Here is a 144,179-nt window from a genome sequence, read left to right on the forward strand (position 1 = left end):
GTGAGGGGGCGCTCGCAGCGTGTCAGAAGACTCATTCAAACTTGAATAATGGTAACGTCTCTTCCCACGTTTTCGGGAGTCTCATTCGGCGGTTATGATTCTCACGAATTCGTAACTGCCGATCTCCACGTGTGTCTTACAACAGCTCCTACACCTCCTCACTATAAAAAGGGGACTCTCGTCAGTCCCCCATATTATAATACTCAATACTGACTTGAGCGTCGAAGTGTCTGCAGCTACACACAACCCACCATTCAAATCAAAATGAACTGCTCAAAACCACCTAGAAGCACTGCATCGACAGTCACCTTATGATACGATCAATTACTTTCAAAAAAATTAACAAACATTTAACGACGCTAAGTTGGTAAATCAGTTATTCTTTATGATTTCTCCTTAATTAAACTGGTAAATTAGTTATTCTTTTTTCTTTAGAGTAAATTACATCCCCCTCCCTTGAGAGATGCTCTTTTTACACTCCCCTCCCCTTTTAAGATTAAATATACAACTTAGTCCATTTAACTTGACAATGTTAAAGAAGATTTAGTTTTAAATTAAAATATTACCAAATAAGTTTAAATTGACAATAATATCCTTTCTATTCATTTAATATTTTACGTTTCATTTCGTTACCTTCTTCTACCTATTGCAAGCCACAACCCTTATTCCCTACCATTTCTTACTCTGCGATCTGGCGATATCAAATTTCATATTCATGTTGGTTTTGCGTCCATTACTTGATCATATGTGTTACATTTATAAGGTATGTGCATTTGTAAAGTTACATGAAAAAGTTAAGAGCAAATCAAGGGACAGAGAGAGTTGCAATATAAGGGAAGTGAGGTGCTATAACTTGTTAGAATTGAAGAAAGTGAGAATGCAATAACGGTGATTAAGACATAAAAATGTTCTGAATCATCTTAAGCAATATACACTCCTTAAAATGCATCAATTTGAATCACTGTTTTTTTTTTTCTTAACGTGAAAGCATATGAAATTGTAAGCAAAACAATCAATCTAGTAATTCAACAATTAGAAATTTAGAATGCAAGCCACCAAAAGCAATTATAAATAGCAAATAAGAAAAAGATACTGACAAATCAATCTCAACCATGGTGAAAGGAGAACAATGAGAAAAAGCAATGACTGAGGAGTTCTAGATAAAGGCTATTTTAGAAATATTAAATTTATTTAACGGTGGTTAACAATTAGTTAACGGAAACATAAAAAAATGGGTCAAAATGTATCAAAAATCATTTTTTGAGGGAGGATAATGTGTGTTTCAAAGTAGGAGGGGAGTGTAAAAGTAGCATCTCTCAAGGGAGGGGATATAATTTACTCTTTATTTTATGATTTTTCCTTAATTGAACTATATGAAATGACCAACTATAGAAAATTTGTGGGACTGAAGGAGTATTATTATACTACCAATAATTAGTAAAAGAATAACTTTCCCCAACGAAAAAAACACTTTGATATCATTATATTATCTACACATTGTTGGTAATGGGAAACTAATGCATTTAGATTTAAATGGGAAAATTTAAATTATGAAAATCATATATTGAGAGGATATTTTTCCACCATTCTTACCCATCTTTCATAAATTCGGTCTCTATCAAAAAAGAAAGACGGTAACTAACGCATGAGAAATTATGAAAAATTGTCTAAAATGTCTAGCTATTAATTAATATTGTTAATTTGAACATCACAAAATCTTCACTCGAGTTCCAAACAAAACACTTGTAAGTTAAAAAATTGTCCAAAATTATAATCTCTTAAGATAAAATTGGAAGAGAGAAATAAAAAACAAAGATCTAAATAAAACTATATAGTACATTACATACACATATACAAACTCATACAAAATATTGCATAACAAATTTTAAGGCAAGAAGCCATTATAAACATTATGACTATGCCTATCAACACTGTTACCATTGCAATTAGCATTAACAACAACAACTTCTACATTCTCGCCGCCGGCAGATTTCTGCTCCGTTTCACCGGCAACTTCTCCGGCAGCCGTCGGTTGATAAAGCCCACATTTCTGACACCTAGCAACGGCAAACGGAGCACGGCAAGAAGGGCAGGAAGAGTGAGACCCAAGCCACGTGTCAACACATGCCACGTGGAAGCCATGACCACACTGAGGAAGTACCCGGACCTCTTCACCGGCGGTGAACTCCGAGATACAAATGGCGCACTCCGACGAGACGACCCATTTTCCGGGAGTGTCGTCGAGGTAGGTGAATTTCGGAAGTGAATTGAGAACCTTCTTTTTGAGACCTTTGTTGGCCACCGCCGTCGCCAGTGATGCTCCGGCGACGGGGGTGCGGCGGAGCCAGGCACAACGGGCGATTGCGGTGAGACCCACGACGGAGATTAGAGCGCAGAGGAGAGCGGCGAGGATGACGACGAAGTCGGATTCTAATGAGGCGGCGGAGTCCGGTGGTGGTGCGGCGGAGGAAGTGGATTGTAATATTCTAGTCATGTTATTATGAAAATGTTTGTTTTTAATAATTGAGAGAGAAAAAAGAAAGGTAGAAACAAGAGAGGTTATGTTATGTTATGTTGTGTTGTGTTTTGTTTTGGGAAGTTGAATAATTGAGGTAGGTACTTATAGTTGAGAAGTAGAGGAAGGTTTGTTTGAGTTGGGTATTGGTGCGTTTTAGGATAAGACTTGACTTAAATTGATAAGAGATAAAGAGATGTGAATTCTATTGATGAAGAAGAGAGGGTTTTGCTATAACATTATAATTTTGTGTTTGGTGTGAAATGGTGGTGGGGGCTTGGCTACTTAAAGAGGAATGCAAGGGTAAAGGGACACATTTTTGTCTTTTTCTTTGATGAGAATTGGATATTCTTTCTGCGCAATTAGAGCATAAATGAATTCTTTGAATTAAGTAGGATCGTAATAGATGGTAAAACTGTGAGATATACATTTTTGTCTTTGATATGTGACGCTTAAGTTAGAGTCTTTTTATTGGTGTCTTAAATTAATAGTTCTAAAGCGTGAGAACTAAATTTCAAATTGCGGTTGATATCAAATTACTTTGAATATAATTATCTTTTGTAAACGAAACCAATGCATAAAAAAACACTGTCCTAAAATAAACTAAGTATATGCTTACTAGTTTAAAATAAAATCTCAAATTCTAAATCAATCTTTGATAGAGAAATTAATGTATCTTGATTGTATATGCTTACTAGTTTAAAATAAAATCTCAAATTCTAAATCAATCTTTGATAGAGAAATTAATGTATGTATCTTGATTTTGTAATTTTAATGTATTTTACATTTTTTTTAAGACAAATAGATATTTATCGTCTATAAAACTTAATTAACTAACAAAGTTGAGATTATTATAATTTAACATTTTATGTAGTTATTCAAGTTTGAGATCAAGATCTCTTCGTTGTATGTATGAATTTTTAAATGATAATTATCATTTCGTCTATTAATAAAAAAGATCTATTGAAAACCAAATACTATAAGATACAGTCTATAGATTTTTGTATTTAGTGAAATAAGTCAAATCATGGGCCTTGAATTCTCAAATACATAGTTATCTCCTTAATCGAAACATTAATGTGTACGAGAAAATTTTAACTATATTTTAATTGATTGCAATTTTTTAGCTGAAGTATTTTTTTCCACTAAGAAGGAATAAAAAAATAGAGTGTAATGATATTTTGACATCCATTTGATGACAACTTTGTTGACAACCTTGTTTTTCTCACTTCTTATTGGTCAAAAACAATGGAGAGAGAAAAAGGAAGAGAGAGGATAACAATATCATGTGAGTATGAGAGAGAAAGTTGTCCAAAAGTTGTCAAAAAGTGGTTGTCAAAATATCATTTCTCAAAAAAATATACATATGTTTTCAACTACTAGTATTTTTTATTTCATACAAAAAGGGATCTACAAAAAAAAAACAAAATAACTAGGCGCCGCAAACAACAAGTTGCAGCACAAAATTGTTGTTCCTCCTATGCAGCCACTGCACGATGACGCTGCATTACGCAACCATCAACACTATTAGAAATGGTCCTAATAACCAAATTTGTATACATCGGTAAATTTAGATTTAGATTTAGATTTAGATAGAGATCATTTATCTTTCTAAATCTAACTGTCCTTATAACTAAAGTTGTAGAGAATCCAAACACGGGTTAGGACTTAGGAGAATGACTACATTTTTTTTCCCTTCCATTTTTTATAAGAAAATAATTTAAATGAAATGAACAACATTAAACTACTCATCATTTTCTTTTAAAAACTAAAATATTGCACCAAAATCGTGGTGAATTTTCTGCCACCAAAGTCATTGAATCTCAATCTGATTACTAGAGTCTCTTTCCCTAAAAATTATAGGATTAACATTAGAAAAATTGTATAAAAAAAGTTGATCATTAAAAGTTATCTTGATTTGTTGCGGTATCTTACCAGCATAGATTTCATTTACAATTTTTCAAACTCACGAATCCTCCCAATATTTTTCTCTTATATTTTCTCAATGTTATCGTCCCTATATATTTCAATGGTTTAGATTCTCATATTATTTTGTCCTCGTGAGCTTAGCTCAGTTGGTATGGACAATGCATAATATATGCAAGGTCTGGGGTTCGAATCCCAGCCACCACAAAAAAAAAAACCAGCCACCACAAAAAAAAAAGATTCTCATATTATTTCCTTATTTATTTCCTCAAAATTTATTTTATTCTCATATTATTTCCTTATTTATTTCCTCAAAATTTATTTTCTCAAAATTTTTATTTCCTCAAAATTTTGTTTCGCTTGAGAGGATCTCAGTCCCACCTACACTAGCCTTTTTGATCAAATATAACCAAGAACAGCAATACCACTTTCTTATTTTAAGGCAAGTAGACAAAATCAAGTGACATGCCACGTGAATTGATTATTTAGTGAATGTTTATCATGTTGTATGCTTTTGTGTATATTTAGTATTAATTTTGCTTCTTCAAAAATATTATTATTTTGTAACTTTTCTGCTTTTTTTAGTCAAAAAAAACAAATTATATGAACAAAACCTCTCAAAACACAGCGTGACAAAAGAAAACACAAGTACAAAAGTCACAAACAAAACTTAAGATTACAAGAACCAAGCAAACACAAAACCAACCCAAAATTAAAAAAATCGAACCATCATAAGAACAAGAAAGAAAATATCAAAACACACAAAAAAAAAAAAAAAAAAAAACCTCAAATCCACTTTGAAGAAACCAAATAATCAAATTAATTCAAAGTCAAAAAAATTTGTCTTCATTTTATACCACCACCAAGCTTGTGAATCAATTTTAAAATCTTTGTAAATCAATTTTTTACCTTATACAAAATAAAATAAGCCAGCCCAAAACCACCAAATGCACATGTTATTGCATATTTCATGTTCATTCATTCTCGTATATTTATTTTTAGGTCAAGGTCATAGTATTGTCCATATCAATTCATTGAAATTTTAGTACTACCAAGAACAAATTTGATGTTGATAATAATTAAACTACAACACGAAATAGAGTTTTATTTTGAATTCTTTTTTACATTAAAATTAAGACATGGTTTTGGTTACTGTCAAGTCTCTTTAGCTTTAAAGCGTTATTATTTATTCTTTAATTGAAAGGTAGTGCTTCTGGAAATAGTCTCTAGCTTTAGCCACAAGATGTCACATCTCAATACAATTTTTTCTTTTATCTTACTAAATTAGATCTTCCATTCAATTCAAAATCTTCTTTTTTGAGAAAAGAAAAAATCTTTCTAGAGCTATTTGAAGGCAGGTCCTAGTCCATGATAAGAATTTATTTCTTTTATTTTATATACAACTAATTTTGAATAAATCAATGCTTTTTAATTCTATATATATAAGCTTCAAGAGATAAAGTCATGTAGGTACAAGATTATGACATGTTCATTCTATCAAATTTGAAGAATCAAGACCATACATTGCTTTGGTGATTGGGACCACGACAATGAATTATGGTCTTGTGAAGAATCGAGGAAAAAATACTCAATTTGTACGTGGCAAAGTTTGTGTTGATAGTCTATTGAGAAGATGCTAAAATAACCTATAAAATTAGAGGAATCTCTCACGTTATGCTCAATCATGTGTTATTGAATATTAGCTTGAATACAACTTCTTTTTTTATATAAAAACTACAATACAATTGTTGTATATGTCTTCAAATTGATGATTTTGGAGAGATGAAAAAAAATGTTGAGTTTTCTGTCTGGCACGCGGGGAGCAAGCTGGTGCGCGAGGCAAAGAGTGGTTCGCGAGGAGCTTAGACTGACGTGCAAGGCGCACATGACAGCCAAACAATCTTGTCCAAGAAGATTTTGGGGTGTGAGACGCTCCTTTTTGTTCGTGAGGCGCACGTGTGCGACTGCATAATCATTGAGGGAGTGTTGGGTTGGTGCTTTTTGGAAGGAGTTTTGGGTTGAGAAACATTTTGGGTAAGGGATAATCATTGGGTGATTGTATGGGGTTAAATGAAACTAACTTGGGGGATATTCTTGGAGAATATTCGAAGCTAAATTTATTGGTCATTTTTGCAACTCTAGGTTTGCTCTTGGAGAGCTTGTTTAACCTAGTTTCTTGTAACTCTTTATATCTCTTTGTAATGACTCTTTGATAGTGAATTGGAGAGATGTTATCTCCCCAATATGTAGGTCATTTTTAGGCTGACTTGGGTAATCAAATTCTTCGTGTGTTGTTCCTCTACTCTCATCATCTTGTTGTTCTTGTTTGAATCATTATTTTGCTTTACACTTAATTGCTAGATTAGATCTAGATTTGTTGTTGCTTGAGATTGTTTGGTTATTGGTTGTCATTGATACTTTCTTCAAACATCTAAATTTATTAGTGGAATTTGAAGTACGAATTCACAACAACAACATTAATAATATGGTTAAGTGTTGTTGTTGAACTAGAGAATTAGTCAAGGTATCTCCTGATAGTCCCTAATCTAATTCTTTTTTTTTTTCAAATGATCACGAGGAGGAATAAACTTTGTCCTTGAGCTATGGTTTTTTTTTTTTTTTTTAACTATTTCAGTATAATGTTATGCAGGATGTTTTAGGGGTTTTAGCTATTGAACTAAGAAATGAATGTAAAGTAAAGATAAAGGAAAAAGGATAGAGGAATAAAAATGTGTAAATAGATTAAGTTTGGTTGATTGTATGTCGTCTTAAATTGTACAAGATGGTATTTATAGGAAAAACTATTTCTATTGGTCAAACGATATGCTCTATTGTATTTAGCTGTGCTCGGCTATTCGTGCTGATAATGCGTAAGTTTTCCTTCGTTGCAGGGGTACATGGAGCCGAACGTTCATTTCAAAATCATAAAAGAATTTCCAATTTCATTTCAAAATCTTACTCGATTTTGAAATATATGTGAGTAACCGTGGAATTGTTCAGTTTTTGAGGAGCATAGTCGTGATTTAGTCAAACATGAAATACAACATAGTATCTCTTGATAGATAAATTTTCTTTTCTTATTTTGGCACTATCCGTCTCTATAATAAGTACACGAATAACTTCGTCAACAACGAAAATTGTCAAGATAATATCCGTAAAATATTTTTTATTTTTTTCTATATATTTTGTCCTCTCGACAAATTTTGGCTAGCTTTGCCGCTTAGCACAAGTATGCACGAATCATCACATTTTACATCACGACATTTTCAACGAACATAGAGCATAAGACACTTCTTCAAAAAAAAAAAATAGAGCATAAGATACATTAAGTATACACAAATTCACAATAATTCAAATATCACATGTTCATCAAAATTAAAGTAAACAATACCTTATAAAGATTTCTAATCTATATTTTAATCCTACTAAAATTCCATGTTATCATTGATTTAATACTGAAAAGAAATAGAGAGCTCGATATTTTGCTACTTAATGTCTTGGTGCAATTTGATTTAAGTGTTTCTCGTTTGGGTAAGCCAAAATATGAAGCACGGAGTGAAAAAGTTCATATGCCTTTACAATTAGCTTGAGAACAGGAAAAGGTGAAAAGAAAATATATATGAAGATTAGTGAATATAAAAAATGTGATCTTCCATCATTGGATGGGGAGAAAAAAATAAACATGTGGAACTCACTAAATTATTTTCGTGAAAAAGGGCATGGAAAGGGCTCTTTTTTCTCTATTCGACATAATTACTCTATCCATTCTCACTTTTGAACCTTTGATCACTAACTCTCAATTATGAGTATAGGAGAAAAAATGGTACGGCTAGGGCAAGAATATATAATATATAAGTGTTTAATTAAAATGTTTATTCAAACTTAATCAATGGGTCTTTCAAAACAAAACAAAAAAACTTATCAATGGGGATCGTGTAAAAGAAAATATAAGTTAGTATTTGTCTTATTTCAACTGACCTAATTAGGCGCAACGAATTATCTACATCTAAGTGTCTGTTTGGAGCGGCATTTGATGAAGCAAAAACACGTATTTACACTTTTCAACATAAATCTATCGTGATTTTAAGAAGCTGAGAATTGAAGCTTATGCGTTAAAGTGATTTTTTGCCGTGATTTTAAACAAAACGTGATTTGCAGCCGTCCATGCAAACATGCACAACATATGTTTGGTTACGCATTGAAACTGTTTAATTTGCGTTAAAATAGACCAAACCTGAGTTTTCTTTTTTTCTTTTGAAAGACTGAGTTTTCTATTCTCCCATGTTTGGGTGTTTGAAGCGAAATCAATTCCAACAGCTCAAAATTGATTTCTAACGAAGCCAACAGCGATAGCAAATCGATTTTTGCAGGTGAAAAATTCATAGTTGGATGACAGTTACACGTCTTCTCTCTATTCCTTTATTGTCCTAATAATAATAATCATCAAATAGATCACTAAAAAAAAATCATCAATAACTTCTACCATTAATCTTCCGTTCCCTAACAAATCAATGATAGTTTCAAGCTTCTTCCTCTTATTTCATCTAAAAAAAATAAAAAATTGTGGGTGGTTGTTAGCCTGTATTTTTGAATATTTGTTTTCGACAGAAAGTTTGTTGAGTCGAAGAGAAGCAATCTTCAAGAATATGTCGAGTGCAATTGAAAATTGATACGGTTAAAAGAAAAGATTTAGACAAGTTCTTTGGCTTCGACTAGAGAAATTCAAATATTCTTTTAAGAGGTAAAGGTCCAGGCATATGGAAGCCGGTCAAAACTGTCGAAGACATATAGTTTAAGATCATTGGTCACAAATCATTTATCAAAAGCTCTAAAAACTCAACGTACAAGCTTAGAGAGAAACGAATGCAAAATGTATGTAACAATGATTTGCTAAACTATTTATTCATCAATGCAATGCAACTACTTTCTTTTAAATTTGCTTCACTTTTACTACTTTTTAAGTCTTTTATTTTAAATTTTAAACAATTTGTTGATTTCTGTCGAAAAGGACGATTATCTTCATCTTTTTTTCATATCAAAGTTCATAAACACCGTGACATTCAAAGTTTTCTGGAAATTATATTACACTACATGTCCTAGGATTTCTAATTTGATCATGTAAGCAACCTTTTAAGCAATCTTGTTTACCAAAAACACCAGTAAACTGTGCTACAGTATAATTATCATATAATTATCATTGAGGATATTGAATTAACCTCTAAAATTATACTACTTCATAACAGTTTTTTTTTTTTTAAAAAAAAAGATACTTCGTAAAAGTTTGTCATTTAACAAATAGAGATAAAGTCATCAACTCGTCTAATTTGTCCAACCTCTAAAGTTAAGCTTTCACTTTATCACTATCATCGATAAATTCGAAAATTGTGCTACTAAAATGTCTTGGTGCAATTTGATTAGTGTTTCTTGTTTAGATTAGCGAAAATATGATGCATGAAGTGAAAAGTTCATATGCCTTTACACTTTACTTGAGAACATGAAAAAGTGAGAAGAAAATATATATGAAGAGGAGTAAATAAAAAAATTGATCTTTTTCCTTCAAAAAAAATAAATGATCTTTTCATCATTGGGTGGAGGAAAAAATAGAAACATGTGGAACTCACTAAATTATTTTCGTGAAAAAAGCGTGGAAAAGTTCTCTTTTTTCTTCTACCAAACATGATTGCCTTATCCATTCCCACGTTTTGAATCTTTGATCACTAACCTTCAATAAGATCGTGTAGGTGACAAAATGGTACGGCTCAAACATATGATAAATGAGTGTTACACTAGGGTAATGTTTGATTATGAGGTGATAAAAATTAATTTTAACTTTTAACTATAATATTTCAAACAAAAAAAAACTTTTAACTATAAGTCGGTTTAATATAAAATGATTTATTTTTAATAGTTCGCGTAAAAAAAGTGAATTGTAGTTTTTCTCTCTTTTTGTGAAATCCTCTCTTCTAAACCTTCGCCGCACATCAAACCTCGTTAGGATCGTATGCTTCATCAAAATATGAAAGGAAAAATGTTGAAGTAAGCATATGTTTGTTTAAGCGATAGATTTATCACTTTTGTGACAAATAGCCACGTTAGAGGAGAAGCTTGGTTTTAGAGTTTCTCTTGAATGATGATGAAAGTATATGTAAACGTACTTTTGGTGATGCAAACTCCCAACCAAACACACACTAAGTAAAAAAATATATATATGATAAGTTAGTGTTACACTAGGGTAATGTTTGATTTTGCGGCGATAAAAATTAATTTTAACTTTTAACTAAAATATTACAAAAAAAAAAAAACTTCTAACTATAAGTCGGTTTAATATAAAATGATTTATGTTTTAATAGTATGCGTAAAAAAGTGAATTGTAGTTTTTCTCTCCTTTTGTGAAAACCTCTCTTCTCAACCTTCGTCATATATCTTAATTATCTCTGATGTCCTTTTGTTAATCAAAACGTGAAAGAATCGTGTTATTTGAACATTTATTTATACGACAATTTTTGAGTTGTTTTCTCCCTTAATTCAACCGCTCTACCGCAGCAAATCATATACATCAAAATGTGAAAGGGAAAATGTAAGAAAGAGCACCCTATTATACATGATTAACGAGGTCCACTATCTTTATCTCTTATCAGTCAACACGTGCATTTGCCTCTTACAAGTGGACACTGTGACACACATTCCATTTGGCTACAAAATTATGCCAATGAGAAAGACCAAATTTAATTATTGTGTCACCAAAAATTATGACTCCATTTGGCTACAAAATTATGACAATGAGAAAGACCAAATTTAATTATTGTGTCAACAAAAAAGGACAACCAGCAGCAAATAATACCTATAATTTTAGTTTGTAATTAATGTCTCAACCTTCATGCACCAAAGATTCAATCAAACACCAAAGATTCAATAGTTCCCACCCATTATCAGCAACGTGATATTCATTGTCTCAGTTCAATGTATCAATTCTCTTTTGCATTTCATTATTGTTCATAATATGGTATGAGCTTAATCATTAAGCATTTTATCAAACAAAAAAGCTTAAACATTAGGCTATGGTCACTGCTGGCCTAACAGCCAAATAGCCCAAATTAAGGTTTTAAACCTCAAAATTTTGGACTAAGAAAATCTTTAAAAAATTCCAACATAAATATTATAAAAGTATATAACATGACAAATTAGTTATAGATGTTTACATTAGACTCAATAAAAGTTTTAGTTATGCCAACCACTTTAATCGATAGCCAACCAACTAATTTCAATTTATTACATATAGATATTGATTTTATTATCATGCCAGCTTTGACAAATAATCTTTTAGCTTTCTCATAAGCATACAAATAATTGAGAAATATTAAAAATCATAGAGGTGAAAGTCAATTTTAGCGTAAGACATGCTCTATTTTTTAAAAATGCAAATATTAAATAACATCCAATAATAACCATGCTGGTATTGTTAATCATCTTATTAATTAAACCTATTTTGTTCATTAATCTTGATTATGGTAATAATCTTTTAATGTATAACTTTGCCTATAACATTACGTGGACATTAATAAATTCTTTTGAAGTGATGAAACTCAAATAATTTCAACTTCAATAACAAACATTGATGATGAAATCTGCAAATATAAAATCAAATACAATGCTTAAAGATATATCCATTGCAGATAAGTGTCATTGGACAATGCTTTAACTATAAGAAAAGGGTAAAGTTTTCATTAAGCCTACTCATAACAAGGCTTTAACTATAAGAAAAGGGTCAAGTTTCCAATGCAGAAAGTGTTCTAAGAAAAATAATGTACAAAACTTACTGTATCTAATTCAAGTATACTAACATCTAAAAGTTCTAAAGATATATATGACTAAGCTACCAAAAAATATTTGAATGAAATAAGTTGTGATTCCTATTTAATTCGCGCTTCTTTCCGGATGATCAGGCTTGACAAATGACAAGCTACGTAGAACTGTTTGTTGTTGTTCAATGGTTTCTACGATGGCTTGGTGTTCATTTTCTTTTGCATCTTGCTCAACATGATCTACTCTTACTGCTAGCAAGTTTGACGTTGGTGATGTCGGAGTCAATTCAATATCAGATTGGTAATCATCTTGGTCGTTATCGTAGCGAGTTGAGTGACCGGTAGTTTTGTAACGGTGTAGTGTGGGACTAATAGAGTGCACTGTTGAATCGGTGGTGCTTCCGTCCCTGGTTCGCACGCTCGACTTTCCTAGTTTCACTCCATGCTTCTTTTTCACAGTATTGTGCCATTTTTTTAACGCCTTTGATGTTTGATCATCAAATATTGATTTTTTCATTCTTGATCCCATCTGCAAAAGTATTACCAACCTTAGTAACTTGCATGTATAAATGATAGTGAATGAGGAAAGTATGATGAAAATCAAAACATGCTCAACCATTGAGGAATAATCAATACCATCGTAAAATTTGGACTTTATTATGGCCTAACAAAGCATTATTGAATCAGAGGCTGCCTAAATCCAACACATTCTTAGTGCCATCGAGAATAATATTGAATTTAGTCATTTTCACTTTAAAATTTGTCCTACTAGTACTTCTGTCCTATTAGGATAAACATGACGTGTGCTGATCTTGGTTAACTTTGCCGAAAATACTTCAATCAAAGAAAAAGAATGGCTCTGATCATCAAACAATACAAAATCAGGAAAATGAAAGCATGTAGTACCTGAGTAACAAGAGCATATAATGGAAGGGTCATGTAGCTGCAGAGGACTAGCACCGCGAGCCTTCAAAACCACATGAGAATTCATCAGAGTACTTTATGGTGGTAACGCTTCAATTATATCTAACTGTTCTCATATAAGTTCCAAGTTCTTTTCATAAGTTTTCTTGGAGAGCTTATGGAAATAAGCTGAAAGCAACTTATGAAATGTCACAGGTTGTTTTCATAAGCTCTCTCAAACAGTCTCACAATGTAATAAGCTCAAAAAAAAAAAATCACAATAGGCACTAGAGACTAGAAGGACCGATACAGCCTCGACCAACTACATGCTCATATGAAAACACAAGTTAACGTAAGTATGAAATGCATATTGAGGCATATGCCATTTAATTGTCAAAGAGAATTTTGGATCAAACTTACCCTAAAGCTACTTTGACTATGGCAAGCTTGTAATCAGCATGGAAACAATTTATCAGCCCGAAAGAATACTGCAAATTATGAAATTATCATTAATTATTAGCCACCATAATCTACAAAAAGACAACATTTAAGGTGTAAAGATGGTTCTGTACTGTACCCATATCCACAAGAAATATGTTATTTGAAATGCATTCTGCAAGAGAAAAGAGTATCAGTTAGTTACAAACGTTAACAACTCAAAAATTGAAAACACCTCCAAAGTAATTTTCTCTCATTAGTGCAACGACTGAACTAGGAAAAATTTCCTACTTGTTTACTTGGATGTCTGTCAAAATATTTAAACTATGTAGCACCAATTGAAGACATGTCCAGTGTCCGACATTTGTCGTTATTGAACACCGACACATGTGGTTACATTCAATTATTCAACTTTCTAAAATTATTATTGCAGGTATCATGTATCGGTGTTAGTGTCGTGTCTGTGTCGGTGCTTCATGGATCTTAAATAATATAAAGCGAATCAAAAAGTTGTAAACGAAGTCGCATGAAGATTTATCTTCTTTTCAGCTCTATTTAAAAAATTGAATACCTGGAACAAGGCAAAATGGATGAGATGAAGAAGCAACTGAGGCTTCCCAAACCAAAAATATTTGTCGGACCCTTGAACAAGGGGAATCCCTTGGACCACGGCATGTCTTTCTGTGATTTCAATAGCCATCTTTGACAATGTGGCTTGAAGTTTTGTTCCAACAGCCAAAATTATCTGCAACCAATTAAATGATTTATATACTTGTAATCCCAACCAATGGTTATCAAATTGAGATTCACAAAGCAAGTTTTTTTTTATGTAAAAACAAGTGACATGCCAAACTTATAAGCTAATATACCATCTACCAATCTCCAAATAAGTCAAAAATAAAGTCATAAATCAAATGATGCAAAAAGTGGCTGACTAAACAAAGTTAACAAAAAAAAAGTGGCTAGCTACACCCAGTTTAGGTGGTAGTGATTCATCAGGTGGTAGTGATTCATCACAGTGAACCAATTCAAGATGGGGTTCATGTCCAATATAGATGCACACTAAAGATCCGTATTGATTGAGTTCAGTTTTGTGTCGAACCGAGATATGACTCGTATGTATCATAAGCTATTGGTACCCTTCATCTCAACCAATCTTCAAATTTTGTACAGAGTACAGAGGGTTGTGTTAGGCCTCGACAGCCAACGTAAAACTTTGTCGAATCTCTATGACATGGACCAAATACGAAATAGTGTGAATGCTAGGTCGTTGCCCGGAAGCAACGCGCTGTATGGCTCGAGTACAGTGTCAAATGAGCAAGGGCCGCTGCATCGCCGCCTGGATGTAGTGAAAAATAAGCAAGGGTTCCCACATCTTCGTGAACGGGTGCGGGTAAAGAAGCTAGTTCATGAGAGTAGGATTCGTTTTGGAACTTGGAATATAGGTACTCTTACGGGTAAATCTATGGAAGTAGTAGACACTATGACTAGGAGGAGGATTAACTTTATGTGCCTACAAGAAACTAAGTGGATGGGGAAAAAGGCGAGAGAATTAGATAGTTCAGGATTTAAGCTTTGATACACGGGCGAAGTTAGATCGAGAAATGGGGTAGGCATCATTGTGGATAAGGAGTGGAAGAAAGATATTGTGGATGTTAAAAGGATAGGAGATCGGATTATAGCCTTAAAGTGTGTAGTGGAACAAGACACCTTTAACGTAATTAGCGCTTATGCACCTCAGGTAGGACTAGAAGAACACCTTAAAGTAAAGTTTTGGGAGGAGCTAGAAGGATTAATTCAGGATATTCCATTAGGAGAAAAGATTTTTCTAGGAGGGGATTTGAATGGGCATGTAGGGAGGGTTTCGAGAGGTTTCGAGGGCGTGCATGGGGGGTATGGTCTCGGGGAGGTAAATGCGGAGGGAAATTCCATCTTAGATTTTTCATCGGCTTTTGATCTTACAATAGCAAATACGTGTTTTAGGAAAAGAGAGGAGCATCTCATCACTTACAAGAGTGGGGCCTCTTGTTCTCAGATCGATTTCTTTCTCATTAGGAAAACAGACAGGAAGATCTGTTTAGACTGTAAAGTCATACCGGGAGAGGGCTTAACTACCCAACATAGAGTAATGGTGATGGATGTAAGGGTTAAGAGGAGGGCAAAGAGAAGAGACCGTAGCGGGGCTCCGCGAATCAAGTGGTGGCATTTAAAGGGTGACAAACAAAGGATATTCCAACACAAGATATTAGAGGGAGGTTTCAGGCAACCACATGGAAGCGCTAATGATATGTGGGAGAGGATGGCTCATGAGATTAAGAAGGTGGCAAAAGAGACATTGGGAGAATCTAGAGGTTTTGGACCTAGGGGTAAAGAATCTTGGTGGTGGAATGACAGTGTTCAGAGTAAAGTTCGGATCAAGAGAGATTGTTTTAGAGATTGGTCTAAGTGTAAAAATGCCGAAACTTGGGATAAATATAAGATAGCTAGGAAAGAGGCTAAGAAGGCGGTGAGCGAAGCGAGAACTCAAGCATTTGAAGGATTATACCAATCTTTAGGTACCAAGGAGGGGGAGAAATCTATATACAAGCTTGCGAAGGGACGAGAACGAAAGACAAGAGACCTGGACCAAGTGAAGTGTATTAAGGATGAAGAGGGTATAGTTTTGGTGCAAGAGAGAGATATTAAGGATAGATGGAAGAAGTATTTCCACAACTTATTTAACGAAGGATACGAGATCTTACCAGACTCTAACAGGTTAGACATCAGAGAGGAGGACCGAAACTATAACTATTATCGTCGGATTCAGGAGCACGAGGTGAAAGAAGCGTTGAAAAGGATGAGTAATGGCAAGGCAGTTGGGCCGGACAACATACCTATCGAAGTGTGGAAAAGTCTTGGCGATAGAGGAATTGGGTGGCTCACAAAACTTTTCAACGAGATTATGAGGACGAAGAAAATGCCGGACGAGTGGAGAAGAAGCACCTTAATTCCAATCTATAAGAACAAGGGGGATATACAAGATTGCGCGAATTATAGGGGAATTAAGCTAATGAGTCATACCATGAAGTTATGGGAAAGGGTAATTGAGCGAAGACTAAGAAAAGAGACTCACGTTACGGATAACCAATTTGGTTTTATGCCTGGGAGGTCGACTATGGAAGCGATCTACTTACTTCGACGCGTGATGGAGCGATATCGGACGGATAAAAAAGACTTGCACTTAGTTTTCATTGATTTGGAGAAGGCGTATGATAGAGTACCTAGAGAGATTTTGTGGAAAGCCCTGGAGAAGAAAGGGGTGAGGATTGCCTATATTAGAGCTATCCAGGATATGTATGAGGGGGCTTCGACTAGTGTGAGGACGCAGGATGGGGATACCGGAGATTTTCCCATAACAATAGGACTGCACCAAGGGTCAACCCTAAGTCCTTATCTTTTTACTTTAGTTTTGGATGTACTGACGGAACACATCCAAGAGTTAGCACCGAGATGTATGCTTTTTGCAGATGATGTAGTCTTGCTTGGTGAGTCGAGGGAGGAGTTAAACGGGAGGCTAGAGACTTGGAGGCAAGCCTTAGAAGCGTACGGTTTCCGCCTGAGTAGAAACAAGACGGAATATATGGAATGTAACTTCAGTAAAAGGAGAAGTGGGTCTACCTTAGAGGTGAAAGTTGGAGATCATATCATACCCCAAGTTACACGGTTTAGATATCTTGGGTCCATAGTACAAAATGACGGAGAAATAGAAGCTGATGTACATCATCGTATTCAAGCTGGGTGGTTGAAATGGAGAAGAGCCTCAGGTGTTTTGTGCGATAAGAAAGTACCACTTAAGCTGAAAGGAAAGTTCTATCGGACAGCAGTCAGACCGGCAATGTTGTATGGTACGGAGTGTTGGGCGGTTAAGAGCCAACACGAGAGTAAAGTAAGCGTAGCGGAGATGAGGATGTTGCGTTGGATGAGTGGTAAGACTAGACATGATAGGATTAGGAATGACATCATTAGAGAGAGAGTGGGGGTAGCACCTATAGTAGAAAAGTTGGTAGAAAATAGGCTTAGATGGTTTGGACATGTAGAGAGAAGACCCGTAGACGCCGTGGTAAGAAGAGTAGATCAAATGGAGGAGAGTCAGGTTAAAAGAGGTAGAGGAAGACCTAAGAAAACTATTAGAGAAACCATTAGAAAAGATTTAGAGGTCAATGAGTTGGATCCAAATATGGTCTTTGATAGAACATTATGGCGGCATTTGATCCATGTAGCCGACCCCACTTAGTGGGATAAGGCGTTGTTGTTGTTGTTGTTGTTGTTGTAGAACAGAATACTTACAATGACAGGAATTAAGGATGCCCAAAACATAGCATGCCATCCTGAAAAATAAAACGGATTAACAAATTGAATATTCAACTGTGGAAAAGTAAATTTGATATGAAACAATTGAGAAAAAAGTTAACAGTTGCTTACCTTCAACATTTAGGAGAAGGAAAACAACGAATGATGCCCAAAGGACAGGACTGTCAACAACATAGTGCACTTAGTAAGCGTGCCAAACCAGTTATCGCGCGGAAAAAAACGTAGAAAAATAATGCTTCATATGCGTAGTGTAAACATGTTACCTGACTCCGACAACCACCTTGAAGTCATCCTCCAAGGATCTTTTGATATATTTTTGAAAGTTAAATTTACTTCCTGGTGACAGGTGGACCTGCACAAGATGCACGGTCAAGTAACGGATGTGAATTCAAACATTTAAAGATATCTTACAGAATAGTAGTCACCGCAATAAATCCGTTCCGCAGAGTCAGGTAATCAGCTTTCTCGACAGACCTATAGAACTGTCTAAAGAAGCAACTCTGAAATTTGCAATAAATGGGAGATGGTTAAACGTTTCCTCAAAGAGGCAAGATAAATTGAACCTATGAAACAGCATGCGTATTAGTAAAGTTGGTCTTACTATATAAAAGAAGATTGGCATTTTTGTCCAAAAAGTGGCATGTTGTCTAACAAATGATGTTTCATGTGTAAGCCGGAATCTTGAAGGATCTACATGATAAATGCACAACAGAGGCATGAAATTGCATGTAGCAGCATTTGAAAATAAAATTGGTATATTTAACGGTAAATCTAAGGAATTTCTCCCTCCGGTCCTAAATATAAGAAAAGATTCTTTTGTCAGGTTCATTGAATTTAGTTATATTATAGTCTAGATACATTAATTGTTCAATGAACCTAAAAAAAGTTCTTCTCTTATATTTAGGTCCGCAGGGAGTAATAGTTTTCATAATCATAGGAGAAAAGCAGTTAAATACATCATTGGATCAATGTCATACCATTGGCGAACTCATATCCGTGAGACGATGTCTCTGCCTCCCATGCCTTCCATCCTCGTATCTACATAAAAGAAATCCTCAATCACCAACTAAGTTACTAACTCTTGATGAAAATCATTCATGTGCTTTCACCTAACAAGTTAAACATTTGTGGTAAAAGTTCACGACAAGCTTCTCCATGGTCTAGTACTCAAGTTAATGTACCTTAATTTGATATAGGGTTGGGATACTAATTACTGTGAAATGGTCTCATATACAGTCTTCAACCTATACAAACAATTCTGCTCCCCTTTTCATGACAAGCTTCTCCGTGTTCTAGTTACCACTTGTACTAAGAGTGCATATTAGTATTTTTACTGTCAAGCGTTGAGGCAGACACACACCGGAACAACACTGACATTAACATGTAGACACCACTAATAATTTGAAATTGGAAGTGATTGAATGTAAGCACATGTGTTGGTGTGTTCTCGGTGTCATATCAAACACCAGACACACCTTCAAGCATCGTTTGTGTCTGTGCTTCATAAGAAAATTACTAATAATGCACTCGGCTCCCTTTTGCACCCCCTCTCTTCCTCCCCTCCATGTGGAGGAAATACTAATAGGAGAACACAGATTTGAGCCAATATTCCTTAATTTAAATTTTAAACTAAGTCTTAATTTGAATTAATTCAAAGTTATAGAAGAAACAACAACATTACAAACAAACAAATTCAAGAAGTTTCAACCATCTAAAGACATAACTTATTGACCATAAATGTATAAATCTTCCATGCATCATTTTGCCACAGAAAGACAAAACAAAAGTATACCAAATCCTCAAAATGCATAGATTGTGCTAAATAACTTAAATATTCATCAACCAACACAAAAAGAAAGACGCACAAACCTTTAGTCTCCCGAGAAGCATTGTGACAGCACTGTATACCACATGAAGGACTGCTAAGAAGAATATGAGGATGTGTAACTGGTGCAATCCATTGACAGATATAAGTGGCTCATGTCCCTACAACAAACAACGTTATATTTGCAGCTAAGAATGAAAGCAGAAGGTATTAGAAATCGTGGTTGAGCCTAACACAACCCCACAAAACCGGCTTGTGAGGTGAGGATTGCCCCCACTTATAAACAAATTGTCAGGCCAACTCCTAACTGATGTGGGACTCTTAACAGAAGGAACCTTTGATATTGTTATGAAAGAAATAAGATAAATGAAATTGATAAAAGGAAATAGAAGTAAGTTGTAGAGGATTTGCATTGAAACCTGACCAATAATAGGAATTAACATTTATAAATTATAATAATAGGTGTAAAATATATTCTTTTCTGCAGCATGCATAAATTCATTGCTATAATCTAACAGACAGAAAGATGTTTCAAAATATGACTATAAAAATGTTATTGTTCTTCAAAGGTAAGCCTGCAAAGTGCTATAAAAGAATGGGAGTGCCAAAGGATCCGGATTCCCTACATTAGAAAATGCACACGCTATACACGTTCATTGATCTCAACTACTGATTTGAGATCGTCCAACTTAGATTACACTCTCACCAAATTATCTTTAAATAATTTAGATTTTATTTATTTAATAGAGAAAAATAAAGCATGGCAACATAGTTACCTCCTTGCATTTGTAAGGGGTAGCATCTTCTGATAAATATCTGTGCTCATAATAGAGAAGTTTCCTATGATGTTCCTCTTCATCATTTTTTGCATCGCGGGAAGTTTTATATGGACATGGCAGCAGTTTGTCTGCCGCATTGGCAGGAATGCATATTTTAACAATGTAGCTCTGCCCAAACGTCAAAAGCAATGAAATGAAACCTAAAATCATCAATTCTGTAAAAATTGAAAAATTAACATTGATTAGAGAAACATGAGAGAAATAATTAAAAAATTATTATCATCATAATTATTCCACATAAATCTGAAAAGAAAAAACATTGACAAGAAAAGAAAATTAACTTAACACGAGTCAAAGTGTCAAACTGATTTGACTCCAACAGGAAAGAAATTCTATGAAGCACTGACACAAACACGGACATAATGGACATAACATGACACTCACATTGACTCGTCCACACCGATAATAACTAGAAAACAAATTGAATTTGAATGTAACTACATGCGCAGATGTCCAATTCTAACAAACACAGAACACCCCTAAGTTCACAACTATGAATCTGTTGACTGAAATCTTACCAGCTTTGACTTTTTCAAGAGCTTCAAGCAAAGCCCTCTTGTGCCTATCTCCCAGCCACTGAAAAAACACAAGAATCATAAATCATTCAGCCATGAACAATGATTTTCAAAAACTCAAAAACCAAATCAACCCCTCAACTTCTAAAATTTCTAAAATTGCATTTATCATGACAATATATCAACAAACCAAAGGCAAATTAATGCACATCACATCACAAACCAACAGAAAATCAAAATCAAAATCAAGAAGTTTCAAATTGGTATCATACAGTTCCAATTTTGTGAAGACTTTTTTCAAGAATTATAGAAATCAAGATGAAAACAGTACAAACACAAGCAACAGCCCATGTTGGTGTCTGATCAAGGTCTTTAGAACTTCCACTTCCTTCACTTGAAGAAGCCATAGCCACACTAGCATTGTACAGCCATGCAAATGAAACCAGACACAGAAACAACCTTTGTTTGTACTTCGACATAAACATAGGTGAAACAAACAAAAAAACACAACCACCCAAAAATGTGGAAAAATTGAAAATTTAAAAAATGGGTCTTTAGAAAGAAAATGCAAACAAAATTTTGATATGGGTTTGTTGAGAAAGAGATAAAGATAGCAACTTTATGCTATAATCTGATATGGGTTGGTTCGAAAATTGAAAATTGAAAATGGTATCTTTAGAAGCGCGTTAATTTGTTTGTATTAAATGAAGAAGTTATGTATATTAGGTAGAGAGAAGAAAAAGCTTCTGGCTTCTGATTATGGTAGAGTGGTGGCAGGCTTGTATATGATGAATGATGATAAATGTAGTAGCTCCAAATGTTGAATTTGATGCAAATTTAGTACTACTATAGTATAAATTAAAATGATTCTCTTAATAACTACTCCCTCCGGTCATTAGCAAAAGTTGACTTTTTAGGTTCATTCAATAAATAATGTATGTGGTCTATCCACATACATCATTGAACTTTTGCTTATAATAGTGATCGGAGTGAGTATTTTATTGCTTGTCTGTTTTCATGTTATATAAGACTATGAATATGATTTTTTTTTATTTGAGTATTTTTTACACCTAATTGTAAAGATTAATTTTTTAATTTTATAAAACTGTAATGATTTCCTTAAAAAAAAATAAACTATAATGATTACAAAGTCATTTTTAAGAGATTTAACGGTTATATTTTCAAGGGTCAAAATCTCTAATTAAGTATAATAAGAGATCTCTGATCATCTCATGCGTGTTATCGAGTATATTATGAAGTAATATAACAAACATAGTACCAAGAATGTATCAACTTAATTAAAAATAGCATTGTATCGGAAAAAGAAATAAGCTAATTATGCTAATATTAATAAGGGTAGTGTTAACTTGTGTTTTTAGGGCACATATTAAAAAATCCAAAAAAAAGAAATATTCTCTTAAATTTTTTGTATTCAATTCGTTAAAACATTCGAGATTAAATTTAATGCACGCATTCCAATATATTATTTTCATATTTAGCTTCTAAACTTACGCCTTAAAGCACAAGTTAACATTTCCCAATTAATAATGATAGTAATGGCATGCATGAGCCGTGTGGAAAAATCAGGCTTGCAACCTAGCATCAATCAAGGAAAAAAGGAAGGTTCTGTTCTGCAAAGATTTTTATTCACAAAGGAAATAAAGAAGTTGTCACTCTCATTGCTACATTTTAGTCAATAATAGTTTTTTTATTTCCACACGTTGGCCTACACAAATAAATTAATTTTACATTATTGACAAGTTTACATTTTTATCCTTGGATTAATAAATCATATTTCATTTTAGGTGTAGTCACTTAGTTCACTATCTTTGTTGTTTTTGTTTAGTTTTTTTTGCTATTTATTATATTGTAATGTAGTGAATTTTGAGTTTTTTTTTTTACACTACTTGTGTTGGGTCGAACTTTGTGTTTTGATTAATATATTTTATTTTGGTTTTTAGAAGAAAAAAAAATCATATCATATTGCATTTCATCCGAAAGAAAAAAAATCATATCATATTGCATTTCATCAAATGATGCATGGTATAAGATCTACCTTACTTGTACACCAGATGATTGGTCAATGTAAGGTAACACCAACACTAAAATATGACATAGTTTTTTAGTTTAAATTTTAATTTTAGTTGGATACAGTGTGGGAGACTAGCATCTTTCACAAATTTCAACTTGATTGATGCCAAAATTGGTTTTTATTAAAATTTTTATATATTTCTTTTTAGAATTTAATTAGTATGCATTTTAATGTAAATATTTTTTGTTCAATCAATTAATTATAATTTCTTTCAAAAAATTAATTATAATGGTCGAACCATTTAAAATATTTGAATTTAATCAAAATTGTTTTTAAAGTTGCATATACGATTGGTTGAGATTGTTTGATAATTGTTTACCTTAGCTTTTGGTAAACAACCGCTGGTTTAAAATTAGTTGCTTGCAAGATCAACCAGCAAATCTTTGGGACATATTGTGTTTGTTGATTTCCAGAAAATGATGAATGTTCTTGATATTGTTATGTAAAAGATGAATATAATCGTCGAATCTGACAAAGATCAAATCCGTCGAGGAGAGTAAAGTAAATTGCTTGAAAATAACAAGTAAATTGCAATGAAATTTAAAGGAATAAACATAAATTGCATTGATTGAATGTAAATTTGTACACAGATTCATACATTCTGACTTGTTACTCATTTCTCTCTAAGTGCGGATAGTTTGAGTGTAAGTTTTCTGTATGGTTGAATTGTGACATGTTTTTCCTATGGAAAACTAATATTTATACTAAGTAACTACCTACACAGAAACGTTCGAACGAAGCTGCTAAATAACAGCTACTGACATCTCTTTGATTTGAATTTCAAATAACGTCCTTCGACAGTAATCACTGCTTGGTTTCTTTATCTGACACGAAACTCTCTTCAACCCTCTTTTTGCTTGTCGAACCATAATCTTCGAAACCACATTTCCTTCCGATTCCATACCTTCGACTCAGGGACGGATCTGAGCAGGGCAGGGTGTGGCAATAGCCACACCAGCTCAGGCCCATTTTTTTAAATATTTTTTTTAGCCCAGCCCAATATCACATACTCTTTCATTCCTTTCCTTTTCCTTTCCTTTTCTTTCCGTTTTCTCAGCAAAATGATCTACATCAAAATGTGAAAGGGAAGATATAAGAAAGAGCTACTAGAGGGAGTACCTTTTACATGATTAACGAGGCCCACTACCTTCCTCCATTTGGTTACAAAATTATGACAATGAGAAAGAGCAAATTTAATTATGGAAAAATATAGACAGACACCCTTTTTCATACCACTCTTGTACACAATCTATGTGGGAGGATATTTTGGTGATATGTAATAAAGAATATGTAGTTATTTTGGACCCACATTGCTACATGTTCTAGTTAACTAGCGCAAATGTAAAAAAACATGATTTAATTTTTACACATGCGTGACTTAAGTCACACTGCATGAGTTAACTCACGCAGGTATTGTTTTTCATATTCACAATGCTTTAGCATATTAACTATTCTTTCATGATAGATGATTCTTCTAACTGCTTTCTCAAAACTCTACCACCAAAACTTCAACACCTTTGTTCCACAATCAAATTTCATGGTTATTTATGTTGAATTCAGACTTACTCAAGAACATCAACTTCCTGCATGTTAACATGATTTCTTGAATGTTTCTTCAACAAAAAAAAAAACATGATTTCTTAAATGTTGGAATTCACTCAAAGGGTTGCTTCTTATTCTTCTTCTCAAAACTGTGGTTAATCAAACGTGGATACAAAAGTGAAATCCCCAATCATCAATTGATTTTTCAGGAATGGGTAAATTGAAAAGGGTGTGAAATAGCAGAGAGAGATGGGATGGGACCTTTGATAAAATAATTAAACCATTGTTTTTTTTAATGAGTTAACAACTCTTGCACGTGAATATGCTAAAGCATTGTAAATATGAAAAACAATACATGCGTGACTTAACTCACGTAGGTGTTAATTTATGTGTGAATTAATTCACGTAAGTGTTAATTTCTGCGTGAGTTAATTCACGCAGCGTGACTTAAGTCACGCATGTGTAAAAATTAAGTCCCGTTTTTTTACACTTGCGCTAGTTAACTAGCGCAGGGGTATTTTCGGAATGGTTGCAGGGCGCGAGCGAAAAGTGCAGGACCGAGAGCAAAATTCTTGCATTTATGTGTGGGGGTTTAAGGGATGTATGCCACCTATGTGTCTCTATGTATAAGCACCCTTTAATTATTGTGTCTACAAAAAAGGACAACCAGCAGCACTATAGTTTTTCCTTAAAAAAAAAAAAAAAACAGCACTATAATTTTAGTTTGTAATTAATGTCTCAACCTTCATGCATGGAGGATTTAATCAACACTAAGGATTCAATAGTTCCCCACCTGTAACGCCCCATTTTTATTCTAATATTTTAGTAGATGTGTGAATATTTTTATATGACTTTAATTGCTATATATATATATATATATATATATATATGATTTTATGTGAAATATATGTTTTATATGATTTTATATGAAATTTGTTATGATGCTATTTTATTATATGAATATTGGGGTTGTGTATTATTTAAATGAATGTTGTTATTATTTGATAGAAATAATATGAGAAATAGAAATATTATAGAAATAGTATTTATTTTTGGTTAATGGGAATTAAGTGGAAATTAATAGAAATTAAGGGAGTTGGGTGAGAAAAGAAAAGAGAGATATTTTTGAAGTAAAAGAAAGAAAAAGGGAGAGAAACATTTTCACGTAAAAACATTAGAAGAAAACTGGTTTTGGAGAGAAAACCTAGAAGAGGCCAAGAGAGAGCTAGGAAGGAATCGATTGCGGTAGCTTGTCGTTTGGTGTTGCTGAATTAAGGTAAGGGTGGGATTCCTTTCAATAATCTTGATATATAATTTGAAAATTGATGAAATTGTTGTTCTTGAGTTTAGGGTTTGAGAGGTTATGTTAGATGATGATTTATGATAAAACATGTTGTTTAATTGTATGAATATAGGTTGTTTTACCCCTATGATGTATACTAAACCTGTAAACATGTTTGTAAACCAATTTGGGTGATTAAGGGATCAAAGCTAGGATTTTTTGGGGTGAAACTATGTTGAAATCGCAATTTTTCTGAAACCTGAAACAGGACGCGAAAGCGTCGCATTAGCGTCCAGAAAGCGTCCACACCTTGTAGCTGCCCAGAAATTTTTGTGGAGGACGCGAAAGCGTCCTTTTGACGCGAAAGCGTCCTACCCATTTGCTGAGGACGCTAAAGCGTCCCATTAGCGTGCAGAAAGCGTCCTCATCCTGAGTTACGACATTTTGGACGCGAAAGCGTGCTTCGCTCGCGAAAGCGTCCTGTCCCTTTTTGTAGAGGACGCGAAAGCGTCCTTCTGTCGCGAAAGCGTCCCTGGTCCTGTGCGGCCATTTTCTGAATTTTGTTTAGAGCGCTAGGGGTCTATTCTAATTATTTTAATAGGTTCCCTTGATTTATTAAGCCATGTTTATGAAGTGAATATATTATTATCGAAGGTTGTACTATATGAAATGTATGTGTAAGCACTTTTGTATAATAAAAGTTGTTGTTCCATTGTCGAAGTTGTTGTATCGTCTAATGTCGAAGTTGGGGAGTGTGTCATAATTGTTTTAGGCACATACGTTGTTGTTGTTGTTGTTGTTGTCGTTGTTGAAGTTGTATGTTGATATACACAAGTTGAGTCCATTTGCATACTCACATCTGTTGGGGGCTTATGCCCTGGAATGTTCATCATTCACCCGTTGGGGGCTCATGCCCTGGAATGTTTATCATTCACTTGTTGGGGGCTTATGCCCTGGGATGCTTTAACCATCCAATTTGTTGGGGGCTTATGCCCTGGAATGCTTAGCATTCAACGCGCGTAGATTGGTACCACCTGCATGATGCATTAGTTGTTGTTGTCGTAGCATTGTTGGGTTGTTGTTGTCGTTGTAGCATTGTCGAGTTGTTGTCGTTGTCGAATTGTCGAGTTATCGGTGTCGTTGTGGATAATGTTGTTGTTGTTGTTGTTGTACCTTGTTGCTGAAAATGATTATGTTGTTGTTATACGTATTCTTATATACATTATTAATGATGCATGTTGTGATATATTGTTATTTTCATTAATTTGATGAATTATATATTATTATTATTGGATAAGTTTCTCACCCCTTTTGTGTATATGTTGCCTCGACCGTGGGTAATGTGCAGGTAATGATGGCTTGTAGGTTGATTGGCTCAAGTGTCTAGGGCTCTGATACATATTAGGATGGGGATCGTCGCGAGTGTCTTCTCATTTCTTTTATGTATCACATATTTTGGAAAGGACTTGCTATTAGAATAAAGTTGAATTATGTTGTGGCCTTTGTGCCAAGATTTTTATTGATGTTGAATTTGGTTGAATTTATATTTTAAAGAATTATTCCGCTGCAATTTGTAAGATAATTTAAATGTTGGTATTTAAATAAATAGACAATTTTCTATTATGAAATTTTGATTAGCAGTGTGACACTCCGTTGTGTGGTTACTCTGATTAAATTAACTAATATTACGCTGTTGGGAGAACGGGGTGTTACAATTGGTATCAGAGCAGGTCGGTCCGTCCGGCCAATTAGTAGAGTCGTGTCGAGCCTAGTAGTGTTGTGTGACAATTTTGTATTGTCCTTGTTGTCCTGATTGTTGTTTGTTGTTTGTTGTGCAATCCCTAGTATGAACTGGTTGGAATACAACCATGTGCATAATAATTGTTTTAGAAAGACGGTGTACTTTTCTTCTGCTGAAGAAGAGAGTGGAGCGGAATTTTTATTTACCAAGCAGCTGAAGTAGTTAGAACATGATGGAAACTTGATGTTTTCCTTGACGGCGTATTTGTCTGTAGAGAGTCAGTCGATAGTTGATAGATTGTCCGTGGTGAATGAATTTCCTGAAGTTTTTCCTGATGAGATTCCAGTTGTGCCACCAGAGAGGGAGGTTGAATTTTCAATTGATTTAGTGCCGGGTACGAAGCCGGTGTCGATGGCTCCTTACCGTATGTCAGCTTCAGAGTTGGTAGAGTTAAAGAAACAGTTAGAAGACTTGCTTGATAAGAAGTTTATAAGGCCAAGTGTGTCGCCTTGGGGAGCGCCTGTGTTGCTAGTTAAGAAGAAGGATGGTAGCATGAGATTGTGCATAGATTACCGCCAGCTGAATAAAGTGACGATAAAGAATAGGTATCCACTTCCGAGGATTGATGACTTGATGGATCAATTAGTGGGTGCACGTGTGTTTAGTAAAATCGATTTGAGGTCAGGTTACCATCAGATTAAGGTGAAGGATGAAGATATGCAAAAGACGGCCTTTAGGACACGGTATGGGCACTATGAATATAAAGTGATGTCTTTCGGTGTTACTAATGCGCCTGGTGTGTTCATGGAGTATATGAACAGAATTTTTCATGCTTTTCTAGATAAATTTGTGGTTGTATTTATTGATGATATCTTGATTTATTCTAAGAATGAAGAAGAACATGCAGAACATTTGAAGATTGTTTTACAGGTGCTGAAAGAAAAGAAGTTGTATGCAAAACTGTCAAAGTGCGAGTTCTGCTTAAGTGAAGTAAGTTTCCTTGGCCATATTATTTCTGGAAGTGGTATTGCAGTTGACCCGTCGAAAGTTGAAGCGGTATCGCAATGGGAGACTCCTAAGTCAGTTACGGAGATCAGAAGTTTCCTTGGCTTGGCTGGTTATTACCGTAGATTTATCGAAGGATTTTCGAAGTTGGCACTTCTATTGACTCAGTTGACCTGTAAAGGTAAAGCTTTTGTGTGGGATGCTCAGTGTGAGAGTAATTTCAATGAGTTGAAGCGAAGATTGACGACGGCTCCAATTTTGATTTTGCCAGAGCCAGATAAACCTTTTGTTGTTTATTGTGATGCGTCCAAGTTAGGTTTGGGTGGTGTCCTGATGCAAGATGGCAAGGTAGTAGCTTATGCTTCGAGACAATTGGGAATACATGAGAAGAACTATCCTACACATGATTTAGAGTTAGCTGCTGTGGTTTTTGTGTTGAAAATTTGGAGACACTATTTGTACGGTTCCAGATTTGAAGTGTTTAGTGATCATAAGAGTCTGAAATATTTATTTGATCAAAAGGAGTTGAATATGAGGCAGAGAAGGTGGCTAGAGTTGTTGAAGGATTATGATTTTGGTTTGAATTATCATCCGGGTAAAGCCAATGTGGTTGCAGATGCTTTGAGTAGGAAAACGTTGCACATGTCGGCTATGATGGTGAAAGAATTTGAATTGCTAGAGCAGTTTAGAGACTTGAGTCTTGTTTGTGAATTGGCACCTCAGAGTGTGCAGTTGGGTATGTTGAAGGTTAATAATGATTTCTTGAAGAGTATCAAAGAAGCCCTGGAAGCTGATGTGAAATTTGTAGACTTGATGGCTGCTAGTAATCAGAATGCAGATGGTGATTTTCAGGTTGATGATCAAGGAGTGTTGAGATTCCGAGGCAAGATTTGTATCCCTGATAATAATGAATTGAAAAAGTTGATTTTAGAAGAAAGTCACAGAAGTAGCTTGAGTATCCATCCGGGAGCTACAAAGATGTACCATGACTTGAAGAAACTGTTTTGGTGGTCTGGGTTGAAGCGTGATGTCGCACAATTTGTTTATGCGTGTTTGACTTGTCAGAAATCGAAAGTTGAACATCAGAAGCCTGCTGGTTTGTTGACACCGTTAGATGTGCCGGAATGGAAATGGGATAGCATCTCCATGGACTTTGTGACGAGTTTACCAAACACTCAAAGAGGGCATGATGCCATTTGGGTCGTTGTCGATAGATTGACGAAGTCGGCACATTTTATTCCGATTAATATCACTTATTCAGTAGCTCAGTTGGCGGAGATTTATATTCATAATATTGTGAAGTTGCATGGTGTCCCGTCGAGTATTGTGTCGGATAGAGATCCGAGGTTCACTTCGAGATTTTGGAAGAGCCTGCAAGAAGCGTTGGGCTCTCAGTTGAAGTTGAGTTCAGCTTATCATCCGCAAACAGATGGTCAGTCGGAAAGAACGATTCAATCATTAGAAGATTTGTTGAGGGTGTGTGTACTTGAGCAAGGTAGAGCTTGGGATAGTCACCTACCGTTGATAGAGTTCACATACAACAATAGTTACCATTCGAGTATTGGTATGGCACCTTTCGAAGCTTTATATGGTCGAAGGTGTAGAACTCCTTTATGTTGGTTTGAGTCGGGTGAAAGTGTTGTGTTGGGACCTGAAATAGTTCAGCAGACTACGGAGAAGGTCAAGATGATAAGAGAGCATATGAAAGCGTCGCAGAGTCGACAGAAGAGTTATCATGACAAGCGTAGAAAAGACCTTGAGTTTCAAGAGGGTGACCATGTGTTCTTAAGAGTCACTCCTATGACCGGTGTGGGTCGTGCATTGAAGTCCAAGAAGCTGACTCCAAAGTTTATTGGTCCTTATCAGATATCTGAGAGAATTGGCACGGTGGCTTATAGAATTGGTTTGCCACCACATCTTTCGAACTTGCATGATGTGTTTCATGTGTCACAACTTCGGAGGTATGTAGCGGATCCTTCACATGTCATTCCTAGAGATGATGTGCAAGTTAGAGACAACCTTACGGTAGAAACTTTACCTTTGAGGATCGATGATCGTAAGGTGAAGACGTTGAGAGGCAAGGAGATACCTCTAGTGAGAGTTGTTTGGGGAGGAGCAGCTGGTGAAAGTCTTACTTGGGAGTTGGAGAGTAAGATGCAGGAGTCTTATCCTGAGTTGTTTACTTGAGGTAATATTTCGAGGACGAAATTCTATAAGTTGGGGAGAGTTGTAACGCCCCATTTTTATTCTAATATTTTAATAGATGTGTGAATATTTTTATATGACTTTAATTGCTATATATATATATATATATATATATATATATATATATATATATATATATGATTTTATGTGAAATATATGTTTTATATGATTTTATATGAAATTTGTTATGATGCTATTTTATTATATGAATATTGGGGTTGTGTATTATTTAAATGAATGTTGTTATTATTTGATAGAAATAATATGAGAAATAGAAATATTATAGAAATAGTATTTATTTTTGGTTAATGGGAATTAAGTGGAAATTAATAGAAATTAAGGGAGTTGGGTGAGAAAAGAAAAGAGAGATATTTTTGAAGTAAAAGAAAGAAAAAGGGAGAGAAACATTTTCACGTAAAAACATTAGAAGAAAACTGGTTTTGGAGAGAAAACCTAGAAGAGGCCAAGAGAGAGCTAGGAAGGAATCGATTGCGGTAGCTTGTCGTTTGGTGTTGCTGAATTAAGGTAAGGGTGGGATTCCTTTCAATAATCTTGATATATAATTTGAAAATTGATGAAATTGTTGTTCTTGAGTTTAGGGTTTGAGAGGTTATGTTAGATGATGATTTATGATAAAACATGTTGTTTAATTGTATGAATATAGGTTGTTTTACCCCTATGATGTATACTAAACCTGTAAACATGTTTGTAAACCAATTTGGGTGATTAAGGGATCAAAGCTAGGATTTTTTGGGGTGAAACTATGTTGAAATCGCAATTTTTCTGAAACCTGAAACAGGACGCGAAAGCGTCGCATTAGCGTCCAGAAAGCGTCCACACCTTGTAGCTGCCCAGAAATTTTTGTGGAGGACGCGAAAGCGTCCTTTTGACGCGAAAGCGTCCTACCCATTTGCTGAGGACGCTAAAGCGTCCCATTAGCGTGCAGAAAGCGTCCTCATCCTGAGTTACGACATTTTGGACGCGAAAGCGTGCTTCGCTCGCGAAAGCGTCCTGTCCCTTTTTGTAGAGGACGCGAAAGCGTCCTTCTGTCGCGAAAGCGTCCCTGGTCCTGTGCGGCCATTTTCTGAATTTTGTTTAGAGCGCTAGGGGTCTATTCTAATTATTTTAATAGGTTCCCTTGATTTATTAAGCCATGTTTATGAAGTGAATATATTATTATCGAAGGTTGTACTATATGAAATGTATGTGTAAGCACTTTTGTATAATAAAAGTTGTTGTTCCATTGTCGAAGTTGTTGTATCGTCTAATGTCGAAGTTGGGGAGTGTGTCATAATTGTTTTAGGCACATACGTTGTTGTTGTTGTTGTTGTTGTCGTTGTTGAAGTTGTATGTTGATATACACAAGTTGAGTCCATTTGCATACTCACATCTGTTGGGGGCTTATGCCCTGGAATGTTCATCATTCACCCGTTGGGGGCTCATGCCCTGGAATGTTTATCATTCACTTGTTGGGGGCTTATGCCCTGGGATGCTTTAACCATCCAATTTGTTGGGGGCTTATGCCCTGGAATGCTTAGCATTCAACGCGCGTAGATTGGTACCACCTGCATGATGCATTAGTTGTTGTTGTCGTAGCATTGTTGGGTTGTTGTTGTCGTTGTAGCATTGTCGAGTTGTTGTCGTTGTCGAATTGTCGAGTTATCGGTGTCGTTGTGGATAATGTTGTTGTTGTTGTTGTTGTACCTTGTTGCTGAAAATGATTATGTTGTTGTTATACGTATTCTTATATACATTATTAATGATGCATGTTGTGATATATTGTTATTTTCATTAATTTGATGAATTATATATTATTATTATTGGATAAGTTTCTCACCCCTTTTGCGTATATGTTGCCTCGACCGTGGGTAATGTGCAGGTAATGATGGCTTGTAGGTTGATTGGCTCAAGTGTCTAGGGCTCTGATACATATTAGGATGGGGATCGTCGCGAGTGTCTTATCATTTCTTTTATGTATCACATATTTTGGAAAGGACTTGCTATTAGAATAAAGTTGAATTATGTTGTGGCCTTTGTGCCAAGATTTTTATTGATGTTGAATTTGGTTGAATTTATATTTTAAAGAATTATTCCGCTGCAGTTTGTAAGATAATTTAAATGTTGGTATTTAAATAAATAGACAATTTTCTATTATGAAATTTTGATTAGCAGTGTGACACTCCGTTGTGTGGTTACTCTGATTAAATTAACTAATATTACGCTGTTGGGAGAACGGGGTGTTACAATTATCAACAATGTGATATTCATTGTCTCAGTTCAATGTATCAATTCTCTTTTGCATTTCATTATTGTTCATAATATGGTATGAGCTTAATTGCATTTCATTATTGTTCATAATATGGTATGAGCTTAATCATTAAGCATTTTATCAAAGAAAAAAACTTAACATTAGGCTATGGTCACTGCTGGCCTAACAGCCAAATAGCCCAAATTAAGGTTTTAAACCACAAAATTTTGGACTAAGAAAATCTTTAAAAAATTCCAACTTAAATATTATAAAAATATATAATATGACATTAGACTAGTGGCTAGAATTCACCCTTTTCAGGCTAGAATGCCCCTGCATATAATAATGCATGTCCCTGCCAACTGAGATAAACTCACGGGGACACTAATTTCAATTTATTACATAAAAATATTGATTATTTTATCATGCCAGCTTTGACAAATAATCTTTAAGCTTTCTCATAAGCATACAAATAATTGAGAAATATTAAAAATCATAGAGGTCAAAGTCAATTTTAGCGTAAGACATGCTCCATTTTTTTAAATGCAAATAAATAACATCCAATAATAACCATGCTAGTCATTTTTATTGTTAATCATTTACTTAATTAAAACTATTTTGTTCATCAACCTTGATTAGTGTAATAATTTTTGAATGTAAGAACTTTGTCTATTACATTATGTGGACATTAATAAATTCTTTTGAAGTGAAACTCAAATAATTTCAACTTCAATCACAAATATTAACGATAAAATCTGCAAATATAAAATTAAAAAAAAAATATAATGCTTAAAGATATATCCATTGCTGATAAGTGTCATTGGACAATGCTAAATTTTCTAATATTCACAACCACAATACTTGAAAAGGTACAAGTAGAATTAAGCCTAATCATTGATTTAGAGCAAAGGGTAAAGTTTCCAATGCAGAAAGTGTTCTAAGAAAAATAATGTACAAAACTTACTGTATCTAATTTCAGTATACTAACATCTAAATATATGACTAAGCTAGCAAAAAATATTTGCATGAAATAAGTTGTGATTCCTATTTAATCCGCGCTTCTTTCCGGATGATCAGGCTTGACAAATGACAAGCTACGTAGAACTGTTTGTTGTTGTTCAATGGTTTCTACAATGGCTTGGTGTTCATTTTCTTTTGCATCTTGCTCAACATGATCTACTCTTACTGTTAGCATGTTTGACGTTGGTGATGTGGGAGTCAATTCAATATCAGATTGGTAATCATCTTGGTCGTTATCGTAGCGAGTAGAGTGACCGGTAGTTTTGTGACGGTGTAACGTGGGACCAATAGAGTGCACTGTTGAATCGGTGGTGCTTCCGTCCCTGGTTCGCACACTCGACTTTCCTAGTTTCACTCCATGCTTCTTTTTCACACTATTGTGCCATTTTTTTAACGCCTTTGATGTTTGATCATCAAATATTGATTTTTTCATTGTTGATCCCATCTGCAAAAGTTTTACCAACCTTAGTAACTTGTATGTATAAATGATAGTAAATGAGGATAGTACGATGAAAATCAAAACATGCTCGACCATTGAGGAATAATCAATACCATCGTAAAATTTGGACTTAATTATGGCCTAACTCTGTCCTACAAACCAGGTTATAAGATGAGGACTAACAAAGCATTATGGAATCAGAGGCTGCCTAAATCCAACACATTCTTAGTGCCATCGAGAATAATACTGAATTTAGTCATTTTCACTTTAAAATGTGTCCTACTAGTCCTTCTGTCCTATTAGGATAAACATGACGTGTGTTGATCTCGGTTAACTTTGCCAAAAATACTTCAATCAAAGAAAAAGAATACCTCTAATCATCAAACAATACAAAATCAGGAAAATGAAAGCATGTAGTACCTGAGTAACAAGAGCATATAATGGAAGGGTGATGTAACTGCAGAGGACTAGCACCAAAAACCTTCAAAACCACATGAGAATTCATCAGATTACTTTATGGTGGTAATGCTTCAATTATATCCAACTGTTCTCATATAAGTTATAAGTTCTTTTCATAAGTTTTCTTGGAGAGCTTATGGAAATAAGCTGAAAACAACTTATGAACATGTCACAAGTTGTTTTCATAAGCTCTCTCAAACAGTCTCACAATGTAATAAACTCAAATAAATCAATCACAATAGGCAGTAGAGACTAGAAGGACCGATACAGCCTCAAACAACTACATGCTCATATGAAAACACAAGTTAACTTAAGTATGAAATGCATTTTGAGGCATATGCCATTTAATTGTAAAAGAGAATTTTGGATCAAACTTACCCTAAAGCTACTTTGGCTATTGCAAGCTTGTAATCAGCATGGAAACAATTTATCAGCCCGAAAGAATACTGCAAATTATGAAATTATCATTAATTATTAGCCACCATAATCTACAAAAAAAATAACATTTGAGGTGTAAAGATGGTTCTGTACTGTACCCATATCCACAAGAAATATGTTATCTGAAACGCATTCTGCAAGAGAAAAGAGTATCAGTTAGTTACAAACGTTAACAACTCAAAACTTGCAAACGCCTCCAAAGTAATTTTCTCTCATTAGTGCAACGACTGAACTAGGAAAAATTTCCTACTTCTTTACTTGCATGTCCAGTGTCCGACATGTGCCGTTATTGAACACCGACACATGTGGTTACATTCAATTATTCAACTTTCTAAAATTATTATTTCAGGTATCGTGTGTCAGTGTTAGTGCGTGTTTGTGTCAGTGCTTCATAAATCTTAAATAATATAAAGCAAATTAAAAAATTGTAAGCAACGTCACAAGAAGATTTATCTTCTTCTCAGCTCTATTTAAAAAATTGAATACCTGGAACAAGGCAAAATGGATAAGATGAAGAAGCAACTGAGGCTTCCCAAACCAAAAATATTTGTCTGAGCCTTGAACAAGGGGAATCCCTTGGACCACAGCATGTCTTTCTGTCATTTCAATGGCCATCTTTGACAATGTGACTTGAAGTTTTGTTCCAACAGCCAAAATCATCTGCAACCAATTAAATGATTTATATACTTGTAATCCCAACCATGGTTATCAAATTGAGATTCACAAAGCAAGTTTTTTTTATGTAAAAACAAGTGACATGCCAAACTTATAAATAATTCAAAAATAAATTCATAAATCAAATGGTGCAAAAAAGTGCCTGACTAAACAAAGTTGACAAAAAAAAAAAATGGCTAGCTACACCCAGTTTAGGTGGTAGTGATTCATCATAGTGAACCAGAATTCAAGATAAGATTCATGTCCAATATAGATGCACACTAAAGATTCGTATTGATCGAGTTCAGTTGTGTCGAACCGAGATACGACTCGCTTGTATCAGAAGCTATTGGTACCCTTCATCTCAACCAATCTTCAAATTTTGTACAGAGAACAGAATACTTACAATGACAGGAATTAAGGATCCCCAAAACATAGCATGCCATCCTGAAAAATAAAACGGATTAACCAATTGAATATTCAACTGCAGAAAAGTAAATTCGATAGGAAATAATTGAGGAAAAAGTTAACAATTTGCTTACCATCAATATTTAGGACAAGGAAAACAACGAATGACGCCCAAAGGACAGGACTGTCAACAACATAGTGCAGTTAGTAATCGTGTATTTCAATTTCCAAACCAGTTATCGCGCGGAAAAAACATAGAAAAATAATGCTTCATATGCACAGTGTAAACATGTTACCTGACTCCAACAACCACCTTGAAGTCATCCTCCAAGGATCTTTTGATATATTTTTGAAAGTTAAATTTACTTCCTGGTGACAGGTGGACCTGCACAAGATGAACGGTCAAGTAACGGATGCGGATTCGAACATTTAAAGATATCTTACAGAATAGTACTCACCGCGATAAATCCGTTCCGCAGAGTCAGGTAGTCAGCTTTCTCGACAGACCTATAGAACTGTCTAAAGAAGCAACTCTGAAATTTGCAATAAATGGAAGAGATGGTTAAACGTTTCCTCAAAGAAGCAAGATAAATTGAACCTATGAAACAGCATGCGTACTAGTAAAGTTGGTCTTACTATATAGAAGAAGATTGGAATTTTAGTCCAACAAGTGGCATGTTGTCTAACAAACGATGTTTCATGTGTAAAACGGAATCTTGAAGGATCTACATGATTAATGCACAACAGAGGCATGAAATTGCATGTAGCAGCATTTGAAAATAAAATTGGTATAATTAATGGTAAATCAAAGGAATTGCTCCCTCCAGTCCTAGATATAAGAAAAGATTATTTTTTCAGGTTCATTGAATAAATAATGTATTTAGTTTATATCATAGTCTTGATACATTAATTGTTCAATAAACCTTTAAAAAAAATATTCTCTTATATTTAGGACCGCAGAGAGTAATAGCTTTCATAATCAAAGAAGAAAAGCAATTAAAGATCAATGTCATACCATTGGCAAACTCGTATCCGTGAGACGATGTCTCTGCCTCCCATGCCTTCCATCCTCGTATCTACATAAAAGAAATCCTCAATCACCAACTAAGTTACTAACTCTTGATGAAAATCATTCATGTGCTTTCACCTAACAAGTTAAACATTTGTGGTAAAAGTTCATGACAAGCTTCTCCATGTTCTAGTTACCACTTATACTTGTACTAAGAGTGCATATTAGTATTTTTACTGTCAAGCATTGAGGCAGACACACACCGGAACAACACTGACATTAACATGTAGACACCACTAATAATTTGAAATTGGAAGTGATTGAATGTAAGCACATGTGTTGGTGTGTTCTCGGTGTCATACCAAACACCAGACACACCTTCAAGCATCTGCGTTTGTGTCTGTGCTTTGTAAGAAAATTACTAATAATGCACTCGGCTCCCTTTTTCATCTCCTCTCTTCCTACCCTCCATGTGGAGGAAATACTAATAGGACACAGATTTGAGCCAATATTCCTTAATTTAAACTAAGTTTTAATTTGAATCAACTCAAAGTTATAGAAGAAATAAGAACATTACCAACAAACAAATACAAGAATTTTCAACCATCTAAAGACATAACTTATTGACCATAAATGTATAAATCTTCCATGCATCATTTTTCCACAGAAAGAAAAAACAAAAGTATACCAAATCAGTATCCTCAAAATGCATAGATTGAGCTAAATAACTTAAATATTCAACAACCAACACAAAAAGAAAGACGCACAAACCTTTAGTCTCCCGAGAAGCATTGTGACAGCACTGTATACCACATGAAGGACTGCTAAGAAGAATATGAGGATGTGTAACTGGTGCAATCCATTGACAGATATAAGGGGCTCATGTCCCTACAACAAAGATTTGCCGCTAAGAATGAAAGCAGAAGGAACCTTTGATATTGTGATGAAATAAATAAGATAAATGAAATTGACAAAAGGAAATAGAAATTGTAGAGGATTTGCATTGAAACCTGACCAATAATAGGAATTAACATTTATAAATTATAATAATAGGTGTAAAATATATTATTTTCTGCATCATGCATAAATTCATTGCTATTCTTTAACAAACAGAACGATGTTCCAAAATATGACTATAAAAATGTTATTGTTCTTCAAAGGTAAGCCTGCAAAGTGCTATAAAAGAATGGGAGTGCTAATGGATCTGGATTCCCTACATTAGAAAATGCACACGCTACACACATTCATTGATCTCGGTTACTGATTTGAGATCGGCCAACTTAGATTACTCATTACACTTTCACCAAATTATCTTTAAATAATTTAAATTTTATTTATTTATTTATTAGAGAAATATAAAGTATGGCAACATAGTTACCTCCTTGCAGTTGTAAGGGGTAGCATCTTCTGATAAATATCTGTGCTCATAATAGAGAAGTTTCCTATGATGTTCCTCTTCATCATTTTTTGCATCGCGGGTACCTCTATATGGACATGGCAGAAATTGGTCTGCCTCATTGGCAGGAATGCATATTTTAACCATGTAGCTCTGTCCAAACGTTAAAAGCAAAGATAGGAAACCTAAAATCATCAATTCTGCAACAAAAATAAAAACAAATTCAACATTGATTAAAGAAACATGAGAGAAATAACAAGAAAATTAACTCAACATGAGTCAAAGTGTCAAACTGCTTTGAATTATGAAGCACCGACACTGGACACAACACTAACACTGACACGTACATGTGCTGGTGGCCAACAACACTAACACGTGTTAGACACCAAACTCGTCTTTAAAATAAAGTGTTGGTTGGTATTACATAATTCTTCACAACTAATAATCCCTTGACTAAAATCTTACCAGATTTGACTTTCTCCAAAGCTTCAAGCAAAGCCCTCTTGTGCCTATCTCCCAGCCACTGAAAAAAATACAAAACACTCATTAATCATTCAGTCATGAACAAATATTTTAATAAACTCAAAAACCAAATTAACCCCTCAATTTCAAAAATTTCTAAATTTTCATTTATTATGACAATTTAATAAAAAATAAAAAAAAAATAAAGATAAAAGGCAAATACTCCAACAGAAAAAAACACTAAAAATTAATGCACATCACATCATCACATACCAACCTTAACCTAAACTGAAAATCAAAAGAAACAATTGAGAAAACAAAAAAGATTGTTTTTCATACCGTTCCAATTTTGTGAAGACTTTTTTCAAGAATAATAGAAACCATGATGAAAACAGTACAAACACAACCAACAGCCCATGTTGGTGTCTGATCAAGGTCTTTAGAATTTTCACTTTCTTCCCTTGAAGAAGCCATAGCCACACTTCCATTGTACAACCATGCAAATAAAACCAGACATAAAAACAACCTTTGCTTGTACTTCGACATAAACATAAACATAGGTGAAACAAAACAAAGAAAATGATGATATGGGGTTGTTGAGAATGAGATAAAGATAGCAACTTTATGCCATAATCTGTTATGGGTTGGTTTTGAAAATTGAAAATGGTATATTTAAAAGCGCGTCAATTTGTTTGTATTAAATTAAATGAGATTAGGTAAAGAGAAGAAAAAGTTTATGGCTTCTGATTATGGTATTGGTAGAGTGGTGGCAGGCTTGTATATGATGATGATTAATGTAAGCTCCAAAGGTTGGATTTGATGCTAATTTAGTACTCCTACTGTCATTATTATAAAAAATAAGTTGACTTTTTAGCTTTATTGAATAATTAATGTATAAATATAGACTAGATACATCACTCATAATGAACCTAAAAGTCATTTGTTTCTTGTAATAAGGATCGGAAGGACTATAGTATTCCCTCTGTCCCATATTAAGTGACACGGTTGACTGTATGTCAATGCACAATTTTAATCTTAAATATCTTTAATAATTTATTAGAAAAAATTGTGAAAATTTGATATTCTAAAAATATTCATTGAGGCGAATCCAACATCTTATATGCTATATTTTGTCTATATATATTAGTAGAAAAATTGAGTCAAAATATGTTAAGTGAACAGTACACATTTTCAAAGTAGTTCATTTAAAACGGGACGAAGGGAGTATAAAGATTAATGTAAAGTTAATGAGCATCATCTGCGTGTAAATGTAAAGATTAATTTTCGGCTCTGGTAAAACCGTAGTGATAGTAAAGTTATTTAATTGTGTTGTAATTTTAAGATCTCTGATTAAATAGTAAGATATTTGTTATCATCTCATGTTATTGTGTAGACTATGATTTATGAAGTGATAAAACAAAGATGGTACCAAGAATGTATCAACTTATTTAAAAACAGCATTGTATCAAAAAAAGAAATAAGCTAATTATGCTAAAGTAATGGCATGCATGAGCCGTGTGGAAAAATCAGGTTTGCAATCTGGCATCAATTAAGGAAAAAGGAAGTTTCAGCAAAGATTTTTTATTCAAAAAGGAAATTAAGAAAGAAGTTGTCACTCTCACAGTCTCATTGCTAAATTTTGGTCAATAATAGGTTTTTTTTTCCACACGTTTGCCTCTACTACGTGTAAGGTTCTGCAAAGATTTTTATTAGGGTTAATAGGTTTTTACCCCCTGCCATATGGGCGAATTTTGGTATACCCCCTACGAAAAAACAAACTTGTAGATTCCCCTTGTAAAATAAAGATTCTTTGGTTTACCCCTCTAAGGTCATCTGACTGGATAAATGAGATGATGTGGCACGCTGACTGTGCACTAATTAAGGAGGTGGCACGCTGATGTGGCTTTTTAATTTCTTTTCCATTTTTTTTTGTTCCATTTGAATTTCTTTTATTAAAAACTTAATTTCTTAAATTAAAAACATTAAAAAAATTATTTTTTCTTTTCTTCTCCATTTCCTCCTTCCTTCTCTCTATCTCTCGTTCCCATTCTCCCTTCCCTCTGTGTTCTTCTTTTTTTTCTCCCTTCTCTCTCATTCCCATTTCCTCCTTCCTCTCTTCTCTTCCTCCTTCCTATTCTCTTCTCTCTCTTTTTTTTTGTGGGTTTGTGTTTGTTGTTGTGGTTTGTGTTTCTGAATTTGAGAGGAAAAGAGAGAGAATTGTGTTGTTGTGGGTTGTTGTTGTTTTGTTGTGTGGTGCTAGTTGTGCTGTGTTGTGTTGTGTTCTTGAAAGAGAAGATGAGATAGAGGGAAGAAGATTATGAGGTAAAAGAATTGGGGATTGAGTTTGATAAAAAGATGAAGAATGTTGGTGGGAAGAAGAAGAGAGTCGCTGGAGAAGAAAAGAAGAGAGAAGAAATTGAATTTTTTTTAATGGGTTAAATGACTTTAAATTATCAAAATAAAAAATAAAAAATAGAAAAAAATAGAAATTAAAAAAAGTTCAGATTTTTTTTCAAAATTAAAAGTTTTTTCTTTTTTCTACAAAAAATAAAAATTATCTAAAATATTTTAATTTTTAAAAATCTGGATATAATTTTTTTAATTCCAATTAAAATTTGAAAAAAAAATTTATTTCAATTGTCAAAATATTAATTTCAGGTTTTTTTTTAAATTAAATATAGAAAAAATTCAGATTTTTTTTTGGAAATTTTATTCCATAATTTTTATAAAATATTTTTCGAAATTAACAAATTAGAAAAAAAATCATATATTTTTATTAAAAAAAATTATGGAACTTAATTTTCAAAATAAAAAAATTAGATGATATTATTTCAATCAATTTTTTTTATAATTTACGAAAAAAAGTCTGGAAAAATTTCTTATTTTTTTAAGCATTAGGGGTACTTTAGGTATTTCATATCTTTAGTATTATTTTTTCTAAAAAATATTATGTGTGCCACGTGGAAATTAAAAAAAAATCAAAAAATAAATAAATACCCAGTCAAGAAGCCACATCATCTCATTTATCCAGTCAGATGGCATTAGGGGGGTAAACCAAAAAATCTTTATTTTACAAGGGAGAATCTACAAGTTTTTTTTTCGTAGGGGGTATACCAAAATTCGCCCATATGGCAGGGGTAAAAGCCTATTAACTCTTTTTATTAACAAATGAAAATAAAGAAGTTGTCACTCTCATTGCTACATTTTAGTCATATGTTGCCTTGCCTCTATTGCATGTAATGCAAAGGGGTTTTGTTTGACCTACAAAAATAAAATAATTTTACACCACCGACAAGTCTATATTCTTTTTTGGGTACAAAGACAAAGTCAATATTCTATCATTGGATTCATAAATCATAATTCATTTTGGAAGTAGTTATTTAGCTCTCTATCTTTGTTGTTTCGCTTTAGTTTTTTTGGTTATTTACATCGGAATGTAGTGAACTTTTTGAGTTCTTTTGGTTGAACTTTGTATTTTGATTAATATATTTTATTTTGGTCTTTTTCAAAGAAGAAAAAAAATTATATCATATTGCATTTCATCAAATGATGGATGGTATAAGATCTATCTTAGTTGTACTCCATATAATTGGTCAATTTAAGGTCAAATCGACACTAGATATGACATACACCATCCGGTCACTATTATAAGCAAAAATCTACTTTTTAGGCAATAAATGATGTATATGGTCCATTAAATAGACCACATACATCATTTATTGAATGAACCTAAAAAGTGAAATTTTGCTTATAATAGTGGTCGGATGGTGTATTTGTTAAGTTCAAATTTGAATTTTAGTTGGATGCAGTGTGGGAGACTGGCATCTTTCACTAATTTCAACTTCATTGATGCCAAAATTGGTTTTTATTAATTTTTTATATATTTCTTTCTAGAATTTAATTAGTATGCATTTTAATGTAAATATTTTATGTACAATCAATTAATTATTTGATTTTGATCAAAATTGTTTTTAGAGTTGCATATATGATTGGTTGAGATTGTTTGATAATAGAAAATGTTTTGATTAGTCCCCGTGAGTTTAACTCAACTGGTAGGGATATTGCATTATCTATGTAGAGATTGGGGTCCGAGCGTTGGATTTTTAACCACTTTAAGAGGTGAGTTTCTAATAATCTCTCAAATTTTAACTCCTCTTTTCATTAATGGAAAATTATATGGATCTCTTTAAATTATTAAATATCATATTTGGATTTCATTTGTTAGAAAATATATCCTTTCGGATGAACACTTCGATACTCTAAAGTTTTGTTAGATATATACGTATTATTTAATCATTTAGTTGTAAATTTTTTATATTTAATTATTAGAAACTAAGTTTAAATTTGAAATTAATTTTGCTCATAGGTCTTGCCGTCTTGGTGCCTAACAAAACTTCAAGATATCAAAGAATTTTCCTATCACTTAAATATTTTTACTTCTTTGTGCGTGTTTTCTTTTTAATTCACAGCTTGGTTTTTGTTCGGATATGCAACAAGATTAACATAAAGACAATTTGGTAATAGAACTTAAAATGATCGATAAAATAAATTTGAGTCTTGTATGTACAACTTGATAGTTGTAGGAGAATTTGATGCATTGGGTCGTAGATTCTAACACATAAGATGTGTTTAAGTCGCTGAACAATTTGACAAAAAAAAAATTAGAATAAATAATAGTTTTTGTTTGGGTTAAAATGTGTTTAAAGTCCCTACAAATATGAGACCTTCCAACATTAATCTCTATTTAAAATTCATTATATTTTTAGTCCCAACTTTTTCCTTTTTTATTAATTTTAAATTGTTTTTAATTAACAAATAAAATAAATATTTTTAGTTTCTAAGAGCATCTTCAATGCAAAGAACTTAACCGTTTTTTATCTTTAAATTTTAACCCTTAGCTTTTCTTACCATTGCAATGTGGCTATGTGCAGAGAGAGATTGGTTAAATTTAAGGGCCAAGCTAGAAAAATCAATCATCCCTTCCGAAACCTTAGCATTCATTAAAAATAATATTTGAATACTCAGTCTCAAGTAAAAAAAATAATGTTGGTGGGGTCAAGTGTGTTGTTTATATTTATCACTATTGGAGTAAAATTGGTTAAGGTTGCTTGTATATTACTTAAATGTGCCGATTGAGATTGGTTAAATTTAAGGGTCAAGCTTGAAAAATCAATCATCCCTTCCAAAACCTTAGCATTCATTAAAAGTAATATTTGAAGACTCAGTCTCAAGTAAAAAATAATGTTGGTGGGGTCAAGTGCGTTGCTTATATTTATCACTATTGGAGTAAAATTGGTTAAGGTTGCTTGTATATTACTTAAATGTGCTGATTGAGATTGGTTAAATTTAAGGGTCAAGCTTGAAAAATTAATCATCCCTTCCAAAACCTTAGCATTAATTAAAAATAATATTTGAAGACTCAATCTCAAGTAAAAAATAATGATGGTGGGGTCAAGTGTGTTGCTTATATTTATCACGGTTGCAGTAAAATTGGTTAAGGTTGCTTGTATATTGGTTAAATGATACTCCCTCCGGTCACATTTATAAGCAAAAAACAACTTTTTAGGTACATTGAATAACTAATGTATGTGGTCACATTTATATGTTAGGTACATTAGTTATTCAATGTACCTAAAAAGTTGTTTTTTGCTTATAAATGTGACCGGAGGGAGTATGTCGCAATTTGGTACAAAAAGTAACACAAGCAAACAAAAAAATATATATCAGAGATGCTCTAAGGGAAGTTATATTCCAAATTAATTAGGATGATTGTCCATGTATTTACCGAATCTATAAATCCACTACTGGAAACTAGCTTACTAGCTTTTGATAGTGCATTTTGAAAGTTTTGAACGTATAGGGGATGAGAAATTATATTCAGAGTCGGCCCAACATATTTAGAAGTCTAAAACAACTTTTATCGTATAAAATAAATAAAATGACATAAGACTTTATGAAATTTTTTAAAAAATAAAAAAAATCTAGATATTCTTAAGATGAAGAGTGGAATATAGGACATTGAGTACATAGGCATTTACATTTGCCAACCCCATTCACACACAAAAAAAAAAAAAAAAAAACTTTTACTAACCCAAGGGAAGTTCTACTCCAAATTAACTTAGGATGATTGTTCATGTATTTTCTCTAACATGAGCCAAGCGTATCATATCTAAACTTAGTGAAGCAAGACCTTCCTAGCTAGTTGTAATCCCCACAAGAATGAAATATGATTGGAGTGTATAAAATTGGATATATATATATATATATATATATATATATATATATATATATATATATATATACACACTCCAATCATTGTATGAATATATTTTTGCATTATCTAAGTATCTAATTGCAACTATTTATATGCAAATAAATTCATTCAAAATTTGTCCCTGAAAGCATAGGTTCCACAAATTATTCGTGAGTAGCAATTGAACACTTGACACTCCAATGTTTACAATACTCATACAGTACTATTTGCATCCCTCATGGTAAAGACAATACTTAGTTTATGTGGAATTTCGGGTTTAAACTCGGGTCATCATATTCCCCCTCTCCGTATTTGTATGTTTATTTGAATATGTGTTGATCACTAAGTGAATAACAAAAAAAATAAAATAAAATACTTTATTTATTTATTTATTTTTCATCATAAAACTCAGTATTAAGTGTGTTCATACCCTTTTTACGTTTAATGTAATCATACTTTTTTAAAGAAAAAATAATATAAAAACAATTTCATATGGTTAAATTTTGTAATTCTTTTTCTAACGCTTGAAGAAGACCGGTGCATATTAATATGTTACTTCTTAAAAGTCAAAAAGCATTAATTTTGCATGGAATTGGCATGAGATAGGAACTATTCAATAATTTGGTGCGTAATAATTTGCTTCGTGAAATTGACTGGTGAAAGACTTTGACGGAGGTATATCTAGCGACTAACTTGCTTTGGCCAAATCCTCACTTGGGTAAGTTTGTTTACTATATTTACCTTAAAGTCTTTTTTGGCGTAAACGAGGTATCCTTCGCGCGCAACCGCGATGACTAATCTCTCGAGTATTGTGGAATTCAAATGGGCGACAAACTCTCTATAAGAGTTTTAAAGTTACTGCATGCCCAAGACTACATTCGAACTCAGGATCTTGCTTAAGCTAAGAGACATGTGTATCTCATCTAACTGCTCTCCTAAAAGCATTGGTTAAGGATTTTATTAAAGACAATTTTGTCTTAAAAATACAAATTGTTACTTTTGTCAATGCAATAATTGCACAGTTTTTTAATACAAACTTACCACATTTAATATTTTAATCATTGCCCTAAAAACAATCGTTACCCTTCTCCTTTATTATATAAACATAATGAAAGTGTGTGTGTAATCCAATTTTTCATAGTAAATTTTTAAAAAAGATTAATTTTCAACCGTTGAACTTGGTCTTTCCTATTTTAAAAGTCTTTTTATTCTTAAACCAAAAGCGTTCAACTCCAATTGCACAATTTGAATTAAAGGCAATAAAAACAGAGAGAGATTGAAAGGCAAGGTTACTGGAAATCATTAAGACTAAATGGTGAAGCATTAAAGTCAGTGATTGAGATTGACATTTTTTTTGGACAAATATATATTTTGTGATTCTTAACGTACGAAAGAAAGAGGAAGTGAGGAACAAACAAGGAGTTGACAGCCAACTACATAATCTAGTACCATTAATGGTTTGATTATTTTCTTATTGGATATTGTACATGTTCACATTATATAATCCACCGGCAAATCCAATTTATATTTATATCAAAATAATGATTTATTTGGTATATATTCTCCAAAAAAAATTATTTATTTAGTATATACCGACATTGTAAAACTTTTTTTACGCTGGCATTCAATCAATTTTTTTTTTAAAGAAATATGCTTATAGCATTTCATTAATAATAAGAGATCCAATACAATCGGGTATGTTAAAATAAACAACGAGGCTAGCTAGAAACGTGGCTTCTCCTGCAAGCACATAAACAACCACATTTGCTTGTCGCCTAGCAAACTCCACCCTAGCATTCAATCAAATTATGTTATGTAGATATACGCGAATGCATGTATAAAAATATTTCACACGGTTAATGCATAAAAATTAATCTTTAAAATTTTTATAAATTTATAAAAATAAATTATAAACTCGTGTGAAAATAACAGTTACCAATCGAATATTTTTTAATCATACGAGTTTATAAGCTATAAGTTTTTTTTTTTTTTTTGAGAACTTATAAGCTATAAGTTATAAGTATGTATACTCAAATTTATGTCTTATCTTGTTTTACGAGTAATGCTTTAAACGATAATGTTTCATGGTATAGAAAGAAGGTGAATTCTACGGTACAGTCACCCAAATGACTTTTCCAATAAAGTCAAACATTTTAAATCAGTTTGTGGAAAACCGGCTTTAAAAGTCTAAATAAAAATGGAATTTATTAAAGGACCAACCGGGAAGTGTATTTTACAACCCTTTATTTTATGTCCAAACTATCAAGATATTACACTAGTTAAAGCACAAATCAGATGGTGTGATACAACGGCTGAATATTTTTTAGACAAATATTTATATGAAAGCCATGAAAATATAGATCATTTTTTATATAATGAATATAAAGGATTAGCTCAAGATTTAAGGAATAAACTTAAAGAATTAGCTAGATGAGTGAAGAAAATAATACACTTACAACCAGAGTTAAAGCTTTGCTTGACGAAACCAAGAAATTAAATGAGAGATTTGAAAGACAAATTTCTTTTCTTGAAACCTTACCTCAAATCTATAAACAAAATAATATGTTTACGAAAGATTATGAGCAAGGATTAGAAAGACCCCATGAAACTTGGGTAAATATAGAAAAAGATTTTCCGTGCTACAACAAAAATGAGAATCATAAATATCCTCATATATATCATTCTTTTAATCCTCAGTTAAACAATATAACTGATATGATTAATTATCTAATAAAAAACTGTTGTTGTAAGCAAAATCCTTCTCCTCAACTTAAAGAAGGGGGGAAGAATAAGGAAAAAATCGAAACATCTTTATTTACTAACTTTAAAAAATGAGTATAGAAGAAAACATAGAATATCAACTCGAAAAACTAGATCAACTTATGGCTACTTTAGACATAAGTGAAAAAGATTCCATTAAGGAAGAACCTGAATCTAAAGATCTAGAAGATATTATCTACGACTTTAGTTCTGATGATGAATCAAAAGACGATGGAAATTTCGTTAAAATAGAACAATTAGAAATGGGCGAAAGCTCAGGAACAAAGAGAGGACCCTCTTATAATTGGAATACAGAATTCCATAGAGAATTTTCTCAAGCTAAATTCCAAAGGATTCCTATGAGTTATATTCCCAAACATAGTGTAAATGATGGAAGTGGAATTTTAAACATTGATTGTGTTGACAATCTTGCTCAAGCCATAAGAAATTGGTATAATAAAAACATTATCCAAATACAGCTAGATAGTGATTTAAAAAATCTAACTCCAAAACAGATTTTTAATTATCTTTTGTGTAGAACAGAAGGTAATGCATATAAATTTTTAGCTGAAAAACCTGACGAAGAACAAACTGCAGAAAATAGTGTTGGAATGATTAATAAAGTCTTTGAATGGCTTTTAAATGAGTTTAAAGGATGGCAAGATACGGTAGACTCAAATACCGCTTTTAATGCCGAAAAATTATGGAGAATAATGAATCTATCCATATGTAATCCTTGTTACATAGAAAATTATATTTGTGAATTCTCACAATTATATTATGATCTAAACAAAGACACTAGAGAGAACCAAAAGGTTGTCGAATTATTTTACCAAAAATTACCTATGGCAATGTCCCAAATAATCCAAACTGAATTTAACAGTGCAGTATCTACAGGAAAGGTTAAAGATACTTTAGGAGCTAGAATTTCTATCCTTAGAAATTGGATGCAAGAACAATGCCTAAAGAAACAATCAAAACGAGATGTACAAATAGGATTATGCTGTGATAGAATCCAAGGTAAAATTGGAGCATATGGTTGTGAAAAAACTAGGAGAAAAAGAAAATACCCTAGAAGAAAGAAATTTAAGAAATTTTCCTATGACAAAAAGAAACATAGGAAGAAAAGATTCTATAGAAAAAAGAGGGAGTATCCTAGAAAAAATAAAACCTGTCCTAAAGGTAAAAAATCATGCACATGCTGGTTATGTCATGAAACAGGACATTATGCGAATGAATGTCCAAAGAAGGTTTCTAAAGAAAAGAAACAAGTTTTAAACATGATCTATAGAATAGGTTATGAACCAGTAGAATCAGATTCAGATTCTGATTGGGAGCAACAAAGTTTCTATGAACTCTGTACGGATTCAGAAGATGAGTAAAACTAAGACTTTGAGTAAAGGAAACCCTAGTGCTACCTTTATCAGAGTAAAACTTCGAAAGAAGGAAATTTTAGCCTATTTAGATACAGGCGCAACATTATGTTTTGGAAAACGGAACATATCAAGAAATTGGGAAGAGCTACAAAAACCCAAAGAAATAATTGTTGCAGATAAGTCAAAACATCAAATATGGTTTGTTTTGAGAGACATCTCAATTACTATAGAAGGTCATGAATTCTTCATACCAACAATTTATCTTCATGATTCAGGATTAGATTTAATCATTGGAAATAACTTTTTAAAGTTATATGCACCGTTTGTGCAAAATGTTAAAATTATTTCTTTACTTTGGAAAAATTTAGCAAACCCCAAAGAAAAGACAAAAGTTATAACAACAAAAATTATAACTAGAAATGAGATTATTCAATTAATTTCTGAAAACCTTATAAACCTAAAGAGTATTTGGGAGTGTCATACCCCAATTTTTGACCTAAGAGCCCTACATTCATACACCGACACATGTTTTGACCCCGATTAATCTCAGCCTTTTCAATGAAAAATTCGGCAGAGAGGTATTTTAAAATACCTCATAGATTGGTTCCGAGTCGGGCCCTCTTCTCTCTTTTTTTATTATTGTTATTATTTTCCATCTTTTATTTTTAATTTTTGTTTTAACATTTAATTTTTTATTATAATTAATTTTTATTATTGTTGTTGTTGTTATTATTATTATTATTATTATTGATATTATTTTTTTATTATCATTTTTTTATTATTATTGCCAAGTCCACATCCAAACAGTCAGTCCACAAATCTCATTGAGCAACGGCGGATGTCACGGAGATTGCACATTTTTTTCTCCATAATTTTTCTTCTCTTCCACCTAATCCATCACACTTTGTCTGTTCAATAAACCAAATCCAGCCCTATAAAATCAACCTGCAATTCACACAAAAAAAGGAGGAGAATAGAACAAAAAAACACCAAAATTTTGCACACCAATTACACGCTCAAACCTGCAAAAATTGAACACAAGAGCTGCAAACACAACACTATCACATACACACACACACACACTAAACTCATCATTCACAACACATACACATGCACAATACAGCAACATCACAGAACCGGCCTCACACAATCAGCCTTCATACAAACAAAGCCACAACTACCCTTGTACCAGTTTCAACAAAAACAACATCATCAACAAACAACATTCAAACCGTACCGACCCATAATCACACATCAACACAACAAACTCAAAGCCTCTAAACCGATCCATTTTCAAAAGGTATTTAGATCTAGGATTATTTTTGTTTGTTTGTTATTGTTGTTTGTCAAGTTTAAATAAAAAAAATCAAGAAAAAAGAGAGAAGAAAGAAAAGAAACAAAGGTGTAGAAGAAGTAGAAAACGAAATAGAAGAGAAAAGATAGGGAAGAGAATAAAAATAATAAAGAAAGAGAAGGAGAAAAATTAAAGAAGAAGAAGAACTAACAGAGAGAGAGAGCGTGAGAGAGAGGGAATGGAGAGAGAAGAATAAGTTGAAATGAGTAGAAAACATGAGGAAAAGAAAGAGAAAAGAAAGGAAAGAATAAATAAAATAAAGAAAAAGTAGGAGAAGTAGACATAAAAACGTGAGTGTGGTGGTGAGTGGGGTTTATATGTTCCTCCGTTCCAATGTGTGAGGGTGCGTGGTGTTATCATGCACCCATGCGCCCTTGACCTTTGATTCTCGATCCAACAGCATGCAACATTCACCTCTTGATCTGATCAGAGCCGTTGATCAAATCAACGGCCCATTCTGAATCTCCAGTCTCTTTTATTTATTTTTTTCTTCTTTATGCATTTCTATTTTTATCATGCATTTTTATTTTATTTTTGCATCACGTTTATTATTTATTATTATCATATGCATATTTAAATTTCTGTCATTTATTTTATTGCATAGATTTAGAATGTAATTAGGACAAATGTAATACAAAAAATGAAAAATAGTGTGCGTGTGCGTGAGTTTTATTTATCGCTTTATGTATTATTATCATGGATTATGTGGTGACTCAACGTCACTACAAAAGTCCATGCGCTTTTATTTTTACCGCTCCGTTAGTTTAATTTTCATTTAATATTCAAAATAACAAAAACATGCAAATAATCAAGAATCACAAAAATACTTTTATAAACAAACCTTGATCTTAAATCAAGTGACGTCTTTTTTATGATTCTTTCTTAATCAAATCATCAATCAATTCTAATTCTATTTTGAGTCATCTTTCATTTAAATTAAAAAACACAAACAAATTCTCATTTGTCATTTGACTTTTCCTTTTAAAACCATTTTCAAAAACATTAAAAAACACAAAAACAAATCAAACGTCAATTTCAACCCCGAACTACGAGGTTTTGATCCCTCACGGGTACGTAGGCATAGGACATGCGTCCTTCCAAATCAATAAAAAATGTAGATAAATTAGGTCTCTATTTTTTTCCATCATTTCAAATTCCATTTTTTTAGCAAGCAAGTTTATAGCACAAAAGTTAAATAAAATCAAGAGGTTCTCGTAGAGTACTACGAATATTTAGGGTGCTTAAAACCTTCCCTAAATATAACCAACCCCCGAACCCTTAATCCCTAAAAAACGTGGTATTTGAACCTTTTTCCACTTTCTTTTGAAAAGAATTAAATGTTCAGTCGTGAAATCAAAAAATGGGTCTTTCGACCGACCGAAAAATGACGCGACAGAAATGGCGACTTCACTGGGGACTTGCAGTTAGAGGGTTGAGCCTAACTTGACATTATTTAAAATTTGTGCTATAAACTTGCTAAAAAAAAATGTTTTAAATAAAAGATGGAAATTCGCGTATATATGTGTTCTTCCTTCTTCTTTCTCCTTTCTTTAACGTGAGTGGTGAGATAAGTCCTAACCCGGACTTGAGGGAAATATAAGATAGGACGGGGTAAAATCATAGTGACATACCAAGAGCATTCTTGGACCATGTTTACAAGTGATAACCCTACTCGGTGAAGGCCTCACGGAAGGTAGTAGTCTTGTTAACATGAGCATTCGTGTTGACGTTATTACTTTCAATGTGAGTGTCCGTCAAAGCCGTGGACCTTAGTAACCCTTAACCCATCTTGGCCTTTTTAGGACGTAGTGCGGTGGCTAAACCAAGAGCATTCTTGTCTTTAGTTGATACGCGATACTACACTCAAACTAGACTACCTTATGGATGTTATTGGACTAGGAGCATTCCTATACACCGATACGTTCGTAAGGGTAGTTGTAATTTGGGAACTTGGTAGAACCCTTGTTACAAATGCAAATAAAAACCATAGTCCTTACCAAATGGCGTTGTTACCTTTGACTCCAACATTATGGACTCAAACATCACCATGTTTTCACCGTTTGTGTCAGCATAACCATGCATACATGCATTCATTCATAAAAAAACTTTTTCTTATCAAAACATCGAAGGGCTTAGATAAGTTCTTGTAAACATCGGAGATGTGGACCTTAAAAAAGAGGGACACCAAGGAATACAGTTTCAAAAGTCTTAAACTAAACCTTAGCTTTGTTGGGGACTTTGTCCTTGGCTTTGCTTTTGTTCTTAAGGGAACCGTTTTTAATATCTCAAATTATCAAATGAAACAATGTTCCTTATGATGTTTACAATTACTTTGACAAATCCACGATAAAATAAAAAATGTGTCCATATTTTGCATAAACATATCATGCATCATCTTGCATTTCATAGCTTCAGAAATCGAGTCTCACAAAAATTTCCATTTTTCCAAAGGTTAAGTCGTCTCGACAGTGGCCCGACGTATTCTCCACCAGTCTACCCGTACTCACTACACTCGAGCAACCGTAAGGAGGAAGATGGATCTTCTCGAACAAGAAAATCAAGCACTCCGCAATGAAATGACAAATATGAACACCAAGTTGGAAGAATTGACAGCCATGATGGCTACCATGATGGCCACTCAGGCACAAACAGCTGAGGCACAAGCTGCTCAGGAACAAGTTGCAATCCCCCAACCTGCTGGCATTTCTCAGGCCCATTCAATTCCTATCATCTCTGTTACATCTGCGGGAACTACGCAACCTCTTGTAGTGGGTTTCTCGTCTGGCGATATGAACAATGCGAACTCTCGTCCTTCTGATCCTCAATATTACATGCCTCCCGGTTATCCATGGGGTATACCACGCATGATTAATGACAATGTTCATCCTGGTGCTACAGAAATGCTGTTCCCTGATGGTCAACAGTCAACACCATTTGTTCAGCCTAGCCAACCAATTCTTCAGGCTGCTATGACTCATACAGTACCTTATGTTCATACTACCCAGCAAGAGGATGGACAGATCTATCACTCAAACAATGTGGTAGGGAATGATAAGGTGGAAGAATTGCGAGAAAAATATGATGAAATGCATCGAGAAATGAGAACTCTCCATGGAAAAGGAAAATTTGGAAAGACTGCTTACGATCTCTGTCTGGTTCCGAATGTCCAGATACCTCACAAGTTCAAAGTCCCAAAATTCGAGAAGTATAAAGGGAACTCCTGCCCTGAGGAACATCTGACAATGTATGTAAGGAGGATGGCCGCATATGCCAAAGACGATCTGGTCCTTATCTATTGCTTTCAAGAGAGTTTGGCTAACCCTGCCTCAAAATGGTACATGAATTTAGACAAAACAAAGATCCAAACTTTCCGTGATCTCTGTGATGCTTTTGTGGAACAATACAGTTACAATGTAGATATGGCTCCAGACCGAAGTGATCTCCAGGCTATGTCTCAAGAGAACCAGGAAACATTTAAAGAATATGCCCAACGATGGAGGGATACTGCTGCCCAAGTCAGCCCGCGTATAGAAGAGAAAGAGATGACCAAGCTCTTTTTAAAGACTCTCAATCAGTTCTACTACAAGAACATGGTCGGAAGCACGCCTAAGGACTTTGCTGAGATGGTTAGAGTGGGTGTACAGCTGGAAGAAGGAGTCCGAGAAGGACGTTTAGTAAAAGATGAGGCATCTACCAGTGGGACCAAGAAACTTGGAAACCATTTCCCGAAGAAGAAAGAACAAGAGATCGGTATGGTGGCCCATGGTAAGCCTCAACAAGCTTATCCAACCTATCAACACATTGCTGCCATCACGCCTGCTGCCAATACAATTCAACCACCAAATATCCCGCCTCAATTCCAACAATATCCTCAACAACAATTCCCACAATACCAACAACTACAATACCAACAACCATACCAACAACAACCATACGAACAACGACCATACCAACAACGTCCATATCAACAACGTCCATATCAACAACAACCATATCGACAAAATCCGCCACAACTCTACCAACAACAACAACCTCAACAACAAAGATTGCAAATTGACCCAATTCCAGTCACCTATGCAGAGTTACTTCCAGGGTTACTCCAAAAGAATTTGGTCCAAACCAGAGCACCCTCTCCAATACCAGAAAAAATACCAACATGGTATAGACTCGACCAGACCTGTACTTTTCATCAGGGGGGCCAAGGACATAATATTGAAAACTGCTATGGCTTCAAGAATGTAGTCCAGAAACTAATCAATGAAAAGAAAATAACTTTTACGGACTCAGCACCAAATGTTCAAAACAATCCGTTACCAAACCATGGTAATGCTGCGGTAAACATGATCGAGGATTGCCAAAAGACTCGCCTCATTCTTGACGTGCAACACATTCAAACACCTTTGGTCCCACTACATGCCAAGTTATGCGAAGTAGACCTCTTTAAACATGATCATGATATCTGCAAAGTGTGCCTCCTAAACCCCCGGGGTTGTCAAGAGGTAAAAAATGATATTCAAGGACTCTTGGACCGGGGAGAGCTGGTTGTTGAAAGAAGGTGTGATGACGTATGTGTTATAACTCCTGAAGAGCCTTTGGAGATATTCTACGACAGTCGGAAGTCAGCTACTACTCCTTTAGTGATATGTTTGCCTGGTCCATTACCTTATGCTTCTGAAAAGGCCATTCCATACAAATACAATGCCACCATGATAGAAGACGGCCGTGAAGTTCCAATACCATTTTTGCCTTCGGTGGTAAATATTACTGAAGAAAGTAGAGTGCTGAGAAATGGGCGTGTCATCCCTGTGGTGTTCCCAAAGAAAGTTAGTACTCCCGTAGTGGAGGAGACTCAAGCTAAAGATTCCAGTGTAGCCAAAGATGTGGGTCAGTCTAGCGGGACCAATGCAACTTCTGATTTCGATGAAATTCTCAAATTGATTAAGAAGAGTGAGTACAAGGTGGTTGATCAACTGATGCAGACTCCGTCGAAAATATCCATCATGTCTTTATTATTGAATTCTGAGGTTCATAAAGAAGCTTTGATGAAGGTCCTGGAACAAGTTTTTGTAGATTATGATGTAACTGTTGATCAATTCGGAGGAATAGTGGGAAATATCACCGCATGCAATAATCTGAGTTTCAGCGATGAGGAGCTCCCAAAAGAAGGGAAGAACCATAATTTGGCTTTGCATATATCAGTGAATTGCAAGACTGATGCTCTGTCAAATGTGTTGATAGATACTGGTTCATCCTTAAATGTGATGGCCAAAACAACTTATGACCAGCTCTCTTACCAGGGTACTCCTTTGAAACGAAGTGAAGTAATAGTGAAGGCATTTGATGGTTCAAGGAAGACTGTTCATGGCGTGGTGGATCTGCCCATCACGATTGGACCACATGTTTTCCAGATTAAATTTCAAGTGATGGACATCCAAGCATCATACAGTTGCCTGCTGGGCCGCCCTTGGATCCATGAAGCTGGGGCAGTTACCTCTACATTGCATCAGAAGTTAAAATTTGTGAAGAATGGGAAGCTGGTAACTGTAAATGGTGAGGAAGCTTTGTTAGTGAGCCATTTGTCATCTTTTTCGTTCATTGGGGCTGACTGTGTTGAAGGGACATCATTTCAAGGACTTGCTATGGAAGCAGAGAATGTCAAGAAGAACGAGGCATCCATTTCTTCTCTAAAGGACGCACAGAGAGTGATACAAGCTGGAGGGTCTACGAGCTGGGGGAAGTTGATAGAACTGACAGAGAACAAGCGTCGAGAAGGGGTGGGTTTCTCACCGTTAGCTGATCTGCCTAAGAATGTCGTTGTGCCAGTGAGAGGTACTTTCCATAGTGCTGGATTTATTAATGATCTATCAGAAGCCAATGCTATCATTGAAGACAGTGCTGGGGGAATGCCACAAAGCTTCATGACTCGCGGAGGATCTAGCCACAATTGGGTCGATGTAGATGTTCCTTTTGTTGCTCACTTGTCCAAGTAATGCATTTGTTTGTTTTTATGCTTTTTCAAAAAAAAAAAAATATCCTTTCGCCCAGCCCCAAGCGAAAGTGAATCTATCTAGGGCTTTTTGTTTCAAGAAGTTATTATCATCAAATAAAAATGTTGTTTTGTTCCCGACTTTTGTTTTATTTTCCTTTTTCGTAATTTTTTCTGAAAAAATGGTAATAAAAAAAAACAAAAAAATATAATCACTTTCGAAAAATCTGCATTTTACTCATTTTCTAAAATCATCAATCATATGTGCAGATTAAAAATCAATGAACCCTTTGAACAACCTAACCCTATGATCTCTCCCAACTTTGAATCCTCTGTGTATGAGGCAGAAGAAGAAGAGGATGAAGAGATTCCCGGTGAGATCTCTCGGCTGCTTGAACGAGAAAGAAAGACCATTCAGCCTTATGGGGAAACCACAGAGATAATCAACTTAGGTACCGAAGAGGACAAGAAAGAGATAAAAATCGGGGCATCACTTGAAGCAAGCGTCAAGAAGCGAGTGATAGAACTTCTCAAAGAATATGTTGATATATTTGCTTGGTCATATCGAGATATGCCTGGACTAGATACTGATATTGTGGAGCACCATTTGCCTTTGAAGCCGGAATGCCCACCGGTCAAGCAGAAGTTAAGAAGATCCCACCCTGATATGGCCCTAAAGATCAAAGAAGAAGTGCAGAAACAGATTGATGCAGGTTTTCTTGTTACATCAGAATACCCTCAGTGGCTTGCCAACATAGTGTCTGTTCCAAAGAAGGATGGGAAAGTCAGAATGTGTGTTGATTACCGTGACTTGAACAAAGCTAGTCCCAAAGACGATTTTCCTCTACCTCATATTGATGTGTTGGTGGACAGTACTGCCAAATCAAAAGTTTTCTCCTTCATGGATGGTTTCTCCGGTTACAATCAGATCAAGATGGCACCTGAAGATAGAGAAAAGACGGCTTTCATCACACCTTGGGGCACTTTCTGTTACAGAGTAATGCCATTTGGGTTAATAAATGCAGGTGCTACTTATCAGAGAGGTATGACTACTTTATTCCATGACATGATGCACAAAGAGATCGAGGTTTATGTGGATGATATGATCGTCAAATCAGTCACTGAAGATGAGCATGTCGAGTATTTGCTGAAGATGTTCCAACGACTGAGGAGGTATCGACTTCGTCTGAATCCTAACAAATGCACTTTTGGTGTCAGATCTGGAAAGCTTTTGGGTTTCATTGTCAGTCAGAAAGGCATCGAAGTAGATCCCGACAAAGTCAAAGCTATCAGAGAGATGCCCGCTCCACAAACAGAAAAACAAGTAAGAGGTTTTCTCGGACGACTGAACTACATCTCTAGGTTCATTTCCCACATGACTGCAACATGTGGACCAATATTCAAGCTACTCCGCAAAGAACAAGGTATTGTGTGGACAGAAGATTGCCAAAAAGCCTTTGACAGCATCAAAAAGTACTTGCTAGAACCTCCGATTCTCATCCCCCCAATTAAAGGAAGACCACTAATCATGTACCTAACTGTGTTAGAAGATTCCATGGGTTGTGTGCTCGGACAACAAGATGAAACCAGAAGAAAGGAGCACGCGATCTATTATTTGAGCAAGAAGTTTACTGATTGCGAGTCTCGATATTCCATGCTTGAGAAGACCTGTTGTGCTTTAGCCTGGGCTGCCAAACGCCTCCGTCACTATATGATTAGTCATACTACTTGGTTGATATCCAAAATGGATCCAATCAAGTACATCTTTGAGAAGCCCGCTTTAACAGGAAGGATTGCTCGGTGGCAGATGTTATTGTCTGAATATGACATTGAGTATCGTTCCCAGAAAGCAATCAAAGGCAGTATCCTTGCTGATCACTTGGCTCACCAACCAATTGAAGACTATCAACCCATCAAGTTCGAATTTCCTGATGAAGAGATTATGTATTTGAAAATGAAAGATTGTGACGAACCAGTATTCGGGGAAGGTCCTGATCTTGAATCAAGATGGGGTCTGATATTCGACGGAGCTGTGAATGCTTATGGTAGCGGAATAGGAGCAATCATTATCACTCCTAAGGGTGCACATATACCCTTCACTGCCAGGCTAACGTTCGACTGTACAAACAACATGGCAGAGTACGAAGCATGTATTTTGGGTATCGAAGAAGCCATCGATCTAAGGATCAAGAACCTCGACATTTACGGTGACTCAGCTCTCGTAATCAATCAAATCAAAGGAGAATGGGAAACTCGTCACCCCGGCTTGATTCCCTACAAAGACTATGCAAGGCGGTTACTGACCTTCTTCAACAAAGTTGAGTTGCACCACATACCTCGTGATGAGAACCAGATGACAGATGCTCTAGCTACCTTATCTTCGATGTACCAAGTAAATCGTTGGAATGAAGTGCCATTGATCCGTATCAGACGTCTCGAGAGACCTGCTCATGTATTCACTACCGAAGAAGTTGTTGATGACAAGCCATGGTTCCATGACATCAAGTGTTTTCTTCAAAGTCAAGAGTATCCACTCGGAGCATCCAACAAAGATAAGAAGACTCTAAAAAGATTATCTGGCAATTTCTTCCTGAACGGGGACATTTTATATAAAAGAAACTTCGATATGGTATTACTCAGATGTGTAGACAAGCACGAAGCAGATCTGTTGATGCATGAAATACATGAAGGATCTTTCGGAACTCATTCTAGTGGACATACAATGTCCAAGAAGATATTAAGAGCAGGCTATTACTGGATGACAATGGAAGCTGATTGTTACAAACATGCCAGAAAATGTTACAAATGTCAGATCTATGCCGATAAGATTCATGTGTCGCCAACTGCACTCAATGTTCTTTCTTCTCCGTGGCCTTTCTCTATGTGGGGCATTGACATGATTGGACGAATTGAACCCAAAGCGTCGAATGGGCACCGCTTCATTCTAGTGGCTATTGACTATTTCACCAAGTGGGTTGAAGCTGCATCTTATGCTACTGTGACCAAGCAAGTGGTGGTCAAATTTATCAAGAACCATATCATCTGCCGTTATGGTGTCCCTAACCGGATCATTACTGACAATGGGACAAATCTGAACAACAAGATGATGAAAGAACTATGTGATGATTTCAAGATCGAGCATCATAATTCTTCGCCTTACAGACCTCAGATGAATGGTGCTGTCGAAGCTGCAAATAAGAACATAAAGAAGATCGTCCAGAAGATGGTGGTGACTTATAAAGATTGGCATGAAATGCTTCCCTTTGCATTACACGGATATCGTACGTCCGTACGCACGTCAACAGGGGCAACACCTTTCTCATTGGTATATGGTATGGAGGCAGTACTCCCTGTAGAAGTTGAGATTCCTTCAATGAGAGTTTTGATGGAAGCTGAGTTATCAGAGGCTGAATGGGTTCAAAGTAGATATGACCAGTTGAATCTGATTGAAGAGAAGCGCATGACTGCCTTGTGTCATGGACAACTTTATCAGAAGAGGATGAAGCAGGCTTTCGACAAGAAAGTTCGTCCCCGTGAATTCAAAGAAGGTGATCTCGTTCTCAAAAAGATCTTGACCTTCCAACCTGACTCCAGGGGCAAGTGGACGCCTAACTATGAAGGCCCATATGTTGTCAAAAGAGCCTTCTCCGGTGGTGCCATGACTCTTCAAACCATGGATGGTGAAGAACTTCCACGTCCTGTAAACACAGATGCAGTCAAGAAATACTTTGTCTAAAAATTATAAGAACAGCTCGGTAAGTCGAAAACCCAAAAAAAGGGCGGCTTAGGCAAAAATGAGCGTCTCGGTGGGACGAAAACCCGAAAGGGCGGTCCAGGCAAAAATTAGAGACAATAAACAGAAAATCATTATCCTGATAGGCTGAAAACCCGAAAGGGCAGTCTATGCAAAAGTTAAGGATTTTTAAAAAAAAAAAAAAAAAAAAAAAAAAAAAAAAAAAGACAAAGCAACTGCATCCGAGTCAGGCACATTTACCTGAGACATACCTGCTATCAAAGAATCTCCAATCTGAAGCATCAAAAGCAGTTGGATTTCAAAGTTATTAGAGAGAATAGAATTGTGAAGTTCAATGTACCTCTCCATTTCAAATTACCATTTTTCAAACTTTGTAAAGATCTAGGGAGTCGCGCCATTGGCAGGCCACCATTCAAATCAAATTGTTGAGCCTTTGTCCCTTTACTTGAAATTCTCATTTGTTCTATTTTTCAAAATCCTTCTATTATTTGATGATGATATTTTTAAAGCAAAATTCTTAAAACTTTTTCATGTCTCTTAAAAGCATAAACAAACAAGCGCATTTTAGGACTCGAGAGTAAAAAGAAACATGCCTTAACATTATCCTCAATAATGGTTAAACTTTGTCAAACAAGCATTGCTAAAATACTGCAAAAAAAAAAAAAAAAAATTAAAAAAGGGGGCACGGCGACTAAAGTGTGTCAATGGAAGAGCATCCTGTGTCGGCTTACAAATGGCGACTTTCTTCCAGGCTTTTAATGGGTTCTCTCTCCAGAAAACATCACTTGATTACTTTGTCCCCAATGAGAATTATTGAATGCTTGTAACGTCGGGCCACTTCTTTTGGACCTACCCAATATTGTCTCAACAGTCTTACAGTTACACTGTCATTTGAGTCTCATACGTATTCATTCATCCATGCATACACTACATGCATACATAGCACGCATACAAATATTATAGTTACTTTACCATATTCATATAAATACTACATTCATTCATTCATGGCAAAACATTATATTCGTACATAGCAAGCATTACAAATACTATTCATACATAACACATTTTTATTCAGTTGTAAAGGTTACAGATACATAACACATTTTTAGAAGTAAATATTACAAATACCTAACCATGATCTAATCACGACCTCTACGGGAGCAAATCTCCATAGCCCAAGCCAAGACAAATAACGGTAAACCCAACAATACCGCAATTACAACTCCAATGTCTCTTATTCCTTTATCCACTTCTTCATGATGGAGGATTCCGATGAAAACAAATGCAAGAAGAGTAGTGACTATGAGAATGAATATGGCCATTTTGAAAGTATGGATGGAGGTTTTTGAGAAGTGATGTGAAAAATGAGGAAAGAATGTGAGGTATTTATAGAAAGTGGAGGGAATATAGCCGTTAGAAGGAAAGAGAAAAAATGGGGGCTACTTTTCACTATTCATGACCGATAAAGGAGGGAATATAGCCGTTATTTTACCGTTACCTAGCCGTTGGGAGGCTCAAACGGTACGCACAAATAAATCACCTCATGGTAATGAACAAAAAAAATTAACACTTCACATGTCAATCATATTTCAAGTTACCAGTTCACCAACGGACGCTTGAATTTACCTTTTTATATCTTGTTCCAAGTCACCAAGTTCACCAACGGACGCTTGAGTTTACCCTTTTATCTTGTTTCAAGTTACAAAGTCCACCAACGGATGCTTGAGTTTACCTTTTGTCTTAAGTTACCAAATCCACCAACGGATGCTTGAGTTTACCTTTTGTCTTGTTTCAAGTTACCAAGTCCACCAACGGATGCTTGAGTTTACCTTTTTGTCTTGTTTCAAGTTACCAAGTCCACCAACGGACGCTTGAGTTTACCTTGTTATTTTATTTCAAGTTACCAGTTCACCAACGGACGCTTGAATTTACCTTTTTATATCTTGTTCCAAGTCACCAAATCCACCAACGGATGCTTGAGTTTACATTTTTTCTTGTTTCAAGTTACCAAGTCCACCAACGGATGCTTGAGTTTACCTTTTTGTCTTGTTTCAAGTTACCAAGTCCACCAACGGACGCTTGAGTTTACCTTGTTATTTTATTTCAAGTTACCAGTTCACCAACGGACGCTTGAATTTACCTTTTTATATCTTGCTCCAAGTCACCAAGTTCACCAACGGACGCTTGAGTTTACCCTTTTATCTTGTTTCAAGTTACAAAGTCCACCAACGGATGCTTGAGTTTACCTTTTGTCTTAAGTTACCAAATCCACCAACGGATGCTTGAGTTTACATTTTTTCTTGTTTCAAGTTACCAAGTCCACCAACGGATGCTTGAGTTTACCTTTTTGTCTTGTTTCAAGTTACCAAGTCCACCAACGGACGCTTGAGTTTACCTTGTTATTTTGTCACAAGTTACCAAGTCCACCAACGGACGCTTGAGTTTACCTTGTTATTTTGTCACGAGTTACCAAGTCCACCAACGGATGCTTGAGTTTACATTTTTATCTTGTTTCAAGTTACCAAGTCCACCAACGGATGCTTGAGTTTACCTTCCTATCTTGTTACAAGTTACCAAGTCCACCAACGGATGCTTGAGTTTACCTTTTTTATCTTTGTTTCAAGTTACCAAGTCCACCAACGGACGCTTGAGTTCGCCTTGTTATTTTGTCACAAGTTACCAAGTTCACCAACGGATGCTTAAATCTACCTTTCATCATGTTTCAAAGAGTCAGTTCCAACCAAATGAACAATTTGAAATCACATTTTTATTTTCTTGAAAGTGTCATCCCCAGCCAAGCTGTACAAGTTGATATCACTAAGAAGTTTTGTCCCCGTTTAAATTATCATTTCAAACCAATGTGATATGAGGATAATTTTCTTCCCCAGTTGAACTACATTCTCCTAGCAGAGTCGGATCCCTTTCTTCAAACAAATTTGGGTGTCCCGTTGTTGTTTCTCGTCTCAGTCAAATTATCTTTGTCATCCTGCATTCATAATCGCATCATGAGCATTTCATAGCATCTTAGGTCAAAAAATGGTGTACTTTTGTATTTAAGTCTCTTCATTCCATCAAATCAAAGATTCCATCTTCAAGTCTCCGGACGAAGAAACTTAAATAGGGGCATCTGTCATACCCCAATTTTTGACCTAAGAGCCCTACATTCATACACCGACACATGTTTTGACCCCGATTAATCTCAGCCTTTTCAATGAAAAATTCGGCAGAGAGGTATTTTAAAATACCTCATAGATTGGTTCCGAGTCGGGCCCTCTTCTCTCTTTTTTTATTATTGTTATTATTTTCCATCTTTTATTTTTAATTTTTGTTTTAACATTTAATTTTTTATTATAATTAATTTTTATTATTGTTGTTGTTGTTATTATTATTATTATTATTATTGATATTATTTTTTTATTATCATTTTTTTATTATTATTGCCAAGTCCACATCCAAACAGTCAGTCCACAAATCTCATTGAGCAACGGCGGATGTCACGGAGATTGCACATTTTTTTCTCCATAATTTTTCTTCTCTTCCACCTAATCCATCACACTTTGTCTGTTCAATAAACCAAATCCAGCCCTATAAAATCAACCTGCAATTCACACAAAAAAAGGAGGAGAATAGAACAAAAAAACACCAAAATTTTGCACACCAATTACACGCTCAAACCTGCAAAAATTGAACACAAGAGCTGCAAACACAACACTATCACATACACACACACACACACTAAACTCATCATTCACAACACATACACATGCACAATACAGCAACATCACAGAACCGGCCTCACACAATCAGCCTTCATACAAACAAAGCCACAACTACCCTTGTACCAGTTTCAACAAAAACAACATCATCAACAAACAACATTCAAACCGTACCGACCCATAATCACACATCAACACAACAAACTCAAAGCCTCTAAACCGATCCATTTTCAAAAGGTATTTAGATCTAGGATTATTTTTGTTTGTTTGTTATTGTTGTTTGTCAAGTTTAAATAAAAAAAATCAAGAAAAAAGAGAGAAGAAAGAAAAGAAACAAAGGTGTAGAAGAAGTAGAAAACGAAATAGAAGAGAAAAGATAGGGAAGAGAATAAAAATAATAAAGAAAGAGAAGGAGAAAAATTAAAGAAGAAGAAGAACTAACAGAGAGAGAGAGCGTGAGAGAGAGGGAATGGAGAGAGAAGAATAAGTTGAAATGAGTAGAAAACATGAGGAAAAGAAAGAGAAAAGAAAGGAAAGAATAAATCTACTAAACCAAATATGAAAATCAATGTCCGTAGAAATTACCCTTTTGCCCTTATTAAGGGCATTTTCGTCAATTAGTAAATGGACTCCTCTTGCCTATATATATGTGAAAAGAAAAAAAAAACAAAAGAAGGGGGACGAGAGAAACGGGAACGAGAGGAAGAAGGGGGACAAGAGAGAGGAAACAGGAACAGAGAAAGAAGGGTGGACGAGAGAAAGAAGGGTGAGAGAGGGAGTACCGCCGGCGGTGGGAGGGAGGCAATCTTGGTTTTGATCGGAAAAGTGATCTAAAAAACGCGTTCTTCTCCTTCTCTATTCTCAAACACGGCCTCACCATCTCTTCTTTCTTTTCCATCAAATTTCATCAATCTAATTGCATGCATGTCTCCAAAAAGTTTTTTTTTTATGATTTTAATGATTTTGTGGGTTTGGTTTATTGTTTGTTGATTTCTGTTTAATTTACTGTTATTTTGGTTCATTTTTGCAGATAGTTCTGTCTCATTGGTTCTTCTTCATTGAAGGTAATTTCCTTATCTCTGATGAATCTAAAATCATGATCAACTGTATTTTTTTGTTTTCTGTTCTATTCTTGCTTTGGATATGAGATTGCATGTTAAAGGTTTTGATTTTTGAAAAAAAAAAATCAGTCAGACGGTGATTAGGGTTCCAAATTGAAGTTTCTGGGTTTGTTGTTTAGTGATTTTGTATTTATTGTTTCTTTTAAGATTTCTTCCCCATTTTATTGTCCTGTTATTGAAATCAATTTGTGAAATTGTTGCTGTGCTGTTTGGGATGAAAAGCTAGAAACCATAAGCTGTTTGTGGGATGAATTTGTGAAATTGTTTTTTCTTTTTTTTATTCAACATTGATTCTGGTTGCATGTTTTGAGAAAGTTGTTCTTATTATTTTAAGGGTTTTATTTTAAGAGAAGATTGATGCAGATGGAAAGAAGAAGGAAGAAGGGAATGCATTGTTCAAAGCTGGTAATTGTTATGTTCTCAGTCATGTGATTTTATTTAAACAAATTATTTATTTTAGATTTTTGCTTTATAAGTTATCAGTTATGACTTTTGTTTGATGTAAAAAGTGAATTGATGTAAAAAAATAAATGGGTTGGGAGAGGCGCTCACCAAGTGTTTGAGGTAATGTCTCAATATGTGAAATAAAATTTCTCAATTTGTATACTTTTGAACTATTGTTATCAGATTGTTTAGAAAGTAGCAGTTAAGTTGTTGTGGGGTATGTTTGAATTGATGTTTTAGTGTTTGGGTTAAAATTGAAGTCTTTAGAAGCAATAAGTTGTCAATTAATTTGTTTTGCAGAAGCTTAAGTTGGAATACAAGTTGTTGCAGGTATGTTTATTTGTTCTTTATATTGGAGTTTTTGTCTTGCTGAGGCCGTATTTAATTTTGGCATCTGATCCAGAAGCTTGCCAAGCGTTTTTATGGTCCGTGTAAGCTGGTCAGGCGGATAGCTGAAACCATATGAAGGTGACCCAAATACAACAGCCCTGCACCTGCCAAATTCTGTAGAAGGTAATTCACTTCTGATTCACCCTTTACAAGTTCTGGATTAGAAGGATATCTCTAATGGATGGTCTTTTATGAAGTGCTATATATGAAACTTTGAAATATAAGACATTTGGTGCGGTTTGAATTTCAGGAAATAATAAGTGTTTAAGCTGCGTGAAAATTTTCAATATGCAAGGTAATTTTCTGTGATGTACTAATTATGCATCAGGAACTGTAATTAATTTACATCTGTTGATATATCATGATATGTGTGATTTTTCAATGCAATTGTGTTTGCAACTTCCAAGCACTTGGAATTAGTAGGCATTTTCTACCGTTTGAATTTCCAGATTTAATTAAGCGCTTAAGTTTAACAGTCGATGTTTCAACTGATTGAAATGTTTGTTAATCTCCGTTCCAGACTTTCTTTTTGGAAGAATCTTTTTCTGTAACTTTGCTTCAGCCTGAAAAGAAAACAGACACAGGGGAAAATAGTTCCCGTATTTGCTGTGATGTGTGTGAATTTGACAATTTCAGGATATGTTGAGGATGATATCACAGTGAATTTTCTCAAAAATTTTAAACCTGATGAAATCCTCACTTTGGACAATGCTGATCGTCGGTGTAAAAAGCTGAAAGGGTTGGCTTTCTCTAAGGTTTGCAGATCATTTGAAACTTCTTTGCCAAGCTTTCATATTTTATTTCTGTTATACACCTATAACTATATATGAGAGAAAATTATAATTTACTGAAATAGATTCTTAAAACTCATCCCAATCTCTATCCCTACTTAGCATCATAATCTGTAATTTTGATTCAAGGGTTATTTCCTGCATTTATCGAAGTTTCAGTACGTCCAAATCAGTATGAGAAGAAAATGATATGGTTTCCAACTAATTAGTACATCATAGTATTATAAATAACAATCATTCCATTCCGATCAACATATGAGAGGAACACGAGATTAAGTTTCGTATGTTTTTAATATTTTTTGCGTAGAACATGAGAGGAACAATATGGGACTGGTTGCATTTTAATGACTGTCAACTATGGCTGTGCATGCTCTTTCCTCTGAAACGCAACTGACAGTTTCGACACAATAGTTTCGACACAATTAGGTATTTTATCTCTCTTCTATCTTATATATCTGTGTGATTATATTTAGTCAAAAATTGTTGAATTCATTTGTTGATTCAAATTCTGGTATATCATGCTATTTGTTTTATTGTTGAATTTAATTGTTTCAAATTCTGGACTATACTTTGAGCACAAGGTTGTGGTAAGAAACTGAGAAACCCCTTCAACAATTTTAACAGCGTGCTTATGTTTTTGTTTTATTGCTTCATTTTACATTTTTTAAAGAATAAGTTACTTGGTTTTCATTTTGGTTGAAAATATATGTGCAATGGAGTATGGACTTTATTTCATGTTCTTGAGCAGACCTCACTTAAGTTTTAATATATAAAAATTCATGTTCAGTGAGGTAAATCACTTCCAAATTCTGACTTTATGTTCCACCCTCTTGAAGATTTACAAGTTATTCAATATATATGACATTCAATTGATTCTCTTGGCTTCAAATAAAACTTTTTAGATTGTTCTGAACCAACTGAGGTAATTCTTAAGTCATTTTTAACACAACTGTTATCCATAAATATGTGCTTTCTTTACAACTCTACTTGGTAAAAAAGGTCAATCCGAAGTTGGCAGCTACTGAGAAAGCCTTTGCATTATCAGTATGGACAACATCAATGGTCATTTTTTGTTGATGTGGATTAGTTCTGATTGCTTTAGGGATGCTTTCATTTTGGCAATTTTTGACACAATGCAGGGTGTTCTATCTGTAGTAGTGCTTTGTCTTATACTGTTGATTCGTCCATTTCAGTGGCAGAGTTTACTGCTCTCGGTGAGTCTGTCAATTCAACAACCTCTGGTTTGAGATTTTTCTTGGGGCTTTACAAAGTCCAACAATATCTTTTCAAGTTTTGCCTGCAAAAATGATTGATTTTCTAACTTTATGAATATAATGCAGTTATTGTTACTTTTGTTCTTATAAAAATGAATTCTGATTTGAATATATGCTCAAATACAAAAAAAATTAATCTTTTTAATCTTAAGTTTTTGAAATTACCTTAAAGCAAGTTACCTTTTAAATAGAATTTAAAAAAAAATCAACTTAAAATTATGATACTTTTGAATTGATGAAGTATTAGTTAGTTTAAATTTTCATGCCTGTTTACAACTCATTCTAGGGAATTTTTTGAACCATTTCAACCTAAAAAGTAAACTCTTTTAACCATGGAGAGTTTGATTTAATTCTGTGATTTTTATTGTGTAGGTATGAAGAGGGTTAGAGAAACTGTTGAGGAGCTTCTTGGTGTTAGTTTTCTTTTCTTCAAATACTTTGAATAATTTTTTTTTTGATTTTTCCATTGTTTTGCTTTACATTGAAAAAAAGTTTTGATTTTATTTGTTTTTCAGGTTTATGAAGGAAACCAAGGTTGGCCCTTTATTAAAGAGGGTTCTTACAAGCTGCTATTGAAACTATTCTTTGTAAATAATTCAGAAATTTTACACTTATTTATTATTTTTTATTCACAGTAAGTTCTCATGATATTCATAAATGGAAATGTGTAATTATACATTGATTTTTTAACCAAACTGAAGTTTTGCGCTGAATTTTTGTCTGTCATAGTTATATATAACCTAACACGTTCATTATCATTTGTAGGCGGATATATTTTTAGCACCTCAGTTACATGCTGCATCTAAGAGATTCGACATTCACATGGTAGTATTCTATCGTCTCGATATTTTTGTGGGGGAATAAGGGATTGTAATGAGTATTGCACTTAGTGAAATTTTGAAACAATGGGAAACAGCTGAAGTATTATGTATGTTCTTTGGAAACAGCTGAGATATTATGTATGATCTTAGGATGATGGAGTCTATATAATCTGTTTTGTAGCATCAGAGAGCATGGAAGGCTTTGAATTGGACTCATAAGTTGAGTTTATTGACGATAGTTATCTGTGGAATAACATCTTCATCAGAGATTTCTACAAATAAGCTTGAGGTTACTTCTCTTGCCTAGAATGTCAATCTCAATTTTTACTATTTTTTATGTTACAGGTCAGGTCCTGCTTTTATATGGTTGATCCCCTTTTAAAATGATATTTAGTCCTGTTCCGGGTAGAGCTTCTAGGATCTCTTCCCGCAGTATGTGCATGTCATTTGGTTTATGTAAAACTATATGCATTAGGTGGAAAAATTAATGTAAACTCTATAAACTATATTTGGAGTACTTTCTCCATATTCTGTAGCTAGATTATAAATTGGTATATATGACTGAAGTATTACAAGTTGGTCTTATGATGAATTGGTAAATTTTTATACAGGGTTCTCAGTGGTATGCTTAAAATTTGATTTGAATAATTGCAATCTTTTTCGAGAAATTAGAAGTAGCTTAGCTTTTACATTTATGCAGAATATTAATAATGTATATGATTCCAAACCATGCCCTTATTGATAGCTATAAACGACTTGGCTCTGTTGTGAATTAACCTTTCCAAATTTCTTATGGTTTTTAAATGAAGATACTAACAACACCAAAAAATGGAAGATTAAGTAATTATTGCTATAATTCATATCATCTTATTGTATATTTTTTTCAATGTATATTCATTATGGTTCCTATGAATTGATTACAGGGAAATGATGATGATAATGATGCATGGTTTGTTGAAATTTCTTTTATGGCTCGTGTTTTTTCCTGCATAATTCTATTAGGTACCTTAAAATAAACTATTATTGTTTTATGAAAACTTTGTTTCCTACGTTACATTTTTTTTATATCTATGTGACTTTTACCTTTTTCATTTTGAAGGACTTTTCATGATTGTGAGTTTTATGATATTGAAATGCCTTGGAGCTGATTATGGCGAAATTCACAATGTCGTTGAAGCGCAAGAAGTAACTGAAACCGAAGCATTATAAAGAGAGGCCATAGTTAGTATGACCAGCTATGCGAGTTCAGATGCAGCTGTTCCACTTTCAATCCCACTAAATAAGTGCAACCATGGGACAGTTTTGAATGTGAGTTAGACTGCTGAAAGCTATGTATTATGTGCATAAAAGGCATTTTCTGGCAAATTTGAGGGAAAATTTAACACTGAAAATCTGAAAAATAAAACACTTTATGTTTAAAAATATATAGTATTATTTGTATATATTTTTAAACATAAAGTGTTAGGCCTCGACAGCCAACGTAAGACTTTGTCGAATCTCTATGACATGTAGCCGACCCCACTTAGTGGGATAAGGCTTGGTTGTTGTTGTTGTTGTTGTTGTTGTATTTGTGAAGTAGATAGATATACACCTATGTATTTAGGTAGGAATGCTATTGCATAAAAATGCCATTGAACAAAGTTTGAAATTTAGTGGTTATGTATTTTGCAGGTAACAGTGCAGTGCCTTACACCAAGAAAAAAACTCAGGTTTGTATTGAAGGGAGATCTTTTATATAATAATTATAATGTCTATTATTACATTAAATAGTGATCTCTTGCAAATTTTCAGGGATTAAGAATCAAGGGAAACAAATCTCATTTGAAGGCCATGAGTGAAAATAATCATGAAGTTATTGTCAAGTCAAATAGGTCTGATTGTTCATGTGTACAGAGTGTTGAATCTTCCTTTGTTGCTGATGTGTACTCTACATTATGACCTAAAGAAATTGAAACTATGGTAAAATTTCAAAGGTGATATTTATGAGTTTAGATGTGGTTGTAAAATGTCTTGCTTTCGCTATCTTCCTTCATTTTCCTGATTTCTTTACATCATTTTTGCAGGTTGCGAGATTATATGAGTGGGTTGTGTTATGAGGGCAACTTACATATCCAGGTTAGCTTCTATTATTTTTTGGTTTATTTCGTTGCATTTTGTTTCTTTGTAGATGATCTTAGGTGTGCCTCTTTAATGATTTTAATGGTGTTTTTTTACAATACTATATAACTTCATTTTACCAGCACATTCCGTTTACAATATGCTGGTTCTTTTATTTAGAGTTAATCACAAGATTCATTGTTTTGTTCCCTAAAAATAGTCTTCTTTTATTGTTGTGTGCAGAATATCCAATTTTTGTATATTTTCACATTATGCACTCATCTGTCTATGCTCTTTGTGTTTCCACCATCTCAGCATATTGGTGATGATATTGCTTTTGTTGGAAAGGACATCTGGAATTTGAAGACATATATGGTTGAATATGAATTCACATCTGTAAGTTAATATGTTTTGCCACTGAGAACCTCAATCCTTTTTATCTAACATCAGGTTTATGGTTGAATTTGAAATCGCATTGGTAAAATGTCTATACTTGAACATTCTTTGTTTTGATCAAGCATATATGAATGTGAAGTTTTCATGTATTTTTCAATGAAGCAATTATGTGTGTCATATATACGTTTGGCGTGACATGTAAAACTGATAACCGCTTTGTTTATATATGTGTGTCATTGATTTCTTCACACCTAAGTAATCCATATATTTCATCCAGTGGACATTTGGTTGCAATTTTGTTACAATGTAGTTTCTTTTTAGTATGCTCTAGGGTTATTTTTACATATAGTTTCATCGCTTGCTTATAGGTAAACACTTTGTATAGACACCATCGGTTTAAATTTATCAAAAGTTGGCCTTATAACAGTTTCATAGCTTTGCTTTGTATGCTGGATACCAAGGCAGTAATCCAATTTATCACTCATTGCTCATCCTTCTTTTTGTTCCAAACTATATTTTCACTGCTAATGCAGACAAGAAGTGTGACATTATTTGCTAATTTGCTAGGACAAGGCAAGGCTTCCAACGTGTTTTGCCAAAGAGTATGGTGTGGCCCTTGACGACTATGTAATGTTGCGTGATCCGAAGCGAAACGTCACCATTGTTCAAGTTGAAAAGAAGAATGGGAAAGTTTACATTATAACTTTGTTTTTGCCAATATCATTGTGATGAGAGGAAAAAAACTCGGTTTATCTTTTGTATTTTCAAGGTTCTGTTTGTACGTTTTTAAAACACACTAAATAGCAAAACTCCAATTTCACAGTTTCTCTTATTGTGAAGGAAAATATCGATAAGTAAGGATCATTTTAATGAATTTTACATCATGCTTTGGTTCAAGTTTGAACTGAATGTTTGACATATGATTCTTGATTATTATTGCAGAAATACCGACTTCATACGCGGAGAGTTCCAGCTGCAAGTGGTACTGATCACTCTGTTGTAGTTCTTGGAGGTTTATGGATGCCTCAAGAACAATACAATGACTCTTCCAAAGGTGATAGCATGGAAAACGATGATGATGAAAAATCTGAGAATTATAGGATACACTACTTCGAACTAAAGATGATAATGTATGCCAAGAAATATGTAAATTTTGACGTCAAATGGCATTACATTATATTCATGTAAATTTTGGTGATTGAGTTTTGGGTGGTGCTAAAGGTCTAACACAATTACTATTTTTGCTTCAGTCATTCCCGTCTTAAAAATCTATATCTATTTTATTTTGGAATATGATTTCATACTTTTAGTATTTGGAATAATTGCTGGCATCTATTTCTGAATTCAATTGGGTCATTAGGTATAACATATTGCAAATCAAATCATATTCTCAAAGTTAGAATAGGTTGTGTTCTTAGAAAAATTATGCATGATGTTAAATTTTATAATTTTTCTATTATATTCTGTAGCATTTCCTTAATCACATCTCAAAGAGCATATTGAAAAGAAAGTATCTTCGCATGAAACTCGAAGATGTCGAAACTTACAAGATTTACAAATGTAAAATAAGGACTGCCGGAAGAAGGAATGCTGAAAAGTCTATGTGTGGTGAATGGCATAAATTTGTCATCGATAGGGGTTTGAAAAAAGATGACAAATTGATTTTTGACTTGGAGAATCCACCAACAAAGATGTGGGTTGAGCATGTACGCATCCACTAGCAAGTTTTTTGTAAATGAAATTTTCCGATTATGAAGTTGTTTTAGCTATAATCTCATGAATGCATGCTGCATAAGCAATATTTTGTTATTTCGGTTACAATTTAAAGTTAAATGACTTAGACAATTTTATGTTAACATGGTTGATAGTTTCCCACTTTTCCATTTATTACTCGTGATAAGTCGTCTTCATCTATTATAGTCTATCCATCCAATATAATATTTTTCCCAAAAGCATAAACATTATAAGCAATCATTCATGAGAACAAAATATTACATAATGAAAGTAGGGGGTGGATCATATGGTTTATGGTAGACCTGTCTAGGATTTGATATATTATGGATCATGGTTTATTATATTTATATGCATGTAATATCTATATTTGGAATCAGTTTACTTTTAAGCGTATTAACAAATATGTGTTTGCCAACAAAATTAACCGAAAAAAGCAATCCACCCCGTGCGAAGCACGGGTTTGTAACTAGTAAAATAAAGAAAAAGTAGGAGAAGTAGACATAAAAACGTGAGTGTGGTGGTGAGTGGGGTTTATATGTTCCTCCGTTCCAATGTGTGAGGGTGCGTGGTGTTATCATGCACCCATGCGCCCTTGACCTTTGATTCTCGATCCAACAGCATGCAACATTCACCTCTTGATCTGATCAGAGCCGTTGATCAAATCAACGGCCCATTCTGAATCTCCAGTCTCTTTTATTTATTTTTTTCTTCTTTATGCATTTCTATTTTTATCATGCATTTTTATTTTATTTTTGCATCACGTTTATTATTTATTATTATCATATGCATATTTAAATTTCTGTCATTTATTTTATTGCATAGATTTAGAATGTAATTAGGACAAATGTAATACAAAAAATGAAAAATAGTGTGCGTGTGCGTGAGTTTTATTTATCGCTTTATGTATTATTATCATGGATTATGTGGTGACTCAACGTCACTACAAAAGTCCATGCGCTTTTATTTTTACCGCTCCGTTAGTTTAATTTTCATTTAATATTCAAAATAACAAAAACATGCAAATAATCAAGAATCACAAAAATACTTTTATAAACAAACCTTGATCTTAAATCAAGTGACGTCTTTTTTATGATTCTTTCTTAATCAAATCATCAATCAATTCTAATTCTATTTTGAGTCATCTTTCATTTAAATTAAAAAACACAAACAAATTCTCATTTGTCATTTGACTTTTCCTTTTAAAACCATTTTCAAAAACATTAAAAAACACAAAAACAAATCAAACGTCAATTTCAACCCCGAACTACGAGGTTTTGATCCCTCACGGGTACGTAGGCATAGGACATGCGTCCTTCCAAATCAATAAAAAATGTAGATAAATTAGGTCTCTATTTTTTTCCATCATTTCAAATTCCATTTTTTTAGCAAGCAAGTTTATAGCACAAAAGTTAAATAAAATCAAGAGGTTCTCGTAGAGTACTACGAATATTTAGGGTGCTTAAAACCTTCCCTAAATATAACCAACCCCCGAACCCTTAATCCCTAAAAAACGTGGTATTTGAACCTTTTTCCACTTTCTTTTGAAAAGAATTAAATGTTCAGTCGTGAAATCAAAAAATGGGTCTTTCGACCGACCGAAAAATGACGCGACAGGGAGGAAGGAAAATTATTTTTAAATCTTGAAGAAATAGAACAAAAACTTGATGCTGTATGTTCAGAAGATCCTTTGGATAATCTGAAAAATACAAATCATGAACTTGTTACAATCAAATTACGAGATCCCAATAAGGAGATTAATGTAAAATATAAAATGCCTTATTCAGTTCAAGATAAATTAGAATTTCAAAAAGATATAAAAGAACTTCAAGAAAAGAAGTTAATTACTCCATCTGCAAGTCCACATTCAGCACCCGCTTTTTATGTGACAAATCACAATGAAATAAAAAGAGGAAAAGCTAGAATGGTGATAAATTATAAGAAACTCAATGATGCTACAATCGGAGATTCTTATAAATTACCACGAAAAGATTATATTTTGCAGAAAATAAAAGGATGTGATTGGTTTTCATCCTTTGATGCAAAATCAGGATATTATCAAATTAGACTTTCAGAAGGAACTAAGCCTTTAACAGCTTTTTCATGTCCACAAGGTCATTACCAATGGAATGTCCTTCCGTTTGGACTAAAACAAGCACCATCTATATACCAAAGATTTATGGATAATGCTCTTAGAGGATTAGAACATATATGTTTGGCATATATTGATGATATTTTAGTTTTTACAAAAGGAACTAAAGAACAACATCTTAAAGATGTAGAGATTGTTTTAAACAGAATTTCAGAAAAGGGAATTGTTATTTCAAAAAAGAAATCACAATTAGCCAAAAAGGAAATTGAGTATTTAGGCCTTATTTTTAAAGAAAATGGCACCCTCGATTTATCTCCACATGTTCAGGAAAAGATCCAAGCTTTCCCTGATGAATTGAAAGACCGAAAACAAATTCAAAGATTTTTAGGATGTTTGAATTATATTGCCAATGAAGGATTTTTCAAAAATTTGGCAACTGAAAGAAAGATTTTACAGAAAAAGATATCTGAGAAAGTTCCATGGTCATGGACTGAACAAGATACTCTAACTGTAAAAACTATTAAAAGAAAAATTAAAGTTTTACCCAGCTTATACAATCCAACAGAAAATGATTTTTTAATTGTTGAGATTGATGCTGATAAAACAACCTGGGCAGGTTGTATGAGAGCTCTACCTAATGGTAAAGCGATACTGAATCTTGATGATTCAGGAAACTATGTTGGTGATGTAACCCATCAACAAGGAATGAAAGATACTGGAGCAACCCAGTACGCTAAGTCTAGTAGCTCGAAAGAGAAATTAGACAAACTCTCTGATTCATCAGAAAGATTAGTATCAAAAGATACTAAGATTGATTATTCTTATGAAAATATTAAAAATAAGATAAAAGATGAAGATCTTTTACTTTGTAAATATGTTTCAGGATCATTTACAGATACCGAAACAAGATATCCAATTCATGAATTAGAAACATTGAGTTGTGTTAAAGTTTTAACAAAATGGCAAATGGAATTAATTCCAACCAGATTTTTATTAAGAACAGATTCCAAATATGTAACTGGATTTTGGAAATATGACCTTCGCGTCAATTATAAATATGGAAGACTTGTAAGATGGCAGATGAAACTCCAACCGTTTCACCCATATATTGAATATATAAAATCTGAAAAGAATTGCTTTGCAGATGCATTGACAAGAGAATGGAAGCAGCTATAAAGACATTACAGAATTCTCTCAGGCAAAAGCAGGAGCAAATTGCCTCTGCAAAAAATCGTCTAGAAACTCTTCTTTCTGAAGAGGGGGAGATGATATTAACAATTCAAAACCTTGAAAAACTATGCAAAAAAGAAACATCAACAGTTTCAGAATCCAAAAATACTGAAAACTGGGATCTGCTAGGTCAAGATTCTGGAAAATTCAACTATTATGTAAAATACTCAGCTCCAAAAGAGTCAAACACCCCAATTGAGTCAATAGAACCAAAAGGATGGAAATCTTCAACAAACCCAACAACTGTCCTTGCAGATTTACCAAAAACAGCTTGGGCTGATAAGGTCGAAGAAGATGAAAGAAAAAATGGAAAAGAAAAAGAATCAATTGATCAACAAACAAGCCAAAAGATTGACAGTCAACTTGGAGGCAAAAAGAAAGCTTATGTGATTTTTGATGGACCCATGAAAGGTATCTACCAAAACTGGGAAACCACAAAGTTACATACAAATGGCAAAAATGTCAGATACAAAGGTTATGAGACCCTTGAAGAAGCAAAGACAGCTTACAACGCTGTTTACAAGGAAGTTACAATAGCAAGCAATATAGTCCAGCCATCAAAAATGGAGACTAAGAAGAAAATATCTGTAGATAGAATTATCTATGGAGAAAGCAAATTTGTTAAAGAAGTCACCGTTGGAGACTACTACAAAAACTGGAGATGGTTAACCAACTACTCAGAAGAGTTAAAAACAGAATGTTTTTATCCTAGCAACAACGGGATAGAAGTAAAAGCTGTAACAGTCCCAGGTGTAAGCAAAGAGTTAGTCAGATCATTCTATGATTGTGGAATGATTAAAACAATGTATCTTCAAGAAGATGCATGAAGAAAAATTCATGAACTAGAACTTCTTCCAAAAGATATAGGCGAAATCGCTTATAAATTCAATAATAGCTTCGCAAAAGGTAAAGAGTTCTTTTTATCTTTTACTTCAACTTATCCATGGTTCGAAGACGATGAAGTTATTAAAGCCAGACACTTAATCAAGATTGGCATTTCAAATCATTCATATCCAACAAATGATGGAAGAGATGTAGATCCAAGACCAGAATGTTTTCTGCATCAAATGGAAAAATTCTACGATACTCTCATCAGATTTGGAGTAAAATTACCAAATTTCAGGGTAATTACTGCAAAGGAAAGCTTTCTAGTCTATAGTGACTCAAGGAAGCAAGCAAGAGAAGAACACCTTCAGCAAATTCTAAAGTTCGAAGAAAACTTTAGCGGGCTTGAAGCAGACTTGGGCCGTCTACCCGACCCAATCCAACAGGATTGCTGCCGACACTTTCAAAAATACAAAGGACACCAATGCAAGTGGTGTGCAAAAGACATAAATAACGTGGCAGACAAAGAATCGTTGTATGACAGTGACGTTTCACCAAACAACGAAGAAAATGTAGAAAATTAGTGGGCATGGGACCCATTTAGAGATAAGCCTTATCTCTAAGGCAATTATGTAATATAATTTTCTTTGTCGTTTTCCTCTTTCTGTCATGTCATTTCTTTTCCGTGTGCTGTAAAGGAAAGAGACGTTGTGCCAACTATGAAGGCCAACTTGTGAGTCTCTCATCCTATAAATAAGGGCCTCGAAGCTCATTTGTATTCACCATGTTTTGAAGCAATATAAGTTATATCGTTTGATATGAGCTTGCCTCTTAGTTTTTAGAACTAGTGGTCCTATAGTGGTAAAACACTATAGCTGAGAATTCTTGAGGTAATACTCTGGAGGAATTCGCCCTGAGTTGGGATAAACTCAATACAAGCAGAAAAAACTGCTGAAGAAGATCAGATTGCTGAAGCAAAACAACCCATATTTCTGAAGAAAAATCAGGTATGAATTTATCAAGAATTATTATAAAATATGTCTGAAGTTTCATATTTTGAAGGAATATCTAGTTATCATGCTGATAGCATAATAGATAATAAAATTGAAGAAGCAGATCTATCTTTAACTGCTGAAGAAAATTTTAAAAGAAAGTTTAGTAAACTTAAGGAATTTCTGTCGAGAAAAAATATTCTAAAATTCGGAATAATGGTAGGTGAGGAAGCAATTCCAATTGAAACAACTAATGGAAAAATAGTTATATCAACTATAGATAAACAACAAATCGATAAAAGACTTGGAAAATTTTCTGAGAACGAGAGAAAAAAGATTGGTTATATTCATATATCAACCATTCAAATTCTAATCAAAAGTACCTTCATGAAAGGTATTGATTCACCTCTTGAAATAGCTCTAGAAGATTCTAGAATTAGAAATAAGAAACAAGCAGTAATTGCAAAAGGAAAATGCAATCTAAAATATGGAAAGATAAAATTTGATATAAATTTACAGATGGGATTATCTCTAAAAGATATAGATTTGAATAAATCTATAGTTTTTCATTATAAGCTAAAAGATTCAACATTTATGAAAGAAGGTAATCATCCTTTTACAATTTACTACAGAATTAATTATGCTTTGAGTAATTCACATCATAGCATAGAATTCATAGGAAAAGAAACAATTCATATTGATGAATTATTTACACCATTAATTACTTTGGAAACACCAATATTTAAAGATATCACAAGAAATAGTTTTTCTTTGATAGAAGCAGAAAAGAATATGTTTGAAGAAACAGAAAAACCATTGTTTAGAAGCCAAAGTCTTCGAATAACATCACCAAATAGAGATCAAAAGGATTTTAATAATTCATTAAGTTCTCAAACTATATTTGAAGATGATGCCTCATCCTCAAATAACACTTCATTCGAACCCCCTAGGAAGGATTTCGAAATAAGCAGAGAAAAAGAACTTAAGGATCTGCATGATTCTATAAAAACTCTATCGATACAGGTTAATAAGATTAATCAAAGACTATAAAAAGTCAAAATGCCTGGATTAAATCTAAAAACAGAGTTACAACTCTATAAGCAAAAACTAGAAGAAATAATTTCTGAAATAAATTATCAAAATACAAGAATTATGTTAAAACAAATTCTTTTTGCTTCACAAGATTTAATAATCTACCATGTAGATTCTATTTCTAAGTTATTAGAAGAAATAGAAGATTTGAATACTCTTACAAGTATTCAGCAAGAAAAGGCAAAAATGCTTTTAGAACCCTTTCAAGGTTTAGCAAAAATCGAAAAAATGTTAAAACAAATAAAAACTGATCAAATGTTAGAACAAGAAAACCTCCGCTGGAGAATCAACAATTAGATATGCCTGGATTAGATCTTATAACGGAATTAAGACTCTTCAAGAAAAGGCTAGAAGACATAGTCTCTGAAATAGAATTGTATTATGAAAGAATTGTTTTTAAACAAACTCTTTACAATTCTAGAGAATTTGTTATATATCATATAGAATATATTGAAGATCTATTAAGAGATACAGAAGATTTAGAAAATCTTACTCAGATACAAAAACAAAGAGCTAAAACACTCTTAAAACCTTTTCAAGGATTATTTAAAATCGAACAAATGTTAAAAGAAGTTCGAGAAAATTCCGCTGAAAACCCCACTCCAAACCTGGTATCAGAGCAGGAAACACAATCCTAAGGGATAAACATGAAAATAAAAATAAAAAAGAAATTAAAAAATATTTTTTATATAAAACAAAAGCTTTTTAAAATCGTTTTTCCAAATAACCGATTTAAAAAAGACATCCACGTGGCACTCTCCCATTAAGCCACATAAGCGACTTTTCCAGAAAAGTCATAAAAACAACTGCACCATAGCAGTCCCCTAGAAAGAAATGTCCACTCGACCAAAGAATGCAGCAAAAAAATCTCGACCAAATAAAAAGGAATGTTCACATGTACAAATCACTTTCATCAGTGTTCAAAATCCGAATTGTTTGGTTCATATTAGTTTGAGTAGATTACGAATTTACTGAGCCTAATGACAAGTTATTTTGATTTGTGATTTATGTAATACGTTTTCAATTTTCAAACCCATAGACACGTGAAAAGAAAAATGTGAATTTTTAATTTTGTCGACGTACTTCTAAACATTTTTTAACGGTACTTCTAATGTTTTTTTAGTCTCTTTTTAATGTTTTTTGAAAAGCCAAAATGAAATATATAGAATACCAAAGATGATTCATCTCGTACAAGGCATACAAAAGAGAAACACCCAAAACAATTTACAATGTCAAGTCATCGGTACTACAACCTCCTTTTAATGTTATCAGCCAACGTTGTTTATTTTGCTTTTAAGTCAAATTATATATTTTAAATTTTTTTAAATGAGTTTTTGTAGATATCTTTAGCATATTATAAAAATTTCTTCCACAAAAATTTACAATATTTTAATAAAGAAGAATTAAATATAAATTTTTAAACATTAAAAACTTAAAAGTTCATATTCAATTCATCTTTTGTTAAAAATAAATAAATTTTTGCACAAAGAAAAAAAGATAAATTTACAAAATATATATATGTGTGTGTAATGATAATACACATCCAACTTAATTTTAGAAGATAAACATTATCATCCAACACCTATTTACTTCGGACAAAAAATGCCCTTTCTCTCTTTTTGAATTTTCACTAAATACATGCCCTTTAGCATAATTTTATCACACACACCCATAGTTTCTCTCTTTCTCTCCAAAAATCAATCACATGATCCACCAACAAAAAAATTCTTCGCATGGCTACCTTGTCTCTTACAACGGGAAGGTGAAAGAAAATAGCCATGGAAACCAATGAGATCAAACCGACCCAAAACCAAAAAAAAATATATTCATAGTCTCCAGTAAAAGCAACATGGTCGGTCGTGGTGGTGTTAAAAAACTACACATCATATTATATTATTCATAATTTAAGTAACTTTTTGAATGAAACTTCGAATAAATTTTAGGCTAAAATATGGTTTTAGTCCTTGCAAATATGCCTCGTTTTGGTTTTAGTCCCTGTGTAAAAAAAATTGTTTTTGGTCCTTGCCAAATTTTTTGTTTTTTAAAATAGTCCCTGACCCCATTTTTGTGATGATTTACATACGTGACACATGATGATTGAACCCATTTTTTAGTTTTTGGTCCCTGCAAATTTTTTTGTTTTTTAAAATAGTCCCTGCAAAATTTTTTGTTTTTTAAAATAGTCCCTGGGACTATTTTAAAAAACAAAAAATTTTGCAGGGACCAAAAACAATATTTTTTTTTTACACAGGGACTAAAACCAAAACGAGGCATATTTGCAGGGACTAAAACCATATTTTAGCCTAAATTTTAAAACTCTCTTTTTCTGATATTCTCGCTAAGCGCGAGAACTCCGTCGCTAAGCAACCATTACAAATTTTGCAGTAACAGATTTCAATGCACTGTTATTGAATGCTTGAATGGTGCAAAGCTCGAACATCCAAAGTTGAGTGAATCAACAAAAATGATAGTAATATTTAATTTGGAAAACAATCTTAAGCTATAAACTACGAAAATAAAATTAAAAGACATCAAATTTGACATAAAAAATTGATTAGTAAAATAAACATGTTAGTTAGCTCTGAAAATTATGAATACATACATAATTTATAAAATTGATTAATAAAATAAAAATGTGGATTTAAGCTATGTAAATTATGAATAAATACATAATTTATAATTCACACAACCAAACAACACATTTTAACCAAGCACTTTGAAGTTTATATGATAGTAATATTTAATTTGGAAAACAATCTTAAGCTATAAACTACGAAAATAAAATTAAAAGACATCAAATTTGACATAAAAAATTGATTAGTAAAATAAACATGTTAGTTAGCTCTGAAAATTATGAATACATACATAATTTATAAAATTGATTAATAAAATAAAAATGTGGATTTAAGCTATGTAAATTATGAATAAATACATAATTTATAATTCACACAACCAAACAACACATTTTAACCAAGCACTTTGAAGTTTATAAATAGTAAGATAATGTGTTTTAAGTCAATGTGGGACTATATCTAGTGCCCATTTTCTTCTTGCGTTTTAAGTTTTTAGAAAAAGAAACATAAATGAATAATTCAACGGCTCATAATCGTATATTGTAAGGAAGATTTATCTAAAAGCCTCTTAGAAGTTGAACTCTTATATAGCAATATTCTAGAACGTTTATCATATCATAATTATGTTTATATATATATAAACACTTCCTTCGTCTCGGAATAATAGTCGTTTAAGGTTTATGTGCGATTTTTAAGGAAATGATTAATTATGTTGATTTCAATGGTAAAATTAGAATCATTTACTAAAATACTCTTATTAGTTAATAAAGCAATTAAGTTAGATGAAATTCAATAAGTAAGGGCAATAATAATGGAGAAATAATAATAAATGTTGTTATTACTTGGAAAAAATAACCAATTTCCCTTTCTTAAAACACATCGACTTAAAGAAGTAGTATCTTACTATTTATAAACTTCAAAGTTGTTGTGAATTCGTTGTGAAAACCACACCAATAATAAAACTGATGCGTGGAGCAAATTAATACCAAGCAATCAATTGAAGCGGATGGCAAAAAAATAATTCAAACAAAAATAAACAGCAAGAGATAAAGGAAGAAGAAGAAGAACACAAGAATCTGTTTACCCAGTTCGGTCTAATGATGACCTACTCTGGGGGAGAGAGCAGCTCTCCGTTCCACTATAATGATATGAGTTTCTTTACAAAGAGATATTGAAGGTTACAAGAATTAGTATTCAAACCTAACTCTACCCTCAGTCCCAGCCTCTTCCCGTGACCAAGAGACTCAATCCTAATAGTGTTTTGTTCAAGGTGAATCAAAACAATCCCAACCCTAGTGTTGTTGCCAAGAGAATTTCTCTATAAACCCTAGTTTGTATGTTGGCTTCTAAACCTTGTTTTTCTACACCACATAATCATCTGATACAAGGTTTATATTTATAGTGGAAAGCATCCCTCAAAAAACCAAACAGAACAGAACCGGCCCATGAAAAAACCGTTTTTTTAACTTCTGCAGCGCAACAAATCGGGCCCCGATTTATACCATTCGGGCGCCGATTTTTACAGTATCACAGGCCTTCAGAATTAGCTCAAAATCGGGCCCCGATTGCACAGTGTTCGGGCGCCGATTTTGACAGTTCCAGGATGCATCATTTTTGAGTCATTTTCCAACAATTCTCCACCTTGACTCCAAAATGGTGATGATGCCAATTTAACCATCAATCACCTTGCTGCTCTCTCCAACCTTCATCTATGCTTCAATGAAGTTAATCAAGTCCAAGCAATGCTTGAACCTTGATCTCGGTAATGATTTGGTGAACGTGTCTGCTGGATTTTCTTCCGATGCCACTTTCTCCACCATGATCTCCTTTGTCTCAATCATGTCTCTAACAAAGTGCAAACGAATGTCAATGTGCTTTGTTCTTTCATGATAGACCTGATGATTTGCCAAATGAATGGCACTTTGGCTATCACAATGTATCTTCACACACTCTTGACTAATCCCCATTTCTCCAATCATACCTTTCAACCATATGGCTTCCTTGACCCCTTCAACAAGGGCTATGTACTCTGCTTGAGTTGTTGAAAGAGCTACAACTGATTGTTGATTTGCCTTCCAAGTTACTGCTGTACCGAACAAAGTAAACACAAAACCTGATAAAGATTTTCTAGTGTCTACATTACCTGCATAGTCCGCCTCCACATATCCCTCCAAAGCATCCCTTCCTGGTTGTGACCTTGTATACTTCAGACCACCTTTCAAAGTCCCATTCAAATATCTCAGAACCCACTTCAAAGCTTGCCAGTGCACTTGACCCGGATTTGCCATAAACCGACTTATCACACTTATTGCATAGGATAAGTCCGGTCTACTACAAACCATACCATACATGATGCTTCCAACCCCACTTGCATAGGGAGTACCCTCCATCTTGCTTTTCTCTTCATCGGATTGAAGACACTGCTTTATTGACAACTTTGTGTGATGACCAAGAGGAGTGCCAACGACCTTAGAATCTCTCATTCTGAACCGCTCCACCACTTTCCTCAAGTAACCTTGCTGAGATAAGAACAGCTCACCTTTGTTTCGGTCCCTTATGATATCCATACCAAGTATCCTCTTTGCATTACCAAGATCCTTCATCTCAAATTCATCATTCAATCTTTCCTTGAGCTTCTGAATCTCTTGCATGTCAGAACTTGCCATAAGAATATCATCTACATAAAGGAGAAGGTAGAGAATGACTTTCTCATTCCTCCTCATCATGTAAACACAACTATCATAGTTGCTTCTCACAAAACCAGCCTTTACTAGGAACTCATCAAACCGACGATACCACTGCCTTGGACTTTGCTTCAACCCATACAAAGATTTCTTCAACAGACATACTTTTGAATCATCTTCTACGAAACCTTCTGGTTGTTGCATATAGATAGTTTCTTCCAACTCTCCATGTAGAAATGCGGTCTTCACATCCATTTGTTCTAACTCAAGATCATACATGTTAACAATCGCCATAAGTACCCTTATAGAACAATGTTTTACCACCGGTGAAAAGATTTCATTGTAATCAATCCCTTCCACCTGAGTAAAACCCTTTGCTACAAGTCTTGCTTTATACCTTGGTGCTTCGACCCCTGGTATACCTTCTTTCTTCTTAAACACCCACTTGCTTCCCACTACCCTTTGATTCTTAGGTAATGAAACAAGTTTCCAAGTCTGGTTCTTTTCCAATGAAAGCATTTCCTCATTCATTGCCTTCAACCAATCCTTGCTTTCGTTGCTTTCTAATGCTTCCCTGAAGTTCTTTGGTTCCGAGTCTTGCAATTCTTCAGCTGCATTCAAAGCATAACAAATGAGGTCAGCATAACCGTATCTAACAGGTGGATTAATTTGTCTCCTTATCCTATCTCTTGCTAGCTGATAGTCAGGATCAATTGTTTCTTGGCCTTCACTCTCATCAGGTACTGGAGTCTGATCCTCCCCTTCCCTTTCATCAGTGGTAGGCTCCACCTCAAACTGAATTTTCTCTACCCCCGTTTCTGAGCTTGTATCCAGGTCTTTGCACTTCATCCCCATACGAGTCTCATCAAAAGTAACATCCCTGCTTATAATAAATTTTGATCCTCCAGGTTCCATCTTCCACAGTCTGTAACCTTTCACACCTTCAGGATAACCCATGAAAATACACTTCACAGCTCTAGCATCAAGTTTGTCCTGTCTCACATGAGCAAATGCTAAAGCTCCAAAAATTTTCAAATTAGAGTAGTCTGCCGGTCTCCCACTCCAAACCTCCATAGGTGTCTTAAGATCTATCCCTGTTGATGGACATCTGTTAATCAAATATGCTGCAGTACTAACAGCTTCTCCCCAGAAACTCTTGGACAATCCAGCTCCCAACAGCATACACCTCACACGCTCCAACAAGGTCCTGTTCATTCTTTCAGCAAGACCATTCTGTTGAGGTGTGTATGCCACGGTTCTATGCCTCTTTATACCTCGTTTCCTGCAAAACTCATTAAACTGCTCTGAAACAAACTCCAGGCCATTGTCAGTTCTCAACACTTTCAGTTTAGTTCCAATCTGATTTTCTATAAGTGTATGCCATTCTTTAAATTTTTCAAAAGCGTCACTTTTATTCTTCAGAATGTATACCCATACCCTTCTAGAAAAATCATCAATAATAGACATGAAATATGAACCTCCCCCATGAGTTTTAACTGATGCTGGACCCCAAAGATCCGAATGAACATACTCAAAAGGCCTACTAGATTTATGCACACCCACCCCAAACTTCACCTTGTGTTGTTTGCCTAATGTGCAATTATCACAGAAATCTAGTTTGTTCAATTTTTCATTCCCTAGCAAACCTTGTTTAGCTAGCTCAACTAAACCCCTCTCACTGACATGACCTAACCTCAAATGCCACAGTTTAGTTATGTCCAGAGTGTCTACACTAGCAACCGATGCATGACCTATAACAGTGGAACCATCTAAAATATATAAACCATGTATTTTAGACCCTTTAGCTATAACTAATGCACCATGAGAAATTCTCATCATACCACGTTCAATTCTAGTACAATATCCTAGACCATCAAAAATGCTTATAGATATTAAATTTCTCTTAAGTTCAGGAATATACCTCACATCCTTCAAAAGGAAATCACGGTCATCAAACATTTTGAGACGGATAGTACCCATACCTTGAATTTTGCAAGCCTTATTGTTACCAAGGCGAACAACTCCACCTTCTTTCAGCTCCAAAGTTTCAAAGTACTCCTTTCTCGGACAGATGTGATAAGAGCACCCAGAGTCCAAGACCCAACCCTTTTCAGGTTCCCAACTTGTCACAGTTAGTGCTCCAGCACTCTCATAACCTTCCTCTTCACTTGCAATCTGAACGGATGGATTACCACTTCCATTGCCCTTTCTCTCCGGACAATCCTTCTTGAAGTGACCATAGTTGTGACAAAGAAAACATTTGTACTTTGTTTTATTATCACCACCCTTTGTCCTAGACTTTGACCTGGAATTCTTGCCTTTCCCCTTTCCTCTGTTTTCACTTCTCCCCCTTGGGACATTCAAGCCTTCTCCACTATCATCAACCTTCAACTCTTTGAACTTGGTCAACTCTTTGGTTGTCAAAGCTGCTTGAACTTCCTCCAAAGTGATAGTGCCCTCTTTGCCATAAAGCATAGTATCCTTGAAATTCTCAAAGGACCTAGGTAAAACACACAGTAGGTGTAAGGCTTTATCCTCATCTTCCAGATTTACATCTATGTTCGCCAAATCATCAATAATCTTATTGAACTCCGTCAGTTGCTCCATTATAGGTTTTGACTCCACCATTCGGTAAAAGTAGAGTTGTTGTTTCAAACATTGTCTATGTGCCAAGGACTTGGTCATGTACAATGAATCAAGTTTATTCCACATAGACACAGCAGTAGTCTCCCTTGCTACCTCTCTCAACACCTTATCACCAAGACACAGAATGATAGCACTGACCGCTTTATCATTCATCTCTGCCTTCTCAACAGGTGTCAGATGCGCAGGCATCTGTGCTTCTCCCTTCAATGCTTCAACACACTTTTGTTGAATTAGAATTGCCCTCATCTTTACCTTCCACAACCCGAAGTCGTTACTACCGGTAAACTTTTCAATATCCCACTTCGAACCCATGATACCTGGTTATTGATTTGACCTTTGCCCCACGGTGGGCGCCAATTGTTGTGAATTCGTTGTGAAAACCACACCAATAATAAAACTGATGCGTGGAGCAAATTAATACCAAGCAATCAATTGAAGCGGATGGAAAAAAAATAATTCAAACAAAAATAAACAGCAAGAGATAAAGGAAGAAGAAGAAGAACACAAGAATCTATTTACCCAGTTCGGTCTAATGATGACCTACTCTGGGGGAGAGAGCAGCTCTCCGTTCCACTATAATGATATGAGTTTCTTTACAAAGAGATATTGAAGGTTACAAGAATTAGTCTTCAAACCTAACTCTACCCTCAGTCCCAGCCTCTTCCCGTGACCAAGAGACTCAATCCTAATAGTGTTTTGTTCAAGGTGAATCAAAACAATCCCAACCCTAGTGTTGTTGCCAAGAGAATTTCTCTATAAACCCTAGTTTGTATGTTGGCTTCTAAACCTTGTTTTTCTACACTACATAATCATCTGATACAAGGTTTATATTTATAGTGGAAAGCATCCCTCAAAAAACCAAACGGAACAGAACCGGCCCATGAAAAAACCGTTTTTTTAACTTCTGCAGCGCAACAAATCGGGCCCCGATTTCTACCATTCGGGCGCCGATTTTTACAGTATCACAGGCCTTCAGAATTAGCTCAAAATCGGGCCCCGATTGCACAGTGTTCGGGCGCCGATTTTGACAGTTCCAGGATGCATCATTTTTGAGTCATTTTCCAACAAAAGTGACTCATTGAAATGTGTTGATGGGTGTGTAAATTATAAATTGTTCCATGTATTCATAATTTATGCAGCTTAATATACATTTTTATTTTACTAATCAATTTTTTGTGTCAAACCTTTTTATGATTTTAATTAATTAATTTTTTATGTCAAATTTGATGCCTTTTAATTTTATTTTCATAGTTTATAGTATAATAGTGTAAAATTGCTTTCTAAATTAAATATTATCATTTTTGTAATCATTTAAATATTCTAGAAATTGAAATGTGGGTGTCACTTTAAATCCTAATGTGGTCACGATAGGTGACAATTGATAGATTTAAAATCAAATATGGTTTATGAATCAGAAGCCAGCCATAAATTCAAACTGGATAATAGAATAATAGTGTAAAGTAATTTTACATTATAGTATATTTTTTTTTTATTCTCAATCGTTGTTATACAATATTTTAGACTTTTATTTGTTGGGATCACTCATGCGTATCAATTTTTATTTGGGAAATTATAAGTAGTTTTCATATAGATCTCTCTTTTCTTTTCCTTTTTTCCGTGATTGTCATTCAAGTGCGACGTTTATTTACCGATTTAGTGCAACATTGTTTGATTTTCTATCTTGTTGGTGTTCATTTGTTTCGTATTTACATATTAGTTTTAATTTCGGATAAATACATTTAACGATTAAAATCTTTAATACTTATATTTGTTACACTAACATGGTAGGAGCTAGTAATAGGTATACACAAAATGCAATTGTCAAATTAATAGATTATGTGGTCGGTTTTTGTAAAAATATTAAAATGATAAAGGAGAAAAAGAAGCATAATTTTCATAGCACATAAATGTTCTTTCTTTATATACAAAATAGAATACATGTGTAAGCTCTATCCTTGAGGCCATGCGCAAATAACGAAACATGTAACTATACTCATTCTAACAAATCGTAATCTTGATCCTTTCTTTCTTTCCCTTTTCACAAACTCATTGGTTCTTGCTTTTCTTCACAGATCATCACTTTCCTATCATTTTCACAGGTTTCATATGATCACTCTCTCATTAATATGCATGCACTATTTATTTTTATTTTGTTCATACATGCATGCATTCTTTACGTATATTATCTCAAGTTTTATTTTCTTTTCTTCACAAACACGTTTGCATAATTTGGCAATATTTTCTTGAAACTTTGAATTTTTTCACTATTGTTGATCATTGGTGTATGGTTATTGTATCTTTCATATCATCACTTTGTCTTTATTCTGTTTTCAAAGATTTAATTATCTTGTGATCATTCTATAGAATAAAACAGAAAGTAAGATCAGAGTACTATAACAGTTTCCTTGAGCAACAAGAAAAGGAGATAAGCACAAAGAGAAGAAAAGCTAGATGAGTTTTTTGGAACAATTGAAGGTGGCATCTGCCCCAATTATTCAAGTCCTACTTATAAGTGCAGTAGGAGCTTATATGTCAACTGACTATGGTAATAATCTTCTTGCAGCGGACTTTCGAAAATCGTTGAACAAGGTAAAGTAGCTTAATGATTTATATATCAGTGTTTTTTAATTCAAATATGTTTAATAACTATACTCGGATGATATAAACAATTTTTTATAGATATTTTCAATCATATTTCCCAATAATTTCATTACGTGATATTAGTTCTTTCTTGAAACTTGTTTATGTTGGGAAAAGATGAAGAAATTTGATTGAACATTCGTGTATCGTTGTTTACATTGTTAGTGTATAGTTATTCATGAATATAATCCTGACATTTTATTCTTCGATTTTGTTTATGCTTTGTGCAGATTGTTTTCACTGCATTTACTCCTGCACTTATATTTGCCAGTTTTGCAAAGAGTGTTTCTCTTGATGATATGATATCATGGTACAAATTTTTTGGATTTTAACTCCTAGAAACTTTGCATATTTGTTGAATGGAGCCACAAGAATAAACAAAGAGTATCATGATGTTTCTGTTTTGTTTGTTTATGTTAACCGTATATTGTTAACTCATCAATGCAGGTGGTTTATGCCGGTTAACATCGGACTCACCTTCTTATTTGGAGGGATCCTTGGATGGATAATTGTTAAGTTGCTAAAGCCAAACATGAAAGTGGAAGGTCTTATTATTGCTTCTTGTTCATCAGGTAACTTAGCATCGAAGTTATGGTATGGCCGGTACTTGGCGTGAGTGAAATATTAAAAGGAATGAGAGGCATAAAATGTTAAGATGTACAAAGGTAGGACCATTTGGAGAGATATTATACAATTTATGGAATGTATTTGAGGGTCTGTCTGGATTTGCTAATTTGAGGTTAATTACTAGCATAAGCACTTACGTGTCTGTTTGAGAGAGCTTATGAAAACAGTTTATGACATGTTCATAAGTTATTTTCACACCTTATTTTCATAATTCATCCAGGATAGCTTATGAAAACAGTCTGATTTTATTTGATCTTATCTTTGTTATCGAAATTAGCTTATATAAACACATAGACAAACTGAACCTAAATATGCAAACGCAAAAAAGGCCTCTCATATTCATTTCATGATGCTTCTATGATCAGGAAATATGGGGAACCTTCCAGTTGTAATCATCCCTGCAATCTGTAATCAGAAAGTTACTCCATTTGGTACACACGATGCTTGCCGCACTAGAGCACTCTCGTACTCTTTTTTCTCTTTGGCGGTAAAAGGAATTCATTTTACATTACATTTGCTTAAGTCATCATAACTTGTATACATTATCTCATAATATTATTTTGTTCTGTTAACTGTTGTAGCTTGGTGGTATTTACATTTGGACCTTCACTTACCAACTGATTCGACAAAGTTCGGTGAAATATAAGGCATTTAAGGCTGCTGAACTCTTAAAGATTGCCAATACAGACCTTGATACTAATGCAGAAACTCAACTTCTCAAGGGAAATGACAATGTTGGAGACACTGAGAACCAAATAGTAAGACTCGTTGCAATGTATATTATCATCGTGTTTTCGTAGACAGAAACAAAAAGGATTTGAATCATATACATTGTCGGTGTATATTATGATTATCTAATGAATCCAAATGTGCAGCTTGTAGACCAAGCTCTGTCCACTGTGCCAAATAGCAAGTCTTTTATGTGTAGAATGGTGGAAGCTTCAAGCCATGTTCTGAAAGAAATAATGTCACCTCCAACAATTGCTACTGTGAGTTCCATTCATTTTATTTGACTTAGATTGTTGGTTTAGTTTTTTATTTCACTGTGAAAGTAAATAAAATGGTTAAGAGAAATTTCACCCCTTATTTCATGATCAGTATTTAGGTTTCCTCTTTGGTGGAGTTAAAACTCTAAGGAACTTAATAATTGGACAAGATGCTCCACTAAAAGTGATTCAAGACTCCATTCAGTTGCTAGGGTATGTGCCTTTTCATCTGAATCCATTTCTTTTATAGTCACCTATGAAATACTGACGTAGATATCAGATACGACAGACATGTTGACATATATTATTTTAAGTAAATGGAAGTCATTGAATAGAGTCATGTGTGTTAGTTTCATGTCGGTGTCTGATACTGACATGTGTCGGTCACCGGACATAGTCGTTTTCAATCTGAAGTGTCAAGTGTTATATAGATAATCAAACTTATAAGTTAGACTGAACTCATTGTTTGTAGGGATGGGACAATTCCTTGCATCACCCTTTTGCTAGGTGGCAACCTTACACAAGGTATATGAAATTTAACTTTCAAAGATGTGCATTCTTCTCAACATTCTTCAAAAACAATCTGAATAAGTAATATTAATTTTTTTTATGTCCTGAAATTGCAGGAATGCGATCATCAAGTATCAAACCATTGGTCCTCATTAGTATCATCATTGCTAAACTTTTCTTACTACCTGTTATTGGATTTTTTGTTGTTAAAGCGGCTGCAAATTTAGGCTTCCTCCCACTAGACCCTTTGTTTCAATATGTGTTGATAATACAGTATGTCCTGCCACCTGCAATGAATATTAGTAAGTCATTCCATACATATTTTTACCAAGTTATTTCAAATTTATAATGGCATAGTTACCTTTTTGCATGAGTGATAAAAAGTGGTTGATTCCATGCATATTTTTGTCAAAGTTACTTAATGGCATTGTAATATATACACACTTAACCATTTTTACTGATATTACATTTTAATGTGATTATGAAGGTACCATGACTCAGCTGTTTGATGTAGGCACAGAAGAGTTTTCAGTTATTCTTTTGTGGTCTTATGGTGCTGCAGCTATAGCACTCACTCTTTGGTCAACATTCCTCCTATGGTCATTATCTTAAGATGGTTTTATCTTATAAATTGACCAAACAAATGTACAGAACCACCACCAATGTAACAGTTGTGCAACTGAGAAAATTGTACAGCAAATTCCTTTCACCTCTTCCCAGGCCGGTTCAAGGGGAAGAATAGTAAACCTTTGCTTTAGGCATCTTATTTTTCTTAATATGAACTATTAGTTGTCAAGGCCCCTAAAATACATGTGGTATACAATTTTGTTTTTAGATACATGATTTAAATGTTCGTTTCAAAAACGAAATGTGAAACCAGATTGCTGTTGCTTATTAACCTCTGTGGCTAATAATCATTTCATTTTATTTTTGGAAAGATAGGTTTTGATTCGGACAAATTTTGGTGCATTTTGTGTTGATCACTGGACAAGTCGTAACTAATCATAAAATGAGTGCTCATTCTCTCCTTAAGTATACTTTTGAATCTTTATATTTTGTCTAACTTATACATGAATGGGGGTTTTGAAAAGCGTCTGGATCCCATCCGAAAATATACTTTGGAGATGCGTAATTTTGTCGAAAGATATAAAAATTGGAGATTTAAGAACATACGGGTGGAAAAATATTTTGAAGATAATAGTAAGCAAACTTGGTAATCACTAACGATAAAAAAAAGAAAAACTGGATGAATATCTATGACAAAACTCAAGTTTCTTAAATACTTTCAAATTTCCAACTAATCAAAACAGTTATACAAATCTCTCTCAAGTGCAAGATGGCTACCATATTTAAGCCAACGTGTATCATTTTGATAAAGTTGTTCACACTAACCCTATATATCAAAATGGACAATTCCTCATTCACACTTACGAAACTAACAGTAAATAAATAAATGTAATAAGACTTGTCATCAATCATTTATGCAGTTTCTCCAAGCAACACTACTACTCAAGCTATGGTTTTCAATTCTTCCAACAAAATATCTATGCCAGTCAATTCTTCCAACAAAATATCCATGCCAGTCAATTCTAATACCAGAAACTTCAAGTGCGGAGGTGTGGAGAGCAATATAAATAAATAAGAGGTACATTTCCTAGCTTGCTTCTTGTTCAATGCTCATGATGCCTAGTATACCTCTAGATGAGAGTAAGCTGAAGCTTTGGCCGGTTAGGTTGAGGCTCCACAACCTCCAAGTGAATTTGTACCGTCTGCAAAATGCTGTATGAAAAGCTACCATCCATCTTTTTAATCTTCTGCTCTTGTTCATCTACATACCATTCTCCGCTACCCTTTTCAGCTCTTGTTGTCAAATATACAGGTCCTTCTATGCCGAATCTGTGACAAGAAAAAAGATCATTAACTACAAATAAAAAACTCAATGAAAGAATAAAGACGTCTAATAGATGCTTCAGTGCTTTCAACACCTTCTGAAATGAGTAACCATCTCGTAATATTAATAGTACATAACACTTATCTTTTTTTTTACCTTTTCATGGGTTATACGATAAAATAAAAATAAAAAAGAGATGAGGGGTAAGATACTTTACTTGGGAACAAACACAAAAAATCCATTAGATCTTATCTTTACTATCCTAGCCTCGGTATCGGTTGGCCTGCATATGAACAAAGACAAACTCCAGAATAAGGTGCAAAGTCCAAAGCGATAAAAACAGTAGTAAGAGGGAGGAGAAAGCTGGCACTTACCTAGTTCGGAAATAAATGAGAGTATTCAGCTCTACAGAGGCCCGCCCTGCCATCTGAGCATTCCTGTGCCTATAATTTAAATCTACACCAGATATGAAAAAAAATCATTAAGATTTAAAATGACACACCAAAAGAACAGGATTGATGGAGAAAATATTACTATTTGATTCATGACTAAATCAAATATAGTTTTTATCCTAGAGAAAACTTCCATTAAGGCTGGATAAAAACGTAAAATAATAGAGTTCTATTAGATCATGAAAGAGATTACATACTGTCTGCAATACTGGTGAGCTGCAGTCTGTCTTGAAATACAGACGGTAACTTGGATATTCCTATAGAAGCAGCAAGTAGCCTGTGTACAATGACATCTGCAAGAAAAAAAAAATGTTTTTATCTCCGTATTATTGTGCATAATAGATCAAGCAAACATATTATCATAATCAAAATATACATACCAGCATATCTTCTTATTGGTGATGTGAAATGGGTATATAAAGGTGTTGCAAGCCCGTAATGATGATATTCTGGAGGGCTAAGATCCCCACTACAGAAATAAACTGCCTATGAAACAAGGAAAAAATAATCAATTTTCTCTTATAAATGTTACATTGGGCTTCTCATTTAAATTTCAATTACCTGACTCATGCATCTAGTTGTCAGAATGCGGATCAACTTGTTGAAGTATGGATCATCACCCTGAAAAGGTACTCCACATGAGTTGAGACCAAATAATATCTTCAAAAAATAAATGCTCTGAGCTAGCAATGTGAGCCATAAAAAGTACATCAAAGTTTTTCTGACCAAAATCATAACATTTATTACAGAAAAGAATTATACATGAACTGTATGTAATATACTAGTAGAAAACAAGAATGACCTGAACATGCAAAATACAAAATATTACAAATAAAATATATATACCACAGCATGGTCAAGAGAATCAGCCAATGCTTTTGATGATGAGACATCCAAGTTTAGACCAATCGCAGCAGAGACACGTAGCAAGGGTTCAAGCATCTCTTTAGTTGGAGTTGGATGTCGCCTACACAAAAATAAAAAACAATTACCAGAATAGCAAATACACAGTCTTGTCACATACAATTGTTTAAGTAGTTTCTATCATGTAAAAATATTTAATGCCCTAATCAATGATATCGGGTGATTGGAAAGGAGATGATTCATAAAGTAACATTTCACATGGTAGATGCCTGCAGTAGTCATACAAAAATATAGACCATTAATATTTAGACGTGATGATTTCGGTATTTCAGTTTGTCTTAAGATGAGATTCCTATTTTAGTTCTAGTTTTAAAATTTAATTATGACTTATATTAAGTTTTTCACTTTATGTAACAGCCTGCCTCACCCATTGGGTTCAAATTTGACCACACGGGGCTGGGCAGACCAGAACAGTTACTAGATCTTTCCATCTCCCCTGGTGAGTTTTTGCATTCCATGGAATTCAAACGTTGTACCTATTCTTAGAAACCCACTAATAAAAAAAAAGGGCAACCCGGTGCACTGAAGCTCCCGCATACACAGGGTCTGGGAAGGGGTCCCACCATTTGGTGTATTGTACGCAGCCTTACCCTGTTTTTACACAAGAGGCTGTTTCCAGGACTTGAACCCGTGACCTTACAGTCACATGACAACAACTTTACCGGTTGCGCCAAGGTTACCCCTCTTAGAAACCCACTAATAATTGAGGTTTTTCCTTCCCATCGAATAACAAAAAAAAAAAAAAATAGCACAGTCATAGAGACTAGGGAAGATGAAATAGTATGTTTAGGTATACTGTAAACCCACTAGAAAACACTGTATCAAAGCTAGATATTAAAGGGTGGGATCAGAAAAGAAAACCTCAATAATGAGCACAAAGGAAAACTTTTAAGAATTTGTTGCGCAACAGAAACATTAGCAGCAAGCATAAACTCCTCCACCATTTGATTGGCTTCCTTTATCTGGTATATACCTGTAAATAAAAAAGCAAACGGTGAAACCAAATTCTCAAAAACAGAAAACGGAAGAGACCTGTATTTTTTGCTTCTCCATTCATGGAGAAGCTAAATTTTCTATCCTATAAAATACAAAATTTTACTAAACATCCTTCAGCAAAAATGAAAAAAAGTTACTGTTGAAATTTTAGGGATCAGATGGGAGAGAAACAGGAAAAATATATTTCAATAAGGAAACAGAACAATTGTTGGACAGAACACTGTTGAATTTTTTTTAGAGATTAGATAGTCTTAGAAATTATGGTTGGGCCTAACGCACCCCACAAAATCAGCTTGTGAGGATTGCCCCCACTTATAAACACATGTTCAGGCATATTTTTATTCGATGTGGGACTCTTTAACAGATAGAAAAGTAAAATTAAATTTCAATAATGAATTGAGACAAATTAATGTTACAGAGACCACTCTATATATACCTAAGTTCAGCACAAGTCTAATCCAAAAGGAGCGCATATTCATGGACAGACCATTAAGGCTTAAATGATGTCAACAAACTTTTACATACTTCCAAAATGATAGTCATATGGATTAGGTCGATTCATTCCCCTAGAGATTGTACGTTAATGGTGCCAGAAGAACTTCTTATTCAATAAGAACAACACATTTTCCCATATTGCACGGCATCAAAAAGAATACGAATGAAAATAAAAGGCGAGAAGATTATACCAATATCAAGGGGATTGTGAGTCTCTGTGTCAATTTGAAATTTGACTTCTGCAGATGCAAGAGTCAAAGCTCCGTTCTCAATACGCCTTAATCTCATTTTCTGATAGATTATAAACATGTATATAGTTTTCAGACAATTTCATTATAGAGCATGTATAAGTAGTATACAGGCATACTTATGATTTGCCTGTTTAAAACTATAAACCTGCATCCGTAAATCCATACCTTGGCTAAACTATTCATGTTTCTCAAGTCAGTAGTTACTGGGTCCATTAATCGACTGTGCAAAGAAAAGCAAGATACAGTGACCAAATTATATTATGAAACTAAAATTGCATAACAAAGTAACAGGCTAGATGTCATCATTGAAAAAATGTCTACCCCTAGGAACAACAAAAGAAATGGCCATTTTATTTAAGCACATATATAGATCAAAAAAGCATGAATCAACTCTCGGTTTGAGTTATTAGCGTGAACATGAGGCCAGTCATTCAGCAAAGGCTTTTGTTTGATAAAATTCAGAATACACTCCCTTTGACTAGTCCTGTTTATTATGCGAAAACCAATCAAGCCAGTACAGAAATTTTGTAACCAATTATAGAAGGTATGGGATAACACAATTGCAGAATAGAAACATATTTACTTTTTTTCTTCAGCCCTAATTATAGCTAATAGTGTTAAACTAAAGACAAGCCAATCCAGATCATCACAATGAATCTAAGAGCATCCACAATGGTAGTAAACTAAAAAGGGTCCATATATGAGTCTCATGTGTACACATCATTTATTTATAATTTTCTTTTAACAGAAGTACCGATTAAGGACCCAATAACTCCAATGGTAGTTGCGAAAACTGAATATTATATTTCAGAGATAAATAATGTACAACCACTAATGTGTTTATATAGGCTATTCTAACCTAATGGGCCTGACTAATGACTAATGGGCCAATTACAAATTACTAATAATAATAGTAAAACTTCACTGTTTACAACACTCCCCCTCAAGCTGGTGAATGGATATCTATCAGTACTCAGTAGTAAAATTAGAGAGTCCTTAAATAGGCCCACTAATATGTCCTTTTAAAAAATAAATAAAAAGAAATTAAAAAGAGCAAGAATCACATGAGTATGAGATGGTGGATCAACTTTTATCTACTTTTTTCTTATTTTAATTTTGGAACCCGTTAGTTGCTGAAGAGAGAGAGGGTCCTTATATAGTTGTCGGTTACTAATAGGTACCCATTTTTTTCTTCCTCCAATGGAGGTCCTTAACATGTTGAGGTCCTTATTAAGTAAAGGACTCCCCATTAGAGATACTCTATGGAGAAATAAAAGCATACTTATCATCTACACATTATTACAAAGGATCTAAAGATATATAAAAGCATACCTATCATCCATCCTCGCTTGTGCTTCAACATAAGACAATGCTGCAGCAGATTTTATGACACTTTTTGTGTATCTGGTGGAAATGATGTCTGCTTCAGGTGTCATTTCCTGAACATACATCAACAGCTTAATTAAGTGCAACTCTGAAGAAAATATAGTGTACCCAAATACAAATTGCGTAACATTTTGATCATAATCATATTATTGAAAACACGGAAAAGACGTGGAGAACTTCACAGAATAACAAACATATAATCATACACATGTGCACTATAGAAGAGACCCCCACACCCTAGGGATGGTACCGGGGAACTAAGGCAGCACCATTGTTACTAATCAGTCCACTAAAAACGAACAAGAATCAACTTGATATAACATGCACAAGCTGTATAGCCTCTTGCAAACAAAAAAAATTGGATGATGAACATTAACATGAAACTTAGCAGTCATCTTCAATAATTTAGTACATATGATATGACTTTAAAAGAAATAACAGTGCATGGCGAAAATGGTGGTTTTAAACTTGGTTGTCAATCCTGGATAGCTGCCAGGCACAGTTGCGCATTGCCGGATGGCCACTATGTTATGGGACTAGCTTATCTAAGTCCATATGCCCAGCTTGGCCAAGAACTTATCTACACTATGTTATCATGGAACTATTTTTTCTCAAAGGAGCGTATTTTGCCTGAAGTTAGAGATGTTATACTCCATAAGTTGGTGCTCTTACTGGTTGTATGCGAATGATATAAACAGAGATTTGTGTAAAAGATTCGGGAAAATGTTGTAATATGTGTAGTTGTTTCTACTCCTTACACTAATGCTGTTATCTTTCTGCTATTGCTAAAACTTTTCAATTGAAAGCTTATGGTGATGTTTGTGATCCCGTGTTACATATTTTGAAGATTTTTAACTAAATAATAATTCCTATCCAATAGTAATGCATGCTCACATATACAAAATACATATATTTCAATAAGTTCAATAATTTCCAGAATATGACGTTGCACATACCCATATGACAGAAAATGCTAGCCTCTCCACATCAGACCGAAGAGAACATACGTCTGCCAGGTAAAGGTTTATCAATAACGGAAGATAATTGCGATAACCACACTTTTTCAAGCATACAACACCCAATAAATCAAAGTTAAATGATATTACCCTCTGTTAAAGGTTTCGGAAGCATGTCTATTCGCTTCTCAACAAGGTAAACAGATGTACCCCTTTGAGAAGCCTCATCATCGAGGGGAGTGCCAGGAAACACAAAATTTGTCACATCAGCAATATCTGATAGAAACTAGTTAAAGAACTGCATGCAGAAATGAAATAGCATAAAATGGGAAGATAAAGAAGACTAGCAAAATAGCGCAGAAAATTGCAGAAAATAGCATATAGAGTTTTGGTTTTTCTGAATGAAAATTGCATTAAAATAACAAAACAACACAGAGAGGCAGAGCTAGATGAAAATGGTAGATGACAGTCTTTCAATTTGCTGTATAGATGACAGAGAGTGATGAAGATGGAAAGATAAATGGGTTAGAGAAAATAATACAATAAGAGGATGCACATGTGTTGTTTTTTAATCACAACCATTTAAAGTTAATCTAAAGGTTGATCATTATTCTCACCATTCTCATATAAAATAGTCATTCCCATATGATATTATTTTTGAAATGGAAATGAATCATCAGTAAAATAGATGTCCTTAGACTAAGGATACGAACTCCAACATCAAAGTTTCCATTTGGAAGAGCAATGCAGTGGAGTGCATCATCAATATCCTTGCAGCCTGCATCCAGAAGCGATAAAAATACAATAACATTCTCATACCATGTTCTCGTCTAAATCAAGTTTTGGGTGCATTTGGAAGAGATTATTTACAAGTTGTTTGAACATATCTTATGACATTATGTAATTGAAAAGCTAAAGACACACATGGCATCAGTACACGTATAAGCACTTGTGTTATGATTACGAAAGACATGTTGAGCCATCCAAGATTAAAAGAATTCCAAGCATTAAAAAGGCATCAGTTAAAAGATTACTCGTTGTCATCACTTGTCTAATAAAATTTAGTGCAGAACTATTTGCTTTCTCCTACTCATCTCGCAAGATTTCACATCTCTTGCTCCTTTAAAATAGCTATCATTAATCGCAGCACTCAATTATTTCATATAAATCCTAAAAATCTTTCGGTATACTTTATATAAAAGCTTTTCGCTTATCATCATTACAGATTTTATATTCCACTTGCTGAGCTAACTTTCATAATATCTTTTAATTAAAAATATTACAGATTTTAAAATAAATAAAATAAAAAAAATTCTCATGTCTAATTTTTTTTTTGTTTAGGTAGACAGAAGTTTAGGGGGGAGAGGTCAAGTTGCCCCAAGGTATGCCACAAGCCTCAATTGTGCTTAAACTTTAAAGGTTGTATCATCTCAAGGCATGCTGAAATTGTTAATAATAATAACTAAATCCATGAGTTTTCTACAAACAAGTTCCGATAACGGAACATAGTAATGCTTAAACTTATATCATCTTTGAAACATGAAATATTTCATTTCCAATATTAGAATTACAAACATACTATGCAGTAGTATTTCACCCTTTGCAAAGGAATAGAAATGGAAAATTAAGAAAATGACTCAAACCTGGAGGGTCCACACTGAAGACACGCAAATGACGCAAATCTTGCCTAAATGGAATGGACAAATCTTCAGAAGAGACTGACCATGGCAATGGTGGCAGGCATGCTAGCACTTGTGCAGAGAATGGCCTTGAATTTATATCATTTTCTATCAAGACCACCTAAATTAATAAGGAAAAGATATGTTATAGCATTAATATTGTTTAGTTGGTTGAAAAACATAACAAATAATCATGAAGACATGCATCAAACACAAAAATACGAAAATTGATCAACACATTCTAAGAAACATGGACACTAGTATAGGCATCAGAGTATAACATTGGCAAGACAGGTGGATATGACACGCAAGAATATTAAGAATTTGGGTACAGAAAGATACAATAAAATAACGAAAACAACACCCGCAACACATAAAACAAGGCAGCTTCTTTTCCCACCCTATTAGTTTCTCTCATGCGCCCTACAGCTTTCGGATTGTATAATCCGAACAGCGTTACACGCCTTCCAAACCCTCGAAAACACATTAGAACACCTTCAGAAACCCTCCATTTTTTGGATTTTATAATCCGAATAGGGTGCGTGAGAAGAAAGGAGGGTGGGAAAAAAAAACAGCAATAAAATAATACCGTCATAATATTACAGGATAAGTGCAGGATAATAGTATATAATGGTGTCTTGCAGACATGGAATATCAGACAAGTACCACCCTACAAAAGTATGGGAAGCGATTAAAAGTATATGCGCTTCCTTGTCTGTATGAAAGGGAATTTTCAATTCCCTGCTTCCTTGCATATATTTTGTGCAGATTATCAATTCAGTGTTGCTACTATTTAATGAAGTCATCCACAATCTGTGAGCGAGTGAAGTGACTGGTAGACCATTAGTGTGTAGCCAGGTAAAGGTAGATAATGATTTGCCCAAGTGACTGATGATTACGTTAGTTTTCATAGCTTACATTTAAAATCACATTCTGATAAATCCAGAAGAAGAGAATGAGGCTAAGAAGGAAAAAGAAATCACTTAGATATGATTATATGTATCAGCTTTATAAAGAACATTACAGTATTCAAGCATAAAAGTGCAAGAAAATTATTATCTTCCAATTCCATACCTCAGTTTCAGTATCTTTATCACCTATCTTTCCTACAGTCCGCACATAATGGCCAGATGGATATCGAGATTGACGATCCCAAGAATCAACTGATACAATAATCCTTTTGTCCAAGAGGTTCTCAAGTTGACGGGTTTGGATACGAATCTTGGGAAATCTACGATCTTTGGAGACAAATAAGGCATACGCCACACCACGACTCCCTCCTGGTATAGGCATTGGCTCCAAAGATCCACAATACCTGAAAAGGAAAATGTTACATATTTTACATCAATCATGTCAAGAATATAGGCTTCAATGCTTGTTGCCCTCATTGTGTGTTTCTAAAAGGGCCACGATAGCCATATTATGCAGTTAAAGAACATTTTGAAGGAGGGTTCCACTCATTTCTGTACTTAACAAAGTTTGAGGATTGAGATGATAAAATCAACCCAGAAATGAATTGGTTGGTTCAATATTGAGCTGTTAAAGATTTTTGGCTATTCAAAAGGCAAAATAAAATTAGGTGAAATTACTTTTGTGGTCCCTTAACTTGATTTCAAGTAATGATTTGGTCATTAATCTTTTTTCACGTCATTTTGGTCCTTCACCCATGTTTGCAGATGAATTTTCAAGCTTCAAATCTAGGGTTTTCTTTGGGGGAATAACATATATTTAAGACTGAGAGCTCACAGGGAAAGATAACCATAGATTTGAAGCTTGAAATCCATATCTAAACATGGGTGAAGGACCAAATGACGTGAAAAAGAAGATAAAGGACTAAATCGTTACCTAAAATTTAAGTTCAGGGACACTTGAACAATTTTGCTAGTATTATCATCCAATAAATAGTACTTAAATACCAAAAAACACACCAAAAGAATGAAAGATCAATTTCCTTTCCTCAATTTTGGTGTTTATATTAGTGAACTTTTTCTTGCACTGGTCCATTCATATGCATTGCATCCTAATGGAAAATAATCTTATCAAACAAATTTTATTAAATAAGAAATGCTCACAAAAGAAAATAACATTGCAAGCGCTATTACCACTGGAAATCACTGTCAACCACTGTCACCACAGCCCAACTCCCTTTGCCACCACATGGCACCCAACAGTCAACCTACATCAGTTTTTCCAACAAACACTCTCCATCACCACCATCATCGCCCGACACCCATTTAACCACCTCTAGTACAAGTGCAAATATAGATTGTGCCCCATGAGACAATCTAACCCAGATAATTGAGCTAACATAATCCAATGCTGTTTTGACCCAACTCTTTTAGCCCAGAATCCAAATTGTGTTTGAGTTGGGATTGCTCCCTTTGACCCTTTTTGTATTTTTTTTTTTTTATGATTTTTATAAAGGGCAACCCGGTGCACTAAAGCTCCCGCATACACAGGATCCGGGAAGGGATCCCACCACTTGGTGTATTGTACGCAGCCTCACCCTGTTTTTTACAAAAGAGGTTGTTTCCAAGACTTGAACCCGTGACCTTTTAGTCACATGACAACAACTTTTCCGTTGCGCCAAGGCTCACCCCTTTTTTTTGTGATTTTTTTATATAAAAAAAAAATATGATTTTTGTCTTTATTTTGTACTGACCCGCTCAACTCACCAGCCCATGGTAGGTCGAGCCTGGTTATGTTTTTTCAGGCCAAATTAAAAAACTGAGTCATGCTGAGTTGGTTCACTAATCCACCCACTTTGACACCTTTATCCTCCACCACTAGAGCCCTCCACACACAACTACTGGACCACCCTCCACCTCTGCTGTTGCCCTACACCTTATGTCGCAATCATTGCCCAACACTTACCACCAGCCACCACCTTGTACCCTTCACCACCACTGCAACTACCACAGTTGAGCAGGTGGGAGTTGAGGCAGAGAGAGAATCTAGACAAAAATGGTGTGAATAGAGATCTGGTAAGATTTTTAAAACTAAAAACTACAATTCATCAAAAACCTGTTTTGCATTTCAGAAACAGAGCTAAAAGTATCCCAAAATTGAGTTAAATATCAATGTAGCTCCATTTTAGCTGAGAGCCTTTTTTTCAAATGAGGACTGCTATGGGTCACATTTTCAAACACATCCTTTAATAGACTACCACGTCATTCTTTTCATTGAACGGTGTAATAGGCAACCAGCGCAACATGTTGGTTTTAAGATCCCCATTCCCTCAACTTCTCACCAAGCATCTGAAGCCGCCAATTGTCCCACTGAACCAGTAAATCACCTCACCTTACCATCACTTCTAATTCTTGCTCTTCATGGATGGTTTACTTTTGAAATCTGGTTTCAATGAGTAGAAATTGTGGCTTTCAATGGTGAGAAGGATGTCAAAAAATGGCTTGCAGGAGATGGCAAAGTGACGATGTCTGTCGTCAGACCAAAGGTAACACGGAACAGAACAATGGTAATCGAAAAAATCGTTGAGGAGGACTTGGATCTGGTATTCGATCATGTAACCAGTGCATTTGGCGGTTGAATAGTTAGAGAGAAGTGACAATTTTAGAGAGAGAGAGAGAGAGAGAGAGAGAGAGAGGTGATTCTCACAAGCTTTGGTTGATGTAGGTATAGGAAAACAAAAATGTCTACATGAGAGATGGCGGTTGAGTGTGGTGTTGAAAGTTAAAACCATGATAATTGAAATTGATGGAGAAGGGTTGGGTGTCATCGACATAGCTTGAATGGGTACTGAATTATCAGGAAAAAAAGTAGAGAAAAAAATATGTTAACAAACAAAAGCGGTTAGCAGGTGAGTGGATAAAAATAAATGGGTAACGTGGAACTCTATTTGAGCATGTGTTGGACGTCGAGTGACCGAGAGTTTGTCCCTAGCATTACTCTTCGAAAATTGAATTTGAAATGGAAACCAAACGCTGAAAACGTACAACAACCGCAGAGTAGGACATAATCTAAACATATAATGATAAAAAAACAATGACATTGGCAGAAATTGCTTTATTACTGAATATAAAAGTGACAATGGTTTCTACTGATAATAAAAAAGGCAACATCAGTTTTCAGATCAATTGAATGCAATTTGTTAAGTCACACAGAAATGGTCCAAGTAATTAAAAGATACTTACGATTGCCAGTTTCTCTTTATAATACCAACGATACGACCAGAAGGGCGACCAGATCCAGCATTTATTTCTCCCGTAGAACTTTGCTGAGGAATAGTTCGGGGTGCAACATCAGCACTGTTCGGGGCTAGATGAACATCATCATCATCCTCATCTTCTGCAAGCAAACAATATTACCTGAGAGGAAATTTAAATAGAAAAACATATTCACACTTCAAAGGACATGCTCATCCCAAAATAAGGATTGAACTAATTCAACCTCAAGAAGAAGCATGTTTGTGTTAAATGCAATGTCAAGAGAATAAAACAAAGCTGCGTGTTTCCTTGCTTATCTAGCTCAAATTAAGGCAAACATGAATGCTTGATTATTGAGGTTTATGTATCTCTGAATAAGGGTGTCATCGACATAGCTTGAATTTAAGTATGTCAATACGAAGAGGTATGGAAAACACTTCATATTAATGCAATTGTATTTTCTTTGGTCAGACATCCCGTCTCTCTTTCCCTTGTATTTCTTCTTTCCCAAGATAGAGCCTCTTCTTTGTCCAAAATAATAATACAAGTATATAAATATACGAGAAGATTTACTGTCCACAAGGTTAAAAATTCATTAATTGAATCAAGAAATTGGAGGCCTTAAAGTTTCAACAAATATTCCCTATTAGAATAATATTCCGTAATAGCATTGGTTAAGGCATCAATAAATTGAAAGTTTTTATTGGTGATTACAGTATTCAATGCATTAACAATTGCAGAAGTTGCAATTTCCAATAAAACTTTCCAACTTCGGCACTAGTAATGCATCCTCCATTTAATAATAAAATTCATAGTCCATATTTATGAATAAAATTAAAAGACTTGCACTTTGATGACCTGTGCTAGTGTGGCTTTGCTTTCCGAGTGAAATTCATTAATTAGCTTTTGAGATAACTTCGAAAGAATAAATTTTAACAAGTTGCAAATCTTCCTTTTGACAGAGTACAGATAGCTTAGGTAATATACCTTCACCAGCTATAGACATAGACTTCTCCCCTTGCCATTCGTCCTGAGGCAGAAGTTCAACTGCCACAATATCACCATCGAAAGCTCGGTTCATGTTAGATCGCCCATAAATAATTATCTCATCGCCAATGCTCTCACTCCCGACATATGCTTCGAATGGATTGTAACGGTTTACACGAAGTTTCCCTTGATGATATATTCCACGATGCAAACCAGATGTGATTTCTGACATTGGTTTATGCTGTGAAGATTAACAGAATGTAAATACTCCATCATTTCAGTTTTAACCAAAGCTTCGAGAACAAATTACTAGATAGAATAGAAATAATACCTCTGCATATATTATTTTCCTCTTGGATGGTCTATGATCTTCAACATCTTCCATCTCCACGTCTTCGGATGAAGGCCGCACAAGCAGGTCAAGTAAATCAGGTCGGTCCAAAGACTTGACATATGACTCAACTGAAACAAAAAACAAATTGATTAACATGCTTCGGGGTGAATCCTTTCAACAAAATTGTTGGCTAGTTATCAAATTCCTCAGACACTATTAGAATTTGGGTTGGGCCTAACTCAAATTTACAAAACCGGCTTGTAAGGTGAGGACTGCCCCCACTTATAAACACATTGACATGTCATATCCCATCGAATGTGGAAATCTTAACAGACACAGGTGAAGTACGTTGGTTCCCTATCTATTGAACATACGATTCAATTACCAAAAAATATAACTCAATCACCTGTTTCTGCACAAATGCCCTCTTCACTAGCCTTCCGTTTGTTCTCTTTATCATTAGTTACAAGCAAAACTTTTATTGCATCACCTAGATGTTTCTGATACCACTGTGAAGCCACTCGAATAGCTGTATTACCAATATACCACTCATTAAAATTACAACTTAAAAAAGGATTTTATCTACATCAGAAATTCAAAAACAAGTATCCAAGTGAACCAGAAAGGTTATAACTAAAAAAATAATAAATTCAAAACTAATAAGAAAAGCGACCTCTATCATTCCTGTCATTTTTAGTTTCCCCACTCATTTCCTTAACATATGTATCCCTGCCAACAGAAACACAAATATCAAAAGTCAAAGCAGCTACAGGTAGCATACATGCTATCATCCGTAAGCAAAATATATTATTAGCATAGCGATAAAACCTTTACATGAGTAAAAAAACGATCAATTGTTAGGAATTAATAATATTATGGAAAACCCCTATTTGTCTATCATAGGAGGAAGAATAGGGATAAGGATAATTAGGATTTATGTTAGAATTCATCCTTGTCAATCGTTAGTTATTTTGGCTGTTCGCTAGTTAGTTATTTTTTTGTTTGATGATTCTTCGGCTTTATTGTGCAGGGGAGTCACTATATAAGGCTACTCTTTCTATCTTAGAGGGATCTTTGAACATTTTAGCTTTGACTGGAAAATTTCCAGTGTGAGGAGAGTGTTTTCCTCTGTTTTTTCTCTTTTTCTTTTTTCATTGAATAAAACTACAGTGACAAATAAAACTCCCTTTCTGCTTGTATTCTTTTCAAAAGAACCGTAACATCAACCCTACAAAACAAACAAAGCCCTGAAGCTACCCCTTTCCAAAGATCTCTTCTGAAGTGATGTCTTTCCAATAGACAATGGTAATTAAATTGAATTTAGTCAAGTTGAGATCCAAGTCCACATCATCAAGAGATATGGCAAAGTAGTCCTTATAAAGCTGGACAATCCTAACATAAATTCTAAGATATATCAGAGCTATCCAAGATGTATTATTCGGTCATCCATTGTTATTGGGCCACAAGCATTTGTCCATGATCTAGAAGTACAGTCCAAAACGATCGCTGAGAACCCACATCGAATAGAGATAATATCACATTAATTCTTATAAGATTTGGGTAATACCACACCCCTTATGTTAGCTTTTCGGTCGAGCTAGACCTAGCCTAAATCCTAACACTGCCCATTCCCAAGACTAGGCATATGAAGCATGCACAAAGGCAGGTAACCCAATAACAACACCCCTTCATGCATAGCAATACACATTTGAAAAAACATTGAAAAGTAAAACAACTACACAATATACTAATATGCCCGTATGTCTAAGGTCGATTCACTGTCCCCTAATTTGCATTGGGTAGAGTTATATTTTACAACAACGAGACTTGTTATTATTGCAATATAATTTCGTCGTGACAACAAAGCTGTAAATTGCAGAAAACAAGTAAAAGAAAGTACCTGTGATACTCGTTGGAAAAAACAAAGAATTTCCTCATTGGATTACTACAAATAGCTCTTAACCTATTATAAACGGACAAATTCTTGTTCTTAACTTCATCCAACACAATAGACAGTACAACAACATCATCAATCGCCGGATTCTCCAGTAAATCAATCTGTCACAAACACAATTTCCAATTCACACATAAAAATCTCTTCCTTCACAGCATAACAAATAAAAACACCAAAGAATCAAGGTGAAAAAAGAAACCTGATTAAGAACAACATTAGTGTCGAGAACAAGAATAGTGGAAGGAGAAGCACTGAGTCTAGCACCAGAAGTGTTACAAACAGTGCAAGACGGAGCGCCGCAATATATATCATCACGCAAGTAGTGTTCCCTTACTTGCTGCAACCATACATAAGCAAAAAATCAAAATTGAAATTAAAAAGGAAGCGGTTAGGGTTAGGGTTTAAGAGGAAGAAGAAGAAGGAGAAGAAAGTACACACCCTTATGACTTTGCCACCTTTGGTTTTCTTAACGAAGGACTTGTTGTGAAGCATTGTGAAAAGGTGAATTGAAACGAGAAATCTTAGTTGTTGAAATTGAGCTTCGAAGTGGAAGGGATGACCTGAGTTCGAGGAGACGCGGCGCTGCTGGTTCGTTCTATGACCTGAGTTGTTGAAGGCAGCTTCTCACTTTTTAGTCATGTAAAATCTTCCAAAAAATTTCTAAGTAAAATTTCCATCAAAGTCCCTCTAAAAAAAAATTTGTAACATTTTTTGCCCCTAAAATGTAAAAAAAATAAAAAATGTTAGAGGACCTAAAAAGTTTGTAGGGACTAAAAAGAAAATTCCGAATATTTATAGGAATCATCTACTTAATTAACCTTATTTATAAAGACCAAAAATGTTTTTTTTTTGTCAAGCAGATCTAAAATGTATTTAATCCTACAAATATAATACTTTGTTGCCTCTAATAACATGGTCGGGTGTGCGTCCATGTCAGGAAAAAAACAAAAAGACCTATAGAAATCAATATATTCATCAAAATTATGAAACAAATCAACATTCAATTCAATGCACCTAATGTTTTTTTTTATTATATAATTTGAATTTCTGAACGATCAAAAGAAATGTGAACTAAAAGGAGCAAACTATCCTATTGTTTAATGGGGAAAGGGTTGAAATGTGATATAATCGGGCGGCTTCACAACATGAATGACACAATATGTGTGAAGGTTCGGATTTTGGGTGTTTCGAATTTTAGGACAATAAAATGGTGAAATAGTGTGAGGTTTCTTTTTTTCTTTTTGAAATACTGTGAGGTTTCTTATAGGGTTAATAATGTTTTACCCCATCTAATATATCTCGTTTCCGGTATTCTCCTTGTAGTTTCTTTCTTTTTTTTTTTTTTTTTAGATTTTGTTCTAATAAATTTAAGATTCTCCAAAATACCTCCCTGGCCCATCTAACTCGACCACAACAGTTTTTCCTTACGTGGTGAACTAACCACGTAAGCTACAAATATTGATTTTGAGGATGTAGAATTGACTTTTATGTTTGGTCGTTGTCCAAGAAAATTGATTATGTTGCAAAATTGATTCTGCATGAAACTGATATTTGTAACTTTTGATTTTAGAATTGATTTGCACACACAAATTTATAGTTTACCTTACTTTTACAAAAATGTATCCAAACACAAATCATTTCTAGTGAGAATTACTTTTAACCAAAATAAATTTTATCGAAATCAATTATCTTCACTGTACAACCAAACACACACTTGGTTTCTTTGATATTTTTTTTTTGAATGGGATATTTAAATTAATTATTGTTAATATTTCACTCATTATATTTTGAAAATATTCAAAACTATTCATATGATCCCAAAAATGAAGTCATTGGAGAAGTTCTAAAATTTTACCACCGAGATAAAGTGATAATCATGTAAGTTAGTTGCACAATTAATATATTTTTAGCATAATAATTAAAAAAAATTAGCTTTTATACTATTTGTGAAGATTAGGTTCAATAATCAAATATGAGATGAATAGATAAATAATTGTCTCGTCATTATATTGAGAGAGATGTATTCGACAACATTAAAAATAAATTAATTATTCAACGATTTCAAAAAATAAAACCGCATAGAGGACAATTGTAAAGTATGTAAGTAAACTTTTGAGTGCAGTATTTTTTTAATATTATTATAATTATTTATTAAAGTTTAAAAGTCTGAACCCCATGCTCGAGGGTCATGGCAACACCACTGCTTGTTTGTACCTTGTATCGTGACTATTTCAGTGTGTTTTTTTTTCTCTTCTCTTAGCATGTCTTTTGCTTTGAAAAGAGATTTTAATATTAATTATCTTAGTTTTTCATAAGAAGAAATAAATAAATGAAAGTTACCTTTTTTTTTTTGAGAGAAAATGAAAGTTACCTATATTGGTTACGCCATATATTTTTTTTAAACACGACAAAATGAGATATATTAATAAAGAAAAAACGTTCTTCCCAACACAAGATGCAACAAAAAAGAACAACCAAGTACAACCATTACAAAAGTTAGATTAAGAACAACAACTCCTAACCTACATAAAAGTAAAACACTTTAAGCTTTTAGCCAATACCTAGACAAGATAACGGACAAAACCATCAATTATAGTAGCCAAAAGCAATATTGACACATTTTGCCTTCAGCCACCAATAAGATAACAACTTGATTTAGTCCAAAAGCTTATGAATACTTTCAGCTTGATTTATAGAAATCTAGCAATTCATTTCCTTCCAAATTACTCAAATACACGACAACCAAATTATCCACATAATAGAACGACGCATTTCTGGATCTACCTGGTAAATGACTAAACCGAACAGAATGATCCAGCATACTGAACGAATCAACTGTAGAAATGTCAGTCCAATTACGCACAAAATGCTAAATGGAATTAAAAAATTGCTTTGAAGAAAGTCGATTCGTTGATTCTATCCCTCCACATCCTCCGACACAAAACTGAGAGTTTTGAGGAATAATGTGCCTTCTAAAAAGAATATCCTTCGTAGGAAGCCTATTTCTAAAAATGATCCAAGCTAACGATGAAACCTATTTTCGCCAAAGTAACTTTGAAGCATAAGTATTAATTTGTTGATCAGACGAACACATAAAACAATACTCACATCGAACGGAATAACCTACAACCGGATCTAAATGCCGCAACCACTGGTCCTCAACATCAACCTGCAAGATAACATTGTGAAATAAAATCCTACACTCCACTAACAACTCCTTCTACCATGCCAATAACCTTCTATGCCATTTTCAAGCCTCACCGTCCTCTCCCTAACCCAAAGAAAATATTCCGGCAACCGACTCCCACCTATTCTCTGACAACTCAAACAACATCAGGAACCTAACACACAAAAGAACCCCCCAAACAAGGGTCAACATAGTTTTTTTTATCCCCATTACCAACCTTCCTTCGTAAATTATCCTCAAACCAACTCCCCACTTCTACATGTGTTTGACTTGTATTTTTAAGACAAATTTTCTTTTGGTGGATTTTTTAAACAATACATTAGACTTTGTTTGCGAGTTTGAAGGAGAAGGGAGGAGAGGTTTGAAGAAAAAAAAGAAAAGGAAAAGGGTAAGTGGAAGACATAGAGTACATTGGAAGAAGGGGCTTTGGGGGGTTAATTTTTCTTCAAAATATAAACCCTTCTCATCCGGAAAACTAAACAATTGTATTGGAGGAGGGTTTTAGATGATTTATATGAAATCTTCAAATTTAATATAATGAGGTTATAATATTTTAATTATTAATCATAAGTATTAGTTCATCGCTCTATAAAAAAAATACTCTTTAAAAAAATGTGAAATTTTTTTCAATTTGCGCCTTTATGTCTCACCCCACAAAGCTATTCTTTCCCTCGTCAAAACTCCCAAAAAAGTCAGGACACCTGATAGCAAAACCCTTGTACAATTTCTTATTTGCTCTTGAAATGTAAGATGAATGTTAAAATAATAAAGGTATTTGCTCAAAAAAAATAACAATAAATAAAGGTATATTGGGAGTTCGGGTTAGGAAAAGGAAAAGCAACATTGTTAAGTAACGTGAGTTTTCATGTACAAGTCGAATAGAACAGAAGAAGGTTGGAATCTTTGGATGTTCTCTATTGCTGTTCTCCTTCTCTCAATCCAATTCCAATAAATAATCAAACCCTTATCTTATTTCTTTTCATTCCATTCCTGTTGAACCGATGAAACTCTTCCTCTTCCTTCGGTTTCTGTTCCTTTTCTTCTTCTCACTTTTCAATCAACACTGTTGCTGCGTCCATGCCCTTTCTCGCTCTCCAACAGCACGCTCCATTCTCTCTCTTCCTCCTCCTCCTCCTCCTCCGTCAGTTCCCTAATCTCTCTCTCTCTTTTCTTTTTTATTTATTTATTTATTTATAATTAACATGTTGAATTATCACACATATGACACGACACGAACTATATATAGCCATGCATGCAAGATTGTTATGATGTATGTGACAACTTAAAATGGCGGGAAACATTTGTTTGCAATAATGTTTTTATTTATCCACATGTTGTGGGGAAAAAATAGCAGGAAATAGATGTGTAAATTTCATTATGTGCAAGATTTTCTTAGAAAGGTTATGAATATGTTGAATACTTGAACTAGTAAATATTCGTGCAATGTTTGATTTTTAAAGGATTTTTTTTCCTTCTCTTTTTATAATTTCTGTTTTGATCATCTCTTAATTATAAGCGAAGCTCTTCTTTTTTATTTTTGTAAAATGTTTTTATTGACAGTAAGCAAGCAACATCACTGATTGCCACACTAGATGGGACCATGTATTTGGTGGCCAACCATGAGAATGGTCCCATGAGGATGATATGGTCATTCTACTCAGGATCGCCGATCTACAGTTCATATCAAGCTCCTATCAATAAAGGTCGCGGTAAAGGTAAAGAAAATGGATCTGCAGTGCCAGTTAGTGGGTTTATGGAATGTGGGGATGATTGGTCATTGTACATGCACGACGAGCACTACGGTAAAATGGTATTTATCTTGATTTATATCTGTTACAACATTGTAATTGGTGTATTTATGGCATTTTTGCAATGGTTTAAGGACAACTATCATGAATTTAACTGTTACATTAGGAAGTTACCCTTGTTCTTGATTGAATGTGGATAAAAAATTTGAAATCAGAATTCAGGTTTGATATATTGCTATTATTGCTGAATTAAAAAATGAGCTCCAAGAGATATTAAAACGATGAAAGATAAGCTTCCTAGAGTACTAAGCACGTTCTTCCCAGTAAGCCTCTAAATAAACTATAATTATCATAATTCTCTCTCTGGCCCCTAATTCCCCCCATTTTTCCACTGTCCTCTTGCAACCTCCGCTAACTAACAAATAAACTAACCAACTAACTGACTCCAAGACCTTCTTAGTTCTTCCTAGAATGTGCCCTCTTTAATGTGGGCCCCTTTTGTTGCCGCCCCAACTTCCGGCCCTCTCACCATATTTGAAGAATTCTTATATCCACATTGGAATGATTGTTCATTCTTATTTGAAGAAAAGCATAAAAAATATCTACAATCTTGTAGTGTATTCTCATAATTGATTTGTGTTTCAGTTTTGAGTTGGAGGCTTTGGTGAATGCATGATTTACTAAGTGCATATGAGAATTACGATGGTTTGCTTTTAATCCTCACTTCTGTCAAAGCTCAAAAGAAATAAAAAATCCTTTTGTGACTTGGCAATATCTAAATTTAGGAGCAATACTTGCCTTGTGACGGAAATTCAGCTAATTGTGTGGTCTTGCTAATTTGAAACCCTATCAATGAATTAGATTGAACTTCATGCTTTGAAGTTGACAAGAGATCCGTTGGACGGTTTGGTGAGTGAGAGTAATAGGTCTCATGTTGTTCATATGGCACGTTGGTTTTGAGTCAACCTTTTATCCTTTCTGTATTTCGTCCTAATACATATACCTGGAGAAAACAAGCAGATAATTTCATTCTTATCCTACACTATTCAAATATATGTAGCCTACAATAACTTATGCTAAAATGTCTCCTGATCGATAAAAGACATAGTGGGTTCCTTTTCTTAGTAGAAAAAATGTATAATATTTTCATTGCCAATTTGTTCCAGTGTTATGTATATCTAACTATCTAAGTGTTGTTTATTCTTTTCTTTTTTTTTCCCTGAGGAGATTTGTGATTGATGTTTTTTTTCTTCTTCTGAGGAGATCTGTGATTCTATTGATTGTTTATCATGTTTGCAGAGAATCTCAGAATCTATTGCAGAATTTGTACCTCGTACACCTACCATCTCACATGATGGAGCAATTATACTTGGATATAGAGAAATCACTTTGTTTGAAGTTGAAGTTAAAACTGGGTCGATCATTCGAATCCATGCCAAGCCTGATCCTGATAATGCTTCCGCACCTTTGAGTGATGACAGGAAGACCGCTAGAAGTATCACCAATGCAGATAATAAAGTTCTTGCTGATCCTGAAAAGCTAAATTCATCAGAGCCGGTGCTCAAGATTTTTAGGACAGATTATTTTCTGAAGTCTGTTAGCCCCAACTCAGGTATAGTATTATGGAATTTGAGAGTAGCTGAATTTGAGGCTGTATTATTATGCCAACATACTACATTTGAGGTAGAGGATGAAAATCCTTCAGTCAGCGGCCTCAATTTTACGATGCCTTGCCCATGTCAAGAGATGCAAAAAGTCTTTCGCCTGAAAAAGAATTTTCTACTAGAACCTTCAATCACTGAAAGTTCACATGGAGCTTATCATGGAAATGATATACTCTTAATGCCTACTTCAGATATGATGATTCCATTGCAGCCTAATATTGATAGATTTTTCGATGGTCATGATGATAATATGATGATGCTTCCTATGCCTTTTCTGCAACAAAATAATGATACAACAGATGAACTCTTTCAGCCTCTCATTGAGATTGCTTCAAATTTGAACAAGAAGAGTGGATGGTCAACTCCATTACCTGATGTATTGTTTAGGGTTTTTGTTCTGGTTTTGGTCGTTTCAGTCATCATCTACTTTATTGCGGTGAAGTGGTTCAAGAATAATAGAGAAATATGGCCGAACTTTAATCAAGTTGATGAAGGTGTTGATGGACGAAGAATCGGAAAATTATTTGTTTCAAATAAAGAGATTGCTATAGGAAGCAATGGTACCATTATCTTTGATGGAAGATATGAAGGCCGATCAGTTGCAGTTAAGCGGCTTGTCAAAGCTCATCATAGTGTAGCCTCTAAAGAAATCCAAAACCTCATTGTGTCTGACTATCATCCAAACATTGTCCGATGGCATGGGGTGGAGCATGATCAAGATTTTATTTACCTTGCACTGGAACGTTGTATTTGCAACTTAGACGATTTGATTCAAATTTATTCAGATACATCAGAAAATTCTGGTTCTATGAAGGACCAAGCATTCATATGTTTGATAAAGAGCCGAATGGAGACAGGGAATGATACTGCACAATATCTTTGGAAAGAAAATGGCTATCCATCACCTCTACTACTGAAATTGATGAGGTTTGTATTATTTCTTCTTGATTTGATGATTTATTTAAAGACGTATTCAGCCAAAAGATAATACTAATAGACAAATTACGAGATTATAATTTCTCATTTCTTTCTCATTAAACACTGTAAAAAATGAGGTTAGTGAATGCTATTGGACCAGGTTGAATTCCTGAAAATTCCTAGGTGAAGAAGGCATTATATTAGGTTGCAATACCTCACCAAATTATCCTACTAGATTTTGCTGACTAGTGAGATACATGATGCTTGGAAGAGTGATATGCTCCATTGTGGGGAACTGAGGTGGTGTCTGCTTAGAATTCATATGCACTTGATGCTTTAATTTAAATTTGAAATTTTTAACAGTGAAGTTTTAGGGAATAGTTAATAAATATAGTTTGAAATTAGAAGTAATGGTTTATAGTGTAGCTTCGTTTTAGGCTTAACAAATGCACCTTGTTGGTGTTGATGTGCTGGAGAGTTGCTGCAACTAAGGAAAGATGACCGTAAAAGAAAAGGTTGTGTTTTGTAAATGAGGATATTGGATCTAACATATAAGGTTGAGGTAAATTGAGTAAGTAGAAGATGATGCAAAATTTACGATAACAATTTCGCTGTACAATGTATCGGTAGGAGAATCCAAGGGTATAGAGGGGACCATGGATGAAATAAAATTAAGGTAATAAAATATGATAGTCCAAGGTTGGAGGAAAGCATAATAGTGAATAAAAGAGGATGACTAAGGAAAAACCTATTTAGATTCCATATGGATTCTTGCAGTTGATCTAAGTTATTTGAAGTTGAAAAGTGAGATAAACCTTCATTTAATGAAAACTCTTACTTGGATCCCCACATTGTAAGTGTAGTTTATTTTACGTTTTTATTAAAAACTAACTTCTATCTTTGTTTTGCGACTTAGGGATATTGTTGCCGGGGTTGTTCATTTGCATGAATTAGGAATAATACATCGAGATTTGAAGCCCCAAAATGTTTTATTGATCAAGGAAAGATCCTTATGTGCAAAGCTTTCTGACATGGGCATTAGCAAACGTCTTCTTGATAACATGTCCTCTTTGGGTCATAGTGCTACTGGTAAGCACTAGGAAGAATTTATAAACAGTTTACATTTCCTAGCATTTACCATGTGAATGTCCAATCATGTCTAGCATGAGATTAGCATCTGTAAATTACAATATGGTGATTGTTAGACATCGCTTAATATCTTCAGAGTACTTTATTTGTCTCGGTTTATCTTTAACATATCTTAGAACATTAACAGCCAAATTTTTTTTTAAACTAGGCGGGATTGACGATATCTATCAAATATGACATAATGTCCTATCATAGATCCTATTTAATGATAGACTATTGATATGAAATCTCTCTTAATGATTTGGCCTTGTTTTTCTTGGTCTCACTACCTTAACTGCTGGATCATCTTCTATTTAGTCTACCTTCCTTATCGGTGCCTCAACGGGTCCCTGCCACCCATGCTTGAACCGAACCACCTAAGATAATACTTTGCTTTTACTATAATTTTTGTGGACTCAACTAGCCATCTAGCTAAAGAAATAGTCTAACAAGTTGGTTTCTAATTTTATTTTCCTTCCTTGTATGTTTACTTATTTAATTAAGTTTGGTAGTCTTATTTTATTAGTGGACTTTTGCTGTTTGGTTTGACAAAATTCTCATTCCTTCTTTTCACTGCATTGTACAAGTTTTTAGAAATCAAAATGAAAACAAGGATGCACCTCTATAATTACTACTGAAAAGGAGTGAAAATAGAAAACATCAAACCAAACGGTCTCATAACTGTTGTTTCCTAATTTTTGTTTTCTTTTAAAAAAAAATTCCATATCTATTATCTCTTAGGGAATGTTTCCTAATTTTGTTTTGATATCGATCCAATCTAATGTTATTCATTTACCTTTTCTCTTTATATTGTTTAAATAGGGCAGTCTGCTTTAGCCAAAGCCTACACCTTAGCCTATTGTACTTTAATAAGTTTATTCTTCTTGCACTAAGGTTTAATTACTTAATTGTAGGTGGGGGCAGTTCAGGTTGGCAAGCCCCAGAGCAGCTTGTTCAAGGACGCCAAACACGAGCTGTAGATATATTCAATTTAGGTTGTATTCTTTTTTTCTGCATGACTGGGGGAAAACATCCATTTGGACAACATCTTGAACGTGATATCAATATAGTGAAGAATCGAAAAAATCTTTTCTTAGTGCAGTTCATTCCGGAAGCTGAGGATCTTATTAGCTGTTTATTAAACCCTGACCCTAATCTAAGGTAAATCATTGTCATTCATTGTGTTTTTGGAGGATGGAAATATATCTTCTGATACCTTTACAGTGTTGCATCTGCTATGACTTGCTCAGGGTTCATACGAACATACCTATTAATATTATGGATAATAATTTAAGATGTAAGAGTGTTGCCCTATTTTGATAACATTAATCTATTTTAGTTTTTTTTTTTTTTATTTATTCGTCTGCTGATTTCAGGAGGTCCTATTTTAAGCCAAGACTAGGATTTATTCGAATAGGTTAAATTGAAATTATGCTATTTCATTATAATTTCAGTCTCTAGCTTGCTACTGTATTTCTTTCTGGTATGGTATTTTGCTTCTTTGTTGGTTTTTGCTGTGTGAGTCTCGTCTTAAGCCAAATCACTGTGTAGTCTGACCATGGCCAACACTGAGCTGCGGACACCAGTCACAGAAAATATCAATACATGTTCCACACTTATATTGGTTGTTTTAGACTAAGGACAACATCTTACCCAATATCATTTCAGTTTGACTTGACTGATTTTTATCGAAATTTTCAACAGTTTCTTAAGTTGGTTGATTGTTTCGTGTTTTTTGGCATAAAACTTATTATCTTTATGGGTCTGGTTACCTTGGTTGTTATATTTTCTCTTTTGAAAGGTATATTTGTAAAAAGTTTAAAGTTTGTTACGCTTTAGATTGAAGGGTAATGTTAGAATATAAAAAAATATGTTACAATATCTTTGATATTATGTCTATTGTCTGCGTATCCTAGTTCATCTCCCAGGATCAGTTTATAATCATGCAGTATCTTAGATTATACCCTAAAATTAGTTTTCATATTACGCAGTTATTAGCCGACCCCACTTAGTGGGATAAGGCTTGGTTGTTGTTGCATTACATAGTTATTATCATGATTTGTTTCCTGTTTTCCCTATTTATTTAGGAGTAGGAGCTCTTTATTTCTATAAATAGGAGTTTGTGTTTAGTCTTTTGTATCAAATTAGTATTGGTATAAAGTAAATCAATCATATTACATTATTATCATATTCAAATTCCTACACTCAATCGTTTCTACTGCTTCTGTTATAAAGAGTCACAAATGCTATCACTTTCACATGATTGAAAAAACTTGACAAATAGAAACATTTGATTGCTTAAATTAAGATTAGAGACTGTATGATAGCTCCAATAATACAAGTGACTGAATCTGTATTGTTGCCAAAGATCAACTCTCCTAAAAACCTTAGCTTTTGGGTAGAAGTCCGTGAATTGTGTTATATCTCTAACCTTTTTATTTATGATTCTGATTGCAAACTAGCAATTTCATTTAAGAAATTATTTCCTTTATTTCCAGGCCGAAAGCGATTGAAGTGTTGCAGCATCCTTTTTTCTGGAATTCCGAGACGAGACTTTCATTTTTACGTGACACCAGTGACAGGGTAGAACTGGAAGATAGAGATCTTCTTGGTTCTGATCTTTTGAGGGACTTAGAAAGCATTGCCACAACGGCCTTAGGTGGTAAATGGGATGAAAAGATGGAACCAGCTTTCATTGCTAACATTGGTCATTACCGGCGTTATAACTTTAACAGTGTTCGACACTTGTTGCGGGTTATGAGAAACAAGCTAAATCATTATGGGGAATTGCCACTGGAAATCCAGGTACTTTCTTGGACTAGTAGCATTTAATAGATTTATTTGTTTCATTCCCATGATAGATGATAAATATATATGCATGTGTTTATATATCATAATCATAATGCAGACTACCATAATTTAAAATCATGTTAGTTTCTTCTACCTGTATATAGAGTTTAATGAAGTCAATAACGACATCTTGAAAACTAAAATATAAACAACTAATTATGAAATTCAGTTATAGGTTTTACATTTATGTGGTGTGTGGGCTGGATTGGCCCTTAAAAAAATAACTCAGCCCCCAACCTATGTATACGGGGTTAAATAACGCTAACCGACTTCAAAACCCATGGGGTGGATTCAACTTCAACTTGCCTAGCAGATGAGATTTGCTAACAAGGTTGGAACATTTATACCTGAGTGGTGTAGGTGTCCGTTGTCCTGAAACATTGAGCAGAGCAAATGATATTTTAACAACTTTCATTCACTCCTGACAAATTAGCAATAACCGAGTCTCATGATATCAGAGGTGCCTCATGTACATGTTGCATTATGATACCCAGTCAGACTATAATTTTGCTCAAGATCAATTTTTATAGAATCAATTCCCATTATTTTAATCTTAACCGGTGATACACTTTCATGGTAAAATCAAATTCCTTATGTCCCATAAGATGGACGGTTGCGACAAAAATGCTCAAAGCGGTATTCCAAACTTAAACATGGTGGCAATAAAAGCAAGGCCAGTGTGAGCCTCAATAGACTAAATCGTGAGAGTTCAAGACTAAAACCTATTAAATATGTGTAAAGGTTGAAGTCCAGGCTGTGGATTAGTCGTGCCAACTCTTTCTCATCATATTTCAAGTTTTGTCAGCAAAATCTAAACATTTTTAGCTCCTCATTGTTTGCCTTTCCAATTCTTTCATTGGCTTGTTAGGAATCCTTTGAACTCATTTCAACAGCCCTCACTCCATTTCTACTCATAGACATTCATGCCATGCCACCTTTAATGTTTTTACTTTTTACCTCTACGTTACTGATTCTTCCTCTTGAAACGATTGATGTGTCAGTGGCTTATTAACTTACCCACCATGATTGTCTATACAACCAATTATCTGATTCCCCCTTTCAATTCATTCTCATATTCCTTCAACTGAACACAACAAATCCTCTTTATTAGCATTAATGTGGGTGTTTGGAAGAGAGTGTATTTGGGATTATCTTACTACAGATAATTGCACAGGTGTTTGGAAAAGTTAACGAACATAGTTTATGATATCTCCATAAGTTGTTTTCGGCTTATCTTTCATTCAAATGCTTTCAAAGAATAATCAGAGGTATGGAAATACCTCGAGAACTAACATGTGAGGAGCCAAAAAAGTATGTGTACCTAAAAGGCGAAAACCATAATTATTCTTGTTACAGATGTGTTTTTCATTGAAAGTTAATACTGATAACTCATGCATAAGTTGGACATCTTTACTCAAGGACGTGAAAGCTATCCATCAACATATATGGCTTCTAATTTCTTACTGGCTTTTCAGGAACTAGTTGGACCTGTTCCTGAAGGATACGATGGCTACTTTGCAAACCGATTCCCAAGACTCTTGATTGAAGTGTATAATGTTATATGCAAGCATTGCAAGGAGGAAGAGTGTTTTCAAAGGTATTTTTAAAATGATGATTATGCAAAAGGAAGAGTGTTTTCAAAGGTGTTTTCCCCATATGAAAATAGATCATATGGGGAAAGCTGGTGGCAGCATGAAGCAGATTATGTATATATTTTATTAAAAACAATGGTTTATGTGTAAATGTGTTGATATTGTCACTGATCAATCTAAGTCGCGCCTTTTTAACTTTCACTTTTTCCACCAATTTGCTCCAAATGTGTGGATAACATGCTACCGCCAACTCTTGATTCTAGCATTGAAGGTTTTAATATTTTTACTGAATAGGTCAATTTATCATTCATGACCAAGTTAAGACACTTGCACAATCATTTATTAATTTGCTTTTTACCGTCTCAGAACTAAAAAATAACAGTCAAGTAAATAAAATTTCCTCGATTTATAATTATATATAGTAAAAACACTTCCATTGTGATATCAATTATGTCAGATACCTAACGATCTACTGTGTTGAGTAAATATCAGCTGTTATGCTACAATCTAAAAGATGGAACTACCAATTAGTATATTGCATTTTTAATAGTAATTGGATTGGATGACTTCGTTCTAAATTATACATACTACAGTAACTACAAGTAAGAATAAAAATTAGAAAGGGATCTTGTTCTACACCCGTACATTACACTACAGTCAGACACAAGTTGATATATCTTACATATATATTTACTGAAAAAGTAAAACAAATGTAGTAGGAACCCAGCAGCTGCGAGTGCAGTGGATCCAAATTCATTAAGGTACATAGAAATGGGCAACAGTTGGTCAGACTAATATTAGAAGAATCAATTCTGGGCAACAGTCGGTCAGACTATATTAGGAGAATCAATTCTGTTTAACGATGTTGATGACCGTGAAAAATCTTTATTGGTGGTGACGTTTGATCCAACCTCACTTGTGCTTCTATATGATATCATTTCCGTTTGCCTTCTCTTCGAGCGGCTCTTAGCTATCGCTTCTTTTTCATCTACAAATGATAGAAACGTCCGCAGACGCGAAGATCCTGAACCTTGGCCAGAAGACTCTAGTTCGTCTGGACTGTGCTTCTTGTACTGCCTCACGGTTTGAATAAAATATATTAGGAGTGCAAGGAAACATGCCAAACCACAAACCAGGTAAAGACCCCAAAAGCTCTTGAGATTGAGTCTGTCTACTTCAAGCTTTGCACCTTGTGATCTACAAGCACTGCTCAAGAGCCATTTGTCATGGATCCTTTGTAAATCTCCACTTTCTGCCAACTCCAAAATAGCAGTTGACAGGTCAACTGCTAATGGTGAGTCTGGTGGAAAGGCCTGAAAAAATTGAATTGCAGCATCAATGAAAATATTCAAGAGAAAAGTGCATGTGCATTTTCTTTAGGAAAACAGGAAGGTAAAAGGGAAAAGCATACCCTGATCCCAACATAAATTGTAAAGACCAAGCACTCAAAAGACAATTAGGAGTTTGTGTATGAGATACTTACAAATCCCCAGCCATTTCTGGTAAACTCTTGACCTACAATACTAAAATCACATCGGCTTGAAAGGAAGAGCTCTATGTAAGCACGCTCGTCAACATATGCAGCAATGCCACCCTTTTGGGGGCCTTTCTCCAGTGCCTTCATAGTTTCTTCAGGTGTTTTCATAGGAACTAATCTCGATTCATGAATACCGATTTCGTCAATCAAATAAGACCGGGAAAAGGAACCCTGCAAGTAACCAACAGGATCTTTGCTATTTACTAAACTTTCAATGCCTTTAATAGGTGAAGAAAGTTGTTGCACTGTGAGGATTGAAGTCAGGCTTGCTGTGTAACTCGAGTTAATTATTAGAACTACAAATAGCCATATAAGCAGGACAAAACGACCAAGAGTGCTCTTAGTATTTTCCCCTACATTGTATGGAAAAAAGAGAATATATTTACTCGAAGTTGCTACCACTGATATATGGACTATAAGTGTCACAGAAGACAGAAACGGCACTTACTGTGAGCGAAGAACATAGTTGAAAAGCTAAACCTGCAAAGTAAAACACAAATAAGTTACGCGCATGTAGTTGTAAGTAATTTCAGTTGAAAAACTGTAACATTGATACATAGTTATTGCATGCATCAGTAACATAGCTTGGGTTCCAATTCCAAAAAGGTTCAATATGATAAGATAGAGAAAGACCAGATTTGATTACCACAAAATTGTTGCTACTTGTTGTTTAGGAGGTCCTCTAAAATCATCATTCAGTCTATGCTCTAGAATCCAAACAACAGCTCCCACTAGAAGGAAAAATATAGCTGTTACAGTCCACATCATTGGTGTAAATGGTGTCAAAAATGCCCAAGCATTTGAATCCGTCTTCTTAACCGATGCTACTACCACTAGGCCAGACTCAATATAGGGCTGAGTAAAATCCACCATCTTTGTTCTCTCTGTAGTAATTGTGATGTCACCTACTGCAGCATCAAAGACCTGTATGGTAAAGACAAAATGTAGTCTCAGAAAAGTAACATAAAACATCCAAACTCACGTGAAAATTATTGGAACGATACTCACACCAGCAGTGATCAGACGCACAAGCTCAGTATTACTAGGGTTGTTTTGACCATCACCATATGGAACAAACTTATAGGGGACAGCATAAGGCAACAAGTTTACTGCAGAAAGAAATACATCAATGCAGAATCCCTTGAACGTGTCAGTGGATTGTACCTGAGAAACAAATTCACGGTAACTAGACCTTCTAGGTACTCCGATTTTTAACAGCTTTCCATTGTTTGGAAAAACCCAACCGCGTGGTCTCTGGGTTGTTTCTCCTGGCCAAAAGACCGTGAGTAGCTTTTGATTATCAATGGAACGATTAGGCGGTTTTGAATAAAGTGTTTCTGGAGGAATAACTGATAATCCAGAGTAATTAGACCAATAACCAACCCTGCGAGTCCCTGTTCCGATCACATTGATGATCTCATATGCTGGATTTGCAAGGTTTCCATCAGGTGTATACCTGAATGGACCTGTTACGCCAGTCATGTTAACCTCATATATACTTTTACGTAACAGATCTCCTTCATTGAAAATTTTCACAGCGTCAAGATGCAAGCTGTCCCCACGTGGTTTATTTAACTTTGGATCGTTCGAAAATGTAATTTGGTTTCCTTGTTTCAGAAATGTATCAAGGGCACGGGCAAGTACATGAACAGTATCATATGCAAAGATACCATAAGTACTTAAACCAAGAGGACCATTTGCAGTCTTTCCACTAGTCAAATTGGTCCACCGAGAAATGAACGATCTTTTGAGCTTAGAATCTGGTATGTACATTCTTAGTGTTAGAACTCCTTGAATGTTATCCATTTCATCTGAAGAGAGAGGACTATCTATGTCAATATAAGATGTGAGAAAAGTAGTAGCTATCCAGACATAACCATTTTGCAACATTCCAAGAGACTTCGCCACACTCAACACCTTTGGACCCCAAGCAGTACTTGTGTGTAGAACAATAATCCGAGATTCTGCCAGGGCAACCTGAACTAGCCTGTCAGTAATCTCCTCACTCGTTGCATCAGGAGTCATTGCTGCTTTAAACGAGATCTTGCAACGCCTCTCAGCAAGCTTATCCCCCAACGCACTAATTCCATTCCTCCCATGGTCGTCATCACCATAGACTGCGATAACCTCTCTCCAACCATAGTGGCTAACAATGTCTGCTATTGCAGTCATTTGAAAAATGTCATTGAAAGAAGTTCTCACAAAGAACGGGAATTGAAGCGAAGAAAGAGTAGGATCAGTGGCTGTAAATGATAGCAAAGGAACCTGGAGCTCATTTGCTATATGAGATATGACATGAGCTGTTGTAGACGTCTGAGGACCGATAATCGCCACAGTCTGTGTCGCCATGAGCTGCAAAGCTGTTTACAATTACAATGCATTTAATACAATAATCATAACACATCAGACTTGAGGACTGTTTTGAATTTGCATTGACTTATTTGATCTTATCTACTGACATATGTACTTGTGAGTCTGTTTGAGAGAGCTTACGGAAACAACCTATGACATGTCCATAAGCTATTTTTCAGTTTATTTCCATAAGCTCTCAAAAATAGCTTACAAAAACAGCTTATAAAGTCATTTGTCTAACAGAAAGAGATTTAACATTTAAACAGAGAAAAGCTAGGAGTATTATGATGGAATTACCCTCAGCAATGCTCAAAAAGCCTCTGTATTTTGAATCTTCTTGCAGTGAGAGGTTCAACTTAGTATTACCAAGAATAGTAGGATCAGAATTTATATCTGCAACCGCAGCTTCTACCGCAATTTTCACCATTCTACCAACACTAGTATTGAAAGAGTAGAGTACTCCAATATTTACAAATGGAGGTACTGTGGAATTATCCAAGCCAGCCACAGTTGAAGAGAACATCAAATTGTAGAGAACCATCAACACCACAAACCAAACTCTTATCATGGTTGCAATTTCTTAACAATCACCCTGCTAAACAAATAAGAGTATAAAAACACCTTAAAAAAACAAGATAAAAATGAACAAAGTATGAAGTTAACCACTCATCTCATAAAGTATGCATATATAATATATTACACACAAACTCTAATTTTTTTCACGCCCTATTTTTACAGTAACCTTATTTTTCTCTATATTTGGAAGATAATAACATGAACAGAACACACAGATGCAAAACACATATCATACTCAAAACCAACCAGGAAAAGAATAAAGCAATAAAGTGTCTCTCATTATTATAACAATTAACAGCATGTGAAGAAGAACATAACTTTACTCAAAAAGATTAATATACCTAAAGTTTGATTAGCTGAGACCAATATTTAGCAGAAAACTTCATGTTCATTTCAAACTTTAACTGGAAGAAGGAGGCAAAATCAGAAATGAAGTTGAATGATTGGACTCTATTTTTGGACAGTAAGAAAAGGGTAGATCTTAAAAAAGGAAATGTAAAAGTTGTTTTGTGTTGAAAATATGTATGAAAATGAATGGTGGGGATGTTATTATTTCTTTAACTTTTGCTTATTATTATTATCAAAAAGCTAATAATGAGGGACCCTTGGTATCAAATATAATATCTTAGGGGTTGGATTTACAAGCATATGTTGAATATGATATGGGTGCTGTTCAGGTTGGACCAATCTATGTTTTGGTTATAATCTATCCCTCCAATCCAATACATATGATGTGAACTTGTTGTGCTATGTTCTTTGGTGGCTTTTGTTATTCTTCACCCACTTATGTTGTGTGAAAAACGAGAAAAACATATGGAGAAGTTGCCATGAAGTTGGTGTCAATTGCTGAACTTTGAGTGGATAAAGTATTTTGATGGTCAAACAATTCTTGTTGTTATAATAATAATGACAGAGAAATCTAAGGTTCATGTATGGTTGGATCTTCTGACAGTCTTAATCATGGTTTTATTTTATTTAAACCGTGGTTCATGTGTAGTTAAACATATTAAATGAGTCGGCCAAACACATGTACTATACATTAATATGTGAGACTTCGATGCAACTTCAACATTCACGATAGAAGGTTGTTTTTCTGACAAGGAATACTTCCAATTGACACATGAAAATGACCTTAATATCTCCAGCGGTTGTTAATTGCCGCTGGTAAATACGTCGGTTGTTAACTGCCGCTGGTATCCAGCGGTTGTTAACTACCGCCGAAGCTGAATGTAGCGGTTGTTAACTGCCGCTACGTGCTTGCCCATTTTCCAGAAGCTCATTCCCATCTTCCTAACCAATTTTAACTTTCATTTTCATCTAAAATTTTTATCAAATAACCAATTGAAAATTCTTCTAAAATTTTCATCTAATAATACCTAAACATATTCATCCAATATTTAACAGGAACATGATAAAATTAAAACGCAAGAAATAATATAAAACGAACGAACGTACGTATATGTCATATAAATAGGAAAATGTATCGAACATGTCATAATAACACATCATGATCATCATAGTCAAAAAAATACAAAAAAAAAATCCTAATACTAATCAGCCCTGCCTACCCTGCCTCTGCTGCCCCCTGCGCCGCCTGGAAATCTGATAAGTAAGGACGGGCTCAGTAGCACTAACTATCCGCAGGACCTCCTGGACAACCTCCTCTTTGGTCATCTCGCCATGCCTGGCCGCAATATCTCGGGCTATGTGAGCCACATCCCGGACGATGGTCAGTGTGTCAGGCATCTCCCTGGCATGCTCCTCCTCAATCAGCTGCTCCACATTCGCCGGCCTGGGAGGAGATCCCTCATCAGGTGGGAGAATGCGAGGGTGAGAGACTGTGGCATACCAAGCCATGTAGCCAGGAACATGATGCCATGGTGTCTGACACCCATCTACCCAACCACCTACTAACCATGCAGCAGCGTCCATCAACACGGTAGTCAGCATCTGTGTAGGCACCTGAGGGACAGCTGAAGGATGTCTGGGAATGTCCTGCACAAAGGAGAACTGCCTCTTCACCCGCTCAGGCAAATGGCGGTACACCCTCTCCTTCCCGCACATGAGCCATCCAGAGTAAGTGCACAGCATCTGAAATGGGTGGACGTCTCTGCGATCACCATAGGTAGAAAACCTGACGTCATCCACCTCCATGCGATCCATGCGTGATCGGTAATGGTGCACACTCGTATGGCCTTTGGTAGTGAGCCATCTCCCAGCACATGGTGTCCGCGGGTCCCAATCCGGGTTACGCCTCCTTGGGTAAGGACCTGGCAAATGCTCCAAAATCCATCCCAGCAACAAAATAAATAATAGTCTAACATTATAAATAATAGTCTAACAAAATAAATAATAGTCTAACAAAATAAATTATTCGAGTTAAATATTCAATAAATCTAAAACATTATTAAATAGTCTAACATGATAATAAAATTTATAAAATAAATTCATAAAGAAATTAAGATAAATATTATAAAATAGTCTAACATGATAATAAAATTTATAAAATAAATTCATAAAGAAATTAAGATAAATATTACCATCAAAAGAGTCGCAGAGCCAGCCATCGTTCTATTATTCAAGATAACAGAATCATCCAGATAATCATAGAGGTAGGCTAAGGTCATCCCTCCCCACGACCACTTCCCAATCGCCCCCAAGTCCGCCATGCAATCCAGATATATCAAGTCGATGTGTCTGTTCGTTTTGTTAGTGAACAGCGCACAACTGACAAGATATAAAAGGAAACTCCTCACACAGCACGCCCTCCTCCTGGCTCTCTCCTGCATCTCCTCCCTCAACTGTGGACGCTCAAGCCGTCTAGCCTCAGTCAGGTGCTCCTCATAAACCCGCTTCAGTGCGGGATAACTGATATGACCAGGAGATTCCTCCCTAACCTGATCTCTAGCATCAGCATCTGACATGCCCAAAAGCCTGGTCATTATATCAATCAATCGGTCCTGATCCATCGACTCATCGTGCTCCAACATGCGGCCGTAAATAGGAATGTGCAGAAGATTATGCACATCGTCCAGAGTGATCGTCATCTCCCCCACAGGTAGATGAAAACTACTCGTCTCCGTGTGCCACCTCTCGCACAGAGCACGTATCATCGCATGGGTCACAGTCGCATACCCAACGTGTATCAAACCAAGGAGGCCAGACCCCTCCACAGGCTCCCAAAACCATCTCAAAGCCTCCTCCGGCTTATCAAGCTCGATCAACCTCTTCCCTGCGTTTACGCACTTATAACCCGCTTGATCATGCCACATCTGAAATTCAAGTTAAATAAGACATTGTCACTATTTTAAATGATTCAAAAACTTACGCTATATTATATTTAATAAATCAAACACTTACGCTACGTTATATTAATTAATTAAATCACTTACGCTAAGTTATATTAATTAATTAAACAACTTACGCTACCTAATTTTAATTAATTAAATCACTTACGCTACGTTATATTAATTAATTAAACAACTTACGCTACGTTATATTAATTAATTAAATCACTTACGCTACGTTATATTAATTAATTAAACAACTTACGCTACCTAATTTTAATTAATTAAATCACTTACGCTACGTTATATTAATTAATTAAACAACTTACGCTACGTTATATTAATTAATTAAATCACTTACGTTACATTATATTAATTAATTAAACATTTAAAGAATTTTAAACAATTTAAACACTTACATTATTGTGGTTCACCCAAAGAGGGTTCGCCACATGTCTCGCGTAGTCGGACAACAATGCCAAGGTCTGAGGTCCTCCAGGAAAGGGAGCCTCTCCAGCAGGATAGGGCGGTATCCGCCGAGCACGACCACCTCGTCGTGGCCGAGGCTGACGCTCAGGCTCACCCTCGGGAATAACATTCTGTGCCTCCATATAATCTGCCACTACATCCTCTGGCACCCCCTCATCATCTCCCATCTCCTCATCCTGTGCCTCGGCCTCCGGCGGCGGCTGATAAAACATCCTCTCCTCCTCCATCCGATCATATCCAGCAAAACCCTCATCCGCATACCCAGCATAATCATGCGCTGGTGTCGGATCAACCACCTGGGAGGAGTCATCCACATGTGCCTGTGACTGTGAGCCCTCTCCATGAATCCTCGGGTCCCTGCGCTTCCGAGGCTTAGGGACATACGGGTCATCAGCCCTCCTTTCTCTCCGAGCACTAGCGGTACTCGCCTCTTTACCTCTTCGCATCCTATCCTCTCTAATAACCCGTTGCTGCTCATCTGTATCCCTAGCCATATCTGTACAAAACAAATTTTAAAAAACATATATTAATATTAGTTCTATCAATTTAGAGAATGCATGTACTTCAAAGAAAATTTACAAGTACACATACACATATTTTAAAACATCTCATATTTACACATACACATAGTTAATAATATATTGAATCCGTAACAGAACATTGTACATATACATGCATTACTCAGAGTAGTTTTAAGTTCTTTATAAAAATAACTAATAACCAACACTTACGCTAATCTCAATTCATGGCCAACTCCTAAACAACTCATAACCAACACCAATACTAATCGCAATTCATAACCATAATACCAGATACATATATACATTATTAAATTTAACATATTTGGTAGGAAAAAAAATCACAAAAAAAGCAAGATTATTTCACTTAGGCATTTCATCAAACACCTTAAGTGCATTTTAAAATACTAGCACAATTAGTGTTATTTCAACATCAAATTCAACTACATTGAACATAAACCTACTCTAAACAACAATGCCAGCATAACCAAGCCTAAACAACATCTAATTCTATCATAATTTCCAATTTTCATACCTAACCTAAACCTAACCTAAACCCTAAACATTTTGCTAAAATTATGAAAACTAACAACCTAAACAGCCTACATTACATGTAAATAGGAAGAAAGGTACTTACTTGTTAATTACTTGAAGAAATTTGCCTCAAATCCGTGCAATTGAAGTTGGGGTGAAGTTGGTTTTGGGTTGGTTTTGTGTTGTTTTGAAGTTGAACCAGAAACTGGAAGCTGTTTGTGTTCTTAACATACAGAACTCAGCGGTTGTTAACAACCGCTGGCACTCAGCGGTAGTTAACAACCGGCGTGTTTACCAGCGGTTGTTAACTACCGCCAGAGGTATTAAGGTCATTTCTATGTGTCAATTGGAAGTATTCCTTGTCAAAAAAGCAACTCTCTTCACGATAAGCACGATAAACATGTATCTTTGGTCCATCCTTCAAAAAATAAAAAAATGTATCTTTCTTTGGTCCAATTCTCACTTTGTCATTTGTAACCCGACTAAGATACCATGTTTTTTTTTTCACTATGATGCTATATTGAATATATTTCGATCTCACTTTCAAAAGTCAATTCAATGGATGACGATGGTTATGTGTGTGTGTGTGTATATATATATCAAACAAATCAGGAAAAAAACTCAAAAAATGTGGGACTTCTTCAATAAAACTGTAGCTAATTTTTCTTTCAAATAATGGCCTCAATTATATAGCATATGGCCAACGGGGACCACTAAAACCAAATTTGTGGTCTAATAAATCCGAAGATTTACACCACAAAAAAAAAAAAAAAAACTGAAGATTAATTTTTTTTGGTAGTGAAAGATTAATTTAAAACTAATTAAACTAGTTCATTTTTATTGATTCAGAATTCAGATGTTGATTTCACGTAATTTAAAATAGATCATCTCAGAATTCAACCAATCTCTCTTGTTATATATATGCCATTCAAAAGTGTAATGTAGAATTTTAATTTGGAGGGTTTTGAAGAAAAAGATGGAGGGCTAACTCTATATTATAAAATATATTTAATATTTTTGTCAAAAAATATATATTTAATATTTGGAATGTTTGCTGGTGTGTAAACTTCTAACACCGTTCTTGCTTAATCTTAGGATCCATTGTGCTATTGATCAGTGCTCTGTTAGTATATATTTGGCTGTTTAAAAATAAAAATTTCTAACAAATTTTATTTTCTTTGAAATTTAATTTGAATACATTAACATAGGGGAGAAGAAATTTAAATAAATAAACCAAAATAAAACCAATTGTTTTTTTTTTTGAGGGGAAAACCAATTGTTATTTAAAAGTTCAAGAGATCATTTGCCAAATTTTCAAATTTAGTGAATTACAGTTTAATTACAAATAAAATTTAAAATAAGTATCACAAATAATAAATATTTTTTCCTTGAAAATAACTTTTGTTTTATTGACTTTGACTTGTTTGCTTACAAGAAGTCAAGTTTTGTTGCATGTTTTCACTTTCATCTATTTTGCTTTTTGTTCAGTACACAATGACATGAGAGTACACACGGTTGAGGTCTGACGAGGAAACTCAATTGCTGTGGTTTGAAGCCCTCACTTCACTTGTACTTTGAGGAGTTGAGGGTCAATTTTAGAGAGAGAAAAAAAATAATTTATGTATTTATTTTTCATTTGTCTTAAATTATTATTCTAAATTTTAAATACACAAGTTTCAAATTTTATAAAATTGTCCTACATTAATAGTATGGAAAAGATAAAATAAAGAATTGAAAGAATAGTGAATAATTATAACCAATTATAAAGTTGAAAATGTAACATTAATTGTTCATTGGCATCGTAAGAAAACATAATTTTTTTTTTTATGAACCCGACCCCTACATATATTATGCAATAGCTCTACCAACTAAGTTAAACGCAGACACTAATTTAAAAAAAAAAAAGACGGAAAGAGTAATACTTTAATCATTAAATTTTAAATTTTCTCATCGAAATGGACCTTCAAGTACCGGAGGAGGTTCAAACTTTCAATTAGTAGAGTAAAAACATAATAAAAACTAGTGTTTATACCCGTGCGTGTAGAGCTGTCAAAACCGGTCAGGCCGTACGGGCCGACCCGTTTCGCCCGATTAATTATAGGGTTTGGGCCTTAAATATTGAACCCGAATTTTAATAGGGCTTTTTAGCCTGGCCCTAAAAAGCCCGGTACCTATTAGGGCTAGCCCGAACGGGCCGCGGGTAGCCCGTTAGCCTGCATAACAAAAAAAATCCTATAAATTATATATATTTTTCAAATAATTCTTTACTTAATTGATTATCAAAGTAAAAAATAAAAGTGAAAATTCAATGAATTAACACATATAAATGTAATATAAAATTATATTTACTCGTTTCGTTATTTATAATTTTAAAGATCGAATATATAAATATCTATAACCATAACGTATCTAATTTATTTAAAATTGTTTTCCTCGCCGTTTTAGTTTACGACTAATGTACGAAAATGTTTACAATTTATTTTTGTGCTAGACATTATTTAAACATATTAAAAATATTATTTATAAAAAAATTTATAGAAGTATTTTATAGTACTTTTTTTTATATAAAAAAAATGTAATAGGGCCGGGCTCAGGTAGTATATTTCAAGCCCGTTTTCCAACCGGGCTTTTTGGCCCGGCCCGATAAAGTCCGAAGCCCGTTAGCCGGCCAGTTTAAGGCCGGGCCGCCCGTTTTGACAGCGGTGCGTGCACGGAAAACTCTTTTTTGAATGAAATTGAAAATAACATATTTTATAATTCATATCTTAAATTATTTTAAATTTGACGTAAAGTTTTGAAAGATGCCAAAATAGAAAGATCCGTTGAACAAACAATAAAAAACTTTATAAGAGCATTAGTAGATAGAACTTTATAGGTTTAGTAGAGCAATGGAGTCTATGAAGAATAAAGAAGCTTCAAGGAACAACCTGCATGGCATACTACAAATTGATATAAAGGAAGGAAAAAAAAAGCATTTTAGAACAAATGTATGTGTTATCTCACGGCGCACAAACACAATAATAAGAGAGATAATGATAATTAAACCATGGAGGAAATCAATATTCAACCAAGTGAGCTAACCAACCCCCCAATTAGAGATGAAAATAAGGAATTATAGATGGAGATTAGAGTCAATATTAGAGATGAAAAGAATATCTCTTTGGATAAATTAGATATCATTTACGTGCAACTGAAAAGATTAATCTTCCGAAATAACTGAGATCTATTTAAGGGGTTAACCATTACCAACAAAGGTTTTTCCGCGTGCACTGGTCAAGTATTGAACCCCCCTGATCAAATGATTAAGGGACACCATGTTGTATGACACCATGTTGGTTAAATATGACAACAATATTTTGTCTAAGTTAAATGAAGATATTATTCAGATAATCATCATAGCTATCTTCTCTAACAAATTCAATGATACCTTTCTGATCTCCTTCATACAAATATGAAGTTTTTTGGAAGACTTGCAAATCATTGATACTCACGAGTAGAATATTATTAAAGTGAAAGATCTAGTACAACAAACACTAATTAGGCATCGTTTCCATTTCCAACATGGACACTAGCATTCGAGTCATCCAACTCCAACGATCCATCTTCATGTGCTACCCGTCTGCTAGACGGCTTTTCCTTTTTTATTCTATTTTCACTGCATTTGTCTTCCTCTTCTTTTTCTTTCACAAAGGAAAGGAATGATCTAAGACGAGCAGAACGCGATGAGAATTGAACGTTGTTGTTATTCTTATTCGAGTAATGCTTACGATAGCTGTAGGCCATTTGAATAACGTAACAAAATAGGGAAACAAAGCATGCTATTCCAGTTATAAGAAATAAACCCCAAAAACTTTGTAGGTCAAGTCTGTCCATGCCTTGTTTTTCTTCTTCTGATCTGCAAGAACTTCTCGTCAGCCATTTGTCATGAATTCTCTGGAGACCTCCATTCTCTGATAGTTTTAGAATTGCAGTTGACATGTCAATTGCTAGCGGAGAGTCCCGTGGAAAGGCCTGTAATAGGATTTTAAGCATGTATATATGAGCTAAGAATTTTATTGTTATGCATCATCGCCGTGCAAAGTTTTTTGACGTTGTCAATCAATTAGTCAATCATGTAGCACCGACACTTCAGATTGAAGCTGTCACTGACATAATACTGACACATGTAGTTATCTTCCCACTAATAACTGTATCTGTGTGTTCCTTAAAAAAAAAAAAAAAAAAAACTGTATCTGTGTGTCAGTTTCGTCAGTGCTTCATAAATTTTATTTCTTCGAAAAATGAATTATTAGTATAAATGAAACTGAGATTCACAGGAAAGAAAATGAATATATATACTTACAAAGCCCCATCCCATCTTGGTGAATTCTTGACCAATGATACCAAATTCACATCTTGTTTCTAGGAAGATTTCCATGTATGCACGTTCATCTACTATTGCGGCAACACCACCATTAGTTGGTCCATCTTTCAAGGCCTTTTCATATTCTGAAGGGGAGTTCAAAGGAACAAGCCTTGATCTGTGTATGTTGAGCTCCTGAGTCAGATAATTTTCAGAGAATGAGCCTCTTAAGTAGCCGATGCGATCATTGCTTGTTGCTAAGCTTTCAAGTCCCTTAACTGAGGAAGATAGCTGCTCCACTGTTAGGATAGAGGTAAGACTCGAGGTATAACTAGAGTTTAGTATCATAACCACAAATAGCCAAATGATTAGCAATAAGCGACCAAGGGTGCTCACAGTTTTCTCTCCTGCATACAATGATTCAAGAGGAGTCATATATGCGTTGGATAGACAATTTATAGGATTTTAAAGAAGAACAACTAGGCAACGGCTAAGGAAAATCTTTAAGGTTGAACCACTTACTATGTGTAGAAAACATGGTTGAAAAACTAAACCTGCATAATGAAGTAGTTTCATATGTTAGCAATTGTTAAAGTTGGTATATATATGACATTATAAAACAAACAAAGACCTAAGGTAAGGTGCTTTTTTCTTGTGTAATCTGTTTTAGCATAAAACTACCATAGAATGGTTACAAATTGCTTTTTAGCCGGGCCTCTAAAGTCATCATTGAAGCGACGTTCTACAATCCAAACAACAGCTCCTACAACAAAGAAAAACACTCCTGTGGCAAGCCACATCATTGGTGCAAATGGTCTTAGGAAAGCCCATGGGCTTGCTTTCAACTTCATGATAGGTGCCACAACGACTAGCCCTGACTCAGAATATGGTTGTGTAAAATCCACTATCTTAGTTCTGTTTGTGGTAATTGTAATGTCACCAACCACAGCATCAAAGACCTGCATATATAAGAAGAATATTTCAATACAAGAATGTAAAGCAAAACAAAGTAAGTTGATATGAAAAAGAATGAGTAAATAGGCAAATTGGTGCTCGAAATTGTAAGTATCGGTCAAAATAGTCCTTCATATTTTAAATTGATAAAATGTCATTCGACATGATACTACTATTAGCTTCTGTCATTAAGACGTGGTGGAATGTTAACTTGACATATCACATCGCATGTTCATCCTATATCAATATCAGCTCACAAATGACTAATTGAGTTAGTCCCTAACGTTGAAAGTTAACATATAGACTATGTTGACTTGCATTTAACAATTTCAGGGATGTGTTTCCCAATTTGCAAAAATCAAAGACTATTTTGATCGATACTTATAATTCGAGGACCAATTTACCTATCTATTAAGAAGGTATATAACACTCACACCATCTGTCATCATATGGAGAAGGTCTGTGTAAGTAGGGTTGGTTTTACCATCACCAACTGGAATATATTTGCATGGAACTGAATAAGGCAACAAGTCAACTGCAGCGGTAAAAACATCTATGCAATAACCAGTAAACATATCAGAACCCTTAACTCTTGACACAAGTTCATGGTAACTAATTTTAAGCGGCACACCAACTTTCAAGCGTCTTCCATTGCTAGCGAAAACCCAACCACGCGGGGTATGAGTTGTTTGACCAGGCCATATAACACCATATAATCCTTTTCTTGAATTTGAATGATTAGGAGATTCCACACCAGTGTGGAGTCTAGAAGGTTCAGACCAAAAACCAATCCTTCTAATTCCACTACCTATGACATTAATGATTTCATATGATGGATTCATTAAGTTTCCATCTGGATCAAACATAATATTGCCTGTTAAACCAGTTATGTTGACCTCTAAGATTTTTTGAAGCAACATGCTACCATTAACAAAGACCCTCATATTATCCAAATGAAGGGTGTCTCCTCTTAACATGTTTAAATTTGAATCATTTGAAAATGACAAAGTTCCTCCACTGTTAAAAAATGCATCTAGTGCAGAAGCAAGAACACAAACAGTGTCATAGGCGTATAAACCAAACATGTTTAAACCAAAAGAAGGACCATGATTATGGTCATGATCAAGACCTATGTTATGGCTCAGGTTTCTGTTCCATCTAGAAGTGAAATTTCTTTTGTTTTTTGATTCTGGTGTGTACATCCTCAAGGTGATAACACCTTGCATGTCATTCATCGCTGCAGATGTGGACAACGAAGGGTCGGAATCTAGTATCGTAGAAAGCCAATCAGTGGCTATCCATACATAACCACTTCCCATCATTTCATGTGATTGAGCCAAGTGAAGTATTTGTAGACCAAAATGAAGGGTTACATGAAGGACAATTACTCTAGACTCCATCAAAGCTACTTTAAATAATGCATTGTTTATTTCATCAGTGGTGAGTTCATCAGGTCTAAGAGCTGCTTTATATGATATTTTACTATGTTTCTCTGCTAGCTTATCACCTAATGCAGCTATCCCATTTCTTCCATGATCATCATCTATGAAAATTGCTATCACATCTCTCCATTGAAAATGATCAACAATGTCTGCCACAGCAGCCATTTGATTCAGATCACTCTGTGTTGTCCTAACAAAATATGGGAACTCTAGTGAAGTTAGTGTTGGATCTGTTGCTGCAAATGATAGTATAGGTACTTGCATCTCATTTGCAATATGTGAAATCACATGAGCAATCACTGAAAACTGTGGACCAATTATGGCCACAATGTCTTTCTCCATCAACAGTAATGCTGCAAAAGGAAAATAAAATCAATTAATTTCTTTCTCCATCAACTCTGGACCAATTATGGGCGCATAGTCATGTGTCCTTATGGAACATGTTAAAGATTCAATAATTAGTAAATATTTATTGAAAAAAATAATTAAGTTTCAACTCTTTGAGAAATGAATTGGCACAATTTTTATAACGAAATTTCTATATTAAGTTCCTTAATATATTTATTGCACATGTTAGCATTTCCTATATAATTTTATCATGTATTTATAGTTGACCCATTAGTCAATTAACCCGGCACTAGGGGTGGGAATAGGTCGGGCCTAGTTGAAAAAACTAAACCCTAAGCCTGTCAAAGACTTTATTTTAAGTCTGGTCTTACCTTTTTAAAAGCTCGACCTGACCTAATAGTCTGTCTAAAAACCTAATTTATATTGAAATTTTTAAATAGAACATATGACATATTTACAAAAAGGCTAATAAACATATATTATTTAAAAGACTAATAGGTCAATAAATTTTTGAAAGCATGTACATCCATTGCTTAAAGAGAAATTATCATCAGAGTTTGAGATGAAAGATCTTGGATAACTAAAGCATTTTTTTGAGAATTGAGGTAGTCTACTCAAACAAGACATTTTTATCTCTAAGAGAAAGTATGTGCTTGATATTTTGCAAGAAACAGACAAACTTGGATGCGAACCAGAGTGTTTTCATTGAGCAAAATCACAGAATGGGCTTTAAGGAGAAAAGTGTCAAAATTGACAATGGTTAGTATAAAAAATTAATGGAAAAATTGATTTATTTGGTACACACTAGGCTAGATTTGGCATATGCAATGAGTGTATTGATCCAATTCATGCATGATATGAGGGTGAGACACATGAAAGTTGTAGATTGTGTTCTTCAATATCTCAAAGCCACTCCAAGGATATGACTCTTGTTTAAAAGAGGTGGAAATCTAACTATAAAGGCTTACACTGATGTTGATTATGCATGCTGATTATGTGATAGAAGATCTACATCAGACTATTGTATTTTCTGGTGTAGCAACGTTGTTGCTTTGAGGAGTAAGAAGCAAATAGCAGTTGCCCAATCAAGAATTGAAGCAGAATTCAAATCTATGACATTAGGAATTTGTGAACTATTATAGATGAAACAAGTTCTAGAAGATTTGAAGATGCAACATGAAGACGCTATGGAGCTGTTGTGTGACAATAAATCACCATTAGTATTGCACATAATCATGTTCAATATGACATGATTAGACACGTTGAGATTGACCAACATTTCATCAAAGAGAAGTTGGATAATAGATTGATAACTACGACCTACATTCATTATGGGCATCAACTTACCGATATGTTAACAGAGGGGTTACCAACCAAAAGATTCAGCATACTTATTTGCAAGTTGAGAATGATATATATCCATTTACCGATAATGTAATTTTAGTAGTAATTTTATATCTGGCTCATTAGTCGATTAGTCCGGCCCGTTAGATTTAGAAATGGCCTATAGAATAAATGTTTTAAAATTCGGACCCCTGGTTGAACCAAGAACATGAAATTCGTCTGTTGGTTGATGCCAGTTACATTGTAGTCTAATTGAACCGGTACAACTGACATTGGTTCAATAGATTTTCATTTTTACTCTTTTTTTAATACTCTATTTATTTATTTAATTATTTTTCAGCCAATTCTACCATGGTTGAATCAATTGAACTAATTGAACCATGATCCGATCTCTGGTTCGATTTTTAGACTTTGCAAGTGATATATGTGCTTTTGAAGGAAAAAGTGTAGAGTGGAAACAAAAATGTGATGTGTGGTTGATAAGGACTTACAATCAACGATTCCTAGAAATCCAGGGGAAGATTTTGTGTCAAGCATTGAAACATTAAGCTTAGTTCCACTGAGAACCTTTGGATTGGAATTTATATCATCCACTGCTGCTTCTATAGCAACTTTAGCCACTCTTCCAATGGTTGAATTGAAAGATAAAATTGCACCAATATTGACAGTACTTGGTCTTGCAGAAACATTGCTGATTGTTTTTATAGGAAGGCTATGGTAGAACATCATTAGTACAAGAAGCCAAACTTTATTCATGTTGTGTTGTTCTGAAAGAACAAAACAAAGGTAGGACAAGAAAACAAAATCCTTGTAATGTGTCACCAAAAATCAAAATAGAAAATGAAAGAAAGCAAAGTATAAGATAAAGTATACCTATTGATTCTTGTGGTTTAATGATTCATATACTTGGAAGAATGAATAACTGGACTATATTTTTTTGAGGGAACTGGACTATATTTAATTACTTATACTTGTGTTGCTTAATTTTGTATGCCCAGGTGAATGGCGTGAAATCCTTTTATAGCAAGAGGATATTAAGTATGCGTTTAGTATTAGTGTTTGCGAGGGTGTTTGCGATGCAGATTGGTTTAATTTTGAAGTTAAAAGTCATCATAACCCCAAGATAAAAAAAAAAAAAAAAACACGCGGTTTGGTTGGTTTTTTTTTTTTGGTCAGGGGTTTGGTTGGTTTTACTTTACACCTCATTTGACGAAGAAGCAGCAGAAAAATTTAAGTAAACTCAATTCCTACAATACTCGTTCACCTAAGGGCGGTTGAGCAGCACCTTCTCTTGAGGGTTTTGGTTTGGCCTCCCCTCTTGTATATATGTTTTTCCTTTTTTTTAATAGTATATTATGAGTAGACGGCATAGGATAGGGGTATTTGTCCTTCAAACTCACCTTGATGTCGCACCTATATCTTTGCCTATAAAAAAAGCGGTTTTGGTTGTCGCGATTTTATGCGAAACATTACAATTTTTTGTTTATAACATTAAATAAAGTTAAAAACAACTTATTTCCAACAATTCCTCAAAAAAAAAATCCAACAGTGTTTCGAATTTTATCCAACACTAGAATTTCATTTTCATCCAACAATGTTCTCAACAACATAGATCAAATTAAAAACATGAACAAAAAGGTAATTGTCTTGAAAGAAATACAAAAGACTTAGATTTTATCATTCTCTAAAACTTCATATTATATTGCAGTTTGGTGCGCTTTAGTTCGATTGGTAAAATAAAAACCGCAAACCTAATCGAACTGTGTGGTTGAATCGAAGAATAATCCGAATACATCCGAACCAAATAGGGTTTTTTTGCAGTATTAGTTTTGACTGGTTCGTATTTACCCAAACCAAACCGCAATAGAAAAGCAGCAAACCGAACCAATTTTTTACTCAACCGCATGGTTTGGTTCGTTGCGGTTTTGATTTTACCAACCGAACCAAACCAAACCAAACCGCAATATAAGAAAAACATTAATTAAAGGCTTAAATGTGTAGTTAGTCCTTGCAGTTTCATCATATTTTGACATTGGTCCTTGCAGTTTTTTTTGTTTGGTTTAGGTCCTTGCACTTTGAAAAAAGTTTGTTTTTTGTCCCTCAATTAGTCAACTGTTCAAAAAAAAGTTAAAACTAACAGAGTGCCACGTGGCCCAATTATTTCACGCCACGTGGCACATAACAAGACAAATTTTAAAATTAAAATAAATCAAATAAAATTTTTGTTTTTAATTAGTTTTATTATTATTATGAAATTAGAAACTAAAAAAAGAAAAAGTGACATTTCAGAATAGAAGAAGAGAATGTAACCAAAAGAATAGAAGAGAAACAGAATTGCAGGGATGCGTTTTCGTCCGATTCGCCGCCACCGCTCCTCCGCCGCTCTATAAACGTCTTGTTCGCCGCTGAAGCCTCCAAGAATCTCGAACACGCTTTAACTTTAATTCGTACGTGTAAACTCCGGAGTATTCTTCATTGTGTTGTCACCATCGTCACCGCCGCTGATTTTCGTAAAGTTCTTGTTTACCTCGACGCCTCCATCGGAGATATGAAGTGGCTTTTGAGTATCCTCGATGTTGACGGCTCCGGCGGCGGAGGAGGAGGTGGTGGAATTAACTTATCGCTTCCACCGATTGCGGGTAATGGTCCAATTTTGTCATGGGTATGGTCTTTTATAGCTTCAATTCAAATGGGTCAATTGAATGATAAAAAAGAACACATCCCTGCAATTCTGCTTCTCCTCTTCTATTCTGAAATGTCACTTTTTCTTTTTTTAGTTGCTAATTTAATAAGAACAATAAAACTAATAAAAAACAAAATTTTATTTGATTTATTTTAATTTTAAAATTTGTCTTGTACTGTGCCACGTGGCGTGAAATAATTGGGCCACGTGGCACTCTGTTAGTTTTAACTTTTTTTTTTTTAACAGTTGACTAACTGAGGGACTAATAACAAACTTTTTTCAAAGTGCAAGGACCTAAACCAAACAAAAAAAAATTGCAAGGACCAATGCCAAAATATGATGAAACTGCAAGGACTAACTACACATTTAAGCCTTAATTAAATATATATCACTTGGACCAATACTCATAGAAACTCAATGAAAACTTTAATAAAATGACATTTTTTTTTTCTCTTGTAAAGTTTCTTTTTTGCTTTTTCTTTCAAAATTGTATTTAGGTACTACTTGAACTCTTAGAGAACGATAAAAAAAATTTAGTCTTTTGTATTTCTTACAAAATAGGATTACTTTTTGTCCGGGTTTAAATTTGGTCTACATTGTTGGATGAAAATAAAATTGTAATATTGGATGAAATTTAAACCATTGCTGAAATTATGTTATGTTTTATCTTTTTAATTTGATTTTAATGTTGGAAAAAAAATTATTGTCTCAAAAAACCGCTCCAACCAATCCAATCCAAATCACATTGGTTTGGTTTGGTTTTTATTTTAAAAGTCAACCGAACCAAACCAAACCGCATACTTATTTATCTTGCGGTTCAGATGACTTTTAGCCTCAAAACCGAACTAAACCGCAACCCGAACACCCCTAGTTATTATATCAATTTATTATTTGTATCCGTGATCGTAACTCAGTTGGTAGGAACATTGTATAATATATGCATGAGTTCGAAACAAGAGTTCAAGTTCGAACCCCAAACGCCCCACATATAAATTTATTATTTATGTGAATATTTTTTAGAGCATTTATGCGAAAAAGTTAGAATTGAAAATGTAATTATTAGAGATTTTTTTTAGATAATTCCTATTGTAAAGAAAATAACGATCAAGTCTACTCTTTAATTGACTTGCGCATGTACGAAAAAACATTAGTTATGAGGATGGACCCATTGGAAGAGATGAAAGGTACTTAAGATAGACAAAAAATAAAAACCAACCAAAATTATTTTACATGTAATCATACTCAGTTGGTAGTAAGTCAAATATTTAAAAATAAATGGTTTGTTTAAAATTGGAATGCTGAAAGATCAGTTTAATCATACTCTCATTAATGAGAAAAAAATTGATTGTTTTTGTTGACATTTTAAAAATAATTTTGTTTGATAAATATGTTTTTCTGTTTGATTTTTACATGAAGTGTTTGGTGGTGGTCGGAGTTTGAACCTCGGACTTTATATATATTATGTATTGTCCCTACCAACTGAATTAAGTTTATAAGAACATTTTACATGTACTGTTTGATTATTAGAAGAATGAAGTTGCATT

At 34.4% G+C, this 144,179-nt stretch overlaps 10 protein-coding genes and 1 pseudogene across 32 annotated transcripts; 4 read left to right on the forward strand and 7 right to left on the reverse strand.

Annotated features, from left to right (window-relative positions):
* Positions 1-1,818: 1,818 nt before the first annotated feature.
* On the reverse strand, positions 1,819-2,772 carry LOC146900527 (RING-H2 finger protein ATL8 pseudogene; annotated as a pseudogene). The gene has a single exon (XR_015021657.1). The product of XR_015021657.1 is annotated as an RING-H2 finger protein ATL8 pseudogene (transcript).
* Positions 2,773-12,075: 9,303 nt separating this feature from the next.
* Positions 12,076-21,922, reverse strand: MLO10 (Seven transmembrane MLO family protein). The gene is made up of 15 exons (XM_085736172.1): positions 21,386-21,922; positions 21,117-21,174; positions 20,536-20,753; positions 19,804-19,920; positions 18,912-18,972; positions 18,536-18,624; positions 18,360-18,434; positions 18,198-18,286; positions 18,046-18,095; positions 17,911-17,951; positions 14,156-14,329; positions 13,724-13,759; positions 13,567-13,634; positions 13,150-13,210; positions 12,076-12,772 (listed from the first exon to the last, which is right to left on the reverse strand). The coding sequence occupies exons 1-15, from the start codon at positions 21,596-21,598 to the stop codon at positions 12,356-12,358; spliced, it is 1,767 nt and encodes a 588-aa protein (XP_085592298.1). The 5' UTR covers positions 21,599-21,922; the 3' UTR covers positions 12,076-12,355.
* A 12,089-nt stretch (positions 21,923-34,011) lies between these two features.
* Positions 34,012-40,159, reverse strand: LOC146900529 (MLO-like protein 10). 2 transcript variants are annotated; one of them, XM_085736169.1, is made up of 15 exons: positions 39,853-40,159; positions 39,517-39,574; positions 39,034-39,251; positions 38,427-38,543; positions 37,662-37,722; positions 37,283-37,371; positions 37,105-37,179; positions 36,943-37,031; positions 36,781-36,830; positions 36,645-36,685; positions 36,071-36,244; positions 35,683-35,718; positions 35,525-35,592; positions 35,108-35,168; positions 34,012-34,693 (listed from the first exon to the last, which is right to left on the reverse strand). In XM_085736169.1, exons 1-15 carry the CDS (start codon positions 40,069-40,071, stop codon positions 34,277-34,279), a joined length of 1,773 nt encoding a protein of 590 aa, XP_085592295.1. In that variant the 5' UTR covers positions 40,072-40,159; the 3' UTR covers positions 34,012-34,276. The 2 variants fall into 2 exon arrangements, with proteins under 2 accessions (XP_085592295.1, XP_085592297.1); XM_085736171.1 differs by lacking the exon at positions 37,283-37,371 and having other exon boundaries at positions 37,105-37,244.
* A 10,504-nt stretch (positions 40,160-50,663) lies between these two features.
* Positions 50,664-57,383, forward strand: LOC146900530 (uncharacterized). Its single transcript, XM_085736173.1, has one exon. The coding sequence runs from the start codon at positions 53,791-53,793 to the stop codon at positions 57,244-57,246; it is 3,456 nt and encodes a 1,151-aa protein (XP_085592299.1). The 5' UTR covers positions 50,664-53,790; the 3' UTR covers positions 57,247-57,383.
* A 7,877-nt stretch (positions 57,384-65,260) lies between these two features.
* On the forward strand, positions 65,261-73,902 carry LOC146900531 (uncharacterized). 18 transcript variants are annotated; one of them, XM_085736177.1, is made up of 21 exons: positions 65,261-65,776; positions 66,168-66,238; positions 66,343-66,397; positions 66,578-66,607; positions 66,681-66,790; positions 66,918-66,962; positions 67,304-67,422; positions 67,766-67,884; positions 68,598-68,672; positions 69,105-69,145; positions 69,248-69,319; positions 69,498-69,557; positions 69,735-69,842; positions 70,477-70,555; positions 70,653-70,861; positions 71,225-71,262; positions 71,345-71,526; positions 71,617-71,668; positions 71,894-72,046; positions 72,614-72,900; positions 72,989-73,902. In XM_085736177.1, exons 10-15 carry the CDS (start codon positions 69,107-69,109, stop codon positions 70,760-70,762), a joined length of 468 nt encoding a protein of 155 aa, XP_085592303.1. In that variant the 5' UTR covers positions 65,261-65,776; positions 66,168-66,238; positions 66,343-66,397; positions 66,578-66,607; positions 66,681-66,790; positions 66,918-66,962; positions 67,304-67,422; positions 67,766-67,884; positions 68,598-68,672; positions 69,105-69,106; the 3' UTR covers positions 70,763-70,861; positions 71,225-71,262; positions 71,345-71,526; positions 71,617-71,668; positions 71,894-72,046; positions 72,614-72,900; positions 72,989-73,902. The 18 variants fall into 18 exon arrangements, with proteins under 18 accessions (XP_085592303.1, XP_085592307.1, XP_085592310.1 ...); XM_085736181.1 differs by having other exon boundaries at positions 66,684-66,790; XM_085736184.1 differs by lacking the exon at positions 66,343-66,397 and having other exon boundaries at positions 72,614-72,715; positions 72,816-72,900.
* Positions 73,903-90,310: 16,408 nt separating this feature from the next.
* LOC146900532 (protein PIN-LIKES 7-like) lies at positions 90,311-93,633 on the forward strand. Of its 2 annotated transcripts, none has more exons than XM_085735181.1 (10): positions 90,311-90,500; positions 90,782-90,861; positions 90,999-91,123; positions 91,544-91,665; positions 91,760-91,968; positions 92,089-92,167; positions 92,277-92,377; positions 92,637-92,689; positions 92,791-92,976; positions 93,162-93,633. In XM_085735181.1, exons 1-10 carry the CDS (start codon positions 90,363-90,365, stop codon positions 93,284-93,286), a joined length of 1,218 nt encoding a protein of 405 aa, XP_085591307.1. In that variant the 5' UTR covers positions 90,311-90,362; the 3' UTR covers positions 93,287-93,633. The 2 variants fall into 2 exon arrangements, with proteins under 2 accessions (XP_085591307.1, XP_085591306.1); XM_085735180.1 differs by having other exon boundaries at positions 90,313-90,500; positions 91,760-91,936; positions 92,054-92,167.
* A 312-nt stretch (positions 93,634-93,945) lies between these two features.
* Positions 93,946-109,751, reverse strand: EMB2763 (ribonuclease II family protein). Of its 2 annotated transcripts, none has more exons than XM_085735183.1 (24): positions 109,581-109,751; positions 109,342-109,479; positions 109,089-109,246; positions 107,862-107,917; positions 107,595-107,717; positions 107,186-107,316; positions 106,855-107,095; positions 105,856-106,006; positions 102,779-103,019; positions 101,669-101,825; positions 100,735-100,803; positions 100,176-100,301; positions 100,026-100,078; positions 99,016-99,122; positions 97,849-97,903; positions 97,624-97,723; positions 96,803-96,914; positions 95,864-95,984; positions 95,579-95,638; positions 95,398-95,503; positions 95,215-95,310; positions 94,940-95,021; positions 94,783-94,848; positions 93,946-94,570 (listed from the first exon to the last, which is right to left on the reverse strand). In XM_085735183.1, exons 1-24 carry the CDS (start codon positions 109,632-109,634, stop codon positions 94,372-94,374), a joined length of 2,802 nt encoding a protein of 933 aa, XP_085591309.1. In that variant the 5' UTR covers positions 109,635-109,751; the 3' UTR covers positions 93,946-94,371. The 2 variants fall into 2 exon arrangements, with proteins under 2 accessions (XP_085591309.1, XP_085591308.1); XM_085735182.1 differs by having other exon boundaries at positions 105,856-106,009.
* Positions 109,752-113,168: 3,417 nt separating this feature from the next.
* On the forward strand, positions 113,169-122,430 carry LOC146900534 (serine/threonine-protein kinase/endoribonuclease IRE1a-like). Its single transcript, XM_085738507.1, has 7 exons — positions 113,169-113,470; positions 113,890-114,139; positions 115,377-116,668; positions 117,576-117,748; positions 118,702-118,948; positions 120,286-120,592; positions 122,113-122,430. The coding sequence occupies exons 1-7, from the start codon at positions 113,331-113,333 to the stop codon at positions 122,242-122,244; spliced, it is 2,541 nt and encodes an 846-aa protein (XP_085594633.1). The 5' UTR covers positions 113,169-113,330; the 3' UTR covers positions 122,245-122,430.
* Positions 122,431-122,737: 307 nt separating this feature from the next.
* Positions 122,738-127,144, reverse strand: LOC146900535 (glutamate receptor 3.6-like). 2 transcript variants are annotated; one of them, XM_085738509.1, is made up of 7 exons: positions 127,036-127,144; positions 126,416-126,710; positions 124,775-126,126; positions 124,413-124,690; positions 124,215-124,246; positions 123,713-124,119; positions 122,738-123,542 (listed from the first exon to the last, which is right to left on the reverse strand). In XM_085738509.1, exons 2-7 carry the CDS (start codon positions 126,684-126,686, stop codon positions 123,057-123,059), a joined length of 2,826 nt encoding a protein of 941 aa, XP_085594635.1. In that variant the 5' UTR covers positions 126,687-126,710; positions 127,036-127,144; the 3' UTR covers positions 122,738-123,056. The 2 variants fall into 2 exon arrangements, with proteins under 2 accessions (XP_085594635.1, XP_085594634.1); XM_085738508.1 differs by having other exon boundaries at positions 126,416-126,713.
* Positions 127,145-128,248: 1,104 nt separating this feature from the next.
* On the reverse strand, positions 128,249-130,964 carry LOC146900536 (uncharacterized). The gene is made up of 3 exons (XM_085736956.1): positions 130,401-130,964; positions 129,235-129,966; positions 128,249-128,974 (listed from the first exon to the last, which is right to left on the reverse strand). Exons 1-3 carry the CDS (start codon positions 130,962-130,964, stop codon positions 128,249-128,251), a joined length of 2,022 nt encoding a protein of 673 aa, XP_085593082.1.
* Positions 130,965-134,876: 3,912 nt separating this feature from the next.
* LOC146900537 (glutamate receptor 3.6-like) lies at positions 134,877-140,964 on the reverse strand. Its single transcript, XM_085734653.1, has 7 exons — positions 140,826-140,964; positions 140,444-140,719; positions 137,253-138,613; positions 136,546-136,823; positions 136,387-136,418; positions 135,865-136,271; positions 134,877-135,533 (listed from the first exon to the last, which is right to left on the reverse strand). The coding sequence occupies exons 2-7, from the start codon at positions 140,706-140,708 to the stop codon at positions 135,060-135,062; spliced, it is 2,817 nt and encodes a 938-aa protein (XP_085590779.1). The 5' UTR covers positions 140,709-140,719; positions 140,826-140,964; the 3' UTR covers positions 134,877-135,059.
* Positions 140,965-144,179: the final 3,215 nt, after the last annotated feature.

The sequence above is a fragment of the Medicago sativa genome, chromosome 8 (assembly GCF_051527215.1).
Source record: "Medicago sativa cultivar Bolivia chromosome 8, Bolivia_mono, whole genome shotgun sequence".
NCBI lineage: Eukaryota > Viridiplantae > Streptophyta > Magnoliopsida > Fabales > Fabaceae > Medicago > Medicago sativa.

Excerpts from the sequence above, each read along its gene's own strand:
- LOC146900531 (XM_085736174.1), top strand. The coding sequence starts at position 71,400 with ATGAAGTTATTGTCAAGTCAAATAGGTCTGATTGTTCATGTGTACAGA. Across the intron at positions 71,669-71,893 it reads AGGGCAACTTACATATCCAG|AATATCCAATTTTTGTATAT; the intron begins GTTAGCTTCTAT and ends TGTTGTGTGCAG. Across the intron at positions 72,047-72,613 it reads TTGAATATGAATTCACATCT|GACAAGGCAAGGCTTCCAAC; the intron begins GTAAGTTAATAT and ends CTAATTTGCTAG.
- EMB2763 (XM_085735182.1), bottom strand. The coding sequence starts at position 109,634 with ATGCTTCACAACAAGTCCTTCGTTAAGAAAACCAAAGGTGGCAAAGTC. Across the intron at positions 107,317-107,594 it reads GGGCATTTGTGCAGAAACAG|TTGAGTCATATGTCAAGTCT; the intron begins GTGATTGAGTTA and ends TTTTTGTTTCAG. Across the intron at positions 96,915-97,623 it reads TCACAATCCCCTTGATATTG|GTATATACCAGATAAAGGAA; the intron begins GTATAATCTTCT and ends TTTTATTTACAG.
- MLO10 (XM_085736172.1), bottom strand. The coding sequence starts at position 21,598 with ATGTTTATGTCGAAGTACAAACAAAGGTTGTTTCTGTGTCTGGTTTCA. Across the intron at positions 18,287-18,359 it reads TGCGGAACGGATTTATTGCG|GTCCACCTGTCACCAGGAAG; the intron begins GTGACTACTATT and ends CATCTTGTGCAG. Across the intron at positions 12,773-13,149 it reads TATATGCTCTTGTTACTCAG|ATGGGATCAAGAATGAAAAA; the intron begins GTACTACATGCT and ends ATACTTTTGCAG.
- LOC146900536 (XM_085736956.1), bottom strand. The coding sequence starts at position 130,964 with ATGGCTAGGGATACAGATGAGCAGCAACGGGTTATTAGAGAGGATAGG. Across the intron at positions 129,967-130,400 it reads TTTGGGTGAACCACAATAAT|ATGTGGCATGATCAAGCGGG; the intron begins GTAAGTGTTTAA and ends CTTGAATTTCAG. Across the intron at positions 128,975-129,234 it reads GCTCTGCGACTCTTTTGATG|CATTTGCCAGGTCCTTACCC; the intron begins GTAATATTTATC and ends TGGATTTTGGAG.
- LOC146900530 (XM_085736173.1), top strand. The coding sequence starts at position 53,791 with ATGGATCTTCTCGAACAAGAAAATCAAGCACTCCGCAATGAAATGACA.
- LOC146900529 (XM_085736169.1), bottom strand. The coding sequence starts at position 40,071 with ATGTTTATGTTTATGTCGAAGTACAAGCAAAGGTTGTTTTTATGTCTG. Across the intron at positions 38,544-39,033 it reads CCCCTTACAACTGCAAGGAG|GGACATGAGCCCCTTATATC; the intron begins GTAACTATGTTG and ends TCTTTGTTGTAG. Across the intron at positions 37,180-37,282 it reads TTCCAATCTTCTTCTATATA|AGTTGCTTCTTTAGACAGTT; the intron begins GTAAGACCAACT and ends TGCAAATTTCAG.
- LOC146900532 (XM_085735180.1), top strand. The coding sequence starts at position 90,363 with ATGAGTTTTTTGGAACAATTGAAGGTGGCATCTGCCCCAATTATTCAA. Across the intron at positions 90,862-90,998 it reads CTTGATGATATGATATCATG|GTGGTTTATGCCGGTTAACA; the intron begins GTACAAATTTTT and ends TCATCAATGCAG. Across the intron at positions 92,378-92,636 it reads GACTCCATTCAGTTGCTAGG|GGATGGGACAATTCCTTGCA; the intron begins GTATGTGCCTTT and ends CATTGTTTGTAG.
- LOC146900534 (XM_085738507.1), top strand. The coding sequence starts at position 113,331 with ATGAAACTCTTCCTCTTCCTTCGGTTTCTGTTCCTTTTCTTCTTCTCA. Across the intron at positions 117,749-118,701 it reads TTTGGGTCATAGTGCTACTG|GTGGGGGCAGTTCAGGTTGG; the intron begins GTAAGCACTAGG and ends ACTTAATTGTAG. Across the intron at positions 118,949-120,285 it reads AACCCTGACCCTAATCTAAG|GCCGAAAGCGATTGAAGTGT; the intron begins GTAAATCATTGT and ends CTTTATTTCCAG.
- LOC146900537 (XM_085734653.1), bottom strand. The coding sequence starts at position 140,708 with ATGAATAAAGTTTGGCTTCTTGTACTAATGATGTTCTACCATAGCCTT. Across the intron at positions 136,824-137,252 it reads TCCATATGATGACAGATGGT|GTCTTTGATGCTGTGGTTGG; the intron begins GTGAGTGTTATA and ends TTATATATGCAG. Across the intron at positions 135,534-135,864 it reads CCAAGATGGGATGGGGCTTT|GCCTTTCCACGGGACTCTCC; the intron begins GTAAGTATATAT and ends ATCCTATTACAG.
- LOC146900535 (XM_085738509.1), bottom strand. The coding sequence starts at position 126,686 with ATGATAAGAGTTTGGTTTGTGGTGTTGATGGTTCTCTACAATTTGATG. Across the intron at positions 126,127-126,415 it reads CTTTTTGAGCATTGCTGAGG|CTTTGCAGCTCATGGCGACA; the intron begins GTAATTCCATCA and ends AATTGTAAACAG. Across the intron at positions 124,691-124,774 it reads TGCGTCTGATCACTGCTGGT|GTCTTTGATGCTGCAGTAGG; the intron begins GTGAGTATCGTT and ends TTTACCATACAG.